Source organism: Pyrus communis, chromosome 6 (genome assembly GCF_041283825.1).
Source record: "Pyrus communis isolate YQ-2024b chromosome 6, ASM4128382v1, whole genome shotgun sequence".
NCBI classification, from domain to species: domain Eukaryota; kingdom Viridiplantae; phylum Streptophyta; class Magnoliopsida; order Rosales; family Rosaceae; genus Pyrus; species Pyrus communis.
In genome coordinates, this window is record NC_142570.1 from 2,934,423 (window position 1) to 3,070,412 (window position 135,990).

The following is a 135,990-nucleotide window of genomic DNA, read 5'->3' on the forward strand; positions in this document are numbered from 1 at the left end:
TAGGTTTAACAGGATTTCATTAACTAATTAAACGATTCATTAATAATTCAAACTTAATACTTTGACTGACCATTTGATTCAACTAATCGATCGTATATATGATGATGAAGTTAAACGTATATTAAAGGAGACCAATGCATATTTCCATTTAACTAGTTAAGGTTTTAACTAATTGTTATGTGCACTAGAATATCGTAACTTGGTATAGCCAATTCATGTTTTACAGTATAGGTGGATGAAGAGTTTACACTTGAAAGTATCATATCACTAGTAAAAAAAAAACCTCTTGGGCGACGAAACAAACATCATTGCTCAAAGTTCCTTTGCGCGACGAAATTTAAAATTTCGTTGCGCAAAGTCTTTACAAAAATAAAAAATTATTTTTTAAAAACCTGTGCATGACGAAATCCAAATATTTGGTCGCCTAAACCAAATTTTTATTTTTTATTTGATTTTATATTATAAATTTTAAAATATAGTTATTTTCATAAGTTTTTATTTTTTAAAAAAAACTTTGTGTGGCGAAGATCAATATTTCATTGCCCAAACCCTATTTACTTGTTTTTTATTTAATTTTATATTATATATTGTTGAACTAAATTATTTTCTTTGCGTGACGAACATATATTTCGTCATGCAAAATCCTTAAATTTGGGCGGGCACCAAAAATGGGATGCGGGAAATTTTATTTTTTAAATTTTTTTAAGACTTTGCGCGACCAATATTTTGTCGCGCAAAGTGATACAGTTTTTAAAACTAAAATAACTCATCTACAATTTTCTCAATGTCTTTCTCTATTCTCTTACCTCTCCTCTCTTTTCCTCTCCCCCAATCCGACCTTCTCTTTCACACTCACTCCTCTCACTTAATCTCTCTTCTCTATCTCTCACTCTCACTCACTCTCTCTTCTCTATCTCTCGCTCTTACTCACTCTTTCATCTCTCTCTCTTACTCACTCTTTCATCTCTCTCTCACACTCACTCCTCTCTCTCATTCTCACTCACTCTCAATCTTGCCAAAAGGTATTTTCTCCCCATATTTTAATTTTTTTTCATTAATATGTGTTTTTGGAGTTAATTAATTGAGTTTGGTGTGGGGTGGAGTTTGGGGTAGGATTTGGGGTATGCCAATTTTAGGAGAGATTATGCCGATTTTTTGGGATTATTTTATGTTGTTTTTTTTGTTATTTGACCATTTTTGTTTTGTTCGTAGGGAATTGTCGAGACTTTGATGGTGAAAGTTGAGGATTAGGACGCTATCAGACCATATCCCCTGTCACTACCACCACATTAGACTTGTATTAGGATTTTATTATTGTACTTTGGTAATTTATGTGTACATTTTTAATATAATATATATTCTGGATAATTTGATCACTATTTTTCATATGTAATTTTATTTTGAATATGTCAATTTAAATTAAAGTAATTAAAAAAATTAAGATACAATTAAATTAAATTAAAAAGGTAAAAATTCGAAAAATCTTGTGCTACCAAATATTTCGTCATGCAAACAATTACTATAATTAAATTAAAATAAGAGAAATAATAATAAATAAATAAAATACCTTGCTCAACAAAATATTTCGCCTCACAAACAATTAATTTTGTTGTGCAAAATATTAAATTAATTCAATTAAATAAAATAAAATAAAAAAGCAAAAACTTTGCGCGACAAATATTTATTTTTGTCACGCAAACCCTATCGTAACGAGCTTTGCGCGACTAATCATGCGTGGCAAAAATTTTCTCTCGTAAGGTTTTGAGCGACGAAATCATACTTTGCGCAACAAATCTTATTTCGTCGTGCAAAGTGTTTTTTGTAGTTGTGTATCAATACACATGCACATATATTATAACTCATATACTAATTGTGAAATAGGGGCGTCTATGAGATTTCAGGGGTTTTGTGGGAAAATTAAAATAGGGCAATTTCACGTATGAGATTTTTTTTTTTTGGTGTTTAAAACATTTTTTTTTCTTCTATGGTATATTTAGCATGAAAGTCAACTTTGTAACACAATACTAAGCAATAGATGTAGAAGAACTTAAAGGAAGGTATATGTCAAAGATATTAAGTTTTTAACTAAGAAAAAAGAAAGTATATTATAAGACATAGTATTCTCCAAAACAGAAAATAACTTAGGATATTTTTCAAATTTGTACTTAACTAAGTTATGCATATATAGAATTTGTTTTTTATAGAAACATTAGAACTGAAATATATATATATATATATATATATATTAAACAAATGATATTATCTACACTAAAAGGGAGGGGGAGGGCTTAGCCTCACAATAAACTAGCAATAATGTGGTTCAAATTTGCTTTTGGAGAGATTCAAACCTAAAACTTCTCACTTATAAGTGAAGAGAAATATCACTAGATCATAGTATTAAGTTGCATATACATATATATATATATAACTAAATGTTGGTGGACCTTGAAGATGGGGGCTGTGCAACTGCTCCTTTGGCACTCCCCAAAGCTGCCACTGTCGTGAATATATTATAACTTTGTAATCATCTATTCAAAACATTTAAAAATGTAAATACCATAATATATAATGGCCGCAATTACATTCAAGAGATTGGCAACAATCTCTAATAATTGCAATGTGTGGGGTACCATGTATATTTCAAGTGTATATAGAGGTGTGGTTGGACAAGGTGATCAAAGAGATTGTGATTTATGACATATAAAGTAATGAAGCAAAGCATATGAAGCCAACAATAACAGAATAATCGATAATTAGCCAACCTTGATGTGATGAAAAGTTTATTTGCCTAGGGTTTCAAGTCCATATTATTCCATGAGACAGGTACTAGAGACTAAGCAAATGTACAGCCCTTCAAATATACCCCCACAATGGAACAGTACATATATATATATTTATAATTTTCAGTTTGATTTTAATTAGAACAGAAAATTCAAACTTTTGATGTTTTTGAACAAAGTAGAGAGACAGGGTTTTTATTTATTTTTACATTCACCTTTTTAGTTTTAATTTTCAACACATTATCAAATGAACCCTGAATTATCATGATATAGACTTTGTCGGCCGATTAAACCTAGCTTTTTAATCCCAAGATTAGGCAGGTTGAACCACATCGAATTAAACTAATCTAAATGATTCCAAGTGTGTCTAAATGTAGATTGGCTTCATATGCATTTCATGCTTGAAGTAAAAGTCATAGCAATTAGTCTCTAATTATGGTTGATGAAGACATAAAGTGATCAATAATTCATCAAAGCCAAAGTCAATTATAGAAGAAGATCAGCTTCTATGAACTTGAATTGTCTTACACAGATTGCCATAAAAGGAGGCCGGTTCCTACCCCATTATGGCATGCATGCATGAAAGTACAGTCGTAGGTCTAATTGATACAGTTAATTAGTCATAGATGTAATTGATACGTTTATACTAAAATACTAATTTGTAAACTTGGAAAGAGCCAAGTTTGCTAGAGTAATGCACTTCTCCTTGATTAATTATATTAAAGTTTGAATCTCTGTCATAATTTAGTTTTAGTTTAAGTCAAATTAGAATATCGCTTAAATTAAAAAATTATAAAACTATGCTTTTTCTCTTCTTTTGCCCACTAGCCACTAAGAAATTATACTCAACTCTATGCAAGATAATTTCAATCAGTTTGTTTTGGTTTTCAAGCAGAGTCCCATGTGTGAAACAGCCTAACACCGCCTAGCTAACAAGGAATGAGTAAATACAAAAGCACTTGTGAGCTTCTTCTACACACACCAACAGAGCTAAAAAGCTCTTTTGGGCATGTGGGTAGGAAGGCATTTTTCTTGGGCAATGTCACAAGTGGAGCTCATAAATGCTAAAAAAGCCACAGTAGAAATGGCCATTTGAGTTGTGGCTTCATTGAGTACACTTTTTCCAGGAGTTCTTCTTGGTTTGTATCAGTCAATATATATATATATATATATATATATATATATATATATATATATTCAGGGGAGGCTATCAATTTGTTTTTCCATTGCCATTCTGAATGGCTCTCACAGTCCCTATATATATAGTCTATTTTTTTTCACAGACACCACAACTGCAAACCCTAATTGAGATGAATGCATTTATCTTTTAAAGCAGACCCATGTGAGCAATATCAATTCAGGACAAGGAAGATAGTTCAGAAACCAGAACCCACTCATTCTTTTCATCTAACAGCAGCTTGGAGTTTGATACATGCAAAATTAAACTTTCTTTCAAGTCCAACAGAAAAGCATCTATCCAAACAAGGAAAAAGTAAATCCAAAGTACTCGTCTAAAAAAGGAAAAGGTAAAACTCTAATCACACACACATAACTGGTGATGCTTATTGTGGACTGCCAATTTAGGATTTAAGATAATCTCCTTACAGTGCGATACTTGGTGTAATTTTTACTGTGCATCGATAAAATTAACAACAATAAGAGCTGTTGTGCATTAGTAAACTATAATCCCTTTACAGTGTGATACTTGCGTGCAACTGAGGATATCCACTATTAATATCTATGTCTTCACACGAAACGAGATGGTGTTAGTATTGCTTAGGAAACTGTAATCTCTTTCTATAGAAATTCTTCGATATAATCTCTTCTATTTTTAGACCCAATATTCTGCTCAAGGGGGAAGATTTGAGATAAGTCACAAAATGGGTCTGTCATAGTTATCGAACTCACCATACATAGGACAAGAGTCGAAAAGGAGATCTCACACTTACCCAGTGAAAATGAACATCGCTCCAATGTAGGCTAGTAGGTTGTATGTACTCTCTTTAACATCCCTCTCTCGCGATCTCATCATCAGACACGTGGCGTTGTGTATTCCTTTTTATTCATTTTGGTCCAAAACCAGTTTTCAGAAGCCCAAAAGAGCAAAGAGAACAGGGTCCATCAAAAGCTGAAGGCCCAAGAACGCAATGGCCTCAACCAAACATCTGATACCGTTTCAGAGATTTCTGCAAATCTGGTATTTGATGCAATGATTGGCAGGATTTGTAACTTTGTTCTCGCACCATGAAAATATGAAATCTCCAAGAAAAATTTGCAGTCCGTTTACTTATGACCGTTAACCACCTTTGGCGCCTAAATTCCAAAACTCCGTAGCCAAAGCCAAAGAAAGACAGTCAATCTTCCCTACCGCTTCGCAAAACCTGTAATTTGTAAAAGACCTCAATGCACGATGCCATATTTCAAAAGGTGCACAGGGTTATGTCCCTTTTCAAGCAATGCACCACCACGAAACATGTAAAGCAAATCCATGGCCACATAATCCACAAAGGGCTTGATCAAAACGTCTTTGTTCTTGGCAAGATCGTCTCTTTCTGCGCTGTTTCGGACCGCGGAGACATGGACTATGCCGTCTCTGTTTTCAGAAGCGTTGAAAGCCCAGATGGGTTTTTGTGGAACACAATGATCAGAGGGTTTGGGAAGACCAGGAAGCCTGAAAGGGCATTTGAGTTTTATAAGAGAATGCAGGAGAATGGAAAGATGGCTGATAATTTCACACTTTCCTTCTTGCTCAAGGTTTGTGGGCAATTGGGTTCTTACGTTTTGGGGGAACAGATGCATTGTGCTGCTCTGAAGCATGGGTTGGAGTCTCATGTCTTTGTAAGGAACACTCTCATTCATATGTATGGGATGTTGAAGGATGACAAAACTGCGTTCCATCTGTTTGATGAAATGCCTCAACCAGATTTAGTGGCTTGGAACACTATCATTGATAGTTATGTCAATTGCGGAAAGTGTAAGGAAGCACTTGACTTGTTTTTACGGATGGTAAACAGTGGCACAGAACCTGATGACGCCACGGTGGTTGTGACCCTCTCGGCATGCTCTACATTGGGTGCATTAGATTTTGGGAGGAGAGTTCATTCTTTTATTAATCGCTTGAATCTTAGTAGCAGTGTGACGGTGACTAATTCGTTTATTGACATGTATGCAAAGTGCGGAGCTTTTGAAGAAGCATATGAGATGTTTTGTAAGATGAAGGGGAAGAACATAGTGTCGTGGAATACGATGATTCTGGGGCTTGCAACGCATGGGCGTGCAGACGATGCATTGGAATTGTTCTCGAAGATGTTGAAGGAAAAGCTTGAGATGCCGGATGAAGTAACTTTCTTGGGAGTTTTGTTTGCCTGTAGCCATGGAGGGATGGTTGATGAAGGAAGAAGGTATTTTGATGTATTGAGCAAAGAGTATCATATCAAACCAACAATGAAGCACTACGGATGCATGGTGGATATGTTGGGGCGAGCTGGATGCATGGAGGAGGCTTACAGGTTGATAAAGAGCATGCCGATGGAGTGTAATGCCGTTATATGGAGGACATTGTTGGGAGCGTGTCGGCTGCACGGTGATATTGTGCTCGGAGAGAAGGTGAGGGGTCATCTTTTGGAGCTGGAACCAGATCACAGCAGCGACTACGTTCTTCTATCGAACATGTACGCAGGTTCAGGCGAATGGAACGAAGTTATACGAGTGAGAAAATCAATGATTGACAGGGGAGTTCAAAAACCAGAGCCCGGTAATAGCCTGGTTTAAAGGTCAGAGATCATTTCGAAATGACCACTTTTACTTCTGCGTTCTGTATGAAGTCTCGAAAATTTTGTAGCATTCCATCTAAAAAGTTGTTTTGTTTTTGCTGAGATATATCGCTAGCGTTTCAAATGTAGCCTGATGGAGGACAAAGCCCTCGTTGGGGATGCTCTTATAAGAGAGAATCAATGAAGGAAAAGGGAGTTCCAAAACCAGAGCTTGGTAAGGTGTACAATACTAATACGGATACAGATTTATACATAATCTCATTCTTTACAGAGGGTTACAGTCTGATATAACCCATCTAAGCTTGGTGATTTTCTTTTGTTTCTTGTCCTGCCACTCTTTGATCGGAGCTTCTATCTTTTCTTCCACGCTTGCATGAAACCCTTCATAAGGTTCGTAGCCAAATACCGATTGAAGACACTGCACAATGCAACAATAACTTGACTAACCCATCATCAACAAGAGAAACCATCTCCGATTCAGAAAGGATTTAGATTCGTTACCTCAAGCAGCACAAAGAAAGGACCCATTAGAAACGCTTGAACAAGGTTGTCCGGAAGAGCTGGTGCTCGTTTCTGAAAAGAAATGTTATCGTCAGGTATATATACATATTTTGCTGCTTTCAATCACGAAAATGATAATCGTGAGATGTATACTATGTTAGGCAAAGGCACCAGAACAGGGAAAACCGGAGAAGCTAAAGTCTGAACCAGAGCTAGACAAACATGACTATCAACGGAAAGACCTGAGGAGGACAAAACGCCCAACCGAAGCCAACACACAAACCAGAGACGTACATCTCTTGATGAACAGAAAGGCAGAGTTCATCCGAGTGGCCCTTCCATTCAAAGTCATTGCCTCCAAAACCCTAAACCCCACACAACACATTCACATCCTATAAAACATAACTTCATGGACAAGAAATTTCAACCATTCACCCAAATAGGACTGCATTCCAAATTCTGTGAAGACACCGTGGGTAGAACTTGCCCCTGAAAACCGGCTAAGGGGTGGCCAAGAGCTCTTAAACCACTCCGAGATCTGTTATTTTTCCGATGTGGGACAACTAGGTCCTATCAAGTCAAATTGATCAGACAAGGATCTTCTCCGGATCCTTTCCTCCTAATCCACCAAGTCCGAGGATCCGGATCGTTGAAATTTGATCCAACGGTTACAAACAAGGATCCACTTTAAAAGTTATAGTCTGGAGATCCAAACCGTTGAAATTTGATCAAATGGCTACAAACAGGAGATTCAAGCCGTTGAAAATTTGATCCAAAAGCTACAAACAGGGATCCACTTTAAAAATTATAATAACTTTAGCCGTTTGATCAAATTTTAACGATCTATATCTTCGGATTTGGTGGATTAAGAGGAAGAGATCCGAAGAGGATCCTGTCCAAATTGATCAACAAAACTAACAGAATTCCCAACCCTGAACTCCTTAACCCTAACTTAATGGCATCAAAAGACAGAAAATTTAATCAGATTAAAAAGTTAGAAAACCATTCCATCGAACCCAAAATCCAAATCCTTAGAACCATAAAACCATCACCCGGAAATCGCAAAAAGGAGAGAGCTTTCAGCTTTACCTTCCATGACAGAGAAAACCCAAGACGGCTAGCAAGCAGGGTGGATTGGACCCAGAAGAGTACACAGAGCAAAGCAGCAATGGAGCCAGCTTTCTTATCCAAGCATACATCGCAGTGAAAGCAAACCCTAAATTCAAACAGAACCCATTTGGGAACTGTAGAGAGAAGGTGTGAAGTAGAAGAGAACCAGAGAGATGAAGAAAATCGGCCACACAAACAGTTGTGGATCAAAATGTTAACTGGGTTCCTGTGATAAGCGCCGTAGAAGGCGAAGTGCCGTTCCAGATCGAACAATCCGGTCCAACCCATGAAATTTTCCGGGAAAATGGACGGATTTTCCTAGAAAACAGATTGGGAAGGTGAATGAAAATGCAACAAAAGTACAAAAAATAAGAAACTAAAACAGGAAAAATATGGCCCATGCAGGTCTCGAACCTGCGACCTTCGCGTTATTAGCACGACGCTCTAACCAGCTGAGCTAATAGGCCAGTTGATGATTTCTGTTAAAGCCTTTTATTTATTGGTAATCTAAAATTTTCGTATGGCTATATCTGCATTAGAAGGGTGGTTGCAAATGGTTCTCTTATCCACTTTCCCTCCAAACCAATGAAAACAAAATTTGCAACCCAAACTCTTACAATCCAATTTGGAAGTGCATCTTCTGAACTCAAACTCATTGGAAGACAATGGCAAAAGCTATCATGGGATTCACCATTACCACTCCACATATTCGCAGCTCTTCTCTCCAAACAACAAAATTGGACATGAGTCGCTCATCAATCAGATTGGTAAAAATTCAACTTTTCTCTTATATTAATCACTTGTATTGCATATTTTCTTATTGTGTTTGAAACGGTACAAGGACAGACATGAGTTAAGTCAGTTAGTACGAACAGTTTCCCCGCTCTCCCCTGCGTAGATTAGAGTAGTTGAGTGTATTGTCTTGTAAAAAAAATGGTCCATATCCACGAAATGCTTTTGAGTACTTTTATTTTGCAGCTTAGGCAGTCTTCAAGCTCTGAACTTTTCAGTGGGTGCAAGCAGGTAATTAACGAGTTTTGTAAATTTTTTGTCCCCAAAAAATGAACTTAATTTTCGTGAATATATCAAAAAATTTACAGCATTAATATATTATGGTTTTATAGATTGAAGTAGGGAAAAAGAGCAAAAGAGCCTCTTTCTGCAGAACAAATGCTTTCCCAGATTGGCCTCTAATGGCAGTTCTTGTTGAACACATAGAAGGCCAGAGAGACCTCATAACCCACAAATCTATCGTGCATCTCAGTGATGAAAACATAAAGAATGTCTGTAAGTATTGTATTTCCTAATTAATTTTTTATTAGTTTTTGTGTAAATTGTGGTGGATTTTAATTGGGAATGCTTGAAAATTGTGACAATTTTTTTTGTTTTGTAGATACTTTTTACATCATGTTCACTTGTTGGGGATGCTTGTTCTTTGGTTCCATGAAGGTAATTAATCAGCTACTCTCACTTCATTTTTTTTTTCAAAATTTAATTAGGTTATATAATTTCATTAGTTTAGAGATTATTTTGAAAGGTTGGGGAATGTTTTCAGGATCCATACTATGATTCAGAGACGTATAGAGGAGATGGAGGGGATGGCACTGGATTTTGGATTTATGAGAAGGTATTTAACCCTTAATTATTACTTAAATTATGTGCATCAAACATTATTTCCACACTTTTGAGTTAGCTTAAGATTAGATATTCAAGTCATAGATTATTCAAAAGCATAGAAAATGAGGATAACACGAGCTAGTTATAGTTTTAAGTTCTCTCACAAATAAGATCTTCAAAACTCTATTTCTTATTAAGAAAAAAAAACACTTAAATGACCGTCTTGAAGAAAAGCCTCGTCTAAACCCGACTGTTATTGCACTCGACATTAGCAATTGCTAAGGGTCTTCTATTTTTTTTTAGTGAATAACGATATTTATTTGATGAACGAAACATATAGAGGACCAGGTGTAATGAATAGTCTAATTAAAACCTTGTCGGGCGTTTCAACCAAATAGGGTGTTTTTCTTGTTCCTCATTGTTTAGTGACCAACTTTGGGAACTGTTTATTGCAGCAAGAAGACATAGAAGAATCAGCAAGAGCAGAGTTGTGGAGGGAGGAGCTGATTGAGGAGATAGAGCAGAAGGTTGGAAGTCTAAGAGAGTTGGAAGAGGCTGGCAAGAAGGAGGAGCTTGTCAAGTGAATCATTATGCATTGTTTAATATTCTTCCACAGTTCCACTTCCAGGCCTTCAAACATCCAGACGTTATTGTATACATACCATGTTTGAATATAGATAAATTCTCATGGAAAGAAACACCAACTTTTGGAGATTATGATGAAGTTGTTGCAATTTAACTGCCATGAATTCAGCAGTCAGGCTGCGTGCCATGACCTTTGTCAAATGTTATGCCTTTGCGTTGGATCCGATGACGATTTTTGTTAGAATGTAAGCATTCACTCCAACACTAATTGAGAATAAGGGAAAAGGTTCAAAATCTTTAAGCTCTAAGCTAAACCTTCATCGATCCTTCGATGTAGGAAGGATATGATCAACAATTTCAACGACACACGAACAATGGTTGTATTTGGTACAGAGCAATTCATTAGCTAATTAACACTAAAACCTCACAATCTTGGTGATTTCGTTAGGGGAAAACTTACATGCAATTGAGACGGAAAAATAACAATATCTCAAACTTATCACGTGTTGTTATGTGTTTTAACTTACCTACATGGCATTACATAATTCATTTGAGATACTGCCATCTCGATGTCCCAGTTGCATGCAAGTCCATATTATCATAAGAGAACTAAGAAAAAATAATAATAAAAGATTAAAAAATATAAAAAAATCAGTAAAAATTTAGTAAGTTGTAAAATGGAACCTGGTGGATTGATGGATTATTGGAATATTAGGGTTATGGAGAACAATACTGCACACTGATATGCCTCTTATTTCTTTGCTTAGTGTGGACTCAAAAAACAGTTCCAAAACTCATGGACTTGTTCTAGAAGATAGCCTTTTCCCTTGGTTTTCTTGCAAACCAGTGTTCCAAAATCACAACCTATGGGCTATCCTACCCTTTAGCACACAAAAAATGCTCCAAAATCTGTGGGCAAATAATTAAAAATATTATCATAAAATTCTAGCCTATTTATCAAGCAATCCAATTATCCAAAGAGGTTCATGAACTGAAATAAACAGATCGCATGCACATGCAGATGTAGTGGAGCTTAATCCATCATCTAGAATTTCAGGTGCTCTCATTGTCACGCAATATCATCCAGATGAAAAATATCCAAGCCAACTTTCTTGCATGACACTCCCATAATCTATATGTGGGTTTTTGGTCCTACCCTGTCTTTGGATAGATTTTTCAGTGTGCCAAAAACACGGTTTAGTACATTAAGTGTCACAATATAAGTAGTTGGATACTTGAAAATAAAAATTCAACAACCTATATTATGACACTTGACATACTATATCGTGTTTCCGGCACATTGAAAAATTTCTCTTACTGCATGCAGCTTCGATTTGCCATTTTAATGGACTTGTTTTGGGGGATGGGGATCCTCAGTTAATTTGTAAACTTGGATAAAGTGAAATGAATATATACTAGAGAAATGATAAGGAGACTTTCTTAAAAGCATGACATTTTATAAACTTTCTGACATCTCATGTTTTAACAAAATATTTTATAATGTTGGCACTGAAATTGGCCTTAAACTATAAGGTGTTAGAGAATACTTAGAGAATCTCACTTTTAAGAGAGTCTTTTTAACGTTTCTCCATATACAGTATTTTAAATTTTGATCGATCTTGACATGATTGATCTTTTACCGTACGTACATAATCGAGCTTCCAATTCAGGGTGTAAGTCCAAATTTTGATACTTAAATTCTAAAATCTAAATGATCGTGTCAAAAAATAAGTTCATCAAAGTTGAATTTCGGAATGTCTAGATACATGGTCTCTATTTTGTTTTATTGAAATTATTCATTTAATTAATTTATCTTTGTTCTCCTTCAACTAAATATAAAATCAATAATCTCTTAATCCAACAACTGACTTATTTGACCAAAAAAGCAAAGAACAAAAACTGACTTGCTTTCCAAGAGACTTCAGTTGAGTAAAGTGCAGAGCTTGGAACTCCTAGGAAACTCAGCACCCATGATTTTTAATGGGAAAAATATCATCTGCATCTCAAACCCTAGTGCGTCCATCGTGTGTTTGCAGTATATATTTTGTATTAATTTAATGTTTAACACGTATTTTATGATCATGGAGTTGTTAAATGCTGCGATTTGATCAAGATTTGTCATCATTGATTGAGCCCTAAGCAGGAGACTGACCACAAAGCATCACCATATTCTTTTGTTTATTAAGGAAGATTATTGGGTAGTTATAAAAAGACAAAGCATTCGTGAGGATCCCATGTTTTCATGTGATCAAATGATTATGTATGAAGTTAATCTACCCTACACATATGATCAAACGCTCCCGTGTTTTCTTTTGCTAGCGTAGATGTAGAGAAGGCATTGAGGGGAGCGAATTGTGCAGTCGTATATAGCCTTAAAAAAAAAAAAAAAATTGTCATCTAATATTATGTAATAATGTTTTATACTTTAAAAAAAAATTGTTAAAAAAAAAATTGCTTTTGTTAGTACTTTAAAATGTCACATCCCGGCTCAGGCCCCCATTACATCCCAAGTTCGACTCCACCATAGCACGATATTGTCCGCTTTGGGCCCCGACCACGCCCTCACGGTTTTATTTATGGGAACTCACACGAGAACTTCCTAGTGGGTCACCAATCCTGAGATTGCTCTCGTGCGAACTCGCTTAACTTCGGAGTTCCTATGGAATCTGAAGCCAATGAGCTCCCAAAAGGCCTCGTGTTAGGTAGAGATGAGAATATACATATAAAGCTTACAAGATCCACTCCCCTAGACGATGTGGGATGTTACATAAAATCTCATTTTGCACCTCTTATAAGAGTAATTTTTTTTTTCCTTTCTAAATATAAAAATTTGAAGTACAATGAGATATTTTGTGTGCCAATAATAACACCCGAAAAACGATATATATAATAATATTATATGTTCAAGTGAACTTCATAGTTAGAGTTTTGAAGTTTTTTGTTTCTCATGTTTGATTGTTTAAAAATGAATTGCTTTTGATTATTTAGTGAATGTTATGTTTGTAACTCTTTTTACTTATAATTAATGACATTTGTAAACTTGCATTCAATGAGTGCTAAAATTTGTTTTGATTTAAGTAACAATTTTCTAGCATCAATACATTGTCTTTTTTCTTCTTTTTTTAAACTATCTTAAGGAGGGGTTCTTTTTCAAATTTCGCACAGGGTATTCGAAATCTCAGAAACGACCCTGCGTAGATGGTGGGTGTTTGAACTTCGGATCTTTTAAAATATTATTTGAATTAAGTGTATGAGTTTGATTTTTCCTTTCATTATAGTTGACGAACTGAGTTCCTCTTTGAATCTCTACAATCAACAAACTTAGAGATTCGGACTTATTATTTTAAATCCTGCGGACCATATTACATCAAATTGTAATGAAAAAATAACAACATACACTATTGCATGATATACCATACGATTATTATTGAAGTAAATTTGGTGACTACTAGGTACAACTGTTATGAAGTGGTCTGTAAACGGTAAGTCGGTAAAGCCGTATTTCTTCAATTTCTGGAAAAAAAAGAAAAAAGTATGTGGAATTAAAAAACTATAAAATAAAGTATTTTATTTATGAAAAGAAAATTTTGATATGCATCTCTTAATCAAAAACATAACTTTTTAATAAAAATAAATAGTAAGAATTTCACTAGCCAAAATAGCATTCTCAAAAAGACAAAAGTAAAAAAATAACAAAACAAAACAAAAAACAATTCTACCCCAGCAAGTAAAATGAGAGATAAAAAGATAAATCAGATTATTCAAAATTTGATGAAGCAGACAGAGTCGGCTGCTCAAATTTATCCACTTCCATAATTTTGTGGAGAAATATCTCAATTAATATTTTCACACAAAACCAGAGCATTTGACTACCAAACATTTTCCCGAAATATAGCAATTTTTACATAATTGCCAACTCAAATCCAAAAACTTAACCGAAAAACACAGCATATTCCTCGTTAATGACGGTAAATTGCACATAAACAACAGCTATAAATCTGGGTCATTTATCAAAAAAATAATAATAATTAAAAATAAAAATAAAAAGTTTTTGGATAAGAGGAAAAATCCATATCAGAAAGACCCCACCTACCCTGTTTCAATTTGTTTTCTAAATACCCCCACTTTTTTTTCCTCCTCCTCCTCCTCCTCCTCCTCTCTCTCTCTCTCTCTCTCTCGCTCTCTCTCAAGTTTTCAAAGAACACAACTCTGTCAATTAGGTTTTTAGTAAAAAGGAGGCATTTTTTGTTCAAAGCTTTGAACTTTTTGTTTAAAGAACAAGTTTTGTTGAAGATTTTGATTGCAAGGGGTTAATTTTAATCCATTTTTCGGCCGTTTCGATTCGAAAAAGTGGTATTTCAGGCAGAGGATCAAGTTGGTTTTGGTGGGTTTTCTTGTTTTCGCTGCGAAATCTCGGAAAAGGGCGTTTGAGTCGACATGGCCAATGCATTTGCATCACAGACTGGTTTCTGCATTTCTTCTGGGTTGGATGAAATTGCAGTTGGCTCCATATCCCCCAAAGGGGATTTTAGGGTTTCTCCTACCTCCCAATTTCAGGATGCAAATTCAAGAGCTTTTCCTGCATTGAGTGTTGATTTCTTGGGAAAACCCTTGATTCTCTCAGATCAGGGTTTCGAGAATTGGAGAGTCAGAAAACCAAGCAATTTCTCTGTGCATGTATGTAAAGCTTTCTCCTTTCTCTCTTTTTAGCTTTTAGCTTTTGCCTTTTGGCTTTTACTTTTTGTAGGATTTTTGTGTTCCCCAATGCATTTTTCTTTTCTTTTTTTGCGATTTTTTTTTAATTGGGAATTTATGGTTTTTCAGGCACAAGCATCTCTGTGTGTAAGCAGAGCAATGAGATGGTGGGAGAAGACCCTTCACCCCAACATGGTGGAGATCCATTCTGCTCAAGAACTTGTTGATTCTTTGAAGAATGCTGGAGACAGATTGGTTGTGGTTGACTTTTACTCACCTGGTTGTGGAGGCTGCAGAGCTCTCCATCCCAAGGTATATATATTTGATTTTTCGTTTATGTTTTAGCAACCATTTTATGCATTTCAGAGAGACGGACCAGTGGCCCACTAATTCCGCCTCGGAATTATGGCATTCTGGTTTAATTGTTAGGGCCTTAATCTGGAACATTATGGTGAAATTTGTTGACCAATAGTTGCCATTTTATTAGATCTGTCAGCTGGCTGAATCGAACCCGAATGCGATTTTCCTCAAAGTTAACTATGAAGAGCACAAGACTATGTGTCATGCTCTCAACATTCATGTGCTGCCGTTCTTTAGATTCTTTAGAGGTGCAGATGGTCGTGTGTGTAGCTTTAGCTGCACCAATGCAACTGTGAGTATTCCCTGAAATCATAATCTTCTTTCTCGAGCTTTAATTGCAATGAATTAGCGAAATTGTTTGTGGATCAAGAAACTGAGTCAGAATTCCTTGTTCAACAGATTAAGAAATTCAAAGATGCATTGGCAAAACACGGGTCTGATCGTTGTAATCTTGGGCCGGCCAAAGGGTTAGATGAATCTGAGATAATAAAGTTAGCTTCAATAGGTGAAATATTAACAACAACATCATCGCCTTCCACGAAGGAAGAAAGATTGGAGGATCTGGTCACGAAAAGCGTAGATTTTTCGGGTGTATGGAGCAATGAAAGCGATAGCATAGAACTTGAGGAAGAAGGTTCCATGGTGAAGGTTTAAAAGCAGCTTCTCTAGGACAGTTTCCTACATGGTGTTGTTGTACATGTCTTTTAACTTTGGGTTTTCCCATAAGCAGGGGGCTCTGGCTTTTTTACATGGAGCCCTGCCTAGTTTGGTTAATCTGTTATTTAGATTGGATATTGTGATCTGATTAATTATATTTCATCTATTCAAACGCTTGCATTCACCAGGGCATGCTTTTCTTGGAAGTGCTTTTTGTCAAACTTTCACGTTGAATTCTTTCGAATTTGTATGGCAATCTTGACTGCGTCCTAGCAATGATCTTCTTGCAGGCCCCAAACTAACATGGTCAGTAATTCCGGCTAGGGTATTTTTATTCTTTTATAAATTATTATTAAGGGAAGTGAGAGGGTTCGAAATTATGACAATAATTAAGGGAAGAGGGAGGTTCGGACCCAGAACGCTGTAGAGACGCAACATCCTATCCATTAGGAGATTGGACCACATGCTCCAGCTAGGGGTATTTTAACAATTCCCTGTACTTTTTTAGCTCCCGTTGCAAAACTTATATAAATGTGAAAACCAATTGCTATGTATATTAAGAGTGACGGAGACTCATAACCAAATTGAACGTTAAGAGGGTAAATCCTACTCGGAAGAGAGTCACAAGTTCGAGGGTGTTATCAATTTTTTTTCCTTTCAACTAAGTAGGCCATGACTCATTCAAAAAACGAAAAAGAAATTTCATGGGGCACCAATTTGGCAGTTGGTGTAACATTATGTGGATTTTTTTATTTTTTTATTATTTTTTAGTTTGCGGCCCCTTGAATATTGACAAAGAAAAGTTATGGTGTTGGCAACTAGCTAAATTTTGTTGGCTTTGCATCTTGGATTTGGATTATGATCTGCCATTTTGGAATCCATGTGGCAGTTTTTATTTTTTTATTTTAAGAAAAGGAAACCAATTGGTGGCGTTGCCAGCAATCTATCTTTTCTGAGGTTAGAAAGACTCACTGAGGTATTTCAGCATTTTTCTAGCAACCATCGTATGATTCACTATCGTCAGGAATCGAATCCAAGACGTGCTGTGTGAAATACGAGTTTGAAATTCATTTCCAACCATTGAACCACCTCGTAGTAGTTGAATCAATGTGCTTGTTAGAGAGCCAAAGTTTGTATTGTTTTCAACATCCAACTCCCTAAAAGTTGTTTGAGTTTTCAACATCCAACTCCCTAAAAGTTGTTTGAGTTTAATAAACGTTTCACATGAAAACATCAAGCACCTTTTTTTAATGGCCTATTTATTGGAGTAGGATTCTCATCCCTCTTTTTTTTCCTTTCCCTAAGTTGTTTGAGTTTAATAAACGTTTCACATGAAAACATCAAGCACCTTTTTTAATGGCCTATTTATTGGAGTAGGATTCTCACCCCTCTTTTTTTTTCCTTTCCCTCCTATTTGAATGATCACGGTTAAATTACGTCAACATCTTATATTAATTTTTTATAGAAAGAGAAAGACAAAATAGGAAATGTGAGAGGAAGGGATGGAAAAAGAAGGGAAGAGAATCTTATTCCCTATTTATTTGGTGGCATGTGGTGAGGCAAACGTGGGGTGTAGAATAAGTTAGGTCATACTAAATAGAAATCGAGAACAACTTATATGCACTCAGAATACTATGATTTTGGTTTTTTAAGTCAATTAAGCGATGAAATTAAAAAATAACAGACTTTAAAACAACTTTACTATGACATCCATGACATCAAAATATCTCATGTGAACCAAATAAATTAAGTCTGTTCTTTATATGAACACTGTCAAAATAGATGAAACTCAATAGTCGATGAGTTTTAAAATAGATTTCATATTTACATATCTCGGAAATGTAAAGTGAGATGTTACTGTGATTATTACCTTTTAAATTTCTATATTTTTATTGGAGATGCTCTAATTTGATTGCAATTAGTTTGAAAAATGTTTGTTACAAATCCTTAAAGTTAGTCACATTAATGAGCGAGGATTTGGTAATGAGTTAAGTCATGAACAATTCCGCCAACTTGAAACGAACCCCATAAGGAATTATATCAAATTTTAACAAAAATGTTACAAAACTACATGGCCACATGAAATATGACATTTTTGTGGAAACACAAGAATCTAGCACAAAAGAAAAAAGATATTAAAATTAGTACTCTTTTGGATTCTGATGATGAACATAAATTAAATTACAGAGTGTGATTTGTACTATGCAACCACCAATTTGGATAAGATCATGTGCCCTACACATTCTGGAAAATTCTGGAAAATGTTTTAAACAAAAAAATTAAATAAGCAAATAGGAGGCAAATGATCTTCTTGCAGGCCCCAAACTTACATGGTCAGTAATTTCGGCTAGGGTTTTTTTTTTTCTTCTAAATTATTATTAAGGGAAGATAGAGGGTTTGAAATTATGACATAATTAAGGGGAGAGAGAGGTTCGAAATCAAAACGTAGTAGAAACACAACACTCTATTTATTAGGAGATTGGACCACATGCTCCAGTCAGGGTTATTTTTAACAAGTCCCTGTATTTTTTTAGCTCCCATTCCAAAAATTATATAAATGTGAAAAACTTGACGGTTGGAGACCAATTGCTATGTATTTTAAGATTGACGGAGATTCATAACCAAATTGAACGATAAAAGGGTAAATCGAACTCGGAAGAAAGTCACAAGTTCGAGGGTGCTATCAAATTTTCTTTCCTTTCAATTAAGTAGGCCATGACTCATTCAAAAAATGAAAAAGAAATTTTATGGGGCATCAATTAGGCAGTTGGTATAACATTATGTGGATTTTTAATTTTTTTTAATTTGTGGCCCCTTGAATATTGACAAAGAAAGTATGGTGTAGGCAACTAGCTAAATTTTGTTGGCTTTGCATCTTGGATTTGGATTATGATCTGTCGTTTTGGAATCAATGTGGTAGCCTTTATTTTATTTTTTTATTTTTTTATTTTAAGAAAATGAAATCAATTGGTGGCGTCGTCAGCAATCCATCATTTTTGGAGCTGAGAAGACTTACAGAAATATTTCAATCTTTTTCTAGCAATCATCGTGTGATTCACTATCGTCAGGAATTAAACCCAAAACGTGTTGTGTGAAATACGAACCTGGAATTCGTCTTCAACCATTGAGTCAGCTCGTAGTGGTTGAATCAATGTGGTTGTTGGAGAGCCAAAGTTTGTGTTGTTTTCAACATCCAACTCCCTAAAACTTGTCTGAGTTTAATGGCCTATTTACTTGGTGGCATGGTGTAAGAACCCGTCCCGGGTTTTACGTAAGAAAATGGGTATTTTTGTATTTTCACTAAGTTTGGGGGTACCTTTCTTTTTAAAATTGTTTTTGAACCTTAATTGGTGAGCCCAAGGGGCCCACCCCCTGTCTTGTGTCCCGGTTCCCTTTCCCTTTCTTTTGTTTTTTTCTGAAAAGTCTCTCTTCTCTCTTCTCTCTTTCTTCCTCTGATTTCTCCATCCCTCCCCTCTCGGTGCTCCTTCCTCCGACAAGAACACACACACACACACACACATACACACCCATGCCCACACCTATAGCTCTTTTCTAACCCCGTGGATGTGTTTTGGACGTCAAACCATGAAGAAACCACCTCGGAGACATTTCCCAGTTTTCCGGCGAGCACCGCCCCTTTTGAGGCAATTTCCGGCCAAACCACGGCGAGTTGGCCGGCGTTCAAGTTCCGGCGGACACCCGTGGCTTCCAGGCTGTTTTCCGGCCAACTCCGACCACGATGACGGGAACCAAGGGTATATTTCGATTCCTTACCTTCGGGGCTTCAATTTGGTATATTGAATGACATGTTTTGGTTGAGTTTTGAGCTCCAAAGGAGCTTGGGAATTTTCCGGCCGAGCTCCGGTGTTCTTCTCCGGGCACCCAGGCCTTCGGGCCGTTCTCCACACACACACACGGGCCTTAGGCCCGTTTGGTCTCTGGCCCAATACCCTCACCCTTTCCTTTTTTATTTTTAGTTATTTCATTTTAAAAACCCAGAAGGCCTTAGGGCCTTGGTTGCAACCCAAACCCATTTCCCCTTTTTAATTAGGCCTTGGGCCATAAGGTTTCAAACCCAAACCCACTTTCCTTCTAACCCAAACCCAACCCACCTAAAACCTAAACCCAATTACCCTAACCCAAAACCCTAAAGCCCAAACCCGTGACCCGTGACCCGTTGACCCGGTCAAGGTCAACGTTGACTTTGACCGTTGACTTTTGGGTTTTCGTGCGGGACCCCTCCTAAGCTAATTTCGACGTCCTGAACCCATTTCCGATGTCCGTTTTCCCAAATTCAATCGTTTGAGTAGAGTTTGACTAAATGTACCGTTTATGTGCTTAGGGGCGTTTAATTGTGGCGTTTCCATCTTCGCTAGTTGCGTGGCTCTTCGGCAGCTAAGTACTGTGAGTGGACCCCTTCTAAAAATGCATGTTTTTATGGTAGAATTGCATACACAGAAAAGCATGACTTTACGATTATGTTTTATGAACGTTTTACGAGATAACATGCTTACTGAGGCTAGTTTGAATTATTACTATTTTTCCTATAACCCATGTTCTTATAGCATATCTGATGGATGACGATATGATATTTAGAACATGTTTAGAACACCTCTTTATAGTATAGATGATGGATGACTTTATACTATGAAGTTGATTTTCAATATATGTATGTTCACTGGTTTTGTACTTACCTAGTGGTCCTTTCCGCTACGGGACGTAGGGATAGATCCGGTCCGTCCCGGGCGACGGTTTGGTGTTGGCATAGGGCCTGGAGTGTGTTTTCCTCTGACTGTCTGCTCAGAGACGGGGAGCCGGCAAGGGGCCTGAAGTGCATTTTCCTCTGACTGTTTGCTCAGAGACGGGGAGCCGGCATGGGGCCTGAAGTGTTATATCGGACATTCACTAGTGTTTATTATTTATGCGATTTATGATTTGAGACATTGCACGACATGCTAGGTTTCGGAAAACCTATGTTTATCATTATATTTGTGTTTTCATAAAACCTGGGGGTTAGTACGTTGATAACTGTTTTATTATATATATATATATCAACTTGGTCCACTCATGTTTGTTTTGCGCCCCCTTCAGGACTTAGAATCGAGGCATACAATCCCGACGTCCAGGCACTTCCGCATCGGCATCTTCGAGTCCTCTCGGTGTAGGACCCACTCCTTGGTTCATTCAATTTTATATTATTTTTCTTTAGTGTTCTAGATTAGAGGTGTGCTGTGAACAAGGGTCCTTATTTGCATATTCATTATTCTTTTATATTTATAAGCCTTATTTATCCCTTGTTTTCAGCATTTGCACTCAATAAATGGCTTTCGTCACCTTCGGGTGTCGGCCAGCACGTGCTTATCCTGGTATTTGGGGAATATCGGGGTCGGGGCGTGTCACATGGGGTGAGCAAGGCAAACGTGGGGTGTAGAATAAGTTAGGTCATACCAAATAGAACAACTTATATGAACTGAAACACTATGATTTTGGTGTTTGAAGTCAATCAAGCGATGAAACTAAAAAAATGATAAACAACTCTACTGTGGCATCCATTACATCTCATATGAACCAAATAAATTAAGTCTGTTCTTATATGAACACTATCAAAATAGATGAAACTCAATAGTCGATGAGTTTTAAAATAGATTTCATATTTAGATATCTCGGAAATGTAAAGTGAGATGTAACTGTGATTACTACCTCTTAAATTTCCATATTTTTATTGGAGATGCTCTAATTCGATTGCAATTAGTTCGAAAAATGTCTGTTACAAATCCTCAAAGTTAGTCACAGTAACAAGCGAGGATTTGGTAACGAGTTAAGTCATGAACAATTCCGCCTACTTGAAACGATTCCCATTTTAACAAAAATGTTACAAAACTACATGGCCACATGAAATATGACATTTTTGTGGAAACACAAGAATCTAGCACAAAAGAAAGAAGAAGATATTAAAATTAGTACTCTTTTGGATTCGGATGATGAACACAAATTAAATTACAGAGTGTGATTTGTACTATGCAAGCACCAATTTGGATAAGATCATGTGTACTACACATTCTGGAAAATGTTTTAAACAAAAAAATTAAATAAGCAAATAGTAGGCAAACAACTTCTGATTGGTCACCTAACGTGGAACTGACGTGGATGGGCCCAGAATCCTACTCAGCATGGGTCCCGGGGAGGAATGTATTTGGAAAATCATCATGCAGAATTCATGGAATCCAGAACAACCTGCGGTTTCTATTTTCCACTTCCATGTTACTGGATAAAATATTTATCTTTATTTTCTAAAATATTTGGATAAGTTATTGGATATGGTACAATTTGATAATTTTGTACAGAGATGCTAGATCCACTTTATTGTCGTATTTTTCTACTCACATTATAATCTCATATACCATAAAACGTTAAAAAATTGAAATATTATTTTTACACTCACTATTATTCCTAAAATAACCTCTAATATACTATTTCCCCACACATTATTATACATAAAAATTGAAATATTCCCAAACAACAAAATCTCCCCCGACAATAATTTACCAACAAATGAATGACCCTCCGAATTTTTTATTGTTGTGTGATTATACACTCTAATAACTACCATCAACATCCAATCATCATCAATTTTTAGCTTCTTACCCTTTAATTGGAAAGGGCATCTACATTTTTACATTCCAAAGTTCCTCCTATCTTCATCCTTTATGTATTTTCCGCGAATTCGGTTTACATATTGTCCATTCCTTTCACAACTCAATGTAAATCTAAAGCTCATGTTACTTTTTTTAGCCCAATCCATTTTTATTATTATATATCATTTAAGGTTCTTCTCGGTCCTTTTATAAATGGGCAAACTTGTTATAAAAAATTTCACTAAAAAGTGAGCCAAGAGATACAACACTGAAGTAGGAATAACAGCACTCTTTTGCGAAGTTCGTATTTGGAAAATTGATCTTTCCAAAATTCAATGTAAACCTACGCCCAAATAATTGGTTGGTAGTCGGTACATTGTGAGCTCTAAGGTTAGCAATTTTCAATGTAATTAAGAATGCTAGCAAATTTTTCCCTCATTATCTCTCAAATTCATAAGGTCATATTCTTATCACTCGGAACATTTTTGTTTTACCTTCTAAATTCATATCAATCTTTAAAGATTTACTCCGCAATAAAACCAACCAAATTAGAAACCGTTTAACCATTTGATTACGAATCTAAAATTTTCAGTGTTTAAGAAGCATGAGCCGTCAAATCCTGGAGTAACCGTTAGACAGTTTGAGGGTGGGCGCGGTTTCGGTTGTTAAGTTTTGGGTCAAAACAAAAACCAAACAGCATGCTTCAATTTTGCTAAACTTCCAAACCACAATGGCTTAAAACCGATGTAACCGGCTAACCAATATCGCGGTTTGATTTGGTTTGGTACGGTTTGCGGCTAACAAGCATCTATTCCTGAATGAAAATTTCAAAGCAATATGGAAGTAAATATTAGAAAATAAAAATTTGTCAACCTATCAATTTATAAAACATCATCATTATAACATCAACTTCGCAACTCTTTTTTTTTTAATAAACGACATTGTTTGCACTAACAGAGATGAACTTAACCTTACAATAAATTAGCAATAATATGATTAAAATTCACCTGTAACGAAAATCGAATCGCAAACTAATCAAAACCAAACCATGCGGCTTTGCTCAATTAGCTTCTCGAGTTGTCAATTTCAAATTCCAAAATGAGATTACATAAGATAAATCACACAACATTCTAATTCCAAAAATTTCCCACAAAATACAAAGTGCGTTTTTGCTTACCACCAGTCTCACCTTTATACATAGAACAGTAGATATACACCAGAATTAGAGGTGGAACAAAACTACTCTCTTTGAATAACAAAATTTGTATAGTACAAATTCAACACCATTATAGCGTGCTGCGCGACCAATACAAGGGCGTATGCTTACATGCGCGCAATTCACATGACCTTGTAATAGTAGTTCAATATTCCACGTTAGCGGCTCTATAACAAAAGTCTAAACCATTTTAACAAAAATATAAATTAATATATTACAAAAGGGTATTTAAGAAATAATTGGAATACTATAAAATTAAAAAAGTGATATTCACACTCTTTTTAACTTCTTAAACACCATTTTTATTTTTGAACATCTGATTGAACAAATCAAACAAAAGCGACAAAAACAAAAAAAAACGTTTGTACGAAACTCAAAAAAGTGTGCGAAAATCACTTTTCTAAAATTACATTATTTCATGACTTCATTTAAAGAGATTGAAACAATTAAGAATGCCGGCAAGCTTTAGCTCACAAGAATTTTCCCTGGGACATTCTCCTCCTGTCAAAGTAGCTCATAAACTTAACACAACGTTCATAATGCAATGAAAATTTGTTTTAATTAAACGCTGTTTCGTCCACCCGACCTCTCTTATTTCCGCCCCAACCATATAACTAAAACTTCAATCATAAAACAAGAGTGCTGCTATACCCACCCACTTCTCCTATTTTCTCCGCCACAGGAGAAAACAGAATAAACGGACAGACATAACAGCAATCTAAATCAATTTTCAATATTCACAATTGTTAGATGCAACAACCATCACCTAAACCCCTAAACGCAACTTTGAATTAAGTTCAACTAATTGAAAACTTTTATCTACTTACTTCCCAACAAAAGGTCGAATTAAGACTAATTTGGGAAGAGGAATGACAAAAGCTTGTGATTAATTAAACTTAATTAAAAGTTGGATGCCAATAAACCAAATCACAACAATTCAGGGCTCGTTTAGATGTGCTTTTAAAATAACTAAAAGCACTTTTAGATAAAAATGTTTTTAGATTCCAAAAGCTCTTAAAGTGCTTTTTGCAAGAAGCACCAGTTATGTTCTTCCAAGAAGCACTTTTAAGTGCTTTTCCAAAAGCACTTCGGTCATTTTAAAAGCACTTTCAGTCATTTTAAAAGCACTTTCAGTCATTTTAAAAGCACTTTCAGTCATTTTAAAAGCACTTTCAGTCATTTTAAAAGCACATTCAAACGAGCTAACCAGCAAACAGATAATTGACAGAAATGGCAAACAAGATGTAAAATTGTGAGAAAGCCTTCATATACTATCCAGCGTGAACGATTATTTCATAAGTTGCTTTTGGAGCCCGACAGTGTCGAGCTTCCACAAAAGCAATACTTCAAATCTCCGTTCTTTTGTTCAATCACCAGGCATTCAAAAACAAATTCATACACTAAAGATAATGGCATTCAAACTTTGTAACACAATGTTCAAATCATCTTCCTCGTAAAAGGGAGAAGAACAGAATACCGTTATGCAAAGAAACACTTACGATCAACAGAATTCAAGCAAAGCAAGCAAACAGATTTTGCCTCAGAGGTAGTGACAATATTAGCATATATCATCATATCTATATCTGATAATACGTGCATTTGAAATGCATCATTGGCAAAACTTAAAATTCTAACAACAATACTAATTAAGTGCATCAGAGAGATTCCCATCGACAATTCACCATCCTCCGAAAGGAGTTCTGATGTCCCTGTCTGTTTTATCGTCACGTGCAATACATAGGAAAACTAACCAAAAGTTCTCAAGAACTTAATGAAAAATGACAAATAAATATGTAAGTGAATAGCACGAAGAAAGGTAAAATGTGATTTTCGTTAAAAGTGAACAATACCGGAAGTATTTCGCTAAAACTCCCTACATTCAATCATACAAAACCTCAAATGCAATCACATAAAGATAGAGACACTACATGACTCATGTTCCCGGTAACCATAAAAATTTCTCGGCCGGATCAGAAGTAAACAATCCTGAATCATGCAAGAACACAAATCATTGGGAGTAAATAAAAAGTTCAAATGCATCAGAGAGATTCCCATTTAGACTAGTCATCAATCTCCAATGGAGTGCAGATGTCCCTGTCTGTTTTATCATCATTTGCAACTCCAAACACCCACAATTTTTACTCTAATTACCTAAAAAACCATACTTTCTTGTCACCCATGAAACATAAACTGAGAATTAAGCATAACGATCAAAGATTTCAACCAGAAATAAATAAAGATTAATAATTTCAGTAAAAAATCAAGAGTAAAATTGGTAAAGAAGTGTAAATCCTCATGCCTCAGATGTAAATTTGTTTCATAGAATTTACTCTCAAAGTATATTTAACGCCATCATAGGCATGAGCATACCTTCTTAATAATAATACCATAAAAAAAAAAAAATAATAATAATAAATATAAAATAAAATAAAATAAAATAAATAAAATAAACCAGATGAAAAGACAGAGCAAAAGAACATCAGAAAAATAAAACAGATCAGAAATCTTATGAACAAACAGAAATTCAAGACCAAATTAAACCTGGGATTGTGGTGTGAATCTCAAATTAAAAGGGGCAGGTTGGAAGGGGGAGAGATGGGAGGTCGTGGAAGATGGGAGAAGAGAGGGTACTGAGCTAGGGTTTTGACTGTGAGTGTGATTATATATAGTGAGGGGGGAGGAATTAGGGCACAGCAAAAAACGGACAGTTTGATCAGGACCGTTCATTTGTGACACGGTGGTGGGTCAACATATAAGTGGGCTAAAAAGCCCAAATATGATAAAACAGCCTACTACTAATGGACCCAATCATCCACTGGGGCTTCCAAAGTTATAATCCAATGTCCAGAGTCGGCCCATTGTTGGGTTGGGTAGGATGGGGACTTTTTTAGGGTTTAGGTATTGGCCCATAGTTGGGTTGGGTAGGAGATGGATTTTGTTAGGGTTTTGGGTTTTGGAGTTTTCAAAAAACTTAACTCACATCATCGAAATTGTGAACGGAAAATGTGCAAAAGTAAGTGAGATAAAGACTTAGACCTGGTTTGGTACTGAGGTGATTCTGAAAAAAGTTGCTATCAAAAAAAAGCTGGGAGTTGTTTTTGTGTTTGGTAAACACTCAGCTTCAGCTTTTTTTCACAGTTTTGTATGAAAAAAAAGCCAAAAACAAGAAGCTGCAAAACCTAGCTTTGAAAAACTGGCTTTTTTTCACATCTGTTTTACATAAAAGTTTACCAAACACTCTAATCCTGCTTTTTTTTTTCAAAAGCACTTTTACAAAAAAGTTTACCAAACACTCTGCTGCTTTATTTCACAGCTGCTTATTCTCACAGCACAGCAGAAGCAGCTTTTTTTTCAAAGCACAGCAATACCAAACCAGCCCTTAGCCCGGTTCCCAGAGCATCCCCATTCCCCAATGAAGAGTTTTATATGAGGCTGAAAAAAATTCTAGAAATCTTTGGGGTTTTATAAAATAATCTCTTCCAATAAAGAATTATTTCTTTCGGACTATATTTAGGGTTATAAATATTTATTTACGTAGTAATTTGATTATAAGATAATTTGTTTTATTAACTTTTCTTAAGTTGATTTTTGGACGTGCTATCTTAAACTTTTTTTATGAACCTTCCAACCTAAAAAAGTTCAAATTGTGACAAAGTTAGATTTCATCATTTATGAATTGTTTGTTAGATTAAATTCTCTTATGTCAATCTCATCCATTGAAAGATACAAACACACTCTGAAATAATTTGATTTTCACGTACAACACAACAATTTATCTAACACCAATTTGTATAGTAGTATCATACAATTTTGAAAAAGTTTGTTTGAAAATTTCACCCACAATGCCATTGAGCGTTAAATCAATTTGAAAATTTTAATTCTTATGGAATTTAAAACAATAATTAATTAGCCAAATTGCAAGAAAAGTATGTAAAGAAAAAAAAAATTTTAAAAAAAAAGTGTACAACTGTATTCGCAAATGGAGGGAGAGTGATAAAATTTTTCTCACATGAGTTGCTACTTTTTGTGGGACCCACAACTTTTTGGGGCTAGATGTAGCCCAATTTTATGCTGCCCAATAAAGGAAGTTGCTAGCTCCAGTGGTGGATCTAGCTCCATTTTCCTGCTCATTGGGGATGAAATTTCTCATTGAGGCTTGAAATATTGTAGCCTCATGGAGGATAAAGTCCCCATTGAGGATGCTCTCATAAATAGTACATGAATGACCTATATGGTACTTGAAATGTTGCAATCTTTTATACAGGCTAAATGCTAAGGGGACTCTCTCAAAAGTGAGATTTTTTATAATTTTCAGTCATCTCATGTTCCTAGTACAATGTTTTATAATGTTGACATGAGAATTAACGTTAAACTGTGAAATGACAGAGAGTTATATAGATTCCCATTTCTTAGAGTCATCTTAACATTTTCTCTTCTATATGTGCGGGCATTGGCGAATCCACACAAGAGATAGTGTTTGCACCTGAGTCACTACTATTACTACGTGTGAAATTTGAAGTTAATTTCATTTTCTTCTGATTATGACTATAAGTCTACAACGGGTGCAAAATCTTTGACAAACGAAATAGTATATAGTCAAAGTAGTGTGCGAGCTTCATCTTGATATTTATAAGAAAATTTTCCTTGATTCCCTACCGAGCTTAGAGATATGACATCTTCGATAAGTATTTATTTTTCTTTTTAGTTTTATATTGTAACTTTTTGATGAGTTGAGGAAGTAAGAAATGAGTTGCACTTATCTAAATTTAAGAATATATTCCTTCCATGCATGTCACAAAATATGCATTGCGATGCTTACCTATCTGGCTCATTGGTATCTCTTCCCCTAAAAGCTGCTTTACCATTGGCAAGATAAAAAGGAGCCGAAAAGATTAAAGAGTTGTCTCCAAGTTAAACTTGATTACTTATCTTTAATCATGGATTCCTGATTCGCTCAAACTTCATCTACTTTTCCATATGTATGCACTCGAGGAAGATAATTCTTTCACGCCTCCTCTTGCACGTTATCTCCATGAATTCTGGCCTTTTGTGTCGAAAAAAAAATCACAAATAGTTACTAGTCGAGGTATCAAATATAAACTCGTTATCTAAGCAAGTGGAATATGAAACATTCAACTTACAAATTGATAAATTGCAAATGCATTGGAACCGAATTAATATATATCTATAAAACATAATTGATAATCGAACCGAATTAATATATATGTATAATTTTAATTAATTTTAAATATATAATTGATGCAAATTATTGTAGATGCGTTGGATTGGTTGAGATTGCCTTCGGTCTAGCATATAGCCATAGACGACGTCGTCGAGTCAACGTCCATTGCCATCTAGTCATCGCCCATTGCCAACGGAGCCGTCGTCGTCGATCCAAAGCCATCGTTGTAGATCTAGAGCCATCGATCTAGAGCAATCTATAATCTCCATTGTTGCGGTTTCAGTATAGATTTTCAATTCCCAAACTTATTCGCATCATTTAACCCCCGAAACCAGCCCTAATTGTAGTTATGAAATAAGCATCGTGCTTCAAACTTCAAATCAATTAATTTGAAAAGAGAAAAAAAAAAAAAAATATATATATATATATATATATATATTATAATACAACGAATTATGATATATAACAAAACAATAACCATGCATGCCTCAAAAATATTATTTTTTTCCCTAAAGTAAAGTAGCCAAGTACTTAGAGAGAGTAATGTCTACATCGGTTATGTATAGTATCTTAGCTATTTAGTTAGGTTGCCATCAACCTAGATCAACATCGACAACTTATTGTCATATAATCTGAATGTAATCTTGCACTTTGTCTGTGTTAGAGAACCGTCGCCATTTTTGTTTCTTGTATTCTTTATTAAAATGAGCAAATATTATATAATCAAATGCACTGGATTTGGATAGTTATCGTCTTTTCCCTTAACTTTTTTTTTTTTTTTTTTTTTTTTTTTTTAACCCAGAAGTTAATTCTCATATATTATAGAATACAATTAGAGTCTTATGGTTTATTTCTTTGCACCAAATACATTGGATTTGAATCTTCATTCCTTGTCTCTTTTTATTTTGGAATTATCTACTCTAAACTATGGAGTAGTGATTTGAACTTGAGTGGAAAGAGGAGAGCATATTGCTCTAGCAAAGTTAATAACGCCCTAGTGTGTTGGAACTGCTTTTATATATGGAGATTAATAACCTTCTTATTACTGGTTACGGAATAATTCCATTTGTTAGATAGGTCCAATGAATCAATATTCATAGGGTGGTGCTACCCTCACATCCCCTATTAATTTACATCATTTAATTTTCTTCAATTCATTCGATTTAATGACTAAAAATATAAAAATATATGTAAAAAATAATGAAAGATATGTGAATAGCACCACGCTATTCATATCATATCGAGGGAAGTAGGATTTATCTGACAGATGACTATAATTTGTTAGAAAATTTGACAAGCTATAAAATATCTTGCAACTTGCAAACAATTATGTTGTCTTGTTAATCCGTTTCGCCACATATAAATTCAGTTACTAATTTACGATTTTCTCTGACATTTCTGGGCTTATATTATCGTCTCCCTCTGTGTGCCGTTTATATATATTGACTTATTGTTCACATACTCAGTTTTTCCTCCTCTGCAATGAACGGCAGGATTCACATTTTCTTCATAAATTCTAACTTATGCAGCGACTACACCTCGGTGCATCCCTGAAAAATAGCAATGTTATTGTTTTATGCCCAACGATTCTCGTGAGACTGTAAATTTAAACTACATATTTTGATAAGAAACAAATATCCAACGAACTGTAGATAAATAATCTTATGTTGATCATATATAATCATGTATATATTTGTTCACGAAATCAAAAGAAAATCAAACGGTGCAGTTGTAGTTTACCCAAAAATATCAAAGCTTTGAAAGAGAGGCTTGAAAAGTGGCTTTTCATGATTCATTCACATATGTATGCATGGGTCAATTTGCATGATGTATTTGTAAACTAGTGTTGGTGGCTTCCTGGTTGTTTTCCAGGTTTTAGGTCTCGACGCTCAGTAGACTTCATCTCTGAAGAAAGAATCCGTGAAAGATAAGGAAATAACAGGACAAAAAAAAACAAAACCCTAATTCATAATAAAGCTACGTGTACAGCTAAAAATGACGACTGCATGGTCTGAAAATGGAGCCAAACTAGTGCAGCACGTACGTGTTCGATCCCATATTAAAACCGTTCACGTTGCTTTCCATGAGAGCTAAGCCAGCTTGCTTATCTAATAGGTGGCACAATTCCACCACAACTCTTGTTTTGTCGAAGAATGTAATTCCATGTCGAAAACTTGACATACTATATTACTACTTGTAAAAATAAATAGTTCTACTACTAATTGTACCAAAACTTTTTATGATAAAATTCAACATTTATGTATCAAACTGTGTATGTGGTTAAGCTATGCTAATATTTGTGTCATTAGTAACGGACCACTGACTCGACTGTGAAATCTAAACATGTGTCCCTTATCATTATTTCTTTTTCTTTTCGTCTCTTTTTTAATTGTCCAACTTTTTTGTGCCATATAACTTATGTGACTGTGTGCCACTGTGGATTGGAAATTTAAAGAGTTCATACATGTTGAATGGAAATAGGAACTATAGTTGATTGATAATACCGAGTACGTAGTATTGACTATGCTTCAGGTCTATTTTTACGGTAAAATACAATTGATGTTCCTTGTAATGAATCAGAAGATAAGATAGGATATACACATATACCATACGTATAACCACACCAACTAAATCATGCACGTTCTCGGAGTTCGTGTATGACCCCCTCCATGGAAAGATTTTTTAATATACTGAAAACACGACCTAATTTAATAATACGTTGATTGATTTGAAAAGGAGACCTAAAAACAAGATTGCAGCATGTGAGTCCCTCAAAGCATCACCGTCACACAAACTTTCTCGCCGATTGATGCTAGCAAGTTTTTAAGCAATATGTTTAATTTGTTTGTTTAGTTGCAAACTACAATTATATAATATACATAGGTTATCTTTGAAAAAAATATATGTATCTAATATCCAACATACATTCATTTTACTTATACTCCATATCAAATATTATATGAGCAATAGTGCTCTTGTTTTGTCATTCAAACCAAAAAATCCATTTGCCCCCTATAATGTACTAATATATTTTCTCATCACTTTGCCACTTTCCACTACTATGTTGAAATTTTTGTAACATTGGAATTGTGATACATCATCATTTGAAATCATCCTTAATATCATATTGCATATAACCATATTATAATAAGGTTTTCTTAATTATTTTCGGTTGCCCCCACTAGAAGAAATTTTTGACTCCATCCCTATACATCGCGTATGGTTTCTACATATGTATACTCTATGAGTTACCTGTATGTTAAATTTATATTTCATTTGAGAAGTTTGAACAACATATGTATAGCCGGATATGCGCGATACATTCATGCATGCATCCTTATGATTGCAATTTTCAATTTGATAACGAAATTGCACATGCATGCAACTTTGAGAGACGGATGTGTTTGCAGCTTTTGCAGAACTAGTTGGCAACAAAATTAGTGAAATATAATAAATGGGATTCAGGTGTTGGTGTGGTTTCTCATCAGATGGTCCTAGAACTCCCTCCCTCTCCCTCTCTCTCTTTCTCCCTCTCCCTCATCAACTCCCTTTGTTCTACGATCGATCATGATATGTAACAGACTGATGAACCCTGCTTATCAACATTACAAACATTTCATCATCCACGTTATAAGAAAAATAGAAAGGTAAAGAATCATTTTTTGTCATCATCCATGTGCACTCCAAGTCCAAGTGTCTATATATAACCAAAGTGTCAAACCGATAACATTGAATGAGGTTTCTGCAATTGAGATATCCCAAGCACAATAACTAGGTCAAACTTTCTCATTTGAGTTATTAGGTCTGAAAATATATATTGGTCATAGAGTCAACACTCGACAGCCATAACATGTTTTATTTCGCCATTTGTCGGTCTGAAAATTATCGAGTTTTCCAAATATTTCCATGCATGTTACCAAAAGTTCAGTTCTTTACCTAAAGCCTATAGGCAGTCCTAGCTACTCATGTTCGTGGGATTGAATGAAATATTTGACTCCTTTAGTATCATTTATTTTTTAATATTAATTAATCAAAGAAGAATTAAAAAATAAAAATGAACTGTTCAAGAAAAAAATAATTTCTCTCTCTGTTTAGAGAAAATTAAAAAACTAGTCTATGAGCCTTCGCTTAATTAGAGATGTTGTCTATACACTTAAGGACTAATACTCACACATTTGACTAATACTCACACATTTTATACTCAATGACCAAACCTTCAAATAGACAAAAATTCAGAGACTTGCTTCAATCTTTTTTTCTTCTTGCGAAAACTCACAATTTGACATGTAATTTTTTTTTTCCTTTTATATCTTTAATTAGCCATTTCAATGTAAGTGTAAACCTCAAATTTACAGGTAATAAAAATAATTCATTAACTGTAAAGAGCAAAACAATGTTCTCGAATAAATGATGTGTATGTGTGAATTCATCCACATTCAACAACCATGCATACGGAATAAGTAAAAGATATATACTTTATTGGTAGTTAGTTTCAACATGCTTTTCAATTGCACATGGACTGAAAGATGGTTAGAAATTTGGGATATCGACCAACTAGTTACTTATCTTGACTTTGTATTTGTAGATTATTCAAAGTAAACTATTTATGATAACCACTTTAGCCGCATTAGCCCTTCTTCTTTACCTTTTTGGACTGGACATTAACGGCACGGGACCATTTGATGCATCTGCATGCGTTTTCCTCTTGGCTAAAGAGGCTGAAGCTGCTGCTAAAAGAAAACAGAGGAAAAGGCAAACTGCAACGAAAAGACTTAGTTTAGTGCAACGGTGTAGTAAATGATAGATACAATTAATGGTCGTTATTTACAACTTACACATACACCAATAGGAGTAGTTTTTCAGTGTGACACTAACTCATTTGCATGGTGTTCACCTAGTCACTTAAGTTGTGACACGCATAACATATCCGAGGTTCATAACATATATATTGCGCATGTTGTTTACACGTCTAGCTAGAAACACTTGTGTACTACACCATTTAGGATGTCATTGTGTCATCTCAGACTTAGAGTATAGTACTAGTTCGGAATATCGTCACTTAAGCGATCATGTTTAAGGTAATTTTTTTTCGTTCATACATGTCATAACACGTAAATTAGTAAAAGTGATTGATGAAGTGTATTGGGCATGACAGTTCTGTAACGGTACCTTCGGTACGAATTGCAAAAACCAATTTGGGGTCGTGAACACTAGTTCAGTCTTTGAATGTATATGAATTTTAACTCACCAACACCAAACACACAGAAATGTGAATGGCTCCAAAACCACGTGGTTTGAAGAAAAAGTTTGCTTTGGTTCCAGGCACATGCATAAAACCGCTTGCACTTGGCGGTTCAAGGTCCCCACACCTGAAAACTTTGGTGTGACGTTGCCCATTCCATCCAACTCCAAGCATCTATTTATCCCCCACCTCACCCCCTCCACTTCTCCTCACAACTCACAAACACAAAGCCTCTTTTGCTTCTTTCTCTTTTCTGACACTACCGAAAGTGGTGTTTCTGCTTCAAAAACAAGTACAAGGTTGCTGTGCAGGAAAAAACATGGCAATTCTTGGTTTTCTCTTGGTGGGTCTTCTTTCTTTGAGCTCTTTTGCTTGTGGATATGGAGGAGGTGACAGTGGTTGGGTTGATGCACATGCCACTTTCTATGGCGGAGGTGATGCGTCAGGAACAATGGGTGAGTAACATTGCAGGACGTTAAAAATAACATACATGCATCAATAATGACATCAACAACATGTTGGTACATTTTGTTAGAGCATATCGACAGTCTGTTCTTTAATACCCTCTTAACTTTCTTTCAATGTATCTAAATTGCAGGTGGGGCTTGTGGCTATGGAAATCTGTATAGCCAAGGGTATGGAACTAACACGGCAGCTCTGAGCACAGCACTGTTCAACAATGGTCTGAGCTGCGGGGCTTGTTTTGAGATAAGGTGTGTGAGTGACCCCAAATGGTGTCTTCCGGGTTCTATTATGGTCACGGCGACCAATTTCTGCCCGCCAAACAATGCCCTTCCGAACAATGCCGGCGGTTGGTGCAACCCACCGCAGCACCACTTCGATCTCGCCCAGCCCATCTTCCAGCAGATTGCTCAATACCGAGCTGGAATTGTGCCTGTGTCTTACAGAAGGTATGCAATTCAGGCTTGGCTTGTTTTATGTTTCGAGACTCAACTCTTGTAGGGACTGTTTGGAAATTTAATAAAAAATTTCGAAGGGAAAATTGCACATACACCCTTTAAATTCTTAGGGGTGTTCACAGATAACACAAATGTGTTTTTTTTTTTTTTTTTGACAATTTACCATCCAACCAATTTAGCAAACGTCCGCTTTTCCAATTTCTTAAATTTTCAAAACTACCCCTCTCAACGTTATGCGACTGTAGTATCATCACGTGGTTATAGCAATCTACTAATAGCTAGTATTATATCATAATATATTAATTATGTTGTCCACTTATATTATAACACGTAAATTATTTGAAGTATTTGACAGCCTGACCGTCATACCCAAAAACTTTATCGCCTGCTTTGACTGATAATTTGTTGTTCTAAATTTGCAGGGTGCCTTGCTTAAAGAAAGGAGGTATTAGATTCACAATCAACGGTCACTCATACTTTAATTTAGTGCTGATCACAAACGTTGGAGGTGCTGGTGATGTTCATGCAGTTTCCATCAAAGGGTCAAGAACTGGCTGGCAACCCATGTCAAGGAACTGGGGCCAAAACTGGCAGAGCAACTCTTTCCTCAACGGCCAGAGCCTCTCATTCAAGGTCACAACCAGCGACGGCCGCACGATCGTCTCCAACAACGTTGTTCCTGCCGGCTGGAACTTTGGCCAAACTTTCAGCGGCCTACAGTTCTAAACAACACCATAAACCTTAAACAAATTATAATTACATTTGTTTAGGGTGTAGCCACAGTTATTGAAACTTAGTGTTTAGAGTCAAACCTGAGAAGGGCTTATATTAAGAGGGCTCTTTTATCATTTCAAATTAAATTATGAGGGCTATTGTGCTTCTTTGCTCTCCTCTCTTTTGGAAAGGGAAGGCAGAGATTTCGGCAGCGGTGGGCAGAAAACCACCCGCCGGGTTTTTTAAGGTTACTTACGTGTCCGCGTGGTTTGGTTCGGTTCGGTTCGGTTCGGTTCAATTATGTTGTAATGCGCCTTATCTTGTAAGATTTTAGTAAAATAAAGTTGTCCTCTCTTTATGAGGATGAAAGTAGTTGCTTGAATTTTGTATCCATTCCATCTATGAGTGAAATTTATGCTTCATAACAATTTCTGCCTATTTTAACAAGATGATATTCAAAGTTACGATAATACGTGTAATTAAAACTTGTCGTGATTAAAGAAGTTTAATCGGAGCAATGGTTTTGTTCATAAAACTTGTCGTGAATCTCGTGATCACACATCTTGGGCTAAAAATCTATAACCCCTCTTTGTTAACCATCAGACTTCGGCTACACTCCAAGCCTAAACGTGGACTTTGAAGTGAGCTACTATCTCTTTTGATTTTAGACAACCTCTTTTCTCTTTTGACGGCTAGCATAGTGTGTTTTCGAAACTGATCACATATACTATTACTAATACTGGGTATGTGCTCAGAGCATGCTAGAGATAAGGCGACCAACGCATGCGCCTTGGACTTCACTGTAACGGAAGCATGCGCCTCAGACACTCCAAACACTAGTTTCAGTAACTTTTTTCTCTTTCTCCACCCTCTTCACATATTTCGTTTTTATATTTCTGTTAATGAGTACTAAATGCTTCAATGTGACTTGATCAGTACTAGATTAGATGCTTGTATGTTCTCATTGCTAAAAGCTAGTTAACTACAACGGTGGGTTTGCTTTTACAGCAAGAAATGGGCAAGCAAGCCTAGCGAGTCACATAGATATGTCCTTACCTGCGAGCACGAGCATAGATAGGGTGAGCAAAGTCTCGTTCTATCCAAATTATCGATAACAGTTCATTTTGATAGCAGTCGTGACTCTTGAGGCAGGAAGCTGCTATTGGAAGAGTCTAAACTCCCTCCCTCACCACTTGAGCTAATCCTAAGGTTTTTTTTTATTTTTTATAGTCAAATCTTGAATGAGATAGGTCGTCTTGTCTAATTTTCACCTTTTTATTATTTGTTAACTTCTCAAAATGTACCAGAAATTTTGTCAATTGGAAATGTTTTATTGATGTGAAGACGTACATGTAAATGTTAAGGCTTCTTTACTTCCCCACAAGCCATTGTAATCATCCTTGGCTCCATATGTCTGTCTCATGGTTTAAGTGGATGACTAATGAATAAGTTATCCTCTCCAAGGGCTATATGATGACATAGTTCCCTAAAATTTCACCCTTACATCGATTATCAAATTCCGACTCGATGTCACATAGAGTTAAAAATCAAGCTACCGTCTATGGCTTTTGAGCTTCGGTAATAATTTCTTATCCAAATTAAAAAGAGAAAACGCACAAACATAAATTCGTATTTTCATACAAGACATTGTCTGTTAATGTCCTCTAAATTTCATTTTTGATTAAAAATTTTACCTATTTTAATTGTGTATATAAACAAGGGGTAATTAAGTAATACCACACTGATCCAATTAAATGTGCATTTGTAACCAAACGAATCATATTTTACATGAAAACAAAACTTATCCTACACATTTAGGACATCATCATATATCCCGAAACAATAACACATAACACATGTTTTAAATTGTGACGATGCAGCGCAATTATTTCCTAGCTAAGGTGTAGTTTGAGTCAGCCACTTGTCATGCAACTATAGGCTCCCTCAGATTCCACGTGGAAGGAGATCCAATCATCATATCCAAGGATTCAGAATCCCATATCGATATCCTGTTATAAAAAAAATCTTCATACGTGGCCCAAAAGTGGAACCCACAGTCTCATTTCAGCCAACAGCAACAAAGATATAGATTTGTGGATACGAGTGAGGATCTTAACCAGATATTTTTTACAAGAATTTCAGAAATTCTTAAATTACATTCGTTCATCGTATATTATGCGGTTAAAAATTATTGTAAATTTTTTTATTTAAAATTAAATATAAACAATACTTAATGAAAACTAATCGCATGATATACGATGAACGAATGTGATTGAAGGATTTCCGGAATCCTCATAAAGAGGATCCGACAAGGATCCTCGCTCTGGGTGGATACAACCCTAAAGATAAAAAGATAAGGTCCAAGGACTTCCCATTGGCCAATCTCAAACCACAAGCACATCTACACCGTTGGATCCTAAAAATCTTGCAAACCAACGGTCAAATTCCATCAAAGAACAACCTCCACAAGACCCCTATTGACAATTTGGCATCAAATATACGAAGCCATGGACTCACATCACACCATTACATGTTCCTTTACAACCATACCCTTCTATTCCTCTACACCAACTCCCCATCCCTACCTGAAAATCCATTTTCTTGACCATAATTCAGGTGGGGAAAACAATGGCAACGGTCACAACTCAGGCCTCGGCCGCCGTTTTCCGGCCATGCGTCAACTCGAAATCGAGGTTCCTTTCGGGTTCTTCTAGTAAGTTAAATAGGGAAGTGGCTTTTAGGCCCATGGCTTCTCCTCCTGCTGCTTCTTTTAAAGTTGAGGCTAAGAAGGGTGAGTGGTTACCTGGCTTGCCTTCACCAGACTACCTCACCGGCAGGTATGTTAAAAATTTCACGTTTACACTAACAAAACTATCATTCACACTCTAAAATAACCATCATACATTTCTCCAATTACAACTTAATTTTTTTAAAGGAGTGCATCACGATTTTTTTAGATGACCGATAAAAAAGTCCTACAAATATTTCGACTGGGGAAAAAAACATTGATTGACTAAGATATGTTTTTGTGGGCAGTCTTCCTGGTGACAATGGATTTGATCCTCTGGCACTTGCTGAGGACCCAGAGAACTTAAGGTGGTATGTCCAAGCTGAGCTTGTCAATGGCAGATGGGCAATGTTGGGCGTTGTTGGGATGCTATTGCCTGAAGTGTTCACCAGCATTGGGATCCTTAACGTTCCCAAATGGTATGATGCCGGAAAGGCCGAGTACTTCGCTTCTTCGTCCACCCTCTTCGTGATCGAGTTCATCTTGTTCCACTACGTCGAGATCAGACGGTGGCAAGACATCAAGAACCCGGGAAGTGTGAACCAAGACCCCATCTTCAAGCAATACAGCTTGCCCCCAGGTGAGGTGGGCTACCCAGGTGGCATCTTCAACCCCCTCAACTTCGAACCCACTCTCGAGGCCAAGGAGAAGGAAATTGCCAATGGTAAGCATTTGATCTCACATCCAAGGGGCGTACACACTGCCCCGACCAACTAGCCTAACCCACGTTTGCTTTTATGTTTGAAATAAGGTCTAATATGTTGTTTGAAATGTGTTATGCAGGGAGACTGGCGATGTTGGCGTTCCTCGGGTTTGTGGTTCAACACAACGTGACCGGAAAGGGGCCATTCGACAACCTGTTGCAGCACCTCTCAGACCCATGGCACAACACCATTGTCCAAACCCTAAGAGGCTTCTAGATCCAATGCAAAAGCAGAAAAGATGGAAGATCTGTTTTTATTTAGTTTGTAACAATGAATTAATGGTCTTTGAGTGATTGGGAAGGTGAGCATCAATGTAGACAAAAAGGTTTTACCAGTGTACAGGAACCATGGTGGCAATGAATATTATCATTATCGTTAAACATGTGCTCCATCTACACCCAAGTTCGAATCTCCTTCCTCGTAATTTAGACTGGATTAGAAATTGCTCAATTGTGTTTAAGAGAGCGACCCCAAGCCAACAAGGCTCCCCATTTTGCGAAGGTCAAGAAAGGAACATCTATCGTATGCAGCCTTACTCTTATTTTGCAAATAGGCTGTTTCCACAACTTGAACCCGTGACCTTTTGATCACAAAGGAACAACCTTTCCATTGCCAAGACTTGCTGGATTAGAAATTGCTCGATTGTGTGCTAACATAATATAAATCACAAAAATAGCTCAAGAAATTCATCATGTTTGCTTTCATTTTCTATGAGTAATAATTTACAAAAGTGGTGGTTGCTCTAAGGAACCCAACCATGTTAGTATACAGATGAACTCTGATCCTATATGTCTTGTACGGTATATATACAGATTTAATCTATGCCCCCAAGTAGCCTATTAGCATCAATACATATCTTAGATAACTGTTAACATTTTACAACTCACATCATTTGCTCGGTGTGTGGTGCCCATAAATCCTTCCCTGATTTTGTCAGCTACAATCTCACGTTTGGTTGCTACAAGATACGAAAACAAAGAGCCGCAAGGCATCAATGGAATGATAATATACAAAGACCAATAATTTATCTGTTATTTCATAAGCTTGCAAAAACAGAATGAAAAACATCGATGGAAGGAATGCTCACCGGCTGGTAGGTATTCTCCTTGTACACAGCAATGCCGCTAGGGCCAGGCGAAGAAAGCCAAGCATGATGATCATTTTCATACAAAGATCTTGGCAGTTCAAAGTTGCTACTTAGTTGATAATCCACTGGATTTGCTGGTATGTTCATTTCATTCTCCGGCTTCACTTTCTTATCGTCTGGCACATTAGAACTACAATATGTTGGATACGCATAATGCTCACCAGATTCCGTACTTAAACAAGCATTAATGTCAAACTCATTGAAGCCACCGCCCCCTTCCATATTAGAAATTTGTCCCATAGTATCTAGCTGTAATGGATCACCGGCCTCAGATTGTTTTCCGGTGCTAGAGCTAGTGCTAGTCCCAGTGCCAAAGTAATTAGTATAATGTGGAACTGTGGAATTTGTTGAGCACTCCACACCTCTAGAGAGAGAGAGAGAGAGATAATCATAGCATCAGTAATTTATCAGAAAGAAAGTTCTCAGGCATTAGGCTCTTTGGCATATCCAATGGTAGATGCATAACAGCAGTAGACTAACCTATATGGCAGATAGTTCTGCTCTTTCGGTAATATCATGTGCTGATTGTCGCCATTGAAAAGCCAAGTTATATGTTGAGCTTCTTGTGAACCACCAACTAAGAAAGACGAAGGCATTCCATTTTGAAACTTTGATACACAAAAATCAAGCTTCAGATTAGATGCGTGTGAGAGAGAGAGAGAGAGAGAGAGAATTAATTCTTCATCAGCTAAAGTACATATTACCTGGTTTGTGCAATCTAGTGATGTCAGTTGGTGTTTTCCCAAATTTTCCTAACAAGTTTAGTTATCAAATATTAGCATCGATTCAATAGCCAACCCCACATAAGTTACTATCAAAGCAGGTAGACAAAGTAGCAGCGTAGGCGGATCAGGAAAGTCATGGCTCCTTAAACTCACCATGACACCAAAATCAACCAAAACCATATATCACTGTTCATACTTCATCATTACTTTTCAGTTGTTTGGTATACAAAACCGTAAAGCCCTCGTTTCTTCTTTCACAGCATAAGCCTTAGAATTTATTGTGCAACTACTGTAACTTGAAAAACAAAATGATACCTTATGCAGACGTGTTCGGTTGATTGATTCCTTGAGCATGTCTTCCATCTGCCGAAGCTGTTCAAGATTGTCAACCTTATCTGGGTCACTCCATAAGCTGAAAAAGTGGCAACAGCTTGATTATCACATGGATTCTTTATATGCATATACCTTACTGATCAATACATATTGGAATCCGATATTCATTAGTAAATTCAATGAAAATTTTAATAGGAAACAGGTCAAGAGAAAAATAATATAACCAAGAACACACAAGAAAATTAAAGAAAAAAGAGTTTTTATATAATTTTCTTAGGGTGGCTAAGGTCCAACACATCAAGTTATCTTCGTCCTAGCCAGCCCGTCGAATACGTCATCTTGGTTGCTATTAGGATGCAGCATGTGCAACTCAACCCATAACATGAAAATCACAAATACGACTCAAATTGATCCCCAAATTGGGCAGTGAATCCCTAAACTACACTCGTAAGCAACTTAAATCACTTTTGCTTATTTGTTTCCCTTATCATATCAAGTTCATACTTTGAAATGCCCTAATATCGAATTTACATTTGCTAAAATACACAATGTAATATACTAGTAATTTGACCAAAAAGACAAGGCAATACTTTAACAACCAAAAGCTCCAAAGGTGCACCTCAGTCTCCTATGGAGTTCTGTAAGTTGGGCTTGCAATACCATTACTTGATGAGTCAGATCCTGCCAATAGCAAATTATCACAAAACATCACTCGTTGTAATTAAACTAAGAAATCGAATAGCATTTATAATTGGTATTGGTGGTAAAGAATATATACCTGAACCGTCTGAGAGCTGCAAGAAACAGAAGGGAAAAAGAACATTAAGAAAAGGGCTGGATTAGATATCCCCGTAGGTTTCACTCAAGGGAAATGACAAATTCGATAAAAACAATCACATACCTTGAACTCATGAAATCTTGTACGTTAACATCATGATCCAACTTCTTAAAAGTTTTCTTCAGTACCTATATCCACAAAAAGACCACCAAAATACAAGTATAGAATGGACGAAGTGACATAAGTTAGTTTTCGTTTGATACAACAAAAGCAAGAGAAACAAATGTTCCCGTTTGAAATGCTATTTGTGAAAGTCTTACTTCAAGGCTCTCCAATTTCCTGTAAAAGACAAATGGACAAATAGTTAGCTGCAATGCCATCCAAACTCAATCAGCTAGAAAATGAGAAAGTCAGAATCTCGTTGCAAGTACTGTAGTACCTCTTTGCCCTCTCCTGCGGAGTTAATTGCGCAAATTTTGAAATAATCTCTTCAATATTACTGAAAAATTGTCATGAAAGCAAGGGAGCTATATTAGCATATGATATAGAAAGTTTACTGCTAGGTTGTCCGCAAAATCGTGATCAAAGAACGAATGTAAACTTTCCGCTTACAATACCTGCGCTCCCCTTGGAATAATGTAGGCCTTCCAGTGGGGGAAAACATGAGAAGGACAATATCTACATCACATAAGATTGATAACTCCTTAGCTTTCTTCAAGATCCCATTTCTCCGTTTTGAAAACGTAACCTGCCGGTTCCCACTGCTCTCTAGTTTCTTTATCTTTAACTTAACCCTTCCCATCCTGCAATCCAACAAGCAAACCCCTCGAAAATCTTACGAAGCGCCAACTGCGAAGATTTCTCAATACTCTTGTTTCTTGTTGAAATGCACACTGACTCACTTCAATTACACAACAAAAATGCACTTCTCCAAATGCAGCTTTCATCCCAGGAACCAGAACTTGATAACCATTTATTCAAAAAAAAAAAGACAAGACAAAACAAATTCCACCCCAATTCTGAACAATTAATTGTTTTGTGCAGGAAAACAGATCCTACTTATCACAAAAGCAGACAATCTCGTGAAACCTTAAAATCCCAGAAAGAAAACGACCACCTAATGACAAATTCAAGCAAATTTCTGCAATCCCAAAAGTTGATAATTCACGAAATTAACAACCAAAAATTTAATAAAAATCCACAAAAGCGTGGACCAAAATGAGAAATATTAAAAATCGATGTGAAAAGGTGACATTTTTATGAATATGGTAAAAGGGAAATTCAAAACAACAACAGATTGAAAGCAGAGTAACATGGAGGGAAAGAAAGGAATGGGGTGTTAAGATTGAAAGCTTACGAATTTGCAGACGACGGGTCAAGCTGTGATTTCGGTCGTTAAAATATGCAGAACCACCACCAGAAATTTACTGCGGCAGGGAGAGAGAGATTGTGTTGAGAGAGAGAGAGAGAGAGAGAGGTGTAATGAACGGTGCGCTTTGTGAGTTTGCAGTGGCACCGAGAATGAAAAGAGGAAAAAACAACAAAAATCTTGGGTTGGGAATGCGAAAAGCTTCTCCACCAAGAAAGCCTACATGGCTCTCTTTGCGGTTAACATGGTAGGCGGGTCGACTTGAGAAACTTGCATATACCACGATATTCCAAGTCAATCATGCAGTATTTCATATTGAAATGTGTGATTATATTGATACCACGTGGCAATACGTGATTAGACTGTAATAACGAAAATAGCATCCCTAGTGTACTGAAGTTCTTCTCCGATGGTCATGTATTCGAAAACTTGCATTGGAAACTGGACTGACATATTTCATTGTCGTATATAACATTTGTTTTGCTTGAAGAAAAAAGGGTTACATTTATTGAAAATTTTTAATGAATAATCAAAGAAAATGTTAACAAGACTCTCTCAACAATGAGAAGCTCCATGGACTCTGTGCTATCTCACAATTTAACATTAGCTCTCGTGCCAACATTATAAAACATTGCATAAAAAACGTAAGGTGGCAGAGAGTCCCACTTTTAAAAGTCTTCCTTAGCATTTACAGTTTCATTACAATGACAATGATTGAGTGAGATTTCTCTCAGCTTGAGAGTCAAAAGCTGCAGCTTCCTCTAATTCCTGCCTTGTCAAAAGTCTAGTTGAGGGCACAAACTTTGTATTCGAGGTAGCTTCAATGGTGTCTGACTGTTCGGGTCTCACGGAGAATTGGGTTCCGAGTGCCTCAACTGTTTTCTCAAGAAAAACTGATCTTGGGATGTAGTCCTTCATGCGGCATATGAATTCTAAATGGTCCCTTGCCTGCAAAGGAAATAGATAGCATACTAGCATCAAAATATAGGCCTCAATGACAAGCAATAAACTAATAGGCTATTTAAGCTGTGAAATTCAGAGTTTTTTTCTTTCAGGCACATTTGAAACACACATTGATACGCATAACATACCAATCGATATTCAGGAACCCGTTTTGGATGCTTCAGGTATGCCATGTTCCTAACCTCATAGTCCCATAGAAAGGAAGTGTGGTGGATCCACCGGTTTTTACTAATAGATTGAGCATTCCCACCAAACTTGCGGTTACCAAATACATAATCTACAATCCAACAGGACCAATTATGTTATTAGGGCACAGTCCAAACATAAAACTAACATTTGATACCACACAGAAAACATCAAATAAAGAACCTCAAGTTGCATCGAGAAATTCGAATCAAAATAGCAAGAAACAAAAGAGGTCAGAAAAAGAAAACAAATCAGGGTAATAAACACGACAAACACATAATCTTGTAAGCCTAAGGCACCAATAATGTTGGAAAAGGTTAGTTAAGGTACCGTTTTCACGAAGCTGAAAATCAGCAAGTCCTTCAAACACTTTGCTGTATACTAGGCTACTCCACGACATTATAGGTCGAGGATATGGTTGCAAGCCAGGAACCGCATCCTTGTTGCATAAGAAAGTGACAAATAGGGTATTCTGATCAACAGTAACAGTACCACCTCCAGTAAACCTTCTAATGACGGGAATCTGGTCTCGTAACACCAAATCAATTTCAAGAAGCTCTGCAGGTTTTCTATGCAGAACACACACGGATCCTTTACAATCTCCAATACAAAAAAGTAGATAAATAAATAACAAAATCACAAACCTAAGAGAATGAGCATAGCCAGAATCATGTAATTTGGAAAATAAGTCTACGATTGACCAAGCATGACACTCGTATCTTGGACAGATCACGACAACATCATCTACGTGTTTGCTACTAGCTCGGTAATGGTAGTCAAGGAAAGAACCTACAAACTTAAACAAGGTCACAAGGAGTGTTGAAGCTCATCTTACCCCGAAACACCCATGACAATAGCAGGATCATTAGTTCCATCATTTATAATGCACCAATTATCGGACGAGGTCCGAAGCAATTGCTCCTCTAAATGAAGCTGTTGGAGAATGGGAATTCCCTTTAATCTAACAAGGTTCATGAATGGAAGCCCAAAGTTTCTTCCTTGAGGAATAGTCAATGAAACCATCCTATCCATCAAAACACATCCACAGAAACAAAAATCACACACAGAAAATGAAACTGAACATTGTTTTAGCTAATTAAACTGTGAAAATTCATCAGAAAAGCTTCCATCTTTGATTGCAAATACAAATTGGGCAACAGCATGCAACTGGGTTTTGCTTATTTCCCCTCTGACCAAGCTATAAATATAATATATATATATACACACACGCACACACATTCACAGTATAAATTCCGAAATCGTTTTATAAAAAAACGATAATAAAAAGATGAATCTGTGTTTCTTCTTAGCCACACAATCTGACAATTAAAACACAATCGGACTATGTCAAATGAGAAGGAAAAAATAACATACAATTAACAATATGGAAATCAAAGGCCAAAGGTCTTACCTTTATCGGGTCGAAAACAGGGGCGACGACACCGGCGAGCTGCCCCCTGCGGCGGGGAGAGAGAGAGAGAGAGAGAGAGAGAGAGATACAGTAATGGTGCTGAAAGTCAGAGTGAGGTTCATTGGGGGAATGAAGAAAACTTGGGCCAAAGACTGTCGACCCAATTGTCAATCCTCAACAACAAAATGGATAGTGGCCCATTTGTTTGTTGGAAACTTTTTCACTTCATCGGAGTTGTTGTACATAACGCTCCAACACAATACCTACTCGTACTAACAACTCTACTCTCATGGATTTGGATCCTCTCCCGAGCTCAAGGTGAGGATTCTCCTGACCAACATATGTGGGCCGTTGAATTTTTATCTAACAGCTACAAATAGGAGATCCCTTTAAAGTTATAATAATAATAGTCGTTTGATGAAAATCCAATAGTCCACGTGTGTTGGTCAGGAGGATTCTCTCCTGGGGGCTTCGGAGAGGATCCAAATCCTACTCTCACTACCAATTTAAGCACAAAGATGATCACTTTTTGCAGAGTCAGTGCAACAATACGAGTACGTGGAGTGTTGTCCCAGGTCGAAAAGTTAAGAAAAATTATTGACCATTAATTTTCATTACAGGTTATTGAGCTTTGATTGTATGAGTTTAGGTCGGTTTTGTTAACTATAGTAGCTATTGAAAGTTTTATGTTTTGAGACTTTAATTACTTTGGGGGATAAAACTTTTGTGCTAGTGCAATTGGTTTGCTGCTTAATTTTATCTACCTCTCCAATTTTATCAGTTTTCATATATTTACTAGGACGCGAAACAGCAATCTAGTTGATCCCGAAACACTGGATTTAAGTGTAAAAGTTTAATGGGTTCTCAGCAAAATGAACAGTGCCCAGCCCAGTTTTTTAAAAGAGTTGCAAACTTGTAGTTTTGAGAGGGTAAAAGCTCAAGTTACCAAGGAAAAACTCATCATCTGACAGCAATCACATCAATAACTTAAATTAGAGGTAATAAACTGAGAGAGAAAAGCATACTCCAGAAGGAAGAGTCGGTTCTATAAAAAGGAGCATAAAGGAAGAAGAAATGAACACTTAACATACAAAAAAACTTCAAAACTCTGCAAGCCTACTTTTACAAATTCCTTTTGTACTTCATGCACTCTTTTACCTTTATAGCTCTGTTACATTATTTGTAGTATCAATCTCTTGTATTAAAATCTATTCCACAAACACTTTCTATCTTTACTAGCACTTGCCCTATCGGTGGACAAGTTTGCCCGACTCTGGGTAAAACTTGCCCGAATAGGTTTAATCTTTGTCTGATTACTTGTATTAATTGTTTATTTTCAAGTTGTTATATTTCTATGCAGTTTACTATGCTTTTGATTAATGTTCAGCAAGTCTTTACAGCACTTTACATTCATCCATTCACTTATATTCTGTTTTGTTTCGCCTACTGCTTTTACATTCATAACGAAGATTGCAAACTGACTTAGATCACTTCTAATCAGTTTGTGGTCTTCTCTTGGCATCGATATAGAAGTCCTTGTCAGCAAGGCATGAAAAAGAACTTGACATGGATTTAACCCCTCCATGAAACAATCCTTGATAAGAAGTCCAGTTTACTTGTTGCGGTGCAAGCAAACAAGCTAGACAAATACTTAAGAAACAATCAATATGCTGATCTTGGCCAACAATGAAACGCATGAAAGCAATTAAATTGTTTATAAGAGCCTAAAGGCATACTCAAGGCTTTGACAAGGCACCTAAAACTAGGCCAACAATGACACGCATGAAAGCAATTAAATCGTTTATAAGAGCCTAAAGACATACTCAAAGCTTTGACAAGGTGCCTAAAACAAACGCAAAGAAAGAAAGAAAGAAAGAGAAGGATGCGAGCGGCCTTAGCCACTCATTTTCCCAAAATCTGTGAGCATTTTATGTTGGTAACTCAGCAGAAGCTGTTCTCCATGAGCTTAACAAACTCGTTGAAATCTATGCGTCCATCTCCGTTATCATCAAACGACTTGATCATCCTTTCGCATTCCACTTCTGAAGCTTCAACGAAACCCAATACAGAGAGAACCTTCTTTACCTCCCCGGCATCAATGAATCCATCGTCATTCTCATCAAACACACAAAAAGCTTCTTTTACTTCCTCCAAGCTCGGGACCTCCTCAAACAAGTTAGCAATCTCCTTCGAGCCTCCCTCCCCCTCACTTAATGTTTCTAGTTTCTCCATCACTAGTCCTAGTTCTCCTAAACACAGATTCTTTTTGCCATCTACAACATTTTCGCGAGTGTAACTAATCTCCGCGGCATGAATCAAGGGGACTTGATCAGAACTTGTTGTAGAGTTGGTTTCAACTCCCTTGGATGGTTTGTGATCACATACTTTCTCATCAGTGCAACTTCTTTGGCAAACGGTCTTAACCTGCATAACTTCGCAAGGGAAGCATAAAAACAAGTAGCGTAAATTCGATTGGAAGTGCAGTAAAATGAGCCAGTTAAGAATGATTAGGACTAAGAGAAGTGCAACAAGTGAAACGAGGCTGCATCCGATGCCTTCGTTCATCGCCTTCTCCATGTCGTGGGTGGGAAGAAAACTAGCGAGAAGAAATAAAAGAGTAGAGAGATTGCTTAATTGAACCGCTCGTAACTTAATTAATTACGACTTGGGAGTGTTGAGAGACTTGAGAGTTGAGTGTGGGAAGCAGAACGGAGTTAGGTTTTTAATATATAGACCTAAATAGTTGCTTAATTTCTAAAAAAATTTGAGAAAGTGATGGAAATTTCAAACCAAATTGCAGAGAAACTTTGTTGACTTACTACTACTCGTCTCTTCTTTGTTAATCCATTAGGCATCAGGGTCGTTACATCATGGAAATTTCCAGGTCTTTGCATGCATCATATCCCATGCAGGAAAGGCCAAATTGCAGAGAAATTTCATGTGTGAAAAAAGAAGTTAAATTAATCTCTCAAGTCTTCTTCTACTGAGAGAAGACCTGCTGAGAGAAGACTTGTGAGCACAATGTTAAGAAGCCAAAATATATCCAAGGTAGAAATTTCAGTCTTGAATTTTATATGACCCGCCATCTTCTCCGACGAAAAATCATCAGACCTTCTTAGAATTCGACGGTAAAAAATGGGGCAAAAGCCCCTTTCAATGTCATCAAACTCATTACCCATATTAGTAAAGGGATTTTGTAGGACAAAACTAAAAAACAAAGGACGTTGAATCTGTTCATCACTAACTTCCTTCCCAAGTAAAATGACCAAATCCTGCTCATCCTGATAGCGTAGGCTTGTAACTATGCAGGACATTAAAGCGATTGATGAGTGATTGAGCTTTGATCAAATGAGGCATGATATTTGAAATTTATTCACCACTCTTATGAAGTCACTTTAAACACGTCTTATCATATTAGGGTAGGTAGGGCGCCTCACCCATTGTGAGTGGGTGGCAAACAAACAAACACCCAATACAAATAAAAATGAACAAATCCTCATCATCTTCACTCACATTTCCCATGATAATAACGCTCTCAACGTCTTTACATATCATAGCAAAGTGAGAGACATTTTAAATATCATATAGTAAAGTAAGAAGAAATCGAGTTTCAAGGAATGTAGGTGTAATTAATACAAATAGATACCATCGTTTCTATCCTAATAATTCACAAAATATTAAGGGGTATTATCGTCTTTTACATTTATGGATGGCTTAATTTTCCAATTTTTCCAGTTTCGTGATAATCTGAGAAAAGATGAGGCCGGGCAAAGAGCCAAAGAGGCGGAGCCGCCCTTCGTCTCCACTCAGGGACCGAACCGCCGCGCCCTCCGCCCGTTTCGAACGACGTAGCAGCTCACCACCGAAGCCTCGCGCCTCCGCTCTTCTCAATCGGGACCTCGTCGTCACCGACGTCACTGCCACTACTCGCTTCGAAGAAGAGCTCGCGACTTCTTCTTCTTTTAATAACAACCCACGAAGCTTTCCGTACAGCGTGAAGCAGCAGTGCTGGGACAAGGCGGAGAAGATCAAAGGTCGAGACCCGGACCGGTGGCGCCGTGACCCTCTCGGAAACACCATTTTTCGGAAGCTCGTGGGTTGCCCCGGTTGCTTATGTCATGATTATGATCACATTGTGCCTTACTCCAAGGTGAAATTCCTCTCTTTTTCACCAAATTTCACATTTTTATGGATTTTTTAGTGGTTTTGTTTGTGGGCATTGCTTGTTTGGTTTGTGATTGGAGTTTTGTGAGGTGGGTTCCTTTTGGATTTGGAAATTGAGTTTCTGTTTTTGGGGTGCATTTGATATTTTTACAAATTCAAATTTCTTTGCTTTTTGTTTGGTGGCTTTTCCCATTGAATCTTATAATTTCTGTGGGTAGAATTTTTAGCTTTCTGTATGGAAAGAAGATGCAATTTGGAAATGCTTGTGCTATTGAATTTCATACATTTAGTAATGCTGCTGTCAAAGTTGAGCTATTTTGTAGCTATGTAGTCTGCCGTTGCTTATTATTTACGCGAACATGGTTATATGAAACTGCTACTTGAATATATGCACGTACGATACTGGAGGTGATAGGTACTAGTACAAGCTTAGGTAGAAAGCTTTTCTCACCTTTGGTGGAAAATGCATGTAAGGTAAACTGGAGTCTTGTTAGTTGTTATGGCAGTTGATTGAGCAGAATGACTATGAGGTCCCAAATTTCATATTAGATGGCGACCGTAGATGTGGAGAGCGGCAGGGTGGCATGACTAGTGTTGTGGAATTATGTGCATTCATACTAGCCTGTGATAGAACATGGTTAATCATGGTGATACAAATATAGGTGAAGGATTTGTTTAGGCCTTTGAGGAATCTTGAGGTGCAATCCCATTTTCTAGATCATTTCACTTGACTGTAATGCAGGCTTGATTCACTGCTGCATTTTTTACCAACTTGGCTCCAAATGATTAGGATTGAGCCGATTGACAGTGCACTAGAAGATAATCCAGTGATGAATATGCATTGGCTGAGGCATTGGTTTTGAAAAAGGAGCGACTTAGCACATTTCAAGATGAAGGTTGTTCTGCAATCTGTTTCGTGCAGATTGAAAAGTTATGGTGAACTCATAAAAGTACTGGTTTTGGTGCCGCAAATTTGTGACAAAGTCTGGAAACCAACACCGAAGATGTTTCGTTCTGTGGACTTTTGTCTGCTTTTGGTTGGAAAGGAATATTAGAGGAAACAAGGACTTCAGAAATGGGCTGCTGTGGTATCCCAATTTAATATGATAATGTTGATAGCTGAACTTGTAATTCTTTATTTTGTTTCCCCAGGCTCCTGATCCCTGAAATTACTTTCGGAGAGAGGATTAATCTTTTTTATTTTCACATTTCAGGGAGGACAAAGTACGCTCGAAAATTGCCAGGTCTTACAGGTATGGACTTCCTTCCTCTTTGGAACCTTGGACTATTACACGATTTTTGTATCTTGATTTTGGGTGGTATCTCCATTCCATAGAAACCCTTCACCGGTAGATGTTAGCGCACAGTAGATTCCTACTCTCTATTGCTGACCTTCAAAAGGCTGCCAAAATACCTACACTACTAGAGTTATCTTAGGATTCTTAACAACTTAGAGCGATCTCCACAAAGTCTCATTTTCCCTTCATAGGAAGTCTGGCACTCTACAGTCGCATTCAAATTTCAGATCATGATTGAAACCGACGTTTGCCTTGAATTTAATATGTTACATCTTACTCTTAATAAAAGCATCTTCTCTTGCATACTGTAGGCAACAGTCAATCGATCAAAAGGAAATCGGACTGAGTTTTCTAGAGCCGAGCTCATCCAGAAGAGTTCTTACTGTCGGGTTTCAGGTAAGCCCAAGAAACCTCAAAATCTTGTGGAAGTTCTTCCAGGGATGAATTCAACTAATTTAGTAGCAAGTGACAGTGTATTGCTTTGAAATGCAGGTCGTGACATGGATCTTCTCGAACTGTCAGCCTATGGCAACGTCCGTCGTGGACAAGATTCAGGGGGATGTAGAATCCAATGACAACATAAGATGTCGTGTAACTTGTAGAATTTATCCTAAGATGGAAGGGGAAACTGGAGACTAGCATTGCTACATGTGTCTCCCAATTGGATGGGAAATATTTGTATCAAGTTGCACAGAATGTCATCCCTTACATTTTTAATGTAAAATGTGATTTTCGTTAAAGTGAACAGTACCGTAAGCTTTTCATTAAAGTTCCTTTTAATATATGAGAATTTTGGCTCAGCATTTTCTTCCTTCTTCCCATTGACGCACTAGACAAATAGACGGGCCGTATATTGTGAAGCTTGATCGTAGGTACATGTTCAAGTAACAACAGTTATTCATTGCTTACATGCGTGTAGGAGAAATTTTGTACTGTATAAGAACACAGTCTAGTACATCAAATTACAATTAATTGAAATTTTGTACTGACTTCTTCATGAAAAATCACCCTGCGTGTAAAGCCAAATTTCCCCTCATTCTATGCAACTTGGATGACTTTTGAATGATAATAAAAAGAGCACTAGAATAGTGGGAGATTGACTATGACTTCCATCGTACCAAAAGGCACTTTTCAAATTCAATGAGCTTCACTTTTTGGGCTAAATACATTTCACACATTTTTTATTTTGTCATTATCATTAAAACTCAAAGTTTTCAAACTCTTTTCATTAGTTTTTTTTTTTTAACAAAATTTCACATTTTTTATTTTGAAATTGTATTAATTTATTTATTTTTTATAACACATTATTTGAATCTTCACTAAATTGATGACATAGTGAGGATGAAATCCATAATTACGATTACATGTAATGTGACATCCCACATCGCTCAGGGGAGTGATCCTTAAATGTATATTCTCATCCCTACCTAGCACGAGGCCTTTTGGGAGTTCACTGGCCTTGGGTTCCTTAGGAACTCCGAAGTTAAGCGAGAAGGGGGTTAGAGCAATCCCATGATGGGTGACCCACTGGGAAGTTGCTCGTGAGTTCCCAAAAACAAAACCGTGAGGGCGTGATCGGGGTCCAAAGCGGACAATATCGTGCTATGGTGGTGGAGCGGGCCCGGGAAGTGGTGCCACCCGGGCCGGGATGTGACATGTAAGCTTATTTGCACCATATTGACTAAAAAACTCATCAACTTAATGGATATTTAAACGTTCAAATATCTAATATTCAAAAGATGTTAATTGATGCAATTTAAAAATCTTAAAGAATGAATAATATGAGAAAATTGAAGCCTAACGATCCATTTTAAAAATCACCTTAAACATGAAGGTGTAAACCTACAATTTTAATCCACATTTTTTCCTTCAAGGAAGGGGACATGAATTTATGAATTGAGCCAAATGGGAGATGGTAAAACCACATATAACTTGTAACTTGGTGCTGTAATAATTAACATGCAAGAAGACTTGGTTGGTTTGTTAAGAATCCACCATGATTAAAAAAAAATGAGCAAAACAATTACAAGTGGCTCTCTACCTAACCTAATATTCTGTTACTCAAATATCAGCATTAATCAATTACTAAATGATACTTTGTTGCTTAATCTAGCCTATTAATCGTCTTGTGCGAGTTTAGATAGTAAGGCTAGTAGTATAATCCAACAATCAAGTCTTTTGTGTAGTTCGACTTGCCTAATTCTTTATCATCGTTCCATTAAAAAAAAATTTAATTGAATACTTAAATGAATTACTTCTTGCATGCACGGACAAGTGGCATGAGCGTTCGAGGTGAGAGGATTAGTGATGGGATTAAACTAAGGATTAAGATTTTTATAAGAGTTTTTCTTTCTTTTTGCTTTTTCCCTTGTAAAATATTCATATTGTCAAGCCTTGAGAGGGAGGTTTTTAAGAAAAATGGAAGAGCACCATGTTAGTCTGTTGGAGCAATAAAATGACATGACTAACAAACCTTGTCTCCTCCTTTTTCATTTCTCTACAAAGATACCTTTTTGGGGTTTTAGTTAGAAGGAAGGCTCAATTCCCCATATTTGGAAACACCATTATTTAGCAACGTTACCAAGTTTGCCACTAGAATTTTGTATCCTCAATAAAGTTAAACATGTAAGAGTGCAATGCATGATCATGGTGGTATCCTCTCGTATCCTAATGTCTTGCCGTGTCGTGTCGTGTTGTGTTCCTTTGTCCATATTCATGTGCCGTAGATGTAAGGTTGTGTTCAATATTTAGTCGACATTAAAAATCAAAAACCATATGGCTAAAGAGTTGTGATCCAGAAAATATTCAAAAACCTTCTGTCATTGTATCTTCTTTTGTCTCCCAGACAAGCATTAAAATTAGGCATATGGATGAAAATAGAGGGACAATTGCTTTCGTGTAAGATGAAGGAAAAGAGCAAAAAAAGGAAGAAATAAATAGAAAAGCGAAAGCGAGACAAAATAATGACTTATATAGAACAGATTTATCGTTATTATTGCGTTTGATTCAATAACACAATATTATGCATAAATTCCTCTCCACATAGCATTGCATAATCAAATCGAAACGCTATGTAACATCAAACTCGTTCTGTATAAATTGCTCCTCAAATCAAGAGAGAGAGAATGCCAAAATATTCATGGCATTATGTGTGGAATTGGGGTCCCATATAACAACTCATCTTTACCAAAAAATGTGGCCTGCATTTGCTTGTTGAACCCAAATATCTGTGCGTTTTTTAATTGGTAATTGTTTTGAGAGACACACCTATCTCTGATGTTGATGCATCTAACGATTTGCTTTGCAAAGAAATTAGGTAAGATGTATTTCACCAAGTAATCCTAACATCCATAGTTTCTTATCAAAGGGGAAATATCCCAAGTTTCTGTCACTAGCTAGTGAGAGGCATGTGTCTGAGATGAGTTGTTTTAACGAGTAGTCGTTTAGGGTTGAATAAAGGGTCGAACATATATATATTTATAGAAATCAATGAAAAAAGAATCAAACATATATATTTATAAAATCAAATCGAGGGTTGAACACATGTATTAAGGTTAACAGAGTCTTTGATCATAGCATCAAATTATTCCGTTATGTGTTTAAAAAATGTGATTTCTTTAGCATCAATTTATACAACACAATTTTTGCTAAAAAGGACCATGAACGCATAATTGAGAACTGAAGCTATGATCCAAGACTCTGGTAGAATACCATACCATACCATTGTTTCAAAATTTCCTTCTTATGTAGGTAGGCAATTTTTGGCTTCAATAATTGTGTTGATTTATTATTTCTTAGGGAATGAACATAATTGTTTTCTGAACGAGAAGAGTACGAGAAATTTTTCAGTATGTCCGGAACATGGGACAGTACACCACCTGTTCCTCCAAGTGTTCATTCAATTGTATAATAACATATGGTGTATCATTTTGTGTTCCAGACACACTGAAAAATCTCTCAAAGAAAAAAAAGGAGGAAAAGGACAGCAAGATAATATCGGACGGTCTGCAACCAAACTTTTGTGCAAGTTGTTCAGATCCTTTGGTGGTGAAAAGGAAAGCAATTTGGCCCTTGCTAGGAATTTAATTCAAGCTTATCCTACAAAGAAAAAGGGACTCAAAAGAACAATTTTGTTGGTTTGTCGCCATCCCCATTTTAGCCCCACGAGAATAGCCACCAAGGCATGAATGGATAGACAGCTTAATTATAACGGAAATGTCACTGTGACGGTATCTCAAATTAATCAACTAGCATTACTAACAAGAGTCAAACGCAACACTTTTTGATTAGTTTGAAATATTATCATAGTAGTGCCTCAGTTGTAAATCCGCTCTTTTCCTTGGCCCCCAAGAAAAGAGAATAGAAAGATCTTTGGATCTCCAATTCTATCATAGTATTTCACATATATAGAGATTATGGATACGTACATGAACACAACCTCAGAAAAACTAAGTACATCAGAAGGGACCAGTGCATAGCGCAAAAAGGCGAAAGTAGTTGCCACTAGAGCTTTATCCTAGAGGGAACCAATCTCCCACAAGCGCTTTATCCTACATTAGTTCCCCTATCATACTGAGGAACCCTAGAGAGTAGAGACTGCCCCTCCAATTCTGCATCTCCGATTCGACCAGCTCAACTAAAATGGCCTAGCTGGATGGGGTTATCTGCCAAAACTCATGGCTACTTGGCTAGCTAGCTACTTCATGAGCTCTCATGAAAGTTGAGGGATCTAGACAATGCAGCTGGATTTGCTCGCATTGCGGGGGAGGTCTCAGGGACAATTTTCTTTTGATCACTCTTTGGTTGGAAGGCCTTGAACAGTCCTTTGCCACTGATGGAATCGTTCTTGATTCCGAGCGTTGCCCATATTGAACTCTTTGCAGCTTCACTTGGATCATCAATCCGTAATGTTTTCGGAACCAAAACACATCCATTTTTCTGTCTTGATGGCTCTTGTTTATCCAGATTCTCTGGTCTTACAACGTCCTCATCCCTCGAATGCTTCCCCAATGTTGGAGAATTTGAACTAGAGTGGGGAGACCTTTGGTTTGGAGAAGGGGGTTGTGGACCAAACCAAGGAACGTTCCAAGTGCCAGGCACGCCACAGTTCCAATAAGGTGCAGGGCAAAATGATAGAGGAAATCCTGGAGGACAAAAAGCCGGTGGGGGAACTGCTGCATTCCATGGATAAGGCCACAGAACACCGGGAAGACAAGGAATTTGCGAAGAGAAGCCATTGACATTCTGCAAGTGTGGTTTTGAAACATTTACAGAAGATGCACTGGAGCTATCATCACCATTTTCCCTAGATTTGCAAGGAGCTCGAAATACCTGTTCTTCGCCTTTATGTAAACCATTTCGAGTACTACTTGAAACATTTTTATCTGCAAGATTTAGAACAGAAGCCATAGGATCACAAATAGGTGCATCCACTCCGAAGCTCAGGACTCTACCATTGCTTTTTAATGCAGGGTGGTGAGCTCCATTTGGAGCATCAATCCGAGCTGCTTGAAGAGCCTCGGTAATGGTGAAGTGGCGATAATGTGAGGCAGAGTTCTTGTTTTTGCGACGTCCAGCTCCCACAGGCACATTCCTCATGGTACCGCCTGCAGTCCAGTATCTTTGACAGGCTTTGCAGAAATGCCGCGGTTGATTGACATTGTAATTGTTGTAGTAACAAAATTTAGTGTCCATGCTATTGCAGCGGGGGCATGGAAGTATCTTGTCAGGCTTCTTCAGGGTTTTCTCTTCCGAGTTTTCAGTACTCGGTTCTTTCTCTGTCTGAGCAGTTTTCGATTGCGCACTTTCTTCATCTGTTGATGGTGTCTTCGGGTTCACATTAGAATCTGGTAATATTTCCAGATTTGCAGGGTCTTCAGTTTTAGGAGGAGAACCATCATCTTGTTCTATGCTCTCTGTCGATTTTCGTGATGGCGAATCCTGAAAATTTTACAAATACGATTTAGAATCGGGTAATATTTCCAGATTAATGTAAACAACAGCTCAGAAAATCAACAGAAAACCTTCCAGATTTCTTTCATATGAAGAATAAATAAATCTCACAGCTGAAAATCTGGCTGCTTAATTAGGAGAAAATCAAGAAGCATAAACAGTTTCACAGTTTTTTATCTGCAGTCACACTTTAAAACAATCTAATTAGCTATATGTAAATTGGACTTAATTAACCAAAATTATTAAACAAAGAAGTAATAAAACTGATCAAATTTAATACTTTTCCAAAAGCTGGAGTGAAATCCATTGATTGAAAATCGTTTCATTGATAAACAAAATTGAATCAAACAATCAAAAGGCAACAAATTTTCGATTTCAACTTTCAACTGGAAAAAAAAGGCTCAGAATTTCCACTTTCTTTCCCTGATTCTTTCATCTGCTAAAATTTATGAACTTAATTAAACAGGATCAAAAAATCAAACAAAAATAGAAAAATGAAAATGAATCAAGAAAACAAGCTCGACCCTTCAAAGCTCTCAGCATTTTAACAAAAGGGTCGAATCCAAACGAAAATTTAGACAAGAACTTTCTCTCTGAGTTACAAACTGTTACCTGCTCTGTCTCTGCATCCTCTTCTTCTTCGTCCTCCTCCTCTGACTCTACCTCCACTTCTTTCTCTACAGGCCGAGCAAAACCCAAGTCGTCGATGTCGGCAGGGAGGGCAATCTTCTTCCCGAAGAGCTTGATCGCGGGGTCCTTAGTTTCCAGCATTTTCTCGGCGGCCAAACAGTGGGAAAAGAGGCGCGAGTGTTGGAGGTGTTTTCCTTTTCGTTTCTTTTGGGTGAGAGTCGTGGTGGCATTGGGCGTGGTAAAACGTCGTCTACGATTTTGATCCGTTTAAACTAGCTGGAAGTGGGTGCCACGTCACAACGTGGCGTTTGATTCTCAGCCACAAGTTCTTGTGGCCTCCAGATTTTCCTTGTCAACATTCCTTTGGGTGCATGGAAAATTCGGTGCTACCGGTAGAGATATATATATCTTTTTTCTTCCTCGTATTGTCACGAATTTTTTAGTATGCACCGATGTATGATGACATTCATATTTTTAGTCGTTGAGTTCATTTTCAGAACTTTAGTTGCGTAATTAACATTTCATTTATTTAGTATATGCAATGTATCGAAGCATAGTATAATTTTTTAGTTTTTTATTGTTCACAAGTTTTTACAACTTGACCAAATAGGATTGTCCAATTCCTATAACACCTATCACTAAAATACCCCTAGAGAAGGACAGGGCCAAGCGAGCAAAAATAGGTTTTTTTTATTACCTTCCTTGAGTATGTATAAGACCGAATCCATTTAATTTCTGAAAAGGATTACTAATCCTTAACTCTTCGAGGAATCCTTCATAGTGGTTGGGTCAACTTTTCTTATTTTCTTGTAAGGAAATTGTTTAACGGAGTTGCGAGTTGCTTAAGTAGAATTTGAAGGAGATTCTATCCTTGCAATAGCTGCTATCCAACAAGAAGGTGATGACACCTCTATTTGGGGCTAATAATTAATGATAGTCACTTATTTCTTCAAGCTTTCTCTCGATTCAGGCTTAAGTCATGTTAGACAATAAGCAAATCAAGCATCACATGGGCTTGAAAGAGTAGGAACTGGAGAGTAACATGAGGTGGCTTAGTTTGAAGAACCATCGGACATGTAGCAAACATCTTGATTGAGAATAGTTCTATTCAGTGACTACAATGTTCTATTTTATTCTACAATGATGGCCTCTTTTTTCATGTTTTCGGTTTGAAAGTCCTGACAAAGTTTTTTATTCTTCAGAGATTCACTTCATTTTTATGTCATATCCTCTTGTATGTATTTTATTGGCATCTTACTAAAATTGTACCTTTCCATAAAAAAAAAAACACAGGATTACAAACACCCTTAAATTTTGGTCGTCGAATTGAACAAATTAAAGAAGATTAAATTACATAAATTATAAGGAGTCTGTGAAAAGTAAACTAAATATGAATACTCTAAGCAATTATGTAATTTAATCTCTTTAATTATTTGTGTATGAAGACTCTAACCTAACTGAATATATTTTCTATTTCATTTATCTTGCTAACTTAATATTTAATCTCAGATTAGAACAAGGTTTGTCGCCACATCAGCTGCAGAAACTTTTCAATGGGTCCCACCCCAAAAAGCTCAAAGTTGAAAGCCTGCAGAATATCTACACAATCTCCCGTAAATGACCAACACGTGTCCTAGCGCATGACACGCGTATACCATCGACCAACTTGTACGTAAGCAGAGCTCTCAAAGGATGACACCAAAGAAAGATTTTTCAATGTAACCGTTGCACAAGATACTACATCACGTGTCTCCATATAAATGGTAAGATATGTTTGTTAAAAGGTTAATAACTTAAAAATTAAAATTTTTCATCACTTACATAAAAATACATGGTGTACCATCTGTGTTCTCGTCACAATTAAAAATTTCTTGACACGAAATCCAATCAGTAGACATTTTAATTTTTTTAATATTTCAAAAAATTAAGCAACATAAAAGTAAAAAAAATATGATTTAGTACAATCTTAACGTAGGGATAAAAGAGAAAGGATCCTGGCCAGATCCTTTTTGTGAGGATTCTAAGAATCCTCTAATCATATCTGTCACATCCTGGTTCGGGGCGGATCACTTCTCAGGCCCGCTCTACCACCGTAGCACGATATTGTCCGCTTTGGGCTTACCATTCCCTCACAGTTTTGTTTTTGGGAACTCACAAGCAACTTCCCAGTGGGTCACCCATCATGGGATTGCTCTAACCCCTTTCTCGCTTAACTTCGGAGTTCCCGTGGAACCCGAAGCTAGTGAGCTCCCAAAAGGCCTCGTGCTAGGTAGGGATGAGAATATACATTTAAACTCCCCTGGGCGATGTGGGATGTTACAATCCACCCCCCTTAGGGCCCCGACGTTCTCGTCGGCACACTTCCGGCCAAGGATTGGCTTTGATACCATTTGTCACATCCCGGTCTGAGGCATATCACTTCCCGGGCCCGCTCGACCACCGTAGCACGATATTGTCCGCTTTGGGCTTACCATTCCCTCACGGTTTTGTTTTTGGGAACTCACGAGCAACTTCCCAGTGGGTCACCCATCATGGGATTGCTCTAACCCCCTTCTCGCTTAACTTCGGAGTTCCCGTGGAACCCGAAGCCAGTGAGCTCCCAAAAGGCCTCGTGCTAGGTAGGGATGAGAATATACATTTAAACTCCCCTGGGCGATGTGGGATGTTACAATATCTGTTTATTGTATATTGTGCGGTCAGTTTTTATCAGGTACTGTTTATATTCAATTTTAAATAAAAAAATTACAATGATTTTTTACCGCACTATGTACGATGAACGGATGTGATTAGAAGACCCCCAGGATCCTCACAAAGAGGATCCTGCGTGGATCCTCACAAAAAGGATCCGACGAAGATCCTCCTGGGGGATAGAAGAAAGTTAAAAGATAAGAGTATATCTAAAGAAAGCAACATTTGACGATGTTAGTTTTGTTATGTTGCGTAGTAAAAATAAATTTTTAATGGAGATAACAACTTAGTTAGCAAATTAAAGAATTAATAATTGATCTTGTAAGTTTATAATATCAGTTGTTACTTTTTTAAGTTAGCAAATTCGATCTCGCAAACTATTTTATTTAAAATATTATTGATATAAGTGTTTGAAAATAAAATTTGGACCTCATAAAATAAATAAAGTTAAGATATTAATATTTTAAAATAAAATCTAGAAAGTTGGTTGAAAGAGTGGGAGAACGATAAGGTGTGCACAAATGGCTTTACGCAGAAATGAGAAGGCCTCCCCTTTTTATTTTTTATTTATTTTTATTTATTATTATTTATTATTATTATTATTTATCGTTTTGTTTATATTTTGTCTTGTTAAGAGGATAAGAAGGAGATAATGAACCTCGAAGATAAGGAAGCAAAAGTTGACTCTGCGAGTCACAATTCTAATGGATAGTGATAGTAACCCAAAGCTTTAGTGGTCAGAGTGAAATTTTTAAAATTACGTAAAAGTGTCAAATGGGTTAAACAAAGACACCTTCAAAGAAATATTTTTTGTTAAATCCTTTAAAATTCTCTAAAGTTTGGTCTTTCGGTGTTAAAGGTCAAATGGTTTTGATTACCTTAATCACATGCTTCATCTATTGATTAAACAAGTCAACTTTTTCTTTTTAATCAAAATAAAACAAGTGTAATTAGGTAGTTAAAGTTGATTTGTTTAATGTCGGATTAGCCAGTGGGCGGTTAGTACTTCGGCTAACATGTTTTTCAATTCGGAGGCACATACCAAACATTTGATTTGGACAGGATTAAGATGAGATTAGGATGGAAGGTTTGAAGAAATTTCTCCAATCTCTTAGTCCCCTTCTTTCTTTTCATTTTTTTTAGGAAACTTTAACGAAAAGTTTTCGATACTGTTCACTTTAACGAAAAATCATATTTTTACACTAAAAAAATCAATCATGGTACTATTCATTTTATTTTTTATTTTGTCTTTATCGTTAAAACTCAAAATTTTCAAGTCATTTTCATTAGTTTTTTATTTTTTATTTTATTTTATGTTTCAAATATATATATATATATATATATATACACATATATATATATATAGCTTTTTGGCTGTTGACAGGTGCTTTATTTGAAGAGATTTTTCAGTGTGTTTGGAATACGGGACAAAACACCATTATTATTATAGAATTGCAGGAACACTTAAAAAAAAATTCTCTAATTATATAATAACATGAGATGCTCCGTCAAGTATACGAAAACAATGAAAAATCTCGCATTTATTTGAACCTGGTGTCTGTCATCAGAACAACATGTTCAATTGAGGTTGAAAGTGATTGTAATATGGCCCATGTTTTATAGGGATTAAGTGACGTCCCGAGCCCAGTGAAAGCTTTGCCAGTGGGCACAGAGTGAGGTTTATTTGGGATTCCAAATAGTGTAAGGTGTCCCAAAACCCAAAAGTCCTTGCCACGGTGGCCCCAAAAAACATTGACTTATGGCCCGAAATTAAAATGAAAGTCTCGTCAATCATTGCCCATCTTCGGAAGAAAAACTTACCTATCACGAGTTCATATGATCCAGAAAAATCTTAAAGTCATTGAGGTATTTAACAACTAATTGTGAAAATTCCTATCAATTTAACAAATGACTTTTAAGTCATTTAAAAGACGTGTATAGCACGACCCCATATGACCTCTCTCGATGTAAAATGATTATTCGCTAGACATCAATCATCCTCTATAAGAAATCTTAGATATCATGAGTTTGTGTAACATTTACCTCAATGATTAAATCAGATTAACCCTTTCATCATGTAACATGCTAAACCAGAAGAAAGATCCACCCTAATGATAAAAAAAGAAGATTATGTGAACGTTTCATGTAAGTTGTTAAGCACATAAACTCAATGTGAAGTGTGTGACATATTGCTCCCATGGGCATGAAAGGACCGACTAAATTGGGTGAGATCAAACAAGCATCATCAACGGACAGCATCCCATCTGAAAGGGTTGACTAAGTTTGAGTAAAATGTAGCATGATAAATTTTGAAGCATGCAAAAGCAGCAGAAAGCATGGTATGATTATTCTGGATGGATCCTTAAACTTTTCTTGCTTTATATATCTTTTCTACTTTCTCAGCCCCATTTCGGATATTTAGGCTTTTAGCTTTACTTTGTAATTAGTTAATTAATTTTGTTAATTACCTTTTGGAATTGGCTAATACATCAGCCATGTTTGTTTCATTGTCAATAACTACTTTAATTACAACCTAATCACTCTGTAACCATGCCACCATGTAAGGGCAGTGACCCACCAAACACATTGTAAAGTTTGATTGGTGATTCATAAAGTCAAACAATTTAAACTAAAAGCATGATAACTTGATCCCAATATGTCCACTGAAGTCGGAACAAAGTTGAATGGTTAAACTGATTGTGTTGCCAACTCTAATTGTGTTCTGCACTTATCATCCAACCAGATCATTGTGTGTCTTATTCTTGGAAAGAAGAATAAATCATAATAAGAAGAGAAAACAAAGTTGAGTTTTCATCATGTAACCAATTGATAATATTTGGAGTAATTCAACTACATAAAACGTCATTCTTCTTTTTGATGTGAGATTCACTCTCAACGTGCTCCCTCATGTGTGATGAATTTTAAAGTCTAACACATGAACAACACAAGTTGGGTGGCGTGGAGCACGTGTGGCCGTTGGGTTTCACACACGAACAACCTGCTCTCTGATACCATAGAGAAGGTTGAGCTTCCACCATAAAATCATTTGACAATACACGGAGTAACCCAACTATTATAAGTACACAATGTCCCTCTCTCCCTTATGTGGAATTCACTCTCAACAAGGAGGTCATGAACTGAAAAAGTCATAAATAAAGAAGATAAGGAATGTAAATGAGATTAACTGCTTCCTTCATTAATTTAATTTTTGTTTTTTAGATTTTGAGTTACGAATTATAACGTATGAGTCACATAATTTTTTAGTCCGCGGGTGTCACGGTATTAGCAAATGCATGTGAAAGCATCAATCAAGAGCAAACCCATGTGAAATCATGAATCATACTAACTTTAATACTCATGCGTCAGCAAACATCAAAAATCGAAAATTTCAATACAAGTATGTTCCAAGTAAACATGTCATCGTCTTCTTCAACTTTTTATTTTTATTTTCAAACAAGTCGTACTTGTACTGCAATACTACATGCTATCGCATTTGGTGGTTGTTGTTTGTTTTCCCTACCCCTTAGTTGACATGCCACTAAAATGGAATCCCAAAAAATCTAACTCCATATTGCTTTGCTTTTTTAGTGATTTCTTCTTCCATTTCATTGAATATCCTTGTGCAGCTGTGTCCAATGATGATGACTCCCACTAAACCTTAACCTACAATTTAGTGCATGAGACCCCTGAGCTCAAATTTTGCCACGATATCATCCTTTGTGATACCTCCACTACCACATTCACTTAAAAATCAATTGCCCCACTTAACAATTTCCCAACAACCTAACTGCATTTTTGGGTAAATTTCCACCAATTTACACTCCTCTTCTCTTTCGCCTTTTTGACTTTTTCCCAAATCCCAACAACTCAAACAAAGGTCTAGAAAAGCAGCTTTTTTGAGTTGTATAAATTGAGTAGTGATAGCTTTAAGACAATTAACATTCAACTTCATAGAGAAAATGGCAAGCAGTCTCCTTCATGTGCTTGTGATCTTGCTAGGGTTTTCTCAACTCATCTTCTTGAATGCCATCCCAGCTACAAGTAAAACCTGTAACAGCTTTCTGCTTCTGCATCTTCTTCTTATTCTTCTCCTTCTTGTTCTCATTTGCTTTTTACAACATGCAGGAATTGGAAGCCTAAAGCATGGACCTCAACTTCATCAAATTGCAGGAAGTATCAAACTGGTATTACTCCATATATTTTCGATATTATAGTTCTTTGCGACTCGCGAGGATCCTCTAGGGATCTTAATAGACATGTATTCATAGTACAAGTATAATTCACGAGAAGCGCTTCCGGGAAAAGATGTGTTGAGTTACTAGCCTTCCATCTCTTAATTTTCATCTTTCAAAACAGGTAACCACAGAGAAGATTTATAATGAGAGAGCTATCAGTGAAAGGATGGATGTGGAGCTAAATGACTACCCGGGATCAGGCGCCAACAACCGCCACACCCCGAAGCCGTAGTCTGGAAGATGCACTGGTTGCTAGTATTCTGCTGGAACTATGGGTTTTAAGGTTTACAATGTACTGTTATGTATGGAACTATTGGAAAAGAGATTTTTGTTTCTATATCAGTCATTTAAGTTTATTAATGTTAGGGTTTAGACGGAGTAGGAATGTAGGAACTAGACGCATTAGGTGAAATGAAATCATGGATTAATGCAAATATATATGTACAATGATTATGAAGAGTATTAACTTGATCAAGCAGAATGAATGTATGAGCTTTTGATGCTGTTGATAATCTCGTTAACTATGTGTTTAAAGTTTTGATTTTCGTTAACTCGTAAAATTAAGCAGATTATTTCACATCTTAGCGAGAAATCTTGTGAAAATTTTGATAATTTGGAGTCTGGACACCTCGTGTTATAAGAGACAAGATTATATCTGAGTTGAAATTTTCACGGCCATTTGATGCTCCATAGGCTATATATACTGCAGAGGGTGAAATTTTTAGGGCAAAATTCCAAGATTAGAAACACTTTTTGAATTCGCAAATATAATTCTAGTTTGTATATGAAAAACTTCTTAAATCTTAATCATCACTAAGAAGAAGTTGTTAGAAAGCTTTTCATTCTCCTAGTGTTGAGAAATATTGTATTCTCACGAAAGAAAATTAAAACACATAAAAAGTATTTAATTAACTTGAAATGCTGTCACAGTCACAATAAAAAGGATATATCTTAAACTTCTAAATAGCTGATATCAAAGTAAAATTCTTTAAGCAAAAGGCTTTCCCAAAAGAAAAATCAAAGGTCCATCCATAAAAGAAAAAAAAGGCCGAATAGAGAAAACACAATGATAGAATTTTTACCACATGTAAAAGTAGGAATAAAAATACTTAAAAATACCTGCAAGAGTATAAGATTATCGTAGTATAGCAGCTCAAGTAAGGTTGTTTTCCATAGGAATTGAATGAATAATTTATGTTAAAACCAAATCTTAAATAATTATTTGAAAACAAAGTTTGGAAGAGGTTGATTTAATTGCCTAAAATATTAAAAACGAATTTAATTAAAAACAATTAAATAAATTGGGAAAGTAAAGAAAACAAAAGAAAATAGTTTTGAAAATCTATTTAAGCACTAGGGTTCCGCTATCACCTTAACAATCATACGTAGTTCTTACAATTACTTATGACTTACACATGCATAATTGAATGTTAGGTTTTCCTAATATATATCCTACTTGGAACCTCCAATATAGAACGCATATCTAACATGTAACCCGTCCGTGGCATCCATATCAAATGTGAACATGTAAGACTTATTAAGTTTTGTGAAAACCTTTTGAAAAACTATATAACCCTTGAGACGTGTCGTCCATCCTAAGAAGTTACACATATTAATCACAAGAAGCATTAGTCAATTCCACGTGGACAATGACTAAGCACCACGTGTCATCAAGAGATCCACGTGAAAATTAAAAATTAAAAAAAAAAAAATTCATCTCTCCCTCTCCACCGTCTTCAAGCCCAGCAAGGGGTTCCTTCTTTGATTTCTGCAGCATGGCCAACAGATCAAGGATTTCCTTCACACAAAAAAAAAAAACACTAAGATGACAATGCTCGAGGTCAGTTTATCCCATTTCTGCTTTCCTTGATATTTCTTTCTCTCGCCTGCATTTCTCGGTGCGTGTTTAAGGTTCCAATATGTTAGTCATACATTGCTACGACTATGGTGTCTTTGCAATTTTTTCTCCGAATTTCTGCTGGAAAATGCTTTTTGTTGTTTTTCTTTTTTTTCCTTGTGTAGAAATTTGAGGTAAAGTGACGTAGGTTTTGTTTGGGAATGCTTCTGTAGGAAGCACTTATGCTAGAAATGCTTGTAGTATTATAAACAAGTAGAAATTTTTATAAAAATACTCCAAGTGGAAGCACTTCTACAACCTATAAGAACTATAATGTTTTTGTTCCAAATGCATTAAGGTAATCAGAAGCACTTTTGGTTGTCTAAACAGAAGCAAATCCCAAATGGGCCCTAAGAAATTTTGGGCTTTTTTGCAAGATTATGCTTTGCCAACAAGTGACTGAGATTTTTAGTGTGGATAGCAGATGGCAAGAACAGGCATAAGATTGGGGTGACTTTGTTTGACTTGTTTGCTATAAACAAATTGGCGTGATTAATCTCTGATTTGCTATAAACAAGTTGGCGTGATTTGTTTGATCTGCATTTATATGTTGTCAGGAAAACATGAAGCTCATCCAACTTGTTTCTGAAGTCAAGGATGTACAGGTTGTAACTTTATCAATCTGAATTGGCTAATCTAATTGGTTTTTGATGATTCATTTCGTCTAATTTACCTTGATATGTTCTGAATGTGTTCACAGAATACTGAGAACCTGCTCAAACTTTTGGAAGACGGCACGTATCCTTTGTGATATATTTGATCATTTATGTTTTTGTTCATCCATCACTTCGGCATTTTCGGGATTTTTCTCAATTCACTTTTGCAAGTAAATGTGTGGGAAACCTTGTAGAGTTGGAAAGAATCAAAGAGGGGAACAAGGTGCTCGTTAGGGACAGGGTAAGTAAGTTCAACCGATGAAGTCCTTCGCTTCCTACGTTTAAATGGTGTCATTTAGCATGAATTAACCATTCTGTACGCATGATTAGAATTGTACATCTGTTCATTGACAGGATGTGGAGCGGAGCGTTGGTGAGAAGAAGCCGGAAATTCAAAAGAAGGATATGAGAGTGGAAGCCTGCATCTCTAAACCAGGTAATTAACTTGACACATCACGCGTCTGAGATTTTTGCATCTCCTTCTGTACGAACATTTACTTTGACATTTGGTAAATGCGTGCAGCTTTGCAGCCTAGTGCTGATGAATTAGCCCGAGCTAAAGCGGAGGCATGCAAGAAGATACTTCCCTGCCCTCGCTGCGAAAGCTTGAACACAAGATTTGAACAGTTCAAATATTCCAATCTACGTAAAGAAAAACGTATGTGCAGAGAGTTAAGGGGTGGCGTTAACAACTCTCTTAAGCTAGGGTTAGTGCCTCTCTGAAGTTCCCCATACTGTTTTTGTAAAAGGAGTAGGACTCCAGGAATAGATGGCATGATAAGGTGCTGCAGATCTTACTAGTGAGGACAGCTTTTGATTGCGGAGGAGATTTGAATGATATGTTATGGTTGACAATTTTATTATGATTGTGAACGAGGTGTAATTTCAGAGCAATCAGGTAATATTTCGCGGGAAAACTAAAATATATGAACCATATGATTGGTTTAAATTTAAAATATTACCAAAAGTAAAACTCTTAATGAAAGTATTGCTTTCCAAGGAAAAATGATTTATCCATTAAAGAAGGGGAGTCAAACCGAAAAGCGTTGAGAAATTCTATGGCCAATCTATTAGAGAGAAATTTTCTGTGCAACACGTCTTGTCTTTTGAATAGAGGAAATATTGAGAAAGCGCGACTTCTACTAAGTTTCTTTCAACTTTGATTTGATTTATGCACAACATCTCTTGCACAGAGTTGAATTAAAAATTGAAATATTTTTTTTTGTGTGAACTAAAGAAAACCCAAAGTCGAAGCATTAATGCTAGGTACACCAAATTTTTAAATCAAATTTGCAAATCAAATGATGTATTATTAATAAAAAATAAGCACGTTAATCAACACTTAAGTTATAATTAAATTATCAACAACCACATCATTTACACAATGTTTGGATGAAAAAAATTTAAGATTACTAAGGAATTTTAAAATGACGGGATTTTATTTTCTAGAAATTGTGAATTTTCTTGTTTGGTTAACCTAAAACCACAATGGAATTAAATATGAAATTTCTTATTTTTAAACTCTCAATAATAGAAATTAGGAAATGACATCTATTTACATGAAATTTAAACTTGGGAGTTGAAGGCCCCAAATTAAAAAAAAAATTTCAGGGGAAAATTTAATTTTTTTTATGTTTATGAATCCAAATAAGGGAATTGGTGCAGTCAATTTATAAATTCTGACTTTTATCCAAATTTTAAGTTTATTTCCCTCATCCAAACATATTGCTAGTTTACAAAATTTAGTCTCCTTAACATTACCTATTTGTGAATATTAGTTCCTAAACTTGTAACACTGCCCACCGGAGAATGGGGGAGCAATTATCTTTTTTCGATAATGTTGTTATAGCTTTCGTAAAAAAATACATTAAATGAGTAAATAAGAACGAATTGTTGTAGCCTATTTTATCTGACAAGGGAAAAGGGGGCTTGCGACAAGGAGAGATTGAGAGAGATATATGTTTGTAGAATTATATAGAGAAATGTGTGTGTTATTCTCTCCTATGTAGTGTCTTTATTTATAGTAACAAGAGAGAGAAGAAATCCTTCATTAATTTACACAATCACACTTAAACTAAGAAAATTCTCGGCACGAATACTATTATTATAACAGAAAAATAAAAAAAAATAAAAAAAAAACACTCTGACCAAAGAAACAAAATACCAACTAACAATTTTGCTTCAAGTCGCGAACTTTTTCTCCCCTCGTTTTCTAATTTCTAAAAACTCAGACCAGTAAGAACCAGCTAGAGAGAGAGATGGTTCGTATGCGGTTACCGGGAGGGACAAAGAGAGAGACAACTAGTCGTGGGGAAGAAATTGGCGACCAAGTTGATTTACTCGGCTTACAAGGTGAAAGTGGTCAAGGTCAATTTCTCCCATTTCTCCTTTTCTTTCTGTTTCAACTTTCATGGTTTAGGGTTCACATATGAAACTCATTCGTTGCTACAACTATGATTTCTTTGCACCTTTTCCGAATTTCAGCTGGAAAATGTTTTCTCTCATCTTTTCATGCAAAAATTTTGTAGGAGTTTGAGTAACCGTTTTTAAGTTTTTCTTCCAAATACAGTCAGTAGCGCTTTTGGTCTATAGAAAGTACTTTTAGCTCTACCAGGAAGAAATCCTAAAAAACTGGCCTTTACAATTTTTCAGCTTTTTGTAAGATGACGTAGTTAGTTAGAAGCGTTTTTTAGTTGACAGAAAGCACTTTCAGTTCTTCAAGACACAAATCCCGAACGGCCCTGAACTTTTTGTAAGATTATGCTTTGCCGAAAAAGGACTGAGATTTTTAGTGTGGATAGCAGATGAGAAGGAAAAGTGTAAGATTGGGGATCAAACTGATGGCTTCGCTACAGTCTCGGTTCAAAGTTTCCATGAGGTACAATCTTGCCTCGTAATTTAATCTCTGATTTGGCCTTAAGAAGTATGTTGGTGTGACTTGTTTGATCTGAATGTATATCTTGTCAGGAAAACATGAAGCTCATCCAACTTGTTTCTGAAACCAAAAATGCAAAGGTTGTCGCTTTATCAATCTGATTTGGCTGTTCTAATTGGATTTTGATGATTTATTTGGTTTGATTTCTGTTTGATGTTATTATATTCTGAATGTGTGTACAGAACACCGAGATCTTGCTTAAACTTTTGGAAGACAGGACGTATCCTTTCACTTCGTGATCTGTTTGATTGTTCGTTCATTTGTTTTCGTTTGTTACTTTTACCTTTTGGGTTTCCTAATTCACTTTTGCAAGTAAATGTGTGGAAAACCTTGTGGAGTTGGAAAAAATCAGAGAGGCGAACAAGGCACTTGGTAAGGAGGATGACAGGGTAAGTTCCAACTCATGAAGTCGCAACACAGTGATGATTTAACATGGATTAACCGGTTTCTGTATGTTTGCGTATGGTAAGATTATTAAACTGGACGTTGTTTGACATGTGCATCTGTTCATTCACACAGGATGTGAAGGATAAGAAGCTGGAAATTCAGAAGCGGGATGCAAAGAGGAAGAGGCCAGCTGAGAAGAAGCAAGAACTTCAGAAGAAGGATGGCAAAGAGGAAGCTTCCTCGTCCAGACCTGGTAATTGACTTGACATCTCGCGTGTTTGAGATTTTGAAGTTTCTGTACTACTGCACCCGCTTTCTTTTTGACGTTTGGTAAATTCCTGCAGCTTTGCAGCCTTCTGATGATGAAATAGTCCGAGCTAGAGAGAAGGCACAGAAGAAGATACTCCCCTGCCCTCGTTGTGATAGCAGAAACACAATATTTGACAAGTTCAGTCGTAACAATCTCAGTAAACCAGTACGTTTATGCAAAGATTGCAAAAGAAGCTGGGTTGTACGCGGGAACTTGGGAAGAGGCTAGTGTTTACAGCTCCGTAAAGCTAGGGTTAGTGCCTCTGTAAGTTTCCGTTCTGATTTTGTAAATGGCGTAGGACTCCAAGTGTAGATGGCACTAGGTATAATTTTGTTAAGTGCCAACATATATATGTATGTACCCATGAGGAGGTGTGCAGATCTAACAAAGTATGTATAAATTATGTTTTATGGTTGAATATTATATGTGAGTCGAAAGTTCATGGCGGATCAATGCTAAATATGTGTAACTTCGTAGGCAAAATCACGAAAGTTTAGAAACGTATATATTCAAGTTCACAGAAACTGAATTTCTTGATGAGCTCCTTGGCAATAAGCTCGTTTGCCCTATCTCTTGATGAAACAATGGCAGGTGCAGGGAAAGGGCCGTTTGTTTCATCAATGCGCGAGAAACCGAATTTCTTGATGATCTCCTTGGCAATAAACTCGTTTGCGCTATATGATGGATGGTACTCGTCCCAAAACACAAATTTGCTTCTGTCTTTGCACAGTACTGGTGAAGGGAAGAACGTCAAAGCCGGCCGAATCCTTCCAAATGACGAGCTGTGTGAATCTGCGTTGCTGAATCCTGCCATGACGAACCATCTCTCTCTCTCTCTCTCTGAACTTTCTGAAGGATATCCTAGTATCTGCGACAAGGCATAGACAATCCCGCTGCCTCCCTCAGAAAGTTACACGGTGACAAGAAGTGTCAACTTCCGACCATTCATTTCTTTTCAAATCAAAATCAAAGACTCTGGATTCCTCACGCTTGTCATGGAACATCGAAAACCAAATAACCTCATAACAACGGCATAACCAATTATCGACAGAAAAGAATGGAAACGGCTTTTCCTTGTATCAGGGTCGCGCGTTTGAGATTTTGGCATCTCCGTACTACTGCACCCACATTCTTTTTGACTTATGGTAAATTCTGCAGCTTTGCAGCCTAGTGGTGATGAAATAGCCCGAGCTAGAGAGGCGGCACACAAGAAAATACTCCCCTCCCCTCGCTGTGCACGATAGCATGAACACAAGATTTGGCGAGTTCAGCCGTAACAATCTCAGTAAACCAGTACATGTATGCAAAGATTGTAAAAGAAGCCGGGTTGTACGCGGGAAGTTGAGAAGGGGCTCGTGTTAGCAACTCCGTAAAGCTAGGGTTTGTGCCTCTGTAAGGTTCCAAATTGATTTCGTAAATGGAGTAGGACTCCAGGAGTAGATGGCACTAGGTGTCATTAGTGCCAACGTATATGTGTATCCGTAAGGAGGTGGTGCAGGTCTTACTAGTGAGTGAGGACAGTTCTTGATTGTTCATGAGTATATTATGGTTGTCAAGTATATGTGAGTCGAAAGTTCATGAAGGATTGATGCTCAATATGTTTAACTTCATACGCAAAATCACGAATAATCAGAAACATATATATTCGAGCTTATAAAACCAAACCATAGTTGTATATGAAAAGCTGTTACTGATTACTAAGAAGTTGCTTTTTAGGAAAGCAATTTGAGCAGCAGACACTGCTGGTTTATTGTACTAGTATTTATCCCTCTGGTGATGGAGCAAAAGCAGGTGCGGGGGAAGGGGCATCCGTTTCATCAACGCGCGACAAACCGAATTTCTTTATGAGTTCGTTGGCAATAAGCTCGTTTGCACTGTCTGATGGATGGTACTCGTCCCAAAACACGTATTTGCTTCTGTCACTGCACAGTACTGATGCAGGGACACACGTCAAAGCCGGTCGAATTCTTCCAAATGAGCAGCACGGTGAATCCGCATTGCTGAATCCTGCCATGGTCGGAATTCGAATACAGAAAAGGTCAGTAGAGAAACGAGGAGATATGTTACATGTTCTCTGTTCTGTCTTAACATACCATATTCGTTTGGATTACTGATCACATCGTTGACGACATCATAAGCATCACCAAATCGATAGCTTGCGTTAGGAAGCTTGCTGGACAAGTCTTCCATTAGCTTGCTTCCAGCTTTGTTGAAGCTGAGAGCTAGTTTGTTTGACCTTTCTTGGCAACCGTAAGTGGTACTTAGCACCCTTTGGAGCGGAATACAACCCATTGGTCCTAGCCCAAACACTATCAGCTGCCTCGCCCCTAGGCTGTGCAACAGCTGCTCGAAAGCACGTAAAACCCTAGTCAGGAAACTACGTATTACGATTGACTGGTAGAAATTGATACAAATAAAAAAATAAAAACTGATATTCTAACATTAAGTTGTCTTTCTAGAGTTCCCATTAGGTATTCCATGAAAGTTTGATCGTTGTAACTCCACGAATCTCTGTAAACAGGCATCAAGTAGTTGTTAATGAAGTCGTTGCTTCCTAAAGCGACCACATAACGAGCGTCTTGGAAGAATTTCTCCGCTGCGTTTGCGCCAATTTTGTTTTTGATCAGTGTTTGTGTCCCTTGAAACAGATCGATCTGCTTGTAGAGCGAGAACCTCTGAATCTGCAAACACATTACTGGTCAAATCACGCACAATCTTAATTAAAAGCTCAATCTTCATGTGGTTTTGTTACATTTAAGGTTGCAACTTACAAAGTAGCCGCCGGTTTCATTCAAAATCCCTCCACCTCCAGATGCATAGTTTACTCCTTTTTCAAGTATCACGTCATCGGTCAATGACGGATCAAGAAAGGCCGGCGGCCTTGGGAGCCCCATGTTATCACCTAAATAAACAAACAAGTTCAGCATAAAAATAAACTCGACGAAAAACTATATGTTTAAGAAAGACAAGACGTCCTGCACAGAGTCAAAACTGTTGCAACATATGTTACCTATTATATCAGCAACTGTACGGCCATTGGAGAACCTGCCATTGGGCAGTCCATTGCCCATATCAATGCCATACCAAGGCAGGCTTGCTTGGGCGAGACTCCTGCCCATTTGCTTGTTGTTTCCGACGTCGGAGAGGGAGTCCCCGAATATAAACTGCACGATTTTGCAGTCGTGGCCATCAATGAGGAGGCCGAAGAGAGTCACGGCCGCCATCATTGCTGCTAGAGCTGTGAACTTCATGGTTGAAAAACTCGAGAAAATGCAGATATTTTCAGGCCTTCCAATGTGAGATGGAAGACTTGGGTTTTGGATTAAACACAATGTGGGAGAATTTATAAGTAGGAGGCGTTATCTGTGATTAGATTTCGTGTGAAATTTGGGGAAGGACTAGAAACTGTATGATGGATTTGGGAAAAACAGAGAGGGCAGCTTAGCTAGCTTGTTGGAGAAACCAAATGTTACTCGGACGTACCTAAATGCAACTAACCATGATTGTCTTTTGTTACAAGTTTACAAAGGTCCGTGCCCCAAAAGTCCCAATTACAGGAAAATAGTTTTCGCACTCTCTTTTTGTCTGCTTTTTTTTTTTTTCTTTCAATCTTTGTATTGAGTAAATCAAATGAGAAGTATTATAGAAAAAAATTAGAGAAGTGTAGAAGAAAACACGAGAGTGAAAATTGCTAGCCTTTCTACAAGCCTCAAACCTTAGTGTTGAATCCAAACAATTCAAGAAAATATATGAGTCAAGATGATTTTATCTTTTTAAACAAACGATATTATCTACACTAATTGGGGGAGTTGGCAACCAAGCCTCGCAATGAGCTAGTAATAATGTGGTTCAAATTCACCTTTGGCAAGAATCAAAACTAAGACCTCTCACTTACAAGTGAAGAAGAATACCACTAAACCGTAGTATTAAGTGGCAAGTCAAGATGATTTTGCATTTGTGAAAATGTTAGAAGGAAGTATGGGTTCACCTACCTACCAATGTGGCCTTCTCTTTCAACATGTTGGCAAACCATATATTCTCATTTTCTAAGTTTCTTCAAAGAAAAGAAATTCAGGAGGCTCACAATCTTTAATTCCTTATTTTCTCCCCTAATTCCCTTTTTAATTGACAAGATTTCTAACTTTGTACAAGTAACCCACCCAAATGGGTTTACCCTTGATTTTCCTTTTTACTCAAGACAATCATTACAACAAAAAAAATTATTAAAAAAAAAATCAGCTTTTACAATATTAATTTTTGATTAAGTATTGAATTAATGATGTTGGCTAGGGTTGGGCAAACAGGTCCTGGACCTATGGGTCGGGCCGGGTACGGGGTGGGTACATATATTGTAAATTCAAAACGGGATGGGGTGGGACGGGTACAAATTTTAGAGAAAACGGGCCCCCGGCGTGAACCGTTTCCACCGTTTATTTCTTAGGTTATGTAGAATTCTCCAGACTCTCAGACCTCTCGACTTCTCCCTCACAATCTCTTTATCCTGAACTTACACTCTGTCCCCGTCTCCGTCGATCGAGGTCCATCTTACCCACCACTTAACCACCATCTCCAGCGTCGATGGAGGTTTCTCCCACCCACCATCAGGACGAGTTCATCGATGTTAAGAATTTGAGGTCGATGAGCCCCTTGCTGTAATCTTGCTTCCAACTTTTAAGAAACCCGGATTGGTTTTGATTTAGGTTTTTGGAGGGTTTTGGGCTTTTGTTTGGGGTTGTTTGGTTTTTTGTGGGGTTTTGGGGGAATTTTCTGATATGGGTTTTGGTTTGGGGGTATGTTTGATGTGGGATTTGCTTGATTTTCTTATAGGATTTATGTGATTGTACAGATCCCCTACTCTCAGATTACCTAACTTTCTTTCTTCGTTCTCGTTCTCTTCTCCCTTCCACCCCTCGACTGCGTCGACATCACAACAACCACCAGGCCCACCAAACGAGTCACGACTCACGAAATCACCTCACCGTCGGAGAAGACAAAGATTGCGAAGCTCTAGATCGGAGAAGACGAAGATTGCGAAGCTCCAGATCAAAGAAGACGAAGATTGGACTTGTGGACCAGGCCCGAATCGACCCGTTTGAAACGGGCTGGATTAGGTCCGATTCCAAAATTTGAAATCCCATTACTCGCCCTGACCCGCCCCATTGCATTTTCATACGTGTCCGGTCCAGTCGCTCCAAATTTGAGTCTGGTCTAGCCCGTGCCTAGCCCTAATATTGTCATTTCATATATATTGGTTAACAAACATAATGGCATGTCTAATTATTATTACGATCCTACTTAGATGCTTTAGCCTTTAGAGAAACAAATTAAAGAAGATTTGCCAACTTCGAGAGACGTCGTCAACCCCCTTTTGCAGTGTGGCCCGCAGAATCCAGATAGTTAAAATTTGGAGAGGATCTTAACCCCACACAAAGAGAAAATTTTAAGTTATTAACATTTTAACACACATAATTTATATAGAGACACGTGTTATATCATCCCTTGTGATGATGACATTAAAAAAATCTTTCCACACAAAGAGGTAAATTCACTGACGTGGCAAGCAACCACTGGTTGCACGTAAACGATACTAGAGTCTACATAACCAGACAAATCCACTACAAAAGTACACAACGTGGCATTGTTGTCATCCCCTCCCATTTCCAAGACCAAGGATCAGTATCCTCTCCTCTAGCAAAAGATGAGGATCCTCCTGATCAAGTTTATTGGGTCGTTGAAATTTTATCTAACGATTACAAATAGGGGCCTCTCTAAAAGGATCAGGATCCTCTCCTCTAGCAAAGGATGACTATCCTTCTGACCAAGCTTATCGGATCGTTGAAATTTTATCTAACGATTACAAACAGGACCTCTTTAAAAGTTATAATAATTGTAATTGTTGGATAAATTTTTAATGATTCGATGAGTGTGGTCAAGAAAATCCTCATTCTTTGCTCAGGAGAGGATGCTGTTCCCAAAACAAATATCAAACCATACCCCTCCCTTCCTAATCAATAAAAATCCAACTCATTATCCACAAATCATTTCAGCCCTCCATTCCCCCAATCCAACGGCCAACCTTCCCACTCGTATCCCAAACTGTATCCACCAAATAAAAAAAAAGTTACTTCACACTCTTGCCACTCTCACGCTCACCGCCTCCTCCTCCTTCTCCTCCTCTGCTTCAGCTGCTCCGACCAAAAAAATGGCCTCCAGAGCCCTCAAATCCTTCATCGACCTCCGCCAAACTGCCGCGGAGAAACCCCATTCTACAATCCAGGAAAAACCCATTTCTCCAAACCTCTCAAACCACCGGACCCTCCAAGTCAAAGTCGCCAAAACCAGCCCTAAAGTCACTGGCCGAAACCTCCGAGTCGCCGTCATAGACGGCAGACCCGCAGGGGGAGCTGCCGCAGAAACTCTCGCCAAGGGCGGCGTCGAGACGTTCCTCATCGAGCGGAAAATGGACAACTGCAAGCCCTGCGGCGGCGCCATCCCGCTCTGCATGGTGGGCGAGTTCGACCTCCCGCTGGACATCATCGACCGCCGCGTCACCAAGATGAAGATGATATCGCCGTCAACGTGGCGGTGGACATCGGGCAGACCCTGAAGCCGCGCGAGTACATTGGGATGGTGAGGCGGGAGGTGCTGGACCAGTACCTCAGGAACAGGGCGAGTGAGAACGGCGCGACGGTGATAAATGGGTTGTTTCTGAAGATGGATAAGCCGGGAGATGGGGAGGCGCCGTACGTTCTGCATTACACGGAGTACGACGGGAAGGCCGGCGGCATAGGCGTGAAGAAGACGATGGAGGTTGATGCGGTGATTGGAGCTGATGGGGCGAATTCCAGAGTGGCTAAGAACATTGATGCTGGTGATTATGAGTTTGCCATTGCCTTCCAGGTAATTAATTATGAACTTGCTTTGTTTTTAATTTGTTTTTTGAGCTTTGCATGTATAGACATTTTGTTTTCTTTCTTGAGCTAAGGGAAAAAAAATGGTGCAAAACTGAGTGCAATGTCGTTTTAAGATTAATAAAGCGGACTCCACTATTTGGGATACGGCTTTGTTGTTGTGTGAAATTGCGATATTTAAAACAAGTCTAATCTCAAATTCTGTGTGCAAGGTGACCGTAACGAACAAACTGATCTAACTCACGTTTGTGTTGAAAATTGCTACTTAATTATAAACATAGGGGAAGAAAGTAACTTTTAGTTTAATTTGCAGTCAAGTTTTGTGCTTTGTGTTTTTAATCACCTAATCTAAGTTGCCGAATGATCAACAAATTCAAAGTTTAAGAAGTCTGCTTTACTGAAAGTTTGATCTAAGCCAATACTTTCTGGTGTAACACTTTCATTTGGTTCAATGTTTGATTCGTTCTTATTAAATTCTTGGTTTCTGCCTTGTACAGGAGAGAATCAAAATCCCTGATGACAAGATGGTGTACTATGAGAACCTCGCCGAGATGTATGTTGGCGATGATGTCTTGCCAGACTTTTACGGGTGGGTGTTCCCGAAATGTGACCATGTAGCAGTTGGTACCGGCACTGTGACTCACAAGGGAGACATCAAGAAATTCCAACTAGCAACAAGAAACAGAGCCAAGGACAAGATTCTAGGCAGCAAAATTTCCGAGTGGAGGCACATCCAATTCCAGAACACCCCCGGCCACAATGGTTGGCAGGCAGAGTAGCACTCGTTGGTGATGCAGCCGGGTATGTAACAAAATGCTCGGCGAAGGCATCTACTTTGCAGCAAAGAGTGGCAGGATGTGCGCTGAGGCAATAGTTGAGGGCTCGGAGAATGGGAAGAGGATGGTGAACGAGGCGGACTTGAGGACGTACTTGGAGAAGTGGGACAAGACTTACTGGCCTACTTACAAGGTGTTGGATGTGTTGCAGAAGGTGTTCTATAGGTCAAACCCCGCGAGGGAAGCGTTTGTGGAGATGTGCGCGGACGAGTATGTGCAGAAGATGACGTTCGATAGCTACTTGTACAAGAGGGTGGTGCCGGGGAATCCGTGGGAGGATTTGAAGTTGGCTGTGAATACCATTGGGAGCTTGATTAGGGCTTATGCACTTAGGAGGGAGATGGAAAAGATTAATGTATGAAAGGAGGAAGGCTTCTTGGTGGTGTAAATTTTTTTGTTTTTGTATTCTTTTTCTTGCGTAATGAGGTATCTAAAATTGTGATATAATATCAGTGTTAACGGTTTTGTTGTATCTGAAATTGTGAATAAATTAGAAAAGGCATGAACTAAGCCTTATTATGATTTATCTTTTGAACTTTTAATTTAGTTATGAGCCCGTCTAATTTTTAATACGGGCTAATTTGGCGTTAAGTGTCAAATTTGTCAATTTCTCTATTAACTGAGGGTTGTTTATGTCCATTTCAAGTTGGAGAAAAGAGAACAAATAAAAAATTAACTTTATTAGTATTTCAAACAAATCCCGAAATTCAAAACTACCAGTTATTCAATAAAAACCCAAAATTTCTAATAATAAACCAAGAGTCCCGACATGATTTGTTACAAACGCTTCTCTACTCCATAGCCTTCTTTGAGCCGGGTATTCCCGGAATTCTGGAGCCAACGTTATTGCAGAACCTCTTGGGCAATAACTTCATTATATATTCCTTACTCAATTTATGCTCCAAATTGCCCAAACATGGATTAAGGCTACCCGACCTCACGAAGATTGCTCCATGTTTACAATCTATCAAGAAGGCTATGGAATATCCAAATAGCTTCGTATAGCCTGAATCTGAGCGCCATTGGGGTGAGAAGTGGGGATGCAATTGTTCTTGGTTGGCTGCATGGAGGATACGCAGCACCTACTCTACTGGTCATTTGCTCTCCCTCGATCGTCCTTGAGATGGTATTAAATTTGTTATATGTTTTAAGTTTCACATGTAAAAGTATGTTATTAATTTAAATTACTCTCAAAATTCTATTTTTAGTATAAGCGATCCTTCTTTTTTACAAAGAGCTAATTTTCATAATTTCTATTGATTTGAGTTACCGTCGTAATCTCGTTTTCAGTATAAATGACCCTTCCCCTTTACAAATAGCTAATTTTCGTAACTTTTTAATTTTTGTTGTTGTACTAGTATGATGTGTCTAAAGATGTCTGGTATTCGTAGGTGGGAGGTAGGTAAATGTCTATACACAACAACCTCCATAAACTTTAATTTTTTTTTTTTCGGATGAGGATCCTTTTTGTCAGGATCTTAATAATTCTCAAATTATGTCCATTCATCGTACATCGTGCGATCATATATTATTTAATTAAATATAAATAATACCTGATCAAACTGCACAATATACGATAAACGGACACAATTTAAAAATATCCAAAACTCTCGTAAAAAGGATTCTCCTGACTTTATTTCAAGTTTCTTGTTAAGCATCTACTTCTTATTTTATTCTAGATTAATCTCAGCCGTTGGAAGGGATCAGAGATTAGCGGCGTGATGAAGCAAACAAAATTGGTAGATTCCGTGTGCATCGGGTCCCACACACATTTAAAATTTGAAGACAACGGTGTGGATTTATCCGAGGTCGATTGGCGGAGCTTCTCACGATCTCAAAGGGCAAAACCCCAAAAGGTCCAAAAACCCACCACTTTCTCCCTCCTATAAATCCCTCCCTTCCCAATTCGCGTCTCCGTAGCTCCCTGTTTGTTGGCGTTCGTCTTCCTCCTCAAGGTTAGGACTTTTCAAACAATTTCTGAAGATTTAATTTGGGTTTTATTGTTTTAATTCGTATATGAGCAATAGTTTCAGATCTGATGGGGTTTTTTTTCGAATTTTCCCAGCTGTTTAGTTCTTCATTTTTTTTTGCTTCTGAATCTGAAAGATGGATGGAAATCTTTTTTTTTTTTATTGCTGTAGGCATAGCCCAGAATTTATGTTTTCATTTGGTGAATTGGGTTGCAGTTCATTTGATATTTAATCGTGTAAAAGTGTTTGCTTTTTTGTGTTTATGAATTCGAGTTTTTGAGTTCGATTGAATTTGTGTGCTACAGAGCGTGAGAGATGGCAGCGACATCAGCAGCTACCTTTTCCATCGGAACCAATTGTTCCCTTGGCCACAAGGCGGCGTCGTTTCAACAGACAAAGCCTTGTGCTTTGAGGTTCAACTCCCAAAACCTTCTCAAGAGCTCTTTCAATGGGCTCAAGGCAACCACATCTTTCAATTGCGAAACCGAGACCTCGTTCTCGGGCAAAGAAACTGCCAAGGCTCTTCGAGCTTCTTTCGCTCGAAAAGCCCACAAGGATGCCCAGGTGGCTCGGTCTCAGTTCCAGCCACAGGCCTCTTATAAAGTAGCTGTTCTTGGAGCTGCTGGTGGGATTGGTCAGCCACTGGCTCTTCTGATCAAGATGTCGCCTTTGGTCTCCTCCCTGCATCTTTATGATATTGCTAATGTCAAGGGTGTCGCTGCTGACTTGAGTCACTGCAACACTCCCTCCGAAGTTCTCGATTTCACTGGAGCAGCTGAGTTGCCCAGTTCCTTGAAAGGTGTGGATGTGGTGGTCATTCCCGCTGGAGTTCCAAGAAAGCCTGGTATGACCCGTGATGACCTCTTCAACATCAATGCCGGCATTGTGAGGAACTTGATCGAGGCTGTGGCTGATAACTGTCCTGATGCATTCATCCACATTATCAGTAATCCGGTGAACTCCACGGTGCCAATTGCTGCAGAAGTTCTGAAGCAGAAGGGTGTTTATAACCCTAAAAAGCTCTTTGGTGTTTCTACCTTGGATGTTGTGAGGGCGAACACATTTGTTGCTCAGAAGAAGAATCTGAAACTGATTGATGTTGATGTCCCGGTTGTTGGAGGACATGCTGGGATAACTATTCTGCCCCTGCTATCCAAGACAAAACCCTCAGTCAGCCTCACTGACGAAGAAGTTGAACAACTAACTGTTAGGATCCAAAATGCTGGAACTGAGGTTGTAGAGGCAAAGGCAGGTGCTGGGTCCGCGACATTGTCAATGGCATATGCAGCCGCCAGATTTGTTGAGTCATCTCTGCGGGCACTGGACGGAGATGGGGATGTCTATGAGTGCTCTTATGTAGCATCTGATCTGACCGAGCTTCCATTCTTTGCATCAAGGGTTAAGCTTGGAAGGAACGGAATTGAAGCTTTCATACCGTCTGACCTCCAAGGTTTGACAGAGTATGAGCAAAAGGCTTTGGAAGCACTCAAGCCGGAACTGAAAGCCAGCATTGAGAAGGGTATTGCTTTTGCCAACAAGCAGACCGCGACTGCTTAGGCCGCTATTATCAGAAGCTTCTATTACCTCATTCCAGTGAATGCTTTACAGATATTTTTATGCGGATTTAGCATCACATCAGTACTTTGAGTTTTGTAGAATGAAGTCGATATCCTTTCAGCGATCTATGTTGAAGTGATTTTCGGAAGAAATATAGAGTTGCTTCTGTTGTTGTAGATTGAAGAATATTAACCTTCTCTTGCGGAAACTTGTAGTGACAGTTTTGAAATAACTTGGCTGGTCGATCATGAGTTTTTAGGAATGTCATGTATTTCTATCATGCGTGTATGCAAGGGTTAGTTTCCGATGCGGCAAATAAATTCGAAAGTATGTGAATTCGTACTTTTCAATTGCAATACTTGTTTTCTTGTTCTACAAGCTTTCTTACTTTCGATACTTAGATTGTTAGAAAAGATCACTTATCGTCCAAAATGAAAGTTTACAAAACTTGCCCTCATAGAAGCTATGTGGGAGGAAAAGATCATTCAGCAAATTTCAACAGATTTGCCTGCAAGCAGACCGTGACTGCGAGTATTGTTCTTCGAAAGCTGAACTGTTGTCTTCTGTTCATCTTGTAAAGTTTAGGGCACCAATAGTTACTTAGCTGTAACTATGTACCGCCATCCATTTCATCTGCAGAAAATTGTTCCCAGTTGCTCATCTTTTCTGTGAATCTTGAATTTTCCTACCAATAGCCATTGCAGGAGCAGTGTCCCTCCCGGAAATGATGAAACCGGGTGCGGTCTCTGATAATTACCTCTCTGTTGTAAACCCCTGAGACAGCCATTGCGAAATTGTGGCAATCAACACAAATGCGAAGATTCTTGGCCACTCTGATTGGAGTGCCGGGAGGAGTTGACAGAACACCGAAGGCAATAGCCAATTTCTCGCTGTGGTAAGAGAGGGCATGCCCCTTGTCTTCTGCTCCCAAGTTGTGCAATTCAGATGTTACATCTGCAACGTAACCAGCAATCTTCAGCTGGCTATTAATCTCATCCAGCATTTTGTAGATTTCATCCTTCCGCAAATGTGAAACATCATCCACAACAAACTCGTGTGCTACTCCTTTCAGTTCAATCGTGCTACATCCCGGTGTAGTTTGAATTGCTTTTTCCTTCATAAACTTCCTCACTTCTGTTAGCTTCTCCCAGTTCCCACCTGAAGAGTAAATATTCATCAACAGAACATAATCCCCAGCCTCTTGAGCCTTGAGTTCAATCAAATGGCCTACCACTCGTTCTGCAAGGGAATCACTGCCATGAATTCTGCAAGCCCCGAGTAAGGTCCTCCATATTGTAGGATCTGGTTTGATATCCATCGACGTTATGAGCTGATAGGCCTGATCAAGTTGACCAGCACGACCCAAAAGATCAACCATGCACCCATAGTGACGGACATTTGGCACTACCCCAAACTCTTTGCTCATAAGATCGAAAAACATCTTTCCTTCATCAACCAAACCACAATGGCTGCAAGCACAAAGAACTCCGGTAAAAGTCTGATCATCAGGTAAAACACCCATTTTCTGCATCTCTTCAAACGCTTCAATAGCTTCTCTACCATAACCATTCACTGCCAACCCTGAAATCATCGCACTCCACGAAATCACGTTTTTATCCCGCATTCCCTTAAAAACCCCATAGGCCTTATCCAAACTCCCACAACGCGAATACATTGATACAAGACAGTTGCACAAATTTGAAGCACCACCATAACCGTGTTCCTCAATGTACTTATGAACCCGTTCGCCAAACTCCAACGCGTTCAAGCTGGCACAAGCTTGTAGCACAAGCAAACACGTAACGTCATCAGGCTCACACCTATGTATCTGACTCTGCATAATATCAAACAAACCCAGAGCATCCCTTGTCCGGTTATTATGCAAACAACAAGAAATCAATACATTCCAAGCCACAGTATCTCTCTTGGGCATTTCATCAAACACCTTACACGCTTCATCATACTTCCTGCAATTCGAATACAAATCCATCAAAGTGGTCAGCAAAAGACTGTCTGATCGATGCCCGTCTCTCAAAATCCTAGCATGCACCTGAATCCCACCCACCAACGACGAAACTCTAATGCAGGACTTGATAACAAAAGACGACGCCATAGCGTCGGCGCAGAGGCCGCGCCGCCGCAAATCTCTGTACAGATAAAACCCCTCCGCCGGCGAGTCGCTCATGGAGTAAGCTCTTATCATTTTGTTGTAGTGAAAAGCCGTCGGCTTTTCGATTTGGTCGAAGAATTGGCGGGAATACATGCTTTTCAATGGGGAAAGAGCGACGACGAGGGACAGGAACCGGAAGGAAATGGTGGGGTCCAGAACGAGCGACGTTCGGAGGATGTGAGCGTGGATTTGGAGAAGATGGCATTTTGTGGTGCATGATTTGATGAGGGACAGCAAACGGGTTGATGAAGAGGTTTGAGCTTTGGTTGCGACTGGAAGCGCTGTCATTTTTTCACTCTCATGCTTTTGCTTGCAATGAAGTCTAATGTAAATTTTCAAGACTTTGGGTTGCTTGGAATTGCAGATCTAGAAAACACTTTTGCTCGTAAGCGTTTTTATTAGAAGCGTCAGTCAAAAAGAATTTGGCATATTTTTCTTTATAAAGCGCTTCTATGAGCTGCAAATACGTTTAAATTGTAAAACACCAAAATAAATGCCAAGTATAAGTGTTTGTATCATGGATGGGAGGATCTTTCGTCTAGTCGCCTAACCACTTGTCATGTTTGATTGACATCGCAAGTGAATAAGATCTCTTGTATATTACTCTCATTTTGTCCGCATTGGCATCGAGAAATTTTTAAATGTGTCAGGAACACAACTCGATACATCAAGTGTCAATTACTTTTATTATGACACTTAGTGTATCGAACTGTGTTTTCAGCACACTAAAGATGTCTTGTTATCACCTCATGAGAGAGTTACCCTACGCGGTAAAGCTATGTAAGATTCTTCCCGGAATGGAACCATAATGGTAGAAAATTCAGAGCCCCATTGCTCATGAAGTTACGCACTCATAATACATCACTAAAATTCAAAAACATGGAGTCTAATGAGAAAATTAAAAAAAATAAATAAACACATGAAAACTAAATTAAAATTAGAAAAAGCAATTCCAACCGATTAAAATTTAAAATAGAGTGTTGCATGCATTGTTATTTGAGGAAAAAGAGTCGGACAAGAGAGACTTAATTTCTTCGTCTTCCTCGTCAGCATCCATCGAGCTTGTTGGGTACTGAATGTTGCTGGAACTGAGAGATGATTGTGATTGCCCCATAACATTCATCCCCATGATCTTCCTCTTCTTGTAATTGGCTTTGAAGCAGGCCTGCCTCAACCGCTTCGTATTGTCTTCAAGCTGCATGTCAGGCACTTCCTCCAGTAGCTTCCTCTCCCTCTCCAGCAACGCGATCGCATTCCGAAGCTTCTGTGAGCTCTCTTCTCCTTCCTTTCCCAACTCCTGCATGAATAAAAACGATATAATCGGGACACATTAAGTTTTTTCGAATCAAACACGAACACGTACAAATATGTAACGCCTATTTATGAGCACCAAAAATTGGATGAAAAACGTTGGTACGCGCATAAAATTATTAGTTATTGTTACAAGGTTAACCTGAATGTTTCGGATTAGGGTTTGAAGGCTGTTCAGCTTCCGGTGAGGCCACCGACGAATGCCCAACTCCCGACACCTTTTTTTGAGAAGGGTTAGCCCTACGTTGAGTTCTTTTGCTGCCTGAGTGATTGGCATGTAAAAGTACTGCGAAACGGTCTCTCTTGACAACATTTTGGAGGAAGAGAGAGAGGAGCTTGATGATCTATGTCTTTTATAAGAGAGTGGCCTCTTACTAATCACCTTATTTCTCTCTTCCCTTGAATCGTTCTCATCAGTTATGCCATTTTTTTCATTTTCGCATGTCAGAAGCAAAGGTTGCTGTTGTTGTTGTTGATATTGCTGATGATGGTTGTGGTTAACCTCAGTTAACCCAGCGCATAGATCACTAGAATTAACTCCCAACAAGGCCGTTTCGTTTGCAAAGAAAAATCCATCATCTGCTTAACTTTTTAAACGTTAGATTAATTTCAACTGTACATCAAAAACGTCGAAGAGACATCAAAGTACTAACAGGAATACTGAAACACACCTTCTAATACAGTTCGGATTGGTGGAATGTCGAGTGAGAAGTAAATAGGATCAATATCCGCGCAGCTCTCGAGTGGAAGAGGATCAAGAAAGCTATGATCTTGTACGATTGGCAAATCAAATTGCCAATCCAATGCAGCATACCCCCTTCAAATAATTTAACATCCACAACAGAAATATTGAAGAATATTATTACATATAAATCAATATTGCATGACAAAAACTAAGCTTTTGAAACCAAAAAAAAAAAGAAAAAAACGCTACAATTAAACAAGATGATATATATATATATATATATTTGTATGTATGTATAGATGTATGCAAACATCAGTAATATTCACACACACACACACACACACACACACACACACCTGAAATCATGTGCAGTGGAAAATGTAGGTTGATTCGGGAAGAAAAATGGGTCTTCACCAAGATCCTTGACGACGTCGCACTTGGCCAGCCAACCCATCAGTGAATGACTTGTCATTTGATGAGAGAGAGAGAGAGAGATAGAGAGAGAGAGAGAGAGTGAGAGAGAGAGAGAGAGAAAGAGCGTACAGCAGGAGGAGGAGGAGGAAGAAGAAGAAGAGACGAGTGGGTATATATATCAGATGGATGAAAATCCCATACATGAAGTGTTATTCATTCATTGTTCACTGTGCGTGCTTAATTATTACCCAGTGAGAGTTACAAAGATGTATTAATTGAGGAAATTATCTCCTCGTAAACACATAATTATTATTTTTAATTTATTATCAGGAGTTCACGATGATCATTAGCCTACATGAACGTGCGCCGCCACAACTCCCACCACCACAGGCCACCTAATTAATTTGATTATTCTTCCTTTCTCAGTTTCCCTCCTATAATTTCTTTCTTGATTTTGCTAATTAACCATGCTCTACTCAACTGAAATCATTCTTTTCTTTATAATTTGTTTGGCTGCAATATAATTACTTTAGGACTTGGAAGTAGAGAAATTTGTTATTGTGACCGAAATAGGAATGATACATTACGTGTTTTTATATAAGTGGTGAAAATTTTTATTTTTTAAGTTAATAACTTTTTAAATCTCACAATTTTGAATAGTGACACGTGATGTAACGTTTCGTATTCTGGTCGCACAGAAAAATATCTCTTTTGAAGTGATCTGCATGCTTGCCGCATGTCATCGAATTTTCTTCTTCTGAAGCTACCTACCTATTTGCTTGGAGTATAGTAATCTTGGAAATCTGGGTGGTAGTATTGCTATAGCCGTTCTATATATATATGTATATGATTATCATTTCCGGTCACGTTTGTTCACCTTTTCCAATCTATGACATGTCTTTCGTTCGTCCTTTGATCGAATTGTATATAGGTGAAAATTATTTTTCAAAATCCTAATAATTTTTAGGATCATCACCCTTTTCTCTGTTTAGAGGTTCAAGTATATATTAGCACAAGAAAAAAGTAGTTCATGCGCATGATACAGGTTAAAATTTCCAATAAGATTTTAACAGAGTCCGCATATTTTTATTCGTGAATGAATATCGTATGGCATTACATTGATTTACCCTATTCTTTTAATTTGAAAAATAAGATTATACATTATATTATCAGTGGTGTTTTTGTTCAATTTTTTTTAACCGTGAAAAATAACGTGGCTCAGATTAATTACACTGCAGAGGGTGGATTGGGTTTTAAAATAGATGCATGTAACGTACCAATAATCATTTACAAAGTAATGGTTAATCATTTTATTAAATTTATTAGGATAGAAGGGAACGTTGATTAGACATAATTTTCTATCAACAGTTAGAAATATTTTGATTAATTAAGCAGCCATTTTCGTTCTGGTTATTGCGTCTGAGTGGTGGCCAATTAATCCACAAAAATGGGGTGATTGTTATGCAGTTAATTATTATTATTTGAGTTCAAATTCTCTCTTCCAATTTTTCCCAAAAAATAAAATAAAATAAAATCTCTCTTCCAATTTATCAAAAATGTGAAACAACACGTACCGAGAACTTGATTAATATTGTGGTTAATTAATTCGTGTTATAAGTTGAACAATGTGTGAGAGAAAGAAAAAAGGATTTTTGTTGTATGGTTGGATCTTAATTTATAAAGGTATCTTTACCGGAAGATGTAAGATGTTTTGAAATGGGCGTTTTATATTTCTTGTTTTTAAGGTGTAAAGAACTCATCTTAGCTGGTAAATGTAAATAAGCCTAGTTCGATTTTTAAATTTCTCAGTTGAAATACTCTAATGAATGTTTACCGAGCATTATAATGAAATGGGTATTACCAGCAATGATTCATCAACTTAACCACCTCTCGCACCAATTGGCCGGACTCATACCTTTAACTTCTCACGTTTTTGGTATTAAAAAAAAAAAGAAAGGTTATCTACCACAAAAGGCTTTTTAGCTAAAATAGTCTCTGAGATTTGCATAATACATCACTTTGGTCCCTGAGATTGAAAATCAATATAAATGGTACCTTTCTCGAAAATCATTAAGAACAAACTGTTTTAGCTTCAATAAAACAGAAGTAATATAACCAGGTCCAAAACTTTTCTACTTTGAAACTTTGCTAAACACAAACGCGAGCAACGGGAAACCAGAGACTACATTTCAGTTTCTCGGCTTACCCCTTCCACGACCACGCCAGCCTCCACCACCGCCACCACCCCTGCCACCCTTGCCACCTAAGACTTTATTGGCTTCAGCGTTTGCTTTCATGTTCTCAGGCAAGGGAAGTATATGGTCCACACACTTCCTGAAGCTAAAATCATCAACAACTTCATCTTCCCTAATGAGGAAGAAGCACCTGCTTTTATACAACGGATGGATCCGAACTTGGAAAGCCTTGACCCCTCCGCCAATCTTCTTATCAGGCTCGGCATGACCCTTCTTAAGCAAGTCCAGCAAAACCAGATATTCATACTGCAAATATAACATGAATTTCAAAAAAAAAAAAAAAAAAATCATCCAATAACGAGAGATATAATGTAGGGCACCAAACTCAAAATCAAAGCACTATATGCCGCAATCACAACCAATTCACACAAATCTTACAAAACTAACCACATTTTAGTTGAAAAATCTAAAGCTGATCTCGTTGTGTAAGCATAACTCAACTCTATGAACTCAAATACAGAACGATGTGAACAGATTCTAGGTTTAATGTAGCAAAGACCAAAGAATTACCACAAACGAGCTTCCTACCAAATTCGAAGAGAAATCACATTCACGCGTGAATTAGATCTTCAAAAGCATAAATGAATAATACACACTCAAATTCAAAACATAACATTCAACTCGAATCCAGAATGCTGTGAACAGATTCTTAATGTAGCAAAGACCAAAGAACTACCATGTTCGAGCTTCCTACCAAATTCTAATAGAATTCACATTCACGCTTAAATTAGATCTTCAAACGCATAAATGGTAATACTCACTGAAATTCAAAACATAGCATTCAACTCGAAACCAATATTTTCCGTTGGAAAGTGATTTTTGCATCTTATGTTCTTCCCCTCCTATCTTTCTAGCAATCGGATTGAATAAATCAAATACAACAATTCCGACTTTACTGATTAAAACAAAAACCTATTGTAAAACTGGGTAATACACCAAACCCGCAGCAGTTGATGATCAACCAAACAGAGGAAAGCAAACAACCCAAAACCAAATTTCCCAAATCCAAATTAATCCAATTACAAAACACCAAATTAAATAAATCATACATTCTATTGCTATCCACTAACAAAAAGTTCCAATCTTTAACTTTCCGCATATTAAAAACAGAGCTCAAAGATTAAAAACAATATCATAGCGTTGTTTCGATACCTTATTGACATTGAGATCAGTAGGCCAGTAATGGAGGAACTTGTAGAAGTAGTCGAACATCTCCACCGACGACCCAAAACTCTTCGGACCCAAGCTGACCCGACCCGACTTCTCTCCTTCCTCAAACTTCTTCTCAAACCGTTCTTCCTCCGGCGACTTCTCCACTTTCGTCTTCTTTGCATCGTTTTCTTCACTCCCCTCCTCGTCCCTCACCCGCTTCGAGTTCGCCTCAGCCTCCCCGTCAGTAGCTTCGACCTCGTCCGGATTTTGAGCCGCGGCGGGCTCTGAAGTTTCTAGGTCCATATCTTCAGCGGCGGCAGCGGTGGCAGGGGCGGCGGCTTCAGTTTCGGGGAGTTTCTCTGCCATACTGTCTGGTTGTGATTGTGTGTGAAGGCAAAACCTAGGATTTTGGGTTGTTTATATATGGGAAGATAGTATACGGTAACGGAAAAATATCCTCACCTTAGATCTTAGATTCCGTGATCGAAATTATTTATTGTATATCGTGCGGTTAGAAATCATGAATTTAAAATTTAAAATTAAATATAAAAATTACTTAATAAAAACTGATCGTACGATATACAATGAACGATTACGATCATAAGATCGTATAATCTCCATAAAAAGGATCCGGTGATGATGCTTTTCCTATTGTAACCTCTCTTTTGAGGTGGAATCCGGTTCGCGCAATAATTTCATATTCTGTTGGGCAACCGGTTATTATATATTTCCTTTTTTCCTTTGTGAAAAATAATTATAACAACATATAAAATATTTAAAATTGAGTAATGTTACACTTAATATAATTTTTGTATTATATTTGTACTCTTTTTTTAATAGAGTATAACTCATCAACGTATGTGGATTCATCTTTATTACCAATGTGGCGTGAAAAATGTTGTATGAATAATATTTTTGTTTGAAAATATTCACATATAGATGTAGTTAAATACAAAAATATGATATTCATAGCTAAATTGGTTATTGTATGATATCGCTATGTACTTGTGTTTGAATTTCTCTCTTAATAATTTATCATATATTAGTTACAACATCACTTGAATAAAATTGGTTACAAATTTTTTTTATTAGAAAACACTAAGCAGTTACAATATGTAAAGGCTTTTGTTTATGTATCATTCCAAAAGGGTTAGAAATGTTTTTAAAATGACTGAAATTGTTTTTAGATTCCAAAAGCACTTGAAGTGTTTCATGCAAGAAACACCCGGTTATGTTTCTTGCAGGAAGCACTTCAAGTGCTTTTCCAAAATTTACTTACATTTCACTAAGTATTGGTTTGGTACTGAGGTGCTTTTATAAAAAATAGGTATAATAAAAATAAATAAATAAAACCGAGCTAAAAAATGTGTTTGGTAAATACTTAAAAATAGCTTATTTTCACAGTTTTAGGTGAGAAAAAGCTGAAAACGTGAAGCAGCAAAAATGAGCTTATTCTCATAACACATCAGAAGTAGTTTTTTTTCAAAGTACAGCAATACCAAACCAGTCATAAGACTTGGTTCCAAAAGTACTAATTGAAAGCATTTTTAGTCATTTTAAAAGTACTTACAAGTCCTGAATACATTTTTTATTGCATGCATTTTGCATAAAAAACATAGAAGTTCTTCTAGGTCGTATAATTGCTTTTTGAAAAAGCACACGTGAAGTGTTTCCTAAAAAAAAATTTCCAAATGAGAACTTCGACTTTTAATAAAAATTTCACCCTGTTTGTAATAAAAGCTCTTCAAGCCAAAAAAAAAAAAAAAAAACGTACGAGTTAAAGTGCTTCTTTCAAAAGCAGTTATTGTTTGATATTTTTTAATGTATGTTTTAGTGTAATATTTCCCTAAATCTTTCATTGGAAGTGACAAGAAAGAGTAAAGGGATCACAAAATTTGCACACTTGTTTCAACATGGTAAAAGGTCAAGTAATGATAAGTGGTGTTTCTAGGAGAGTCTCATATGTTCATGAACCGTTCAATGCTTGTATGTCAAACATTCAATTTTACAAGTTACCATGAAAAATTCAAAATTACTCTATCATTTTTAGTAAAAAGAAGAAAAATAAATCCTAATAAAAAAGTTCAGTTGACAAGTTCTTTGGTCCTTTTTGGGTAAATACAAATTAGATTATGCTTGTTTTTATCTTCTATTTAGACTTTTCTATATGTTTGTTTTTGTTTTTATTTACGAGCGATAATTAAATAAAGAAAGAATTGAACTCGAGATTTCAAATACAAAAATGAATACATTTAACCAACTAAATCACGAGATTTATAGTGAAACTTAAAATTGGTTTCTTTTGTTGGAAATGGTTACCTACCATATAACATCATGCGGACACACATCCGTGACCGTTACTGTTGAAACACGCGCTAAATCTGGTGCGCAGAGCGAGGTACATCTGCACCGTCCAAGTCACACTCATGTCTCTCTCAACGGTCAAGATGAACTGAAACCCTCCATTTGGTACAGAATCCACAGAGGATTCTAGCCCTAGCTTTGGATGGACGTTACCGAACCTAGGCTCTTTGAATCCGAACCTGGATGCCTTAGAAATTAAATTAAATTAAACTTTTTGTTTCACGATCGTGGAAAAGCAAAAGGTTAAAAGGCAAGACATTTTCACAAGAGAAGAATTTCTCAGAGTTTCTACGGCTCAAATTCCAGGTCTTTTCAGAGGTACTTTCGAATTTTGATTCTTCTTTTTTTCCCCAATTTGTTTAAATTTCTTATAAATTCCGTTTTCTGGATTTTTACAACGCATTTTTTGGTGTAGATTCTTCAATCTTCGGTGTTGAGAATCATAAAGTTGTTGCATTTCGATCTGGGTTGTGAATTTTTAGGGTTCATGGATCGGCGATTGAATCGAATCGGTGTGTTTTGTGGAATTCGGGTGTCGATTTGGGTAGGGGAAGTTTGGGGATTTTGGTGGGTTAGGGATTCGGCAAAGTGTGGGATTTTTTGTTTGGTAGCTGAGAAAGGAGGTGATTCCTTTTTCTTGGCTTTCTTATTGCTTAAGTTATTTTGGAAAATTAGATGGGATCAATGGAGGCATTGGTCGTGCTGTATCGGTTTAATCGTATACAATGTTAGATTGTTTGATTTCTTTGCCTTTTGTTTCGCCTTTTGTGTTATGTTCTTACTAGCATCCGAACACGCAGCTGAAATCGATCGAATGCAGGGTAGTTTCGAAAAGTTTGAAGCTTTAATGTTTGGTTACCTGCCTTTTTGTTGTAGAAATTTCAAATGCAGGGTAATTTCGAGCTGTTGTAGAAATTTGAAGGCTTTGCTTTCGGCTTGGTTTCCAGTAGAACTGAGGAGGATAGTAGAGAAGTTCAATTAGAACATTATTGTCTAGGTCAATGCCTTGCCATTCGTTCTTCTAGGTCTAGATACTGAAAGAAATAGGATTTAAGATCCGATTTCTTAAATTTTTATGCACTTGTATGCAGGACTTCTTTTTTCTTCCATGATCAATGGAACCCATAATCGTGACTTTTTTTAACATTTCGAACTTTCAATTTGGTGTATCTTATTGTATTTTGAAGGAGATTGTGTTGAATGATTGAATTTTTTTTCTCCGTGTTGTGGATGCAGGAGCTTTAATTTGAGTGCAAATGGGTGATCACCTGGTGTTGTGTGTTGACCGCTTCACAAAACCTGAAGGCTTGCAAGGGAGTGAGACCCCAGGATCTTCTGTAGAGGGTTCATGCTCCCACTCTGCTGAGCTACCCACTTGTGCCATTGATGTTAAGGGAGTGGGGGAGAAGACTGTATCTGAAGAAGAAGAGCCTCTGATTCAGACGGTTGAATGTCGCATTTGCCAGGAAGAAGATAGCGTTAAGAATTTGGAGGTCCCCTGTTCTTGCAGTGGCAGCTTAAAAGTACGTTTATCTATTGATATCTATACATTTCTTTAAACTAGAAATTTTGGATATTTTTTTTGGAGGGGGCTGTGGGGGAGGGTTGTCACTCGTTTAATTCCTTTGACCCTAATTACTTAAATATGTCAACATTTACAATAGAGAAATTCTTGAAGTAGGATACTCTTGGTATTTAATTACGATTGTCGTTAGTGACTTTGTTCAAAATATATTCTCCACTGCAGTTAGTCAGTGTCAGCTATATGCTCAAATCAGTTTGTGCTCTTGAAGTCCCTTTTTGTTTATGGTTTAATTATATGGAGAGATCTTAGCTATATATGAAGTTTTTACTGCATACTAATTGTTTGAACTTTGGAATCATGCTCATAATTATATATTGATAACCAATGCCAATGATTTCTTGCTTTAATTTTTTTTTTTTTTGGTCCAGTTTGCTCATAGGAAGTGTGTCCAGCGATGGTGCAATGAGAAGGGAGATATAATTTGTGAAATTTGTCATCAGGTAAATTTCTAGAATCCTTACCATCTGCAATTGTCATTTTTTTTATGATTTTTTAAGTAAAGAATTTGTTCCGTTCATACAAGTAAGCAACTTCACTTTGTTTGAAGCTATCTTAGTCATGCCTTTGTTTTCTGGAAAGCATGAAATTCAATGTTGTATTATGAGAAAGGTATTTGGTTTTTATCAATAAATTATGATGATGCATCCGCGTAATATAGTAACATCATGTGAGCATTTGCTGTTAGGTCATTTCAATTGGTTATTATGAATTTATTCCATTTGTGAATTGCAAGTCATTGAGTGGACTTTTACGAAAAGTTTCCTGATGTACAGCCATACCAACATGGTTATACTGCCCCACCACCTCCCCCTCAGTCTGAAGATACCACAATTGACATCAGGCAAGTTTAGATTTTACATATGCTTTACAAACTTGTTCATGTTGTTACTAAGGATTCTTTTCTCGTTTTATCTTTCGGTTTTTCAAATTAGCTTTGGCCAGATGTGATAAGGACTTTGCTTGTTTTTGTGTATTACTTTATCCCCACCCGTATCATTGCATTACCATTCTTCAGGTCAATACAACATACAGCTTTATCTATGACTCTTTTCTGTTTTGATCTTTTGTTGTTTTGCTTCTTGGATCTGCCTGACAGTGATGGTTGGACAATCTCTGGTACTCCTTTGGATTTGCGTGATCCTCGACTATTAGCAATGGCAGCGGCTGAACGCCACATTCTAGAGGCCGAATATGATGAGTATGCTGACACAAATGCTAGTGGAGCAGCCTTTTGCCGCTCTGCTGCTCTAATTGTAAGCCATAGTTACCACCATTACTGATGTGTTGTTTTTCTATAGTAGGGCTTGTTGGAATGGCATACTGTCATCTCATTTTTGTTCTGATCTTAATTTATGGATCTTATCACACGATGAGGACAACCTAGCTGATGCTTTTGTCAGCTATAAAGAATAGGGTAGTGCTATCCACACAACCACTTTTACTTCCCACACACCCCTAAGAATGAATTGAAGAAGATCAATTGCCAAAACAAGGGTGTGTGAGAGGTAAAATGGGTGTGTGAATATCACTTTCCTGAAGAATATCCCTAATATTTAACTTTATATTTTACGTACAACTCTATTTTCTTAGTACACCTTTTCTCTCTAGTCATTCTGAACTGGTGTAACTAGTTGCAGGTTCTGTTCTAGGCCCTGCAACTTGTTGCTATACGTGTTCACAGTTTAAACCTCAGCAACATGCTCTAATCTCAGTTGAATAAGAAAATTTAATCTAATTTCTATTGTTCTCCTGTATTGTTCCTCGGCAGTTAATGGCTCTTCTCCTCTTGAGGCATGCGTTGACCCTTCCCAACGGTGACGGGGATGATGATGATGCATCCACCTTTTTTTCTGTAAGTGCCATAAGCATGTTGGATGTTTCTTATAACATTTCAGATTGTTTCACTATCTAACTAAATGATCAATTGTTAACAGCTTTTCTTGCTCCGGGCTGCTGGTTTTCTTCTCCCATGCTACATTATGGCTTGGGCCATCAGCATATTACAACGTCGAAGGCAAAGACAGGTTAGTTCTGGGCTCTGCTGTCTTGGAGAAACCCAAGAATAATAACTTTTTATATATCCTTGGTGATATGAGATATCATCTCTGAGATTGGTTACATAACGAAGCTTGAACAAGCTTTGGCATGCTTCTGACTGCACTAAAAGAAAGTAGGAATCATGTCCCAGACAACTTTTGTTTGCCATTTACCATTTACCAGAAGCTTTCTGGTCGGCAGATGATTGTAAATGCAAATTTTAATATGTTCTTTTTAATTACACACTAATTTGTTCATATGTTACTGTTGATCCAGGAAGCAGCAGCACTTGCGGCAACTGAGGTTGCATTTATGCTGCAGGCAGGGCAACGCAGGGGCTTGCAGTTCACAATAGCTCCGGGACCTGCAGTGACTCCCCATCAGGAGCCAATTCAATGATATGAAGTCGTCAACTATGGCAATGTTCTACTTCGGTGAAGAGGATTATGTTGGGACTCGAAATATGAGCGTGTTGTGTCTGTTTATGCTATTAGCATTAAAGAGGAAGATCAGAAGGCTTTAGCTTTCATACTGTCGTGTACCTGTAATCGAATTATTTTACATACTCTTCAAGCTCGTGTTTTGTACATAACCTTTGTTATCACCGCAGCAGTTCTGCTGCACGGTAAACTGCTGTCGAAAGAGCTGTATTTCTACTGATTGTAGTTGCAAACTAAAACATCTACTTTACATGCATCGTGTGTAAGTATCCTGTTCTTATGTAACCTAGTTTTATGTTTTCCGGTTTTGGAGTCGCGCACTAAACCAGACTGCGCCGACGGCTAGTTCGCTTTGCTCTCAGGCACTCTTGAGTGTGGAAAGCGCTAGTTGAAGCCAATCTAGTTGGAATATGATGATTTGGGATTTCAAGTTTTAAGATGCATCACACACCAATGCTTTCTTGAAGTCTGATTGTTCAAGAAAACCCCATCATCTTGTGTTGTAGTTGTTAAAGTTAAATGTGATGGTGAAGGATGATTTTGGAAAGCAAACGTTCCATTCAAATTCTTTTGCTTTAATACAGCTCTCAAAGCTCACGTCCAGCTTGGACCATGACCAGTCCACCTCCTCATCGATTTTGTTTCTTTTCGTTTCTATTTCAAAACGATATTCTAAACTCTTCAAATCTATGAGAAAAGAAATTCAAACTCATGTTCAAAGGGTTGAGACCTCTGCTCTAATTAACTGATCTGACTCACGTTTACAACCAGAAGGAAAAAACAAGGACAACGGTCTTTGTGGGTAAGCGAGATATATATAAAGAAGAAAAAGAAAGGAGATGGGGAGGCCATATATGCAAGAACAAAATGCATTTCTTTGAAAGTTTGAATTAGGGTTGTAAGGGCTAAGCAATTTAAAGAGAGGGGAAAGAAAAGCATAAAGGAATTCCATTCAGCACAAGAAACAAAGACTGGGATTTTTTGGTGCATGGAGGAAAGAGCTTGGAATTCTAAAGCTAGTTGTTAACTTAAAGCAAGTTAAGCTGCATAAAGCTTTGCTGTTGGTTGGTTGGTTTGGTTATTTGGAGTGTTTTTTTTTGGTTGGAGGGATTTCTATTCCCCACCATTACTCCTACATCTCTACTTTTGATGGCTTTTTTGGCTGCGTTTGTTATCTAAATATGGAACTGGCTGCTGCAACCAAAATGGTGTGTTAAGAGATTTTTTGGGCAGGGTGGGATCTAGGATTGAATGAGACCAAAGTACGATAGAAATTTCGGTGTTGTTTCATTAGAGTATTTTTTACACTGGGTGGATCAACTTGGATCAGGTGGGACCATTCTATACTTTTGCAAGAGGTGTTTTATAGATGACGTGATTATGTGTCCTTACCCAAAATTTTCTCCTGAAATATAGGGAATTTGTTCTTTTTGTGATGTTGATCGAACCATCTGCTTGATTAGGCGGCCTGATTGAAGATTTTCAAGCGATGAGGAGCTCGTAAGAACTCTACACGTCAGCATGGTCAGATGAGGTGGCATGTTGGAAAAGCATTCAAGATACACAAAACTGGTCTTTGGTAAAAAAAAAGAGGTAGGGAAGTGATAGAGAGAAAGATACTTGGCTTCCCAAGGGTAGTGTTCCAACTTAACTTTTGATTCAAACCTGTCAGAGTCTTCTAAAACAGCCTTATATATTGCTTCTGTGGCAGGCTGCTTATGATTAAGGTGAATCTAAATCTTCCCTACATATTCTGCCTACCCTTCTTCTGAGGGGCCTCCCTTTGTGCTTTATGCCTTTAGAGTCCTCCAAATCCCATAAAAGACATTCCCTTGGCTTGTTCTCACAGGGAATGAAACCATAACAAACACTAGCACTCAATCTCTTATCCAAACACAGATAGCTTCAAAAGCATGGGGTTTTTGGCTTACAGAAGGGCTCTTCTTCTTCTTGTTTGCATTGGGTTTCTAGCCCTTCAACCCGAAAAGGTTTCCGGCTTAAGAAGCAGAGATTTGGCTCTGAGATGGGACAAGGGGCACTTGCCATTTCTTAAAAGCTTGCATCTTTTTAAGGCTGTTGCTGTAGAGGATTTGGAAGCTAAGATGACTTTGGCACCTGCACCTTCGATGACATTCGATGCGAATCAGTCAAACAAAAGAAAAGTTCGAAGAGGATCCGACCCCATTCACAACAGAAGTTGACAGGATGCTGATGCACTTAGCTATGGGGAGAAGAAGCCGGCAACAGAGTATTTTCACGCAGAAGAAGCTCGTATGGCTGTAACTAATACAGAAAGGTTCAACGGGGTGGCGGGCATCCAATTTGGTTAGAATTATATGTTTTCGTTTGTTTTTTAGTCGAAAGTTTTTTTGTTGAGCTGAAGAACTGCAGCTTAAACCCGATCATCAAGCTAGCATCATCTGTATTGTATAAACCTAGGTCCTAACAAATAGCTGAATACTTTGAGAGAATGATGATGCTGGCTCTCACAGATTACATGCATTTCTGATTTTTCTCTATAAAAGCTACGGACTTCTATGATTCTGCGTTGTGAATAGTTTTGCATTTTCTGTTTAGTTTCATCAAAACAGTCCAAATTTCACGAATAGTAGCCGTGACGATAGAACTAATTCTTCGTTGAAAAATTAAAAAACGAAATAATTGGATTCAAAATTATTACGTAAACTACAACTACAATCAGTACCGATGGCACAAATATATACTGTCTAAAACAAAATCCTTACATGTCTCAAGTTCTCAACTTAGTCTGTGCCTCTCTTGTACTCCACCTTCAGCGAACTTGTGATGTTTCCCCGATGAGGTCAAGAGATCTTAGTGACTAAACATTTCAAACTCTTTCATACGGGCGAGTGTCATTTCGCTCTTATATCAGATGTTGACCTGTCATATCTCTTCTTCCTGTGAAATTTAAATTGTATAGAGGTTTTCTTATGAGCAACTGCCTGCCATATCATATCAACGGCATCACCAGGCTGGGATGGATACTGATATTCAAAATGATGTACAACTTCCTTCAACCTTTCCCACATCTTGGTCCACGTTTCTTGCTTGATTCCTCGCAGAAGATTCAGTAGGTAACCCTTCTTAATAGCGTCAGATGAGTGAACAAATATGCAAAACTGTGAGTAATCTAAGAAATCTTCAAATGGTAGCTCAATCTCATCGCTAATTATGACAGGAACACAATGGCTGGTGATGGCATCAAATAGGCGATTTGAGGAAGGGGTATCACCAGCAAGATTCAGGCAAAACTTTGATGAGGCCATTCCTTGGCTTGCCTTGTTAATACCATTCCCTCGAACGCTACCAAAAGTGAAGTATACATCTTTCTCGTCTTTAAGAAGATAATACAATTCCTGTCGAACTTTTCCTCCCTGGTTTAGTACAGTAAAGAAAACCACAAGTAAGAAATTATCGACAATTATAAAACTGATTATTACTAAAATAATCTAGTGCATAATGTAAAGGAAGCAGGGAAGCACCACAAAAGACCAGCTTTTTGGTAACAAAGCACCAGCAACAACGATAAAAGTGCATCAGAAACCAGAATAAATCAAAGTAGGATTATGAAATAGATCACGTTGATCACGACTCATGATACAAACACTTTGTATGGAATTAAGATGCATTGACATACTATATCAAGTTAGCAATCAGTTCTGGAGAGCCCTGCATTGAGGACTGGTTTATGCACTAAAATTCCATTAGTATTAAAACGAATTGTTTGCTCCTCTATTTCAACTTGGCACAGAAGACTGAAAATATAAAGCTAATGAAACAGCCCTTTTTAAAAAATTCCTAATTTCCAGGCAATTCATTCAGAGATCAAATTTGGAGTAACATAAGCTAATTGAATCAAATTTCATCATGTATTTAGGACCATTATCAACCCATTCAAAACAAATATAATGTAAAAGACTGTATGAGAAGATGTAAGTGAAGGAAAAACATACATCTTTCCTGTATATTGCTCCTCGGAAGTATAATAGTATAGGACGCTCATTGAATGAGGCTGATTTGCTGCTCTGAATGGTCATCACCAAATGTCTGTAAGGAGCAATTATGTCCTTCTCAATATTTGCTATTTCAGCAGGGTATCTTCCAAAATCCGCAAGCACAAACATTGCAGAGCCTAATTTCTTTCTTGCATCTAACATGCTATTGGGATGGTGAGCAACTATTAAATGATCCTTCCCACCCTTTCTTTTCCATTCCTCCCGACCCATCAAATACTGCACCAACTCTTCCTGCAACTTCTTGTTCACACTTACTTTCTCCTTTCCACGAAGCTTAGAATGCCTGTTGTAACTCAGAGATGCGAAGAACGGCACAAAAATAACATCTGCTTGGCTTGAATTGTGCACCCTGACTACTGTGCATGGTCTGACCACAGTCGGAAGACTTGATGATAGAAGATCAAGGGTGAGCCAGTATTCGATACTGTGCTGTAAATTCAGGCCACCTGGGTAAGCTGGAATAGAACTCGGGTTTTTGACATTTGGCCAAGTTTGATTCTCCTTACCCTTCCAATCTAATAACCCAAAGTGAAACTCCGGAGGCAACTCATACATAAACACCCTCAAGAGAGCCTGAGTCGAGTCACAAGCAATCGTTTTCTTTTTTCCTAAAGATTCCAACTTCTTGCTTGAATTGGAATCTTCACATCCCAATTCACTTATTTTTGTGGATATTCCAGCATCAACCAGGGGAACCTCAGAAGGGAGGAAAAGAAGGTTTTTCTGCCTACTTTTCAAAAGGGGCTCAAAGTACACCGACGTGCCATTAAGAAGAATAAGCTTAAACACTGAACTCGGTGTAAAGGAAGTATTGCTGAACTGAAGTAGGAAGACAGAAGAAGAGATTAAAAGGAACAATGAAATCGTTATCAAGTAGAAAAGAAACTTCGATGGAAGCCTACTCTTTTCCGACATTGATGAAATTTCCGGCAACTAAAACTCTACTAAATTTTGCAAATTGAACAAGATAGCATCTGCAATTACACAAAATAAGGAATGCAATCAATGCTACTCTTCTAAAAACCAATGCCTTTCAGCTCAGATCCTTAACACAGCAGCTCGATTGCCACTCGCTAAAATCTCTAAGAACAGCAACATCAAGATTCAATTCAAGGAAAATAAATCTCTATATACTGTGAACTTACTACACATAAAACCTTGAATTTCTCGAAAACCATAATCTCTCTCTCTTAAAATCAAAGCCAGAGCAACTGAGAAAGTGATAAATCTGCACACACAGTGAATAAATACTTAATTATACTTAATTATTTGGATTCTTAAGCAATTTAACTACATGAAAAATTGCAGCAGAAAAACATGAAAGGATTCAAATTTATAAAATCTCTCAACTGGGTTTTTACAGAAACATGATTTCACGAAAAGGGTCGATTACAAAAAGAAAAAAGATTGTTACCTGATGAACTGGGGTTCTGAAACTCCACAGCATGCAGATATATATTTTCAGACTTCTGCAAAAGGGGCGAAGCTTGGAGGAGGAAGCTAAAACACAGAGAGGGAGCTTTGAACAAAGTCCATGAGTATGTAATTATTATTTCTTAACCTTTCTTGTAAGCTATGGCATTTGATAAATCAAGAAAATAATACTTTTATATTAATCTTTTTGGTTGTTCATGAGTCCATGACATGGAGAACAGAAAGCTCATGACTTTATGAAACCTTTATTCTCGTGGGAATTGATTTTTGAGTTTTGCTATGGTGTGCTCGTCCTCGTGGCTATTAATAAAGGATTTCATATTACGACGAGAAATTTAATATTATGTTTGGACGAAGAAATTTAAGATTATTAAGAAATTTTAAAATGACGGCAATTGAAATGACATGATTTTATTTTTTAGAATTTGTGAATTTTCTTGTTTGGTTAACCTAAAAGAATAATAGAATTGAATACGAAATTTGTCATTTTTAAACTTTTAATCATAGAAATTGAGAAATGACACCTATTTATATGGAATTTAAACTTGGGAATTGGAGGTCCCAAATTCCAAGTTTTTTTTTCCATGCGAAAATTCTAAATTTCTATGTTTATGAACCCAAACAAGAGAATTAGTGTATGTCAATTTATAAATTCTTACTTTTATTCAAATTCTAATTTTATTTCTCTCGTCCAAACATAATGTAAATGAAATAAGTTCACTTCTGCTATGAACAGTAAAAGAAATAATATTGTATTATAAGCATTGTTATTAGCATTTTATTTTACTTTTTTTCTTATAAGTGTATTTTTTTAAAATATAAAAAATTTAGAATGCAAAATAAAAATCTAAATTTTGAAGTATCTAGACAAATAAAATTGCAAAAAAGTGCCCTTTGTTTAAGACATTGCGAAAAATATGCTTCAAATTTCTTGTGATGGCGTGTTAAATTCCTGACCGACAGAAATAAATTATTATCATTTCGTTTAGTTGGTTGCCTAATAAAGTAGTTTAAGTTGGATTTGCGACCAAATTTAACGGATACAATTGGAGAGATCAAGCCTTTCTATGGCTTATTTCAGAAATTGACACCTGTCCATCACTTATTCTATTTTTTTTTAGTACATTGGTATTTTTACGTTAGAGGATGGAAGAGCTCGGCTAAGCCACACAATGAGCAACCTAATTTGGCATTAAATTCGCTATTCACGAGATTCGAACCTAGGTCTATATATCATTAGACTATAATATTGAGCGACACTTATTCTACTTTTAACCAGTGTTAATTAACTAAAAAATAGGGAAAAAAATGAAACGTGAAAACCCAAAGCACCATGACGCACAGCAATCATCCATCTCCTTCTCCTCCTGTCTCTCTCACCATTCCAATACCCGAATCGAAAACAAAAAACTCGCCCTTGTTGTAGACGAATGATAGAGAAATTCGAACACAAAGAACCCATCATAGAAAATTACTAAAAGATGTTGAGACAGAACTGTAAGAGTACGTTGGAGAAGAGAGAACTTCTACTAGTGGGTACATTGCACATTGTCAAAACTACAAACGAGTCATTCTCGTCGTCCAAATGCAAATTGAGGTCTAAGACGAAAATACAATAGGGTATGAAAATGAAAAATGTGAGATATGGTTCAAAGCGAGGCTCAAAGAATATATCTTGTTCGCCCTTCTTTCTGGCCAATTATGTCACTAAAGAGTAGGGAAAATATATTGTCATTGAGAAATGATCTTACCATAATACCATTTAATGTTGTGCTATCCATACACCTATTTTTACCTCTTAAACACTCCTTTCAATTTTCGGCCGCCAGATCAAATAAATTGAAGAAGATTAGTGGACAAAAATTAGCATGAATGTGTGGAAGAAAAAAAAAATGTGCGTAAATAGCAGCACCCTACCATTTATTGAGTTCATAAATATTTTTTGTAAAAAAGACGAGTGTTTAATTTTTGTAAGATTTTTTGTGTACAGACAATAAAAAAAATGTTGAAAATCTTTAGAAGCGGTTTTATCATTTATCGAATAATCTTTTGTTTTTTTTTCCAATGTTAAAATCATCATAGATGTGAATAAAACCATCTTCCACTAATCGAAGATCGAAATGGTGAAAGGAGGAAATTGACCAATGGCAAAAGGTAGGATTGATTCCATGCAATTTACATCACAAAAACTCTTCAGATTGAGGAGAGATTTTTCAGTGTGACCGTCGCAAGAGATGGTACATCACATGTTCTTATATAAATAGTGGGTTATGTGTGTTAAAAAGTTAATAACTTAAAAATTAAAATTTTCCACCACTTACATAAAAACAAATCGTGTACCATCCGTATTTCCGTCGCAACTAAAAATTTCTCCAATTTAAGAAGGAAAGTCTTGGGATTAGCCAAACTTCAACTCTTGAACAACCCACTAAAAGACTTTGAAAGTCGCAATAACATAGCCAATTACTTATTTAGTAGGTAGTCTTCCATTGAAAAAAAATCCTAAGAATCGAGAATCTTGACGAAGCAGTGTAATTAGACCATACTAGCTTCTCTGTACACATGAGTGCATACAAGCCGTCTTTCTTAATCACACTTGTCGTTTGCAATTTGTAAATTTTTAATCATTGATGCTTGGCGCGACTTACAAATTTTTATTTTACTTGTCAAGCGACTTTTGACCATGGATTGCATTACAAATCGGCAGTTGTGGCAGAGAAGAAGATGGAATAATATCATTTGATTAACATAATAAAACCAAATTCTATGTCAACGCTCACATTTGGAGAGGATGTTTAATGACTCATATCCCAAAGAAGCATTAACGAGGGTTGGTTGAGTTGGTAAAGATGTTCTTTTTTGTTAGATCAAGGACTAGTCGAGTCTCGCTGTTTGCAACTCCTCTCGGTGGGCGACATGTAAAAACTTGTAAGTCCTCAAAAAAACTTGTGGTATACTCTGATCCTGAAATAGAATAACCTCCCCTCATTCCAAACTTTCTTTCGTGAAAAATAATACTTATATAATTGGGTACTTAGTTAATATTTGATTATTTTGGTAAAACTTGATTAAGCAAAAGTGTTGATCTAGGGCATTTTGGTCCTTCTAGCTGGGTCTTCCAGTTGTTGTAGGCTAGCAAGGGCACACAGCTTTGTTGCCGTGGAAGCCAGGAGGAACACAGAGGCACTTAGCACAGCATTTTTGGCAGAAGAACATGCATGGCTTGTGGTATTGGGTATGGCTACATCTCCCGGTGCATTGTGACGAGTATTCTGGTAATTTCGTGAAAAAATTGTTCGTATCTCAATGTACTATTAATAAACTACTGTACTTTATGAAAAAAGAGATTCAAGATAAAACGATAATTTTTCTAGAATGTTACTTACGGTAGCTCTTGAGACTTCCATGATCATATCGTCCCTGAAAAAAGTGGGAAAATTACAACTTTTTATTAGAAAATGCCAATTTTAGCAATAATGCAGGTAGCCGGAGATATCAAACTATTATCTTACTTTTTCTTAGCTAGGCTTGTGAATTGCTTAATATTCTCGTTTTCTCCTTAGAGATGATTTCTGCGCATATAGTTTCATTTTTCGGAATTAAATAGATTTGTTAGATATATTTAATTGGACTTCAAATTGAATGAAATTAAAAAAAAAAAAAAATCTTTTGCTGATAAAAAATATAAACAATTCTAATTATTCGCATTATACATCAAAATGCTATCACGTTAGGGCTGAGGGGCGGAATGAAGACTCTCCTCGTCGAGGATAAAGGAAGAATTGATGCAGCACAGATGACGTGGCAAGATCCTAGGGTGGGTTGGCAAGAAACTATGGTGTGCCAAAGCGTAGGATGCAAAATAGTGGGACCGGCCAACGGGAGGAGTTTTATTTGAGAGCCATGTGAGCATGTGACCTTATCTGAACCCAGCACACGACATAAGAGCCAAAACGACAGGACTATATGTCGTCTGCTGTAATAATGGAAATCTCATCCTCTCCTGTCTATTTGAGTCCGTTTGGTTGGATAGGATAGGACATTAAAAGTAGGATTGAACTATCATGAATTGATTAGGCTTACATCCCAATCTATTGTTTGGCGAAACACTAAGCTGGATGAGACTGAATTGGACTTAAACCCTGTCCATTATTTGGTACATGACTGGATTAGACTTAAAAACTTATTTGTTTTCTAATTTTCATTTATTCAATATCACATATAATTAAGGAAAGTGTTATTGGCACTTCAAAAATCTCATTCTACACTCCTCACAAATGTATTTTTCTTTCCTAATATAAAAAGTTTAGAATGTATAATGTAATTTTTGAAATGCTAATAACAATTTTCATAATTAATCAAAACAATTAATATGGTGGGTGGGTCCCTTGTGTCTTTTCCCATGAGACGGCTGAAGTGCAAGAAGGGCTCATTTTTTCACTGGGCTCCAAAAATGGTGGGTGGGCCTGTGAGAGCTTGGTATTGGGCCTAAAACGTCAGGATAAGGTTTTGCAGGGGCCCATCATAAGTTGAGACCAAGTATGGCCCCACTGGATTTGTGGATTGAGAATCCCTACCATTTGCCCTTTCTCTTGATAAATCCAAAATCTAGCTAGCTAAAGGTATTAGCTAATGTAGCTTCATGTGTTTTGTTTTGAGAGTTTTAACGAAAAGTTTATGGTACTGTTCACTTTAACGAAAAATCATATTACACTAAAAGGTCAAATCTGGTACTATTCACTTTACCCTTTATTTTGTCCTTATCTTTAAAACTCAAAGTTTTCAAGCCCTTTTCATTAGTTTTCCTTTTTGTTTTTGATCATTCACTCCCAAAATGATATGAATGCAGTCTACGGGTTTGGTCAGATGTTACTTTACAGGTTCGAGTTTGGTGTCTCTCTCTCAGTCACTCACTTATCCTTGAGCGGATCCTTTAACAAGAGGGATCCTCATTTAAAAAAAATTAAAATAGGGAGCACTCTTTTGACTGTTTGATTGACTTTAATGAAATTGTTTGGTTGAGATTAAATCACAGGCCACATAATCTCAACCACACAATTTCATTTAAGCTAATCTAACAATCAAGAGGGTGTCCCCATTTTTTTAGAAAAATGAGGATCCCTTTTGTTAAAGGCTTTGTATCCTTGAGAATCTGATAAGTGACATGACAATTGTTATCCAGTAATGTGCGCATCCACAGTTCTGTGCGAGAATTTTTCGTTAAATGATTTTCAAATTTTCAATAAGTTTGAACTTGGATCTTAGGGTGGCAATCGAGTTGTGTTCATTTTTTATTTTTTATTATTTTTTATTAGCGTATTCGTATCAACTCACAGGTTGATTAACATATAAATCGACATTACCATAACACATAATCACGTGATACGTGACTCATAGACAGTGACTTGGTTAAGGAACCCCACTAGAGCGTAGCAAAAGCAAGTCTTCATACGACAAGTGTCTACTTGTAGACACGAAGTTGGGTGACCAATAGTCGGCAATTCACAGGCGTGACAGCGTGTATCCATAGTTGCCCATGAGAACTTCTCATAAAATGTCTTCCCAATTTTCAATTAGTTGGAACTTTACTTATATATGGGAAATTAAGTGGTGTTTTGGTTACCTATTTATAAATTTTATATGGCAAATGATCTATATATTCTTCTTTTTCTCCCTCAGCAATCGTATATGTTCATTGCTATGTATAAAGGTGAAATCATTATATAAGGGGTAGTTATTTACTATTCAGCTATGAAATTTACGGACATAGCATACTGGACCAGCTCACGTAAAGCTCTAAATGTTAAGCATGGTGCCATCCCACCCACTAAAGAGCGACCCCAAGCTAATAAAGTATCTATCATATGCAGTCTTATTTTTGTTTTGCAAAGATATTGTTTCCACGATTCAAACTCGTAACCTTTCGGTTTCAAAGGAGCAACCTTTCCCCAGAAGAAAGATTTTTGTTCTTTTGTTGCCATTGGAAAATAGACAGCATGCTTGTATCGCCTAGCCATATGCATTGGATTGAAGCACCAAATCCCAAACTGAATAATGCGCATGTTGAGAATACAGCTTAGTTATTTGATTTTATACTACTCTTCTGTAGCTGTACGTCAGTACGTATTCGTATGAGATCCATGCACATACAATGTTGCTTAAGATTTGAGAGTTATTGAGACTTTAAAAATGTCATTATTGAGACTTTAAAAATGTTATCTGGCATGAACTCTTCTTTTATAAAAATAAAAGAGAAATTGTGATTGGAGAAAAATGGAGAATGTCTATTTAATTTGGAGTATCAAATATCAAATACAAGCGTTACGCTTATAAACAAAACATAAAGTGCAATTTACCACACACTTGGCAAAATTTTGTCGGGCAAATAATAATTCTTTACGATTTAGATATTTATATACGTAACAATGGTCTCGATTATGATCAATCAACTACAACCACATTATGCTTATTAATTAACAGAACATAAAGTTCAAATTACTACACAATTGGTCCTTGTCTTGCAATATACTATACTGTGGGAGAGCTTGGTCAGCGCTGCCCTGCTATATATATATATATATTGTTTAATGCTTACTGATCATACTGGAATATTATATGTATGTATGTTCTCAGAATATGTCAAAGGGATAATGGGGCTGGGTCACCAGAATATGTATGCAACAAACACTCTACGATTAAACAAAATCAAATGGAGGATTTGGATAGGTTTTGCCACCATCCAATTTGCTTGTAGGTCATGAGGAAAGTGCACAACATTGTAGGACACTAGGAACTTATAAATAAATAAATAAAATTATTGGAAAAGTGCGAAGAAAAAAAAAAAAAAAAAAAAAAGAAATTGCAACAATAAGCGAACGATCGATGAATATTCTAAATACTACTTGATCATGAAATGGTTTAGAAATTGGACATGACTCAACCCACATCTAATGAGAGCTATATATTGCAGTCATGATTCTGTTGCTGTCCTGAATGATCTTGTGATGCGGTTGAGATTTAATATCTATAGCAGTAGCACTACTAGAACTCAATAATGTTCTAACCAAAGAAGTCTCATCAAAAGGAGTTCTTTACAGCCATGCATATGATATCCAACTTGCTCTTTTGTTTTGTTGATATACATGTTTAATCGATCCCTCATAATTAAGGCCCTAAAGTCTTCATATGTTCAATAGTAGCATTTAGAGCTTTCTTGCATGCCCCAAAGTCTTCTTATTAATTACCTAAGAATCTTATAATTTTTTTCTATTACAAACAAAACGCAGGAATTTGAAGAAAAAAATTTATCCATTAAGGCCACTCATCAATTGCAGATAACCTTATAGTTAAATATGTAATACACTGCAGATGACACTTTACCGTAGCGGCAGAATGTAATAATGCATATGCTTTCTGGTGCGGTTTCATCCCCACTGATTCTCTTCCTCTTAATATTTAACAATTTAATCTACTAACGCTATTGTTTGTAGAAAAAAAAAATGCAATACACTACTCACTAGCTATCAAGCTAATAATTAGCTTATTAATTGTAAAATAGAGGTGGTCAAGCTTATGCACAGCCGGTAACCAATTATACAACTGTACAAATATGAATAGAAAAAAAAAAAAAAAAAAGAAGGGGCCAAATGTCTCCAAGGGCATTGAAGGGTAGTTTCCACTTTCCACTAGCTAGTTATTTAATAAAATATGGCCCGTTATGAATTTGGTTCCAACAAATTCCAGTGGATGAGCAGCAAAAATATGGCCTGTATTATGAACTTTTAAATGTTCGGGACAAAATTTATTAAATGGTGTCCTTTGTAAACATTCTTGTTACAAACTAATCAATTTTATTAACAATGATAAAGTATCAGAATTAGAAAATAATATACGTCGACTAAAAAACGATTACAACCAAGGGGGAGAAAACATATGCGATCTAGAGAGCACAACTGCATACAGAAACGATGCCAAGATTGAAAGTCAAAACAAAATAAATTGGACAGCTATAGATTGAGAGATGAATACCTTCTAACACTCAAAACCCTAGAATTGCAAAAAAGATACAAGTATTTGTGCAAATTACACTTTGTTTAAATGTTGAATTTATAGGAGATATAGGTTGAGAGATGAATACCTTCTAACACTCAAAACCCTTGACTTGTACAAAAGATATAAGTATCTGTGCAAATTACACTTTGTTTAGATGTTGAATTTATGGGTTTATTTGTTCTTATGTTAACGTTTGTAAAGAACGGCTAAGATTAGAACTAACTCATAGGCTATATGAATGATAGTTGTTATAGTAGCTATGTGGCTTAAGTTGTGCAAAGTGTTGTGCATGAGAGTTGAATTATCTTGTAGGCATGAGTGGGTCTGCAACTGTCATCTTGCTCATTCCTATTTGCTGAGTAATCGAATCAAAGAGGAGTAACATGCTCCATCTTCTCTCTTCGTTGATCAACCAAACCAATTCCTCATTGATTTTTAGTTTTTTAATTTATAATTTCAAAGCTTAATTCAAATACAAAACAAACACTAATACCTTTTGGCGGCGCAGCACGGTTGCAAAAACCAAGATGACAAGGTTTTGAATTGAATGTTAATTTGATGATTCATGAAAAAATTTGGCGTTGAATCACTAGTAAGATGAAGAAATAAAACTTAAATTTTGATTTTGTTTTTTAAAAGGAGGCACTGTTTATTTACTATTTTTTTAAGGGGGAAGATATATACATATAGACTAAAAATAAATGGGAAATAATTTGATGCTTGTAGAAAAAAGAAAAAGGCTCTTATGTTTGTTAAATAATTTTGAAAAATAAAGAAATGAGAGATATTACGAGGGATTGAACATGCAAATTAAATGCAAAAAATACCATTGTTGCTAAAAAAACACTTTGATAATGAATTAAACTGTTTATTAGTTATACGAATATAACATAAACTCATCCTAATATTTTTGGTGCTCCCAATTTTTTTAGACCCTGGACGGTTGTCCTGCTCGCACTGGGCTGAGACGTACCCAGACCAAAAAGTAGAGAGGAGGGACACTCCACAGTACTATAGTACTATAATTTCTCTTATTTTAAGCTTAGCTTTGTTGAACAAATTTTAAATAGGTTAATGTGCTGATAACATACATGATTGGATGTGTGGGCCTTTAAGAAGTTATCACATATTCAAATATATTCATGTTGAAAGAAAAATGATCAGTGTTTTGGAGCTAAAAATAATTAAACCATTGATGATGTAGGAGATTAATTATTCTGATACACCTATCCTGAAAAGAAGTTTCAATCAATATATTGGTAGGAAATTGGTGAAGTTCCCCATCTTTCCCTTCTAGTTTTGATGTATATTTTATCCTAATTTTGATGTATATTTATGTCAACAAACAATATATAGTTGAACTATGATATTTTCATTTCGATAAATTCTCAAAGAAATTCAAAGACAAACAAAGAAAAAAACAGAAACCATGAATAAATCTTATACAAAATAAAAGATTCAAACTTAATCAAAGCATGATGTATGTCTTAGTTTCTGAAGCCATAACCATATCTCAAGAACATGTACACAACACCAGTGGAGAATTATTTCTTTTGAGCAATATCAAATTAAAAGTTTGATTAATTATCTCCATATAGAGTCAAATATCTGTTGACAATGATATCGATATACAAGTCGAGAACAATCCACAAGCAGTAAATTTCAGAAATCAAAAGACCCTTTTTGTCCCTATACACACGAATAATTTGATTATTGAGTACACTATTAGCGATAAGAACTGGGTGGAGAATACTCACAAACAACCTCAGTTTCCACTTCTTTTCTGTGGAAATTTCTGTGGCAACCACAAGCAGCGCATGTAAGAGCCTTAGTTGTCCCCTCCTCACCACTTGCCATGAATTCTCTACATCCATCGACAGCATACCCTCCTAATTTTGCAGCATGATTCTTCTGGCACTCGCCATACCTCACAATTCTCACCATTGAAGATGAAGTACTCGAGCTCCTTTCCGACCTATCTCGTTTCACCACCACTTGACGCTTCTTCATGCTTCAGAAAACCCTAATCCGCCTGTGTGTTAATGTAATTGGATTGTGAGCTCAATAAAGCGTATTCGGTACTCTATGAATTCAGTACTTTAATTATCCAAACAAGGATAGGGGGGACTGCGTGGGGCGTTGTATTGGTCGTTTGGTGCCTAACCCTAAACCTAGCAGGTATATTTATATGGATTAGGGTCTCGAACATTTTTTTTAAATATTTTTATATAAAAAATATATTTATGTGGTGGGAGTTTTGGATAATTTACATGATGAGACAATCATAATAAATTAATGCTACGGTCTAGGGATATTCCTTTTTACTTGTAAGTGAGAGTTTTTAGGTTTGATTCTCGTCAAAAGCGAATTGAACCATATTATTACTAACTCATTGTAAAGCTAAGCCCACCTTTTTCCCCTGATTATAGATAACATCATTTGTTCAACAAGAGTCGAACTTAAAACCTCTCTTCATCTATAAAAGCCAAACCCAAAACCTATTAAGCAACCTTTGTTGCAGTTGATGCTTTATCGTAGTAGTGAAAGCAATAATGCCTATATACTTTGGTGGGAGTTCAATCCCCATTCCAATCTCTCTCTTCTAACATTTTACAAATTAACTTACTAATGCTGTTATTTGTCATAAAAACACCCGCTAGGAGAATTTTCTGTGCCTTTTGGGTTTACTAAGAGAGCAAAGATTTTATCAATCGACATGAATTCCTGTTGTCAGCTAATGACTGTGTAACAAGTCACAAAGAAATTGATCGCAACTTTCATAATGTAATATGCCAAAATATATATAAAAAAAAAAAAGAAAAAAGAAAAAAAAAAGTAGAAGATTGGAGAAGTTTGGTTGCAAGATCGCAACCATCTCTTTTGGATGTCTAAATAAAAGTTTCCTCTGGCTCTCTCTCGTATCAATAGTGGTCAATAAATAGTGGAATTCAAAGCAGAATTTTTTTGTCCTTACATATCAACCATGTAAAGTAAAGGAACTGGATCTCCTCCGGATCTAACCATGCTGAGCCCACTAATCAATGTATCCGGACCATTGAAATATAATTCAATGGTTATAATTATTATAACTTTTAGAAGAGACTCCTGTTTATAATCATTGGATTAAATTTTAATGGCCCAGATGCATTAATTAGTGGGCTTAGCATGAAAACCTTAGCTAGCTAGATTGGTGTTGAAATGATATCTCAACCGTCTTTGTCACATATTTAGAGCTAGTTTGGAATTGTTGTTCTTTTTTTCTTTTCTTTTCTTTTTTTTTAATAAAAAGAATTGCCTTTATTGTAGATAAGTGCTTAGTAAATTATAGTGCCAAAAGTGATTTTAGCAAAAAACGGTGCTTTAGGTTTAGGAGAAAGAGATGGGGTATGATTGTCAGTAAGAAAGCTTCATTAATTGGTACTGGTCACCCGTCTCTTCTGAAAAAAAAAAAAATAAATAAATAAATAAACTTTTTTTAAAGAAGCATGGGTAGAGACTTTCTATTGTTTTAGCCCCATAATTTTTTTTTAAAAAAAAAACTTAAATATTTGTTTACCAAGCAATTTTAGCCCCAACTATTTTTAGAAGTTGCTTTTAAAAAAAATGAGGCAACCCCCAATCTGCCTTTAGACGAATAAAAAAAATCAATTCTTAATTTAAAGTTAACTACTAATGCAAGAAAAAAAAAATTTATTTACATTTTGCCAATATGAAATGGTTTATGCACACATTTCTTCACTTTTTGCACACTTGTTTTAGCTTTTGAATTGAAGTTAAGTACTAATATATGTAAGAAAAATGAAATTTGAACTTTTGAAGTGAACAAAAAATTTGAATCACCATTTAATTATCAGATAATGTACATGAAATTATAGTTCGTTTGAAAGTGTATTTAAAATAATTGAAATCGTTTTTTGTGAAAATGTTTTTGAAACTAATCCTTAGTAAATATCTAAGTGGATCCTAAAAAACACTTGAAGTGCTTCCTGCAAGAAACACATATCTGGTGCTTCTTCTATAAATTATTTGAAGTCTTTTTGGAACCCAAAATCAATTTCACCAAAACCACTTTCAGTCATTTTAAAAACACTTTCAAACGAGCTCTTAGTGAGATATTTTTCAATGTGCGTGGAACATTACATGTCACCATATAGTTGAAGGAAAGTTTTTTTTTTTTTTTTTTTTTTTTTTAAGTATCATTCCAATTGTAGAATGACATATTGTGTTCTATTCTTTGTTTCGAACACACTATAAAAACCAATCCTTAGTGAGGATTGTTTAGCATAGAATAATAACTAATTATCCAGATTCTAGTGTTTATTCTTTTGTTTTCGTGGGTCCAACTCCAAATTGATTTTCATGAAAAAAATTTACTTTTTAAGTTATTAATTTTTTTAACACACATATTTCATCATTTATATAATAACACATAATGTATTATTCTATGTACCGATCACATTGAAAAATCTATCCTTAAAACAGGTTGCTAGGGGCTAGGGCCTTTGAATCTGTGACAACAACTCTCGTCTAAGTACCTAAAGATCCAATTATTAAAAGCACTGCCCACGCTAGAGAAAATGACCACAATTCATTTCTCTTTGCATCAAATCGTGGACAATCATAACTTTATAAAATTTCAACATTAATAAGATGCTATTCAAATCTAATCTCCTTTCAAACTGAAAGATTGATGTAAATAAATCGACTGTATGTGTAGGGTTAATCTCAGTTTAATATTTTAAATTTTTTTTATTTTCAAAGGTACATGAAATCTTTTTCATGTTAGAATGGTACATAAAGTTATAATTTTGAGACATTTACATACATCCGTTAAGGTTACTGTTAAATTTGCCGTTAACTGATAATGTGGCATCAACGTGGACAATGACCAGATGCCACGTAGATATTAAAAAAATAAAATAATAAAATAATAAAAACTAAAAAAATTTAAAAAAAAAATTGAACATCTTCTCCCTCACCCCTTCTGAAACCCCCCCCTTCCTCCTCCTCCTCCTCTCTCCTCTGCACCCACCCTTCCCCCTCCATCTTTCTCTCTATCTTTTGTCCTTAATTTGTCCCGTCTTCCTCCTCCGCTCCGTATTATCCACTACACCCGTATGCCAATCCACTCCCCTACACCCTCAAACCCCAGCCAGTAGCAATCCGATATGTACCTCTCGGAGAAGCCCCGCGTCGTTGACTTATACAAGGGAGGAGGACTAGACCAAGAAACGGAGACAGAGATGATGATGGAGGTGGCGGCGGTGAATGGGAGAGCACCACCTCACCACCAAAACCAAAACGAACGAGAGCAGCAGCAGAGCAGCGGTGGCGAGCGGGAGGAGCAGGAATTGTGTGCGGCTATGAGCAGCAGTGCAGGAGGCGGTGCAAGCGATGCCGCCGGGCCGAAGAAACGGGCCGAGACGTGGGTCCAGGAGGAGATCCGAAGCCTGATAGGGTTTAGGAGAGATGTGTACTTGGAGGAGGCCATTGATGGAGAGAGATGTGGGAGGGAGGGAGGCAGAGAGAGAGAGAGAGAGAGAGAGAGAGAGAGAGAGAGAGATGGAGTGGGTGGACTGGTGTTGAAGAGGGAGGGGGAATGGTGGGTGCAGAGGAAAGAAAGGAGGGGGGTGGAAGGCGTGAGGGAGAAGACGCCCAAATTTTCTTTTTAAAATTTTTTTAGTTTTTTATTTATTTATTTATTTTATTTTATTTTTTTAATATTGATATGATGCCCGATCATTGTCCATATGGATGTCACGTCGTCATCTGTTAACGGCAAACTTAATAGCAGTTTTAACGGATGTATGAAAATGTGTTAAAATTATAACTTTATGTATCACTCTAGGATAAAAAAAACTTCATATACCAAATGTTGAAAATCTAAAAATTTTAAGATAATAAACTGAGATTAACCCATATATATATATATATATATATATATATATATATAAATATATGAAGATTTATATGTCTAGATTAATCATCAATATACAGAAAGGGATCTCTATTTTACTGTTAAAATGAGGATTATTAATGAGATTTACATCACGTCAAACTTTAAAGATTCTAATGGTCTATTTTTCAAGTTGCACCTCTTAGATCATCTTTGCAAAATATTAATGAAATTGATATTTAAGACATTTAATTGAGTTCAAAAAAATTGACGAACACTTTCTTCTATAAGAAACAATGAAATTTATTTGTGATAGTATAATAGGTAAATAGTTTTGGATTGAATTGAATTTTTGTAAGGATGATCTATGAATCAAGACTTACAGAATAGGCTGTTTAGATCATTGAAGTTCGATGTAGAGTAGATCCCACAACTAATCCCATTTTTTGAAAAAAAAAATGGAAATCTCTCTTCTTAAAGGGCATGTGTGTGTGTGTATATATATATATATCATACACAATTATATATTAATATATAACTAATGTCTACGAATAATAAAATATAGTGGCTGGATGGAAATTTTTTTTTTTTGAACAAACGATATTATCTATACTAAGTTGTAGGGGGTGAGCTTAGCCTCACAATAGGCTAGCAATAATGTGGTTCAAATTCATCTTTAGTGAGAATCGAATATAAGACCTTTTACTTACAAATGAATAGAAATATCATTAAACCATAGTACTAAGTGACAAAACCATAGTATTAAGTAGCGGCTGCATAGAATTTTATTAAAAACATGAAAACCACCATAATTGTGGAGTTGGGCAATTAAAGCAATAAGAGTAATGGATGCAGTGCACCAGCTAGCAGGCATGACGAGCTTCCACCATATCACATTATCAAAGTGAGGAACGAGGGTGAGACAGATACACCGGGACGATAACATATCCTTATATTTTGCCAGCTTCTAAAATATTAAATTCATCATCCAGGGACAAAGACGCATGTGGTTGTCAATCAAGAAAAATCCACAAAAATGGTCTAAATTTATTTAACGATTATAAGGGAAGTGTTATTGGCACTTAAAAAATCTTATTCTACACTTCTTATAAATGTATTTTTTCTTTTCTAATATATAAAATTTGAAATGTAGAATAAGATTTTTGAAATGCTAATAATAATTTTAATTATTAATAATATTATCCTTTTTAATTTCAGTTGGCGAAAAAGAAAATTTAGATAAGATAGTTGATTTGTATAAGTCGTAGTATAAGTCAAACACAAACTTGTTTTTGTGTGATAAATCATCGTTGCCCTGTCAAGAAGTTGTTGGTGATTACTCGTAGGGTAATCTTTACCTTCGACGTACGACATGAAACTTCTATCGTGGCATTCAGCTGTTGGTTTGGCTTTGGCTTTCACGTCAAATATTGCAGACATTTCTTGGTTGGTTATTGAATGTTATATATGTGCATGAACCACATGTACAACTTATACTTGAAATTGACGATGCAAGATTTCACATCATTTTGTTAGGTTGATAACTTGATATTGCAATCAGGCATTAATTTTCTACCAACTACAAAGTGATATATATGAGATTATTGTCAGGACAATAGGATTGAGAAATGGAATCAATTTGGTAAAGTCTCATTTCCAAGGTCCGGGGAATGGAGTCTCGGGTCTCTAGTTTGGGTCTAAGATCTGGAGGTCTCAATTTGGTAGTCTCATTTCCAAAATCCGGAGAATACGGGTGTTACCTTGATATACATTATTGATTCATTATCTTTTATGTTAAGCTTTCGGGCCTTAGTGCTTGTCTAACATGTATATCCTCTAAAAATATGATCTTTAACACTATTATCTTGGTATATCTAGCTAGGAAAACTAATAACCTACACCTTTAAATAAGTAATGCTAGGGAGACTAAATTTTTGAACCAAATTTTGTAAACTAAATGATGTAGTTGCTAATGATTGGATTATTATTTAAATGTTGATTAACGTACTTATTTCTTATTGCTGATACATCATTTGGTTTGCAAATTTTGTTTAAAATTTTGATTTCCCTAGCAATATCTTTACTCTAAAGGTAGTGCAAATAAGAACTCTAATTGATGGATATCTATATTTATATTTTCTAACACACATTTTGATACACTTTTTAGGGCACACTTCAGGGCATCTTAAACAAGAGATGCAAAATGTCTTGAAATGAGCATTTATAACTTTTCTTTGTTGGAAAATTCTCTAAGTGCAAAATGTAAATTAACCATCTTTGCATGTGTAAATAAAAATCTAAATTTACATTCTTTTTTTACATCTTTTGATAATGAGTCCCACTAATCAAAGAGAGAAAATTTAATGGGATCTCAAATTTACATTCTCTCATTGGAGTACAATTTTCATTTACATCTCTAGGAAATGTAAAATGGATGTAAATAGCATCTTAGATTTTCATTTTCCCATTGGAAATGTCCTCAAATGGGATGTAAATTTTCATTTTCCCATTAGAAATGTCCTCAAAGACCAACTATACCAAAAATCCCCCAAATCCAAAAATATCATCGTCGAACTAAAATGACAGTCATTTTAGTATTTCTTTGTAGAACCATATACGTTCAATTTCTCTTCACTACTGAATGGATGATCTATAAATGATACATTGAAATATAGATGGTTTGGATACTTAAAAAGAATTGAGAACCACAAAAAAAATATATCAAATTATGTGTGTAAAAATGTGCTTCCCAATCTTTTATGTGTTATGTGTGTGCATGGTGCTAATTGCTAAAAGATGATCTTTGGTGATGGTGTTTGGATTGATTGATGGAGGCAATTGGACCTTCCACCATCTAATTTAGGCTCTAGGAGGAGTGAAGCTTATTTGCACTTAGATACTAATACTATGGTATTTTAAGCTAATTAATTATTGGCATGTTGTATGTGTTGTAATTTTTTTAGTAACAATGTATGATTATTTGATTTATTGATGGTGTGATATTTATTAAAAGGGGTAATGTTAGAGAGACTAAATTTTGTAAACTAAATGATGTGATTGTTGATGATTTGATTATTACTTAAATATTAATTAATGTGTTTATTTTATATATATATATATATTAGTGACACATCATTTAATTTACAAATTTAATTTAAAATTTTAGTCTCTCAGACGTTACTCCTACCTTTAATATCAAGTTTGAACAATGAAGGGGCATTGGCCCCCGGTCCTCTTCTAGATTTTGCCTAAAGTTTTTCGTCGCATCGAGGGGACCTGTACCCATCCCCACTACTCCTAATTTTACCCCCTTTCAATTTACTTTTGGTGGCCCATATTTTCTCCATAGTGGGTAATGCTTTCGGCGTTTTTAATCTTCGCTAAAACTAAATATTTGGTTATTTTGGTTAACTTTTGAAAACAAGAGTAGCGATAGAATTGAACTCTTACTACGAAGGCAGGATGACATTTTTTTTTTTTCCACTAAAGTTATAAGTTTCCACAAATATTCAAATTTATTTTGTCTAGTTTGCAACACTGGCCTAAATCCAAGACCTCGATCATGAAGGAAAGATTTTTTTTATTTTTTTAAGCGTGTGCGCTAATTTGTAAAGTCATATATGTGATCAAACTCAAAACAAAGGGAAATGTTTAAAAACAATATAGGTTTTTTTTTTCTTTTAGTTTTAATTATCGTACTTGAGATATAAGGAAAGTATATGAAAGAAAGAAGAGTGATAAGGAAGAGGAAGAAATGAGAAAAATAAATTATTGAAACCCAAATTTCCTAAATAGTTTGTTATTTTTTAATTTTGTGCATCTTTTCTTATTCATTTTCTTCTATATCTCTCTTACGGTCTTTCCAAGTTTCCATCCATCCTTCACGTCTATTTCTCCTCTATTTCTAATACAAAAAATAAAAGCTAAAACAGAAATAATATATAAACTCACGGTAACATGGATTACAAATGAGACACTGAATCATGAATGGGATTAGGCTTATGCCCATGTATGACACACATGAATGGGATTATCATGCATGAGATTACCTTGCCATATGATTTAATTAGAGATCGAGTTTTATGCTTGTGATGCTCCTTCTGTGAACTACATTGCAATGTTTGGGAATTAAAGAGAAAATAAGAAGAAAGATGAACATAGAGAGTTTGAGAGAGAGAGCGAGAGAGATTTGGAGAGAGAAATATGCTTTTGTATTGACCGATAGAATGAAGGTTACACAACTGTTTTTGTAATACCCTGAAAATTTAAATAGATGAATTAGATATTCATAATTATGAACATGTGGAGGAAATCGAAAATAAGTCGATTTATGGTTATGAAAATTGAATTGAGAATTTATAAAATTTTGTTACCAGAAATTATTATAATTTACGTCGTAAATGTATCGATAAGTGGAAAAGATGAAAATGGCACTAGTTGGTTTAATGTAATTATATGAGGACGTATTTTATCTTCACATATTTTATCATATTTCTTGATATATTTGGATAGAGCTTGATCTCACGAACGCGTAAGCGCAGACTGTTAGTGAAACGAAGTTATGACAAATGAGTTATTAACGTTTAGAGTCGAGGGCATTTTAGTAAATTTGGCCATCTATTTCTAGAAGGCTTCAGCAAAATATGGAGCAGAGAACTTTAGGATGGAGCCATGTGTGTGGCTGGGATCGAAAAGAAAGAAGAAAAAAGAGAGGAGGGGAGAAGGCTCAGCAAATCAGGAGAGGAAAGAGGAATGAGCGGCCCAATCAGGAGAGAAGACGAGAGGAAAAGGAGGGAGAGAGGCGTAGACAACTCGTTCTTAACCCGTTTTTCCTTTGAGACCCGACCCCGCGGGAATGCATGGATTCTGGAGCTTTCTTCGGCCAAATTCCGACGAATCATGCCAAGACACTACTTGGAAAATATTCCTCAACCTCCCCTTTACCCATTCCACCCAAAATTTGGTGGAATTTAGCCTTGAAATGGTGAAATTCGCACAGTGGGTGCGACGGGGTTTGTGGCGGTGATTCCTCCAAATCTTGAAGTTAAACCCTTCAATTACCACCGCCTTTGGACTCCCCTTGAGGCCTGGAACAAATCCCATTTATTGGTTGGGGGTGTCGGAGTTGTTTTGGAGTCGAATCAAGAACACCCACATCAAGGGTTGCCGCCGGTTCGAGGGTGATTTGAGGTGTTTCCCGAACGAATTGGATTTCAACCCAGGTATGAAAGTTGTTCCTCTCGTTGAACGCTACTTTCCTGTAAAATTTGGTAATTTTTAGAGTTGGTCGGAATTTAGGGTTTCCGTTCGCTGGAAACAGTCACCCACGGCGGCGTGTAGCCAGTGGGCCGATGCTGCCATTTTGTACAAACTTTGATATTCTAAATACGAATTTGGTATCCATTGGATGTGTTTCAATCATTAGAACTAAAGTTGGATATTTAGTTTATTTTGGAATATAATCGGAAATGGATTAAGATTGAATGGTGAACTACGAAAGGCTTGATCCCGCATCAAGTGTATATAGGCAGTTTAACAAAGATCAGATGCAGTCTTATATAATTGAGATTAATCTTTTATTTGAAATTTGAGGGAAGAAAAGAAATTTTGGTGAATAAATTGTAAATTAAATTTTATGTTTTTGGTAAGTAAATTTTGGTTTTAGATTTTATGAGTGATTAGAAAATTTAAATAAAGAAATGTGATTAATGGTAGTTATTAAACAAGAGTTTAATTTTGGCCTATCACCGCAATTAGTTTCTGAAATAAAATTTTTAGTAAAATTTTCGGGTCGGGGCGTTACTGTTTTTATAAGAGAAGACCTAACTACTCTAATCAAATACTAACCAACTTACTAACTGTATTTCTAACTATATTGCTGACTTGTATACTTAATACTCCCCCTCAATCTCAACTGGGTGTCCCAGTTTGAGATTGCAGCAAAGTCTCAAATAGAAAACACTAAAATATGGGCAAATGGAGGCACTACAGAGTGTTCTTGTTCCAGTCTAACTTTGGTGATGCTTTCTGATTGAAAAAGGTTTTGTTGCCTTGAGATTGCAACAATTTGAGCTTGATTTGCTCTTCAGTTTTTTCTCAACTACAGTATCCCAGATGTCAAACCCCAACAGACACAACACAACAAACAGCAACTCGATCCTCCAATAGACACAACAAACTCTGCAATCTTCTATCCACGCTTTCTATCTCATCTTCCAGCCATGAACTGAAACAAATAGCACCCAGAAAAACCCAATCTTTCAAGCTTCAAGCTTTCAGCAATGGAGAGTTTTACAATCCCCTGCAAATCAAGCCTTTCAACAGTCATCATTCCATCCAAATTTAGCAACCCATCTAAATTCTCACAACGACAAACCAAACCCACAAAGTTCTGCTCACTGATAACACTTGTTGATAAAATGCACAGATGCTACTTACTCATATAAAAAATCCAATATTCCCATCCAAAACATCTAATATTCCATTGCCTCTCGCAGGAGCTTCAATCAATGAACAAACTCTTATAAAGTTGTAACACACCCTCATACCGGTTATAACAATTTCTTACGAGTTTACCCTTTGTGGGATTTACTGTCAATAACTTCATTTAACATTGGCATTGGCCTTTAAAACAGAAAAGTAACAAACTATAGTGTGGCATCGACCTTAACTATAATACCACGGGATCACCCTTTGTGGATTTTACCAAAAATCAACTACTTTTAACAATGGCATTGGCCTTCACAATTTCAACAACATAAAATCAACATCTATGTAGGATTACCCTTCGTGGGATTTACCTACTCACATCACGGAATTACCCTTCGTGAGATTTACCATTAACAACTTCTTTTACCCTTCGTGGGATTTACCTATTCACATTACGGTATTACCCTTCATGAGATTTACTGTTAACAACTTCTTCAAATTTCATCCTATAACCGAACTTACTGTAGATACATGCTAACAACTGAGTTGGTTAGACTCGACATTATAGGCTGCGATAGGAAAACATACTGCACAAACTCCTCAATACGCACTTGAACAATCTTCTCAAACATTACAATTCTCATTTTTGGCATAAACCATAATCCGAACAACCACAAAATTATACATGCCATAATGCAAGAATTCACACCCATTTCTCCAAATATATCAATAGTTGCAGAAAGATCAAACCCAATAAACTTGCAGAATATCAATGAAGCAAAGAAAGAACTAGACACCATCATACAAATTGCACAATCCAGCAATGACCAATATTCTTGAATCCAAATATCCCAAATATCACAAACATTGATCTTGAAATGAAGAATCTTGAAGTCAAATATCACAAACAACTGGAAGAACCCATAAAAGAGTCACAAGAAAGACGGCTCTAAGCTATTTAATACTCAACATATCAACTGAAAGACTCTATGCCCACAACCACAAACTAATTGATTTACAGAATATTGAAAGAATCATCGTGAGAAATTCAGAAGAAGTGGCTGAAAAACTTAACCTTCACATGAAAATTCTTAGCTAGGCAATTCGTTAAACACCTAGACTGCAGCGAACAAGAAGCATAAGATTTTGGGGAAACAACACCACATTCTGAGGAAAACTCCAACTCTGACAAAACACCAAATCCAGAGCAGGGCAGTGGGCCCCGAAGAAGACGAGGGAGCTGATTGTGATTCGTGGGAAGCTGAAGATTAGGGACTCTGTTGTATCGAAGCGCAACAAGCCGCAGTGGAAGAACCTTCTCATTCGCAACAAGGGGAAAGAGCTAAGAATATGCAGAGATCCATTCCCTCATTTCTAACAAACAATACAAAATCATGATGGAAGTTTTCCGATTTGCCTCTTCTTCATTGCATTGAATGGGTACCATAAAGATGGACGGCGGCAGAGAGCTTCAGTTCTTGGAGGTGGTGAAGGCATCGATGGTGAAATCTTCAAACCAAAACAATCAGCCCAACAATCGCAACAATCGTTATCCCAACAATTGCAGAAAAATCAACCCAAGCTCGCAGAAGCACCGAAATCTAATGGAAATTTGAAGAGAAACTAAACTAGGAAAAAAAATATAAACTACTACAAAGAGAAACCACCAGAATCCATGGCGTAAGCCTGGTGGCTCTGATACCATGTTAACTACATTGCAATGTTTGGGAATTGAAGAGAAAATCAAGAAGAAAGATGAAGATAAGAAAGATGAACACAAAGAGTTTGAGAGAGAGAGAGAGAGATTTAGAGAGAGAAATATGCTTTTGTATTGATTGATAGAATGAAGGTTACAAAACTATTTTTATAAGAGAAAGCCTAATTACTCTAACCAAATACTAACCAACTTACTAACTGTATTGCTAACTTCTATACTTAATACTTTCAAATGCTTCTCTAGGTGGAAAACCAACCTGGATTACAACATTTGAAGTGTACATTACTTTTGTAGAGTTCACCCCAAATGTGCTTTAGCTCTCAACACGTACGGTATGCCTGACCAGGTCCCTAAATCCATGAATGAAATATTGATGAAGTGATCAAGAAACATAACGATTTGGTTAGCGCCATCGACAAAAAGAAGTTCGATCATCCTTTTTCCTTGAAGGGTAAGACTAAGAGATGCCCATCTAAAAAAACTAGAATGCAAATGTAAGTATATGCCATGTCAGCTGTCCACCTCAGCATTAGTCAATAATATGGTTTGTTAATTAGGAAAGAGGATCCTCTCCAAATCCACTTTGTGGGAATCCTAGTAATCCCTCTGCCTTAGTCGTTCATCATACATCGTGCGGTCAGTTTTCGTCAGATACTAATTGTGTTTAATTTTAATAAAAAAAGTCAAATAATTTTTGACTGCACGATGCACGATGAATGACTAAGATGTGAGGATCCCTAGGATCCAAATCCGTTAATTAGCTCTTAGCTAGTTAACTTTAAAATGGGTACTGTGGTGAGGGGTACTGTGGTGAGGTTTATATGAGCTAGTGTTGTTGTAATTGTAATTTATACAGTTAACGAAAGATCATTTCTACTCATTTACTCTCTCTCTCTCTCTCTCTCTTCACCGTTTATGGTATTCATCTTTTTTTTTCTTCCGATGTAGTTAACATGACTAATATTGCAACCACGCATGCATATAAGAAGTCTGACTAGAACAAGTCAGAGGGACTTAGTAGATGACATTCGATGTTAAGCAACAGTATATATCAACATTAACATACACACAAGCATAAATATAAATGGTAAATGAAAATCATTGAAGCTTTGGTGAATGTCCAACAAAACAAAAATGTGACCGAGGGAATTGGAACATAACTAGTAACCTAGCTTAAAATTGTTGTTTGTGACTTTGTGGTTTCTTGTTGAGATTAAAGGTATTTATAAAACGATACAAAAGCGATATCAGGGCACTTTTTTATCATCCAAAGCAACAGCCCATTTAACAGAAGTAGAGTTTTAGTGATTTGCACGGAAAAATTCAAACTGCGTTTAATCTATGTCCCTAGTTCCATAAAAATTCGCACGAACATAAGAAACCTTTTTGTTTACTACATGATATTGACGCATTATCACATATACAAGGGCTGAGCTAGGATTCGAAATGGGGGGAGGCTGAAAATGTGGAACAAGTAAAATACCAATGCATAAGATTTATACTGAAGGGCTACATTTACTACGTTCTAAATACCCATTTGATTTTTTTTAATTGAATAAGTTATTACTTATTACAGTTTACAAGGATATATGGGTTTGGCTGAAGCCCAAAAGAGAGAAAATATGACAGAATTGTATCTATATGCATCGACGTACCGTACCGTGGCTGCGCCTTGCTCTTCGCCTTCCTGCTGCTCACGTGCAAACAGTGCTTTGGCTTTCCCGGAGATATTTACACTACTCCTCTCTGTTTTCTTCGCTATCTTTGTGCTGTGTTGTTTAGTCGCCGGAAAATTGCCGGAAGTAATTGGCCAAGGTTTTTTTTTTTGTGTAAAATAGAAAGAAGAAACCTTTGATTTTAGGGTTTGGAAGAGTCATGGATGGACAACAAGTTAGGGTTAAGTGTGGACCAAGATGGCAAGATATCAACCCTGCTTTGGGCTTAGCCGAATCCCCCGGATTTGTCGGGCCTAATTACCTTTTTGGGTGTGAGTCATACCCACAAATACCCATCCAAATATGCTTTGTATGAACTGTGTACCACGATATCCCCACAAATTGAAATACCCATCCACAGATGCTTTGTATGTACTGTGTACCACGATATCCCCACAAATTGAAATACCCATCCACAGATGCTTTGTATGTACCATGTCCCACGATATCTCACACTACTTCACTCTATGGGAAGGCGGCGGTTTAAACTCGGGACCAAGTGGATTAAAGGTGAATGTCCTAACAATGAGAGCAATTCACCACTTTCTGGAGACTATTGTTATGTGTTCAAGTGTTCAAGAAGAAGGAACTAGATGGATGTAATCACTAGGACAATCCACCACTAACCCCAAAAAATTGTACGGTTGCACTGCCTACTTTCAATTCGGACAAAACTTAAAAGTTAGCTTTTGTTTCTTACTTCAACGTACATTAAACTTTGTGAGTTATCCAATCTAGTGTAATCCTAGTCACTAAACATGGAGCAAAAGTTAATTTACAACTCTTAGTTTTTCTCCTAATCCCACACACCTAACTGGCAGGCAAGAAGTAATTCAAAGAACAATGAAAACACGTTTTTTTTATAAGCATACACTGCACAAGTACTGTAAATTAATCCACCTAACATGATATGGATAGAGTAAAAGAATAGCAAATAATATGTAAGTGTGATTTTTCTTCTTTTAGTGATGGAATTAATTGTGGCCACTTCCAGTCTAGCTGCATATCATGAGTTGAATATGATTTAGAAGTTTGCTGGCCATTTTTATGGTGATGAAACAGAACAATTTGAAAGCTCAGCAGAAACCCTACTTACATAAGAATACTGTGAGATAAGGCAATGGTCCCCATTTCGCACGGGACCAAGCCACCTTAGTTGTTTCTTGCTGAGATCGATCTACTTATGAAAAACTTGTATGTACCACATGATTTCCTTAATCAGGTTTTGAGTTGGGATAGCACAACTCATTTGTCTAAGATGCACATGGTTGTGTCCAACTAATCGGTCTATTTGATAGAGAAAATCGAAGAATTGTTTAATTTCTGTGCCCCACTTCTTTTCTTTATATTATTATGGGATAGGGAAGTCTTTCCTGAGATAATTGTCATTGGAAGAAATGCAAAGTTCACTTGCACAAGTGCGCGCGTGAATAATTGTAAACCCTTGATGTTTGTAAACTTTAATTTGCATTAACAGCTTGCCGCAATCACTCATAAACAACCGATAATTTGAGTCTATGGCACTCCACTTGTGATGGGCCTAATTATAATAACTAATAAGTGTCTACTTAAGTGAGTAATCAATGTACTCAAGAGTACTAAAATGAGGTTAAGCTTGGTTGTCACTCTGGCGAGAAACATGTGCTCTCATGACTTTGGCTTAAAAATCCATTACTCTCCCACGGTCCACGCATCTGCACTACTTTAATGTCTGTGTCTCAAACGAAGCTTCCTCCTTCCTTTGAATTGGAGGTTGGATTTCTGTCAAAAATTAGGCCTAGCAGTAAGTCACTATTTCAATTTGTAGCTCTGAAGTTGAAGACATTACTGAGGATCGCAGAGACATGCAGCAGCTAGTCTGTGAATCTGTGTGCAAGCTGCGCAGCGATTCAATAAATTTCTGCTGTAAATGCGATGCCAATTCAAAAGGGGAGGAGGATAAAGCACTGTTCATGAGAGACTTGTGCATATATAAAGCATTTGCCGCATCCATCCTCCAAATCCAATGATTTTACTTTACAGTTTAGTGTACGTCAAAGTTGTGACTAGTGGTCAAGCAAGTCCAACTAAATAATAAGATGAACTAACATTCATTATTTTTCTTTATTTATAAATGACGATAATATGTGATATTTGTATTGAATTCGATGCCTAATTAACTAGTGGCTTACCCCAGTCCCTCTCCTCTTAACTAGAATAAATTATACCCTCTCATTTTGAATCGAATATTGTTGTATAAAAATAATAATTTAAATTTATATAGTCAAACCGTTCACATGTTTTGCATTTAAGGCCTTCATTTTGCATATTTCCAAGGCAATTCTTGGCTTTAGATTTTCCTATGTCGTCTCACTCATCAGAACCCACTCTTAATTATGAGAATAAGAATTTTGACAATGAAAGATAAGACCGTCGACACCGATATAGCCGAATGGCAATCTATTAGGTTTGGGAAGAAAACCATCTAATTAGGGTTTGCCTCAAAATGGCTTGTAATTGAGAAGAAACTAGGTCAAAAGTTATACCGTACTTAGGAAAATCATTCATGCACTGGAATTCTGACTTGTCGGAGGCTAATTACTAGCTTAATTGTGATTACTGGTTAGCACTCTTTGAGGGAAATGTAATCTTTAAAATCCGAGGTATGAAGCGATTTCTCTTTCTAGAAAGGATATGAATACAGATTGCGTTCTTTGGAATATAATATGAGTATTGCTAAGTAGATTAAATTTGTAAACTAAATAATATGTCACCAATAAGAAATAAGTACGTTAATCAACACTTATGTAATTGTACACATATAGTACAAGGTTAATTATCTGGTTTACAGAATATTTAATCCGAGAGCATACAGGCACACGCTCTAGTGAAAATAGATATGGTATAAATGTTAATTACTGTACAGCTACACAGGCTATACTTTCTTTTTTTAAAACTAGACAAACAAGTTTAAACAAAATTAATGCGATTATTAATATTGAACCTACCATTCACAGCAAAATTTATTTCTCCTGCCGACACTAATGTCATAGTGAAACCCTAGTACTAAACCGTACATTATCATTCATGAATTCCCCTAATTTCATGGGTGCATGTTTACGCACCACTATTTAGTGTGATGTATGTTCACCATTCTGTTTATCATCATTAGATGAGTTTGAATTTTAAGATTTGTGCTTATTATGGTTTGTGGAATTAAGCTTTTTGCCTATATGTATAGATCGAGGGGAAACCAAAATTATGATATTCCCATACTTTCTGCACAATAGATATGTAAAAATTAAATAGATATACACAACTTTTACCGACCTACCAATAAGGTCGACAAAAATATGAAATTAAACAGCTTGATTCATTATTCTCCAGAGCAAAAGCAGATATGTAAGTATGGATATACTTTTAATTAATTTACACTTTTCTGTTTTTTGATTAAGGTGGTGTTATCTTTCTGCTTAGGCTAGTTGACAAAATAAAAAGAGTACTACAAGGATGGCTAGCTAGCTACAAAGCTCAAAAGCCTAATTCCAAAGAAATTAGACAAAAGAAACCTTAATTAAGTACTCGATCTTTTGTTTTAAACAAAAGAAACCTTAATTAAGTACTCGATCATCTTTTCTTTTAAATAAGAGAAACCCTATTTATAGTACTTGATCTTGTTTGTTTGTTTGTTTGTTTTTTTTTTTTTTTTTTCTTCAAAACAAGCCTGCACCATTCTCTAATGATATGTTGATTAGGTCTTCGTGGGCATGAGGTGCAGCATCGTCAAGGAGCCACTTCTCCAGCAATGAGAGAGGGACTTGTCCCTCCAAATTGGGCTTGCTCTCATCCTGAAACAGACAGCTTGCCTGATCTGCTATGAAATTTGCATTGTTCTCATCCACTGACATGGACTGCGACACATCCGATGGGGATGAGTTGAAGGTGAACAACGAATCGAAAGCCTGATCCGGTGTGGTGGTTGCGCTGTGCGCCCCTTCACTAGAAGTGCTCATTGAGCGACCTCTAGTAGTTGCAGTAGCGCCACCTTTGTTGTCGTTGTCGTTGTTGTTGTTGAAGGAATTGGTCTGATCAGCATTGGTCTGATCCGAGTTTGTTTGATGAGCGGAAACCTTTGGCATCCAGTTTTCGAGCAATTTTGCAATGTTTTCGGCATTGGATGCGTACGTGGAGGTATGGTGTGGCCTTGTGCTAGTGCTAGTGCTAGGGTTATCATTAATATTGTAATTACCTATATTAATGGAGGGCTTCAAGTCTTGCAAGTGAAGGTCATGAGAAGCAATAGTAGTACTAATAACATTTGGTTTGTCAATGGAGAGAGCCTCACAAAGAGCTTGCTTGGCCATGTGGATATCAGTCTGAAGCCTTCTCTCCCACTGACCCTTGGAGATTGGCTGATCATGTGAATTACCTGAAAAACCATCCTGGTGGTTGTGATGGTCATGACCATCAAGCCCTGCATGAAGCTTTTTCAGCTTCTTTTTCAAGTGGGTGTTCCAGTAATTTTTTATGTCGTTGTCTGTTCTCTGAGGAAGATATGAAGCTATGGCTGCCCATCTGCACCCATTAAAAAATTTCATCATCAAATTTAAGGAATTACAAAACAATAAAACCAATTATTCTCCCTTTAATTTACTCTGATTTAAAAAACGAAAATTAAAGAATTCACTTCCATATATTCTTCTCCAATCCCATAATATATAATATGTCATCAAACAACAATATAAAGAACTTCACTATTGGGATTTGAGAGTATCTAACCCCCATATCAAAAAACAAAAGAAATAATAAATTAAAAATACTTTAATCAAGTCAAATTCATAAAATTCATGCCCCAAACATATAAAAATATAAATTCAAATTTGGAAGAAAAAAACATGGGAATAAGTAGATATGAGGTGAAAGCTATTTGGTTTAGTAATTTTCCAAATGTAATAATTTCTAGATTAAGATTTCACTTTTCAAGTAATAGAATCCGAAGAGGATCCTCTATGTAATAAAAACGTAGAGATGAGGGGAAGTGTTACCTATTGCCCAGAAGAGCTTGGAGGTGGATTATCATCTTCTCCTCATGATCAGTGAAGTTACCGCGTTTGATACCCGGGCGGAGATAATTAGTCCATCTAAGTCTGCAGCTCTTACTGCATCTCAGCAAACCTGAAAAAAAAATGAAAAAAGAAAAAGAAAAAAGAAGAAGTAATTAATTAAAAATTACTGCCAATATTCCGACCAAAATAAAATTACTGTCAATAATCAATATGATCAGAACACGCATCTGCAGTAATAGTACTTGTTCCGAGAAGGAAAAACCAGTACTAGGTCATAATTACATTACTTTAATGATTAAACCAACCACAATCTGAAACCAGTTATTACCAAAACGAGAGAGGTAAAAACAAAAAAGTAGCACATATACATACACAAGATGCAGGATAGTACTGTTGTACAATCTAAACGAAGAAAGAATTAAAATGGGAAATGATTGTTTCAGACCTTTCTCCGCATGCACACTCTGTTTATTTTTGGTTTTTAGATCGAACAAGGCAAAGAATAATCAATTGACAGAAATAAACAGAAGCGAGTATAAATCGTTTACCAAGAATAGATATGAAATTACAAATTGAGTATTCAAAGTAGCTTAGCTCAAATTTAATTAAAAAAATTAAGGTAATAATAATATAGAAAATTTTAATTACCAGTGTTAGTAGGAACTGATCTCCAATTCCCAGGACCATGTTCTTGAATGTAAGAGACCAAGATGATGTCTTCCTCTGGAGTCCATGGCCCTTTCTTCACACCAACTTTGTCACAGCAAGGTGGCCTTCCCATAATTTCCAATTAATCTAATTCCCACTAGGTAATTCTAACGGATGAAGAAATTGATCTCACAAGAAGATTGGAGGCAGTTGCAAAAAAAAAAAAGGGTTTATTCTTCTCTTGACAAATCTCCGAGATAAAATGAAGAGAGAAGGTTAGTTGCCTCTTCTTTTCTCTTTTTTCTTCTCTGAACTGATGAAGGATTGCAAAAACAAGCGTCCAAGGCAGGTAAGTTGGGCTTGTCTTGTAGATAGATAGCAAGATATAAATAGAGAAGACAGAAGGCCATGGTGAGTGCTGAACGAAGCAAGTAAAGAAGGAGTCAAAACGGACAGCAAATCAGCATTTACTCACTGCTTTCCCTTGCAAAAAGTCAGCCATGCTTAGACTGCCTCACTCATTATCCCTTTTTTTTGTTTTTTTCTCTCTCTCGCTCTCCATGCGGAGAGCCTCTCACAAAACCGTGGGGCATTCAATGGGGTTATAGTGGTGGCACCAAAAAACCCTAATATTTCCCCCTCTCTATGCTGTGTGTATTGTATTGTATTGTAGAGAGATTGTTCCGTATACTTGGAACACATTTACGTAATCTTATTATTTTACTCATACTATAATATGTGTATTTACTTTATTAATATATCAAGTATTAGTATTGTCGCTCTTTCGTGTCATAACACGTAGAATGATATAAGAGTATAATACTCGCATCCCCCTATTTTGAATATATATAACTTATCTTAACCGAATAAAATTAACATCAGAACCGTTAATTTATTAATCCTTATTTGAAAATCATCCAAACAAAAAATCATTTGAATTTGGGATAGTTTAATCATCCAAACATATCAAACAAATAAACGGTTTATCACAAATATATTAAATGGTACATCTAGAATATATTTGAATGACTAAATGACCTGCAATTGAAATGATTTTTGTACTAATAATCTTCAAATAAAAATTAAAATATTGAACTAACTTTGACTATGAAATTTTACTGCATGTATTATTATTATTATTATTATCTAAGAAGTCCTCCAATTAATTAGTATTTATTACCATAGTACTGTTATTGATTGCTTCTCTTTTTCTCTGGTGGGGAAGGGGCTTGAAGGCTTTGGATCAATTAAAACGCCAATCCTCGTGATTCGTGCATGATTTTTATGTGGGTTGGGTTTGCAAGTAATAATTAATCTCTATATTCGAAAAATCCATATGTATATCATCATGAGCTTTTCAACTTCATCTCGACTCTTTGCAAGCTCAATCGATATAAACCCTACGATCCCACGATCTATAACAGGATTCACAGATCAAGTATTAATCCGACGGTTGTGAGGCACATATGTCAAACTGATTGGTTTATCTTTTTTCGAGATAGCCAAGATGGATACGTGTTCTCGTTGTAGTTTAGGTTTGGGACCATCATATCATAATCCTCAGCACATTCAATGCTATATGAACACGTGTCACATAATACATTGCAATATGTTTAACTTTTTATAGAGGGAACTTCAATGATCTCGTATTTGAGGGATATCAACGTAGAGTACTCCATGATGGGTCTAAATGATTAAAACTTTGAGAAACGCTAAAGAGATTCTCTTAAGATTCTTCATTGTTTCTTTACCACTTTATAATTCATCATAAATTTTTATGCTAACATTATAAAATAGAAAGTATTTTTGTTCATCATCCTAAATTTTGGTGTATGCTCATCATACACCTAATCATCTGACACGTATCTTTCACTTAATCTTGGTTAATTCTTTTTCAAAACTGAAAAACTAACATTAATATGAAAGTTAACTACAGTTAGGTGAAATGATACATGACAAATAATTAAGTGTATGGCAAACATACACCATAGTTATGATGGTGAGCAAAAGCTCCCTTATAAAACATTGTGTCAAACACATGAGATGACACAAATCCCATAGAAAGTCACATTTTTAAGAGAGTCTCCGTAACATTTATCAATTTATTATTATTAAGGAGGGGAGGATTCAATACTATTATAATGATTTCAAGATTTAAACAGTCTAATGTTACTATTTTTTTAGAGGCCATCTTTGTAGAAATTTTAAAAAATAAGAAAAGGTGGCAAAACTGTCCACCTAGGTGGACATAAGCGAGCAAGGCATGCTATTTTTTTAATTTAAGAAAATCATGTAGTGTCGCTGTCACATCCCGGCCCGGGACGGATCACTTTCCGGGGCCACTCCACCACCGTAGCACGATATTGTCCGCTTTGGGCTTACCATTCCTTCACGGTTTTGTTTTTTGGGAACTCACGAGCAACTTCCCAGTGGGTCACCTATCATGGGATTGATCTAGCCCCCTTCTCGCTTAACTGCGGAGTTCCTACGGAACCCGAAGCCAGTGAGCTCCCAAAAGGCCTCATGCTAGGTAAGGATGATAATACACATTTAAGGATCACTTCCCTGAGTGATGTGGGATGTTACAATCTACCCCCCTTAGGGGCTCGACGTCCTCGTCGACACACACGCAACCAGAATTAGGCTCTGATACCAAATTGTCACATCCCGGCCCAGGGCAGATCACTTCCCTAGATCGCTCCACCACCGTAGCACGATATTGTCCGCTTTGGGCTTACCATTCCCTCACGGTTTTGTTTTTGGGAACTCACGAGCAACTTCCCAGTAGGTCACCCATCATGGAATTGCTCTAGTCCCCTTCTCGTTTAACTTCGGAGTTCATACGGAACCCGAAGCCAGTGAGCTCCCAAAAGGCCTCGTGCTAGGTAGGGATGGGAATATACATTTAAGGATCACTTCCCTGGGTGATGTGGGATATTACAGTCGCAACTTTCATTTAGACAAAAAAATATTTTGCTTTTTATGTTTTCAATAAATTGTAGGAGACTTATTGGATACTTGGATGAACATGCATTATATGCTTATTTCCCATTGTTTTCAATATGTTCTAGTACTTTATAATTTATATATATACCATTCTATTTTGTAATTTATGTTTTCTAATACAATTATGTATTTTTAATTATAAGTAAACACTTATTTTATGTTAAATAATAAATTTAATTAAAATAACAAACCACCTAGACTCCTGCTGACCCCTACATGTCGCCTAACTAGTGCCTTTTAAGACCTTACATTTTAGAATGATGGTATTTAAATGAAAACTGAAAAAGTAGACACTTGAAATCCATTAAATTAGAATATGGGATGCATTGACAATTTTATAGTCTACGTGATTTCTATACATCAAGAGAGAATATAGAGAAAGTAACTCCAACCAAATTAATCAAGGGAAATTTTATTTGAACCCATATAACCTTTTTCTACACCCAACTTACACTCTACACCCATATTATTTAATGAAAGAATTAATATCTCTTTAAACCCAATTTTATACCTAAATTACCCTCACAAACCCAATTCAAAATGTGAATTTATCTTTACACCCATTTAAAAAATAAAATCCCAATTGAATAATTTGGTGAAATTTCTACTTGTTTATGAATCTTCCATATACTTTCTTGATATCCATGTCCCCGTGATTGTAGTTGCATAAGCATAAGGTTATCTCCAACCGAATGAGGGTCAAATGGCTCGTTTTAGCCCTATAGCCCTCCAAGAAATTAATATTTTAATGAACAATGCAGGGCCATATTTCTTACCATCT

At 36.7% G+C, this 135,990-nt stretch overlaps 22 protein-coding genes, 1 long non-coding RNA gene, 5 other non-coding genes and 2 pseudogenes across 38 annotated transcripts; 13 read left to right on the forward strand and 17 right to left on the reverse strand.

Annotated features, from left to right (window-relative positions):
- Nucleotides 1-4,983: 4,983 nt before the first annotated feature.
- LOC137711638 (pentatricopeptide repeat-containing protein At4g21065 pseudogene) lies at nt 4,984-6,862 on the forward strand (annotated as a pseudogene). Its single transcript, XR_015963339.1, has one exon. The product of XR_015963339.1 is annotated as a pentatricopeptide repeat-containing protein At4g21065 pseudogene (transcript).
- On the reverse strand, nt 6,735-8,574 carry LOC148696118 (2-hydroxy-palmitic acid dioxygenase MPO1-like). Its single transcript, XM_088695413.1, has 3 exons — nt 8,144-8,574; nt 7,055-7,126; nt 6,735-6,971 (listed from the first exon to the last, which is right to left on the reverse strand). The coding sequence occupies exons 1-3, from the start codon at nt 8,450-8,452 to the stop codon at nt 6,819-6,821; spliced, it is 534 nt and encodes a 177-aa protein (XP_088551539.1). The 5' UTR covers nt 8,453-8,574; the 3' UTR covers nt 6,735-6,818.
- TRNAI-AAU (transfer RNA isoleucine (anticodon AAU)) lies at nt 8,558-8,631 on the reverse strand. Its single transcript has one exon. It is a non-coding gene; the product is annotated as a tRNA-Ile (tRNA).
- Nucleotides 8,632-8,732: 101 nt separating this feature from the next.
- Nucleotides 8,733-10,567, forward strand: PNSB4 (NDH dependent flow 6). Its single transcript, XM_068450413.2, has 6 exons — nt 8,733-8,931; nt 9,143-9,187; nt 9,289-9,451; nt 9,558-9,613; nt 9,720-9,791; nt 10,237-10,567. Exons 1-6 carry the CDS (start codon nt 8,830-8,832, stop codon nt 10,363-10,365), a joined length of 567 nt encoding a protein of 188 aa, XP_068306514.2. The 5' UTR covers nt 8,733-8,829; the 3' UTR covers nt 10,366-10,567.
- Nucleotides 10,568-14,462: 3,895 nt separating this feature from the next.
- On the forward strand, nt 14,463-16,267 carry LOC137710782 (thioredoxin-like 1-2, chloroplastic). The gene is made up of 4 exons (XM_068449908.2): nt 14,463-15,043; nt 15,191-15,373; nt 15,549-15,713; nt 15,821-16,267. The coding sequence occupies exons 1-4, from the start codon at nt 14,804-14,806 to the stop codon at nt 16,073-16,075; spliced, it is 843 nt and encodes a 280-aa protein (XP_068306009.2). The 5' UTR covers nt 14,463-14,803; the 3' UTR covers nt 16,076-16,267.
- Nucleotides 16,268-19,485: 3,218 nt separating this feature from the next.
- LOC137718784 (uncharacterized) lies at nt 19,486-21,368 on the forward strand. Its single transcript, XR_015963340.1, has 3 exons — nt 19,486-19,833; nt 20,421-20,482; nt 21,170-21,368. It is a non-coding gene; the product is annotated as an uncharacterized LOC137718784 (long non-coding RNA).
- Nucleotides 21,369-25,465: 4,097 nt separating this feature from the next.
- Nucleotides 25,466-25,547, reverse strand: LOC137711810 (small nucleolar RNA snoR122). Its single transcript, XR_011065154.1, has one exon. It is a non-coding gene; the product is annotated as a small nucleolar RNA snoR122 (small nucleolar RNA).
- Nucleotides 25,548-25,578: 31 nt separating this feature from the next.
- Nucleotides 25,579-25,664, reverse strand: LOC137711790 (small nucleolar RNA R44/J54/Z268 family). The gene has a single exon (XR_011065136.1). It is a non-coding gene; the product is annotated as a small nucleolar RNA R44/J54/Z268 family (small nucleolar RNA).
- Nucleotides 25,665-25,962: 298 nt separating this feature from the next.
- LOC137711789 (small nucleolar RNA R44/J54/Z268 family) lies at nt 25,963-26,049 on the reverse strand. Its single transcript, XR_011065135.1, has one exon. It is a non-coding gene; the product is annotated as a small nucleolar RNA R44/J54/Z268 family (small nucleolar RNA).
- A 172-nt stretch (nt 26,050-26,221) lies between these two features.
- On the reverse strand, nt 26,222-26,294 carry LOC137711788 (small nucleolar RNA Z267). The gene has a single exon (XR_011065134.1). It is a non-coding gene; the product is annotated as a small nucleolar RNA Z267 (small nucleolar RNA).
- Nucleotides 26,295-34,547: 8,253 nt separating this feature from the next.
- Nucleotides 34,548-36,369, forward strand: LOC137710417 (expansin-A1). Its single transcript, XM_068449431.2, has 3 exons — nt 34,548-34,808; nt 34,952-35,264; nt 35,696-36,369. Exons 1-3 carry the CDS (start codon nt 34,673-34,675, stop codon nt 35,997-35,999), a joined length of 753 nt encoding a protein of 250 aa, XP_068305532.2. The 5' UTR covers nt 34,548-34,672; the 3' UTR covers nt 36,000-36,369.
- Nucleotides 36,370-38,494: 2,125 nt separating this feature from the next.
- Nucleotides 38,495-39,859, forward strand: LOC137710306 (chlorophyll a-b binding protein P4, chloroplastic). Its single transcript, XM_068449235.2, has 3 exons — nt 38,495-38,824; nt 39,024-39,439; nt 39,559-39,859. Exons 1-3 carry the CDS (start codon nt 38,616-38,618, stop codon nt 39,693-39,695), a joined length of 762 nt encoding a protein of 253 aa, XP_068305336.2. The 5' UTR covers nt 38,495-38,615; the 3' UTR covers nt 39,696-39,859.
- Nucleotides 39,860-40,156: 297 nt separating this feature from the next.
- LOC137711389 (agamous-like MADS-box protein AGL65) lies at nt 40,157-44,133 on the reverse strand. Of its 2 annotated transcripts, XM_088695415.1 has the most exons (13): nt 43,820-44,085; nt 43,365-43,423; nt 43,080-43,265; nt 42,902-42,961; nt 42,783-42,801; nt 42,586-42,650; nt 42,463-42,478; nt 42,304-42,365; nt 41,667-41,763; nt 41,331-41,378; nt 41,107-41,234; nt 40,567-40,990; nt 40,157-40,437 (listed from the first exon to the last, which is right to left on the reverse strand). In XM_088695415.1, exons 3-13 carry the CDS (start codon nt 43,262-43,264, stop codon nt 40,417-40,419), a joined length of 1,125 nt encoding a protein of 374 aa, XP_088551541.1. In that variant the 5' UTR covers nt 43,265; nt 43,365-43,423; nt 43,820-44,085; the 3' UTR covers nt 40,157-40,416. The 2 variants fall into 2 exon arrangements, with proteins under 2 accessions (XP_088551541.1, XP_068306726.2); XM_068450625.2 differs by lacking the exon at nt 43,365-43,423 and having other exon boundaries at nt 43,820-44,133.
- Nucleotides 44,134-44,267: 134 nt separating this feature from the next.
- Nucleotides 44,268-46,563, reverse strand: LOC137711558 (uncharacterized). 3 transcript variants are annotated; one of them, XM_068450810.2, is made up of 5 exons: nt 46,392-46,563; nt 45,816-46,004; nt 45,311-45,549; nt 44,923-45,071; nt 44,268-44,779 (listed from the first exon to the last, which is right to left on the reverse strand). In XM_068450810.2, exons 2-5 carry the CDS (start codon nt 46,001-46,003, stop codon nt 44,531-44,533), a joined length of 825 nt encoding a protein of 274 aa, XP_068306911.2. In that variant the 5' UTR covers nt 46,004; nt 46,392-46,563; the 3' UTR covers nt 44,268-44,530. The 3 variants fall into 3 exon arrangements, with proteins under 3 accessions (XP_068306911.2, XP_068306912.2, XP_088551543.1); XM_068450811.2 differs by lacking the exon at nt 46,392-46,563 and having other exon boundaries at nt 45,311-45,571; nt 45,816-45,998; XM_088695417.1 differs by lacking the exon at nt 46,392-46,563 and having other exon boundaries at nt 45,311-45,580; nt 45,816-45,998.
- Nucleotides 46,564-48,042: 1,479 nt separating this feature from the next.
- LOC137710214 (putative calcium-binding protein CML46) lies at nt 48,043-49,069 on the reverse strand. The gene has a single exon (XM_068449154.2). It carries the CDS (start codon nt 48,966-48,968, stop codon nt 48,333-48,335), a length of 636 nt encoding a protein of 211 aa, XP_068305255.2. The 5' UTR covers nt 48,969-49,069; the 3' UTR covers nt 48,043-48,332.
- Nucleotides 49,070-50,117: 1,048 nt separating this feature from the next.
- On the forward strand, nt 50,118-52,653 carry LOC137711131 (uncharacterized). The gene is made up of 4 exons (XM_068450338.2): nt 50,118-50,541; nt 51,770-51,808; nt 52,165-52,249; nt 52,346-52,653. The coding sequence occupies exons 1-4, from the start codon at nt 50,149-50,151 to the stop codon at nt 52,426-52,428; spliced, it is 600 nt and encodes a 199-aa protein (XP_068306439.1). The 5' UTR covers nt 50,118-50,148; the 3' UTR covers nt 52,429-52,653.
- Nucleotides 52,654-56,223: 3,570 nt separating this feature from the next.
- Nucleotides 56,224-58,808, reverse strand: LOC137711182 (cyclic dof factor 1-like). Its single transcript, XM_068450392.2, has 2 exons — nt 58,418-58,808; nt 56,224-57,793 (listed from the first exon to the last, which is right to left on the reverse strand). The coding sequence occupies exons 1-2, from the start codon at nt 58,574-58,576 to the stop codon at nt 56,555-56,557; spliced, it is 1,398 nt and encodes a 465-aa protein (XP_068306493.2). The 5' UTR covers nt 58,577-58,808; the 3' UTR covers nt 56,224-56,554.
- A 6,129-nt stretch (nt 58,809-64,937) lies between these two features.
- Nucleotides 64,938-65,879, forward strand: LOC137709859 (uncharacterized). Its single transcript, XM_088696196.1, has 3 exons — nt 64,938-65,164; nt 65,249-65,307; nt 65,480-65,879. The coding sequence occupies exons 1-3, from the start codon at nt 65,083-65,085 to the stop codon at nt 65,588-65,590; spliced, it is 252 nt and encodes an 83-aa protein (XP_088552322.1). The 5' UTR covers nt 64,938-65,082; the 3' UTR covers nt 65,591-65,879.
- A 1,304-nt stretch (nt 65,880-67,183) lies between these two features.
- On the forward strand, nt 67,184-68,634 carry LOC148696119 (uncharacterized). Its single transcript, XM_088696161.1, has 7 exons — nt 67,184-67,198; nt 67,381-67,389; nt 67,813-67,860; nt 67,956-67,993; nt 68,083-68,152; nt 68,266-68,347; nt 68,435-68,634. The coding sequence occupies exons 1-7, from the start codon at nt 67,184-67,186 to the stop codon at nt 68,632-68,634; spliced, it is 462 nt and encodes a 153-aa protein (XP_088552287.1).
- Nucleotides 68,635-70,083: 1,449 nt separating this feature from the next.
- On the forward strand, nt 70,084-71,996 carry LOC137711540 (uncharacterized). 2 transcript variants are annotated; one of them, XM_068450789.2, is made up of 7 exons: nt 70,084-70,263; nt 70,716-70,789; nt 70,879-70,926; nt 71,029-71,066; nt 71,160-71,235; nt 71,366-71,486; nt 71,578-71,996. In XM_068450789.2, exons 1-7 carry the CDS (start codon nt 70,170-70,172, stop codon nt 71,769-71,771), a joined length of 645 nt encoding a protein of 214 aa, XP_068306890.2. In that variant the 5' UTR covers nt 70,084-70,169; the 3' UTR covers nt 71,772-71,996. The 2 variants fall into 2 exon arrangements, with proteins under 2 accessions (XP_068306890.2, XP_068306889.2); XM_068450788.2 differs by having other exon boundaries at nt 70,087-70,278.
- A 1,166-nt stretch (nt 71,997-73,162) lies between these two features.
- On the reverse strand, nt 73,163-75,001 carry LOC137711734 (GDSL esterase/lipase At1g74460). Its single transcript, XM_068450990.2, has 5 exons — nt 74,554-75,001; nt 74,315-74,445; nt 73,985-74,224; nt 73,637-73,886; nt 73,163-73,550 (listed from the first exon to the last, which is right to left on the reverse strand). Exons 1-5 carry the CDS (start codon nt 74,792-74,794, stop codon nt 73,306-73,308), a joined length of 1,107 nt encoding a protein of 368 aa, XP_068307091.2. The 5' UTR covers nt 74,795-75,001; the 3' UTR covers nt 73,163-73,305.
- A 2,661-nt stretch (nt 75,002-77,662) lies between these two features.
- Nucleotides 77,663-79,816, forward strand: LOC137711496 (geranylgeranyl diphosphate reductase, chloroplastic-like; annotated as a pseudogene). The gene is made up of 2 exons (XR_015963341.1): nt 77,663-78,443; nt 78,952-79,816. The product of XR_015963341.1 is annotated as a geranylgeranyl diphosphate reductase, chloroplastic-like (transcript).
- A 1,279-nt stretch (nt 79,817-81,095) lies between these two features.
- LOC137710819 (malate dehydrogenase, chloroplastic) lies at nt 81,096-83,173 on the forward strand. The gene is made up of 2 exons (XM_068449955.2): nt 81,096-81,245; nt 81,566-83,173. Exon 2 carries the CDS (start codon nt 81,576-81,578, stop codon nt 82,815-82,817), a length of 1,242 nt encoding a protein of 413 aa, XP_068306056.2. The 5' UTR covers nt 81,096-81,245; nt 81,566-81,575; the 3' UTR covers nt 82,818-83,173.
- On the reverse strand, nt 83,146-85,472 carry LOC137710818 (Pentatricopeptide repeat (PPR) superfamily protein). The gene has a single exon (XM_068449954.2). The coding sequence runs from the start codon at nt 85,273-85,275 to the stop codon at nt 83,503-83,505; it is 1,773 nt and encodes a 590-aa protein (XP_068306055.2). The 5' UTR covers nt 85,276-85,472; the 3' UTR covers nt 83,146-83,502.
- Nucleotides 85,473-85,954: 482 nt separating this feature from the next.
- On the reverse strand, nt 85,955-87,437 carry LOC137710213 (protein RKD2-like). The gene is made up of 4 exons (XM_068449153.2): nt 87,340-87,437; nt 86,970-87,115; nt 86,441-86,877; nt 85,955-86,284 (listed from the first exon to the last, which is right to left on the reverse strand). Exons 1-4 carry the CDS (start codon nt 87,435-87,437, stop codon nt 85,955-85,957), a joined length of 1,011 nt encoding a protein of 336 aa, XP_068305254.2.
- Nucleotides 87,438-89,473: 2,036 nt separating this feature from the next.
- On the reverse strand, nt 89,474-91,209 carry LOC137711046 (protein EMBRYO DEFECTIVE 514). The gene is made up of 2 exons (XM_068450244.2): nt 90,805-91,209; nt 89,474-89,898 (listed from the first exon to the last, which is right to left on the reverse strand). The coding sequence occupies exons 1-2, from the start codon at nt 91,168-91,170 to the stop codon at nt 89,587-89,589; spliced, it is 678 nt and encodes a 225-aa protein (XP_068306345.2). The 5' UTR covers nt 91,171-91,209; the 3' UTR covers nt 89,474-89,586.
- Nucleotides 91,210-93,337: 2,128 nt separating this feature from the next.
- On the forward strand, nt 93,338-97,486 carry LOC137710431 (uncharacterized). Of its 4 annotated transcripts, XM_088695419.1 has the most exons (9): nt 93,338-93,486; nt 93,584-93,791; nt 94,405-94,691; nt 95,122-95,193; nt 95,527-95,594; nt 95,850-96,006; nt 96,522-96,605; nt 96,688-96,777; nt 97,067-97,486. In XM_088695419.1, exons 3-9 carry the CDS (start codon nt 94,425-94,427, stop codon nt 97,187-97,189), a joined length of 861 nt encoding a protein of 286 aa, XP_088551545.1. In that variant the 5' UTR covers nt 93,338-93,486; nt 93,584-93,791; nt 94,405-94,424; the 3' UTR covers nt 97,190-97,486. The 4 variants fall into 4 exon arrangements, with proteins under 4 accessions (XP_088551545.1, XP_068305548.1, XP_068305550.1 ...); XM_068449447.2 differs by lacking the exon at nt 93,584-93,791 and having other exon boundaries at nt 93,350-93,486; XM_068449449.2 differs by lacking the exons at nt 93,338-93,486; nt 93,584-93,791 and adding an exon at nt 93,829-94,165.
- A 2,389-nt stretch (nt 97,487-99,875) lies between these two features.
- LOC137710845 (putative arabinosyltransferase ARAD1) lies at nt 99,876-102,920 on the reverse strand. 2 transcript variants are annotated; one of them, XM_068449988.2, is made up of 4 exons: nt 102,682-102,920; nt 102,413-102,495; nt 101,205-102,241; nt 99,876-100,625 (listed from the first exon to the last, which is right to left on the reverse strand). In XM_068449988.2, exons 3-4 carry the CDS (start codon nt 102,180-102,182, stop codon nt 100,104-100,106), a joined length of 1,500 nt encoding a protein of 499 aa, XP_068306089.2. In that variant the 5' UTR covers nt 102,183-102,241; nt 102,413-102,495; nt 102,682-102,920; the 3' UTR covers nt 99,876-100,103. The 2 variants fall into 2 exon arrangements, with proteins under 2 accessions (XP_068306089.2, XP_088551546.1); XM_088695420.1 differs by lacking the exon at nt 102,413-102,495 and having other exon boundaries at nt 102,682-102,813.
- A 7,567-nt stretch (nt 102,921-110,487) lies between these two features.
- LOC137709788 (mini zinc finger protein 2) lies at nt 110,488-112,907 on the reverse strand. Its single transcript, XM_088695421.1, has one exon. It carries the CDS (start codon nt 112,761-112,763, stop codon nt 112,479-112,481), a length of 285 nt encoding a protein of 94 aa, XP_088551547.1. The 5' UTR covers nt 112,764-112,907; the 3' UTR covers nt 110,488-112,478.
- Nucleotides 112,908-129,843: 16,936 nt separating this feature from the next.
- LOC137710954 (myb-related protein 306) lies at nt 129,844-132,843 on the reverse strand. Its single transcript, XM_068450126.2, has 3 exons — nt 132,204-132,843; nt 131,535-131,664; nt 129,844-131,064 (listed from the first exon to the last, which is right to left on the reverse strand). The coding sequence occupies exons 1-3, from the start codon at nt 132,334-132,336 to the stop codon at nt 130,203-130,205; spliced, it is 1,125 nt and encodes a 374-aa protein (XP_068306227.2). The 5' UTR covers nt 132,337-132,843; the 3' UTR covers nt 129,844-130,202.
- Nucleotides 132,844-135,990: the final 3,147 nt, after the last annotated feature.

Excerpts from the sequence above, each read along its gene's own strand:
- LOC137710954 (XM_068450126.2), bottom strand. The coding sequence starts at position 132,336 with ATGGGAAGGCCACCTTGCTGTGACAAAGTTGGTGTGAAGAAAGGGCCA. Across the intron at positions 131,665-132,203 it reads ATCAGTTCCTACTAACACTG|GTTTGCTGAGATGCAGTAAG; the intron begins GTAATTAAAATT and ends TTTTTTTTTCAG. Across the intron at positions 131,065-131,534 it reads CAAGCTCTTCTGGGCAATAG|ATGGGCAGCCATAGCTTCAT; the intron begins GTAACACTTCCC and ends TAATGGGTGCAG.
- LOC137711131 (XM_068450338.2), top strand. The coding sequence starts at position 50,149 with ATGAGGCCGGGCAAAGAGCCAAAGAGGCGGAGCCGCCCTTCGTCTCCA. Across the intron at positions 51,809-52,164 it reads AAAATTGCCAGGTCTTACAG|GCAACAGTCAATCGATCAAA; the intron begins GTATGGACTTCC and ends TGCATACTGTAG. Across the intron at positions 52,250-52,345 it reads TTCTTACTGTCGGGTTTCAG|GTCGTGACATGGATCTTCTC; the intron begins GTAAGCCCAAGA and ends TTTGAAATGCAG.
- LOC137710417 (XM_068449431.2), top strand. The coding sequence starts at position 34,673 with ATGGCAATTCTTGGTTTTCTCTTGGTGGGTCTTCTTTCTTTGAGCTCT. Across the intron at positions 34,809-34,951 it reads TGATGCGTCAGGAACAATGG|GTGGGGCTTGTGGCTATGGA; the intron begins GTGAGTAACATT and ends TCTAAATTGCAG. Across the intron at positions 35,265-35,695 it reads GTGCCTGTGTCTTACAGAAG|GGTGCCTTGCTTAAAGAAAG; the intron begins GTATGCAATTCA and ends CTAAATTTGCAG.
- LOC137711389 (XM_068450625.2), bottom strand. The coding sequence starts at position 43,264 with ATGGGAAGGGTTAAGTTAAAGATAAAGAAACTAGAGAGCAGTGGGAAC. Across the intron at positions 41,764-42,303 it reads GAACTCCATAGGAGACTGAG|CTTATGGAGTGACCCAGATA; the intron begins GTGCACCTTTGG and ends CCACTTTTTCAG. Across the intron at positions 40,438-40,566 it reads AGGAGAATACCTACCAGCCG|CAACCAAACGTGAGATTGTA; the intron begins GTGAGCATTCCT and ends CGTATCTTGTAG.
- LOC137711558 (XM_068450810.2), bottom strand. The coding sequence starts at position 46,003 with ATGGTTTCATTGACTATTCCTCAAGGAAGAAACTTTGGGCTTCCATTC. Across the intron at positions 45,550-45,815 it reads ATTGTCATGGGTGTTTCGGG|AAAACCTGCAGAGCTTCTTG; the intron begins GTAAGATGAGCT and ends TGTTCTGCATAG. Across the intron at positions 44,780-44,922 it reads GGGTTCCTGAATATCGATTG|GCAAGGGACCATTTAGAATT; the intron begins GTATGTTATGCG and ends TTTCCTTTGCAG.
- LOC137710213 (XM_068449153.2), bottom strand. The coding sequence starts at position 87,437 with ATGGGTTGGCTGGCCAAGTGCGACGTCGTCAAGGATCTTGGTGAAGAC. Across the intron at positions 87,116-87,339 it reads TCCACTGCACATGATTTCAG|GGGGTATGCTGCATTGGATT; the intron begins GTGTGTGTGTGT and ends AATTATTTGAAG. Across the intron at positions 86,285-86,440 it reads CCCTAATCCGAAACATTCAG|GAGTTGGGAAAGGAAGGAGA; the intron begins GTTAACCTTGTA and ends TTATTCATGCAG.
- LOC137710306 (XM_068449235.2), top strand. The coding sequence starts at position 38,616 with ATGGCAACGGTCACAACTCAGGCCTCGGCCGCCGTTTTCCGGCCATGC. Across the intron at positions 38,825-39,023 it reads CCAGACTACCTCACCGGCAG|TCTTCCTGGTGACAATGGAT; the intron begins GTATGTTAAAAA and ends TTTTGTGGGCAG. Across the intron at positions 39,440-39,558 it reads GGAGAAGGAAATTGCCAATG|GGAGACTGGCGATGTTGGCG; the intron begins GTAAGCATTTGA and ends TGTGTTATGCAG.
- LOC137710782 (XM_068449908.2), top strand. The coding sequence starts at position 14,804 with ATGGCCAATGCATTTGCATCACAGACTGGTTTCTGCATTTCTTCTGGG. Across the intron at positions 15,044-15,190 it reads CAAGCAATTTCTCTGTGCAT|GCACAAGCATCTCTGTGTGT; the intron begins GTATGTAAAGCT and ends ATGGTTTTTCAG. Across the intron at positions 15,714-15,820 it reads TTAGCTGCACCAATGCAACT|ATTAAGAAATTCAAAGATGC; the intron begins GTGAGTATTCCC and ends CTTGTTCAACAG.
- LOC137709788 (XM_088695421.1), bottom strand. The coding sequence starts at position 112,763 with ATGAAGAAGCGTCAAGTGGTGGTGAAACGAGATAGGTCGGAAAGGAGC.
- LOC137711540 (XM_068450788.2), top strand. The coding sequence starts at position 70,170 with ATGGTTCGTATGCGGTTACCGGGAGGGACAAAGAGAGAGACAACTAGT. Across the intron at positions 71,236-71,365 it reads TTGGTAAGGAGGATGACAGG|GATGTGAAGGATAAGAAGCT; the intron begins GTAAGTTCCAAC and ends TCATTCACACAG. Across the intron at positions 71,487-71,577 it reads AGCTTCCTCGTCCAGACCTG|CTTTGCAGCCTTCTGATGAT; the intron begins GTAATTGACTTG and ends AAATTCCTGCAG.
- PNSB4 (XM_068450413.2), top strand. The coding sequence starts at position 8,830 with ATGGCAAAAGCTATCATGGGATTCACCATTACCACTCCACATATTCGC. Across the intron at positions 8,932-9,142 it reads GTCGCTCATCAATCAGATTG|CTTAGGCAGTCTTCAAGCTC; the intron begins GTAAAAATTCAA and ends TTTATTTTGCAG. Across the intron at positions 9,614-9,719 it reads TGTTCTTTGGTTCCATGAAG|GATCCATACTATGATTCAGA; the intron begins GTAATTAATCAG and ends GAATGTTTTCAG.
- LOC148696119 (XM_088696161.1), top strand. Across the intron at positions 67,861-67,955 it reads CTGAAGTCAAGGATGTACAG|AATACTGAGAACCTGCTCAA; the intron begins GTTGTAACTTTA and ends ATGTGTTCACAG. Across the intron at positions 67,994-68,082 it reads AAACTTTTGGAAGACGGCAC|TAAATGTGTGGGAAACCTTG; the intron begins GTATCCTTTGTG and ends CACTTTTGCAAG.
- LOC137710818 (XM_068449954.2), bottom strand. The coding sequence starts at position 85,275 with ATGACAGCGCTTCCAGTCGCAACCAAAGCTCAAACCTCTTCATCAACC.
- LOC137711734 (XM_068450990.2), bottom strand. The coding sequence starts at position 74,794 with ATGAAGTTCACAGCTCTAGCAGCAATGATGGCGGCCGTGACTCTCTTC. Across the intron at positions 74,225-74,314 it reads ATGAAACCGGCGGCTACTTT|ATTCAGAGGTTCTCGCTCTA; the intron begins GTAAGTTGCAAC and ends ATGTGTTTGCAG. Across the intron at positions 73,551-73,636 it reads CAGTAATCCAAACGAATATG|GATTCAGCAATGCGGATTCA; the intron begins GTATGTTAAGAC and ends CGACCATGGCAG.
- LOC137710819 (XM_068449955.2), top strand. The coding sequence starts at position 81,576 with ATGGCAGCGACATCAGCAGCTACCTTTTCCATCGGAACCAATTGTTCC.
- LOC137711046 (XM_068450244.2), bottom strand. The coding sequence starts at position 91,170 with ATGGCAGAGAAACTCCCCGAAACTGAAGCCGCCGCCCCTGCCACCGCT. Across the intron at positions 89,899-90,804 it reads CTGATCTCAATGTCAATAAG|TATGAATATCTGGTTTTGCT; the intron begins GTATCGAAACAA and ends TTATATTTGCAG.
- LOC137710431 (XM_088695419.1), top strand. The coding sequence starts at position 94,425 with ATGGGTGATCACCTGGTGTTGTGTGTTGACCGCTTCACAAAACCTGAA. Across the intron at positions 94,692-95,121 it reads CTTGCAGTGGCAGCTTAAAA|TTTGCTCATAGGAAGTGTGT; the intron begins GTACGTTTATCT and ends TTTTTGGTCCAG. Across the intron at positions 95,595-95,849 it reads GATACCACAATTGACATCAG|TGATGGTTGGACAATCTCTG; the intron begins GCAAGTTTAGAT and ends TCTGCCTGACAG.
- LOC137710845 (XM_068449988.2), bottom strand. The coding sequence starts at position 102,182 with ATGTCGGAAAAGAGTAGGCTTCCATCGAAGTTTCTTTTCTACTTGATA. Across the intron at positions 100,626-101,204 it reads GAGCAATATACAGGAAAGAT|GGAGGAAAAGTTCGACAGGA; the intron begins GTATGTTTTTCC and ends GTACTAAACCAG.
- LOC137710214 (XM_068449154.2), bottom strand. The coding sequence starts at position 48,968 with ATGGAGAAGGCGATGAACGAAGGCATCGGATGCAGCCTCGTTTCACTT.
- LOC137711182 (XM_068450392.2), bottom strand. The coding sequence starts at position 58,576 with ATGCTGGAAACTAAGGACCCCGCGATCAAGCTCTTCGGGAAGAAGATT. Across the intron at positions 57,794-58,417 it reads AGGATGCAGAGACAGAGCAG|GATTCGCCATCACGAAAATC; the intron begins GTAACAGTTTGT and ends TAAAATTTTCAG.
- LOC137709859 (XM_088696196.1), top strand. The coding sequence starts at position 65,083 with ATGGCAAGCAGTCTCCTTCATGTGCTTGTGATCTTGCTAGGGTTTTCT. Across the intron at positions 65,165-65,248 it reads GAATGCCATCCCAGCTACAA|GAATTGGAAGCCTAAAGCAT; the intron begins GTAAAACCTGTA and ends TACAACATGCAG. Across the intron at positions 65,308-65,479 it reads TTGCAGGAAGTATCAAACTG|GTAACCACAGAGAAGATTTA; the intron begins GTATTACTCCAT and ends CTTTCAAAACAG.
- LOC148696118 (XM_088695413.1), bottom strand. The coding sequence starts at position 8,452 with ATGGGTTGGACCGGATTGTTCGATCTGGAACGGCACTTCGCCTTCTAC. Across the intron at positions 7,127-8,143 it reads GGTTTTCTCTGTCATGGAAG|AAACGAGCACCAGCTCTTCC; the intron begins GTAAAGCTGAAA and ends ATTTCTTTTCAG. Across the intron at positions 6,972-7,054 it reads CTTTCTTTGTGCTGCTTGAG|TGTCTTCAATCGGTATTTGG; the intron begins GTAACGAATCTA and ends TGCATTGTGCAG.